Source organism: Lagenorhynchus albirostris, chromosome 3 (genome assembly GCF_949774975.1).
Source record: "Lagenorhynchus albirostris chromosome 3, mLagAlb1.1, whole genome shotgun sequence".
In the NCBI taxonomy this organism is placed as follows: domain Eukaryota; kingdom Metazoa; phylum Chordata; class Mammalia; order Artiodactyla; family Delphinidae; genus Lagenorhynchus; species Lagenorhynchus albirostris.
In genome coordinates this window covers 78,854,127-78,998,305 of record NC_083097.1, presented here as the reverse complement: position 1 = coordinate 78,998,305, position 144,179 = coordinate 78,854,127, and positions in this window count along the sequence as shown.

Sequence of the window (144,179 nt, the reverse complement as noted above, 5' to 3'; positions counted from 1 at the left end):
TCCATATGTATGTACCTATTACCAGTTTCTTAATTGTTATGGGTTTGTTTTTGTATATCCTTTTCGTCTCTTGTGTTTCCCACTTAGAGAACTTCCTTTAGCATTTGTTGTAGAGCTGGTTTGGTGGTGCTGAATTCTCTTAGCTTTTGCTTGTCTGTAAAGCTTTTGATTTCTCCATCAAATCTGAATGAGATTCTTACCGGGTGTAGTAATCTTGTTTGTAGGTTCTTCCCTTTTATCACTTTAAATATATCATGCCGCTCCCTTCTGGCTTGTAGAGTTTCTGCTGAGAAATCCGCTGTTAACCTATGGGAGTTTCCTTGTATATTATTTGTCGTTATTCCCTTGTTGCTTTCAATAATTTTTCTTTGTCTTTAATTTTTGTCAATTTGATTACTATGTGTCTCGGCCTGTTTCTTCTTGGATTTATCCTGTACAGGATTCTCTGTGCTTCCTGGACTTGAGTGGCTATTTCCTTTCCCATCTTAGGGAAGTTTTTGACTATAATCTCTTCAAATATTTTCTCAGGTCCTTCCTCTCTCTCCTCTCCTTCTGGAATCCCTATAAGGCGAATGTTGTTTCATTTAATGTTGTTCCGGAAGTCTCTTAGACTGTCTTCATTTCTTTTCTTTCTTTTTTCTTTATTCTGTTCCATGGCAGTGAATTCCACCATTTTGTCTTCCAGGTCACTTGTCTGTTTTTCTGCCTCAGTTATTCTGCTATTGATTCCTTCTAGTGTTTTCTTCATTTCAGTTATTGTACTGTTCATCTCTGTTTGTTCTTTAATTTTTCTAGGTGTTCGTTCTTTAATTCTTCTAGGTCTTGGTTAAACATTACTTGAGTCTTCTCAATCTTTGCCTTCATTCTTTTTCTGAGGTCCTGGATCAACTTCACTATCATTATTCTCAATTCTTTTTCTGGAAGGTTGCCTATCTCCACTTCATTTAGTTGTTCTTCTGGGGTTTTATCTTTTTCCTTCATCTGGTACATAGCTCTCTGCTTTTTCATCTTGTCTATCTTTCTGTGAATGCGGTTTTTGTTCCACAGGCTGCAGGATTGTCATTCTTCTTGCTTCTGCTTCTGTGTTCTTTTTGAATTGTCTTTTCTTTCTCAATATTGTATTTTTTGAGATTTACCCTTATTTATATATTTTCTTCGTTTAGTTTTATTGTTGTTTATTATTCCATTATGTGCTTATGCCACTGTTTATTTCCTTAGAGTAGCTGGATTATTTTGTCTTCTCCTATTTCAAACAGTACTTCAATAAATATTCTACCATAAGTCACTTTAGTCACATGTATAGGGTTTCTACCCAAGGATACATTGCTAGATACAGAATTGCTGTGTCATAGACTATGAACAGCTTTAATTTCAGTAAGTACTGACTTTATGCTCTCCAAAGTGGCTGTACCAATTTTCACTCCTACTACATTTTTTAAAAAATTTATTTATGTATTTATGGCTGTGTTGGGTCTTCGTTTTTTGTGCGAGGGCTTTCTCTAGTTGTGGCAAGCGGGGGCCACTCTTCATTGCGGTGTGTGGGCCTCTCACTATTGCTGCCTCTCTTGTTCTCTGCGGAGCACAGGCTCCAGATGCGCAGGCTCAGTAATTGTGGCTCACGGGCCCAGTTGCTCCACGGCATGTGGGATCTTCCCAGACCAGGGCTCGAACCCGTGTCCCCTGCATTGGCAGGCAGATTCTCAACCACTGTGCCACCAGGGAAGCCCTCCTACTACTACATTTTATAAGTTCTATTTTATCCTGTTGATGTCAGTGTTTGTTAGCAGATTTAAGTTTTCCATTATTTAATGGCTGTGAAATATTATCTTTTTAATATGCATTTCTATGGTTCCTGTAGGCCACCTGGAGTAAGCCTTTGTGCTGTAATCCTATGGAAGGACTAACTTTTGGTTTTAAATGATGAGGAATTTTTGCTTTCTCCTCCCTAATTAAAGACAGACTTAAAAAAAACTATATTCCCTTATGAATGGCTTATTTCTAATTTACCTTTATTCTGATGGTACTGCCTTTTGGGGAAACAGCTTTAAGTTGGGTCTCCTAAGAGGCTCATTATCTTGGCTTTCTTTTGTCCATGTATTTCATGAGTTCCTCAAAATGTAACCTCAAAGTCACCCGAGCCCAGCAGATATCCCCAAGTAGGAGCCAGATAGCAGGAATAGTTATCTCTTTGGTTTCCCATTTTTAATCTATTTTGGGTCTCTGGGTATTTCTTAATTTATGGTCATCTCTGTTTAATACAGAATTTGAAATATTAAATAAAATTATCCAGCATTTTAGTCTTTTCAATGGGCAAGTTGCCCACATTGCCAAAAATAGACTAAATTATTCTGTGTCCTCCTTGCTAAAGTATTATCTCTGCCAGGCAAGTCTCTATGTCTGCATTGTTCATCATTCCAGCTAGCACCCACACTGTTCCCGGCATACAGTAAGTTATCAATAAGCATTTGGTAAAAAAAAAAAAAAAAAAAAAATTAATGGATAAAGAAATACAACATGGAAAAAATGAAATCTCAAATTATTGGACAAGAATTATTGGGCAGAGATATTTACTTAAAAGTACTTTCCAATAGAACATCAACAAGTTTTATGTCAATAATTCCTATTCGTTCCTGATGAATTAATTTGGTTTGCATGGAAAGCTCCAGAGGGACATGGAATAAGCATACATTATTTAAGTAGAAGATAAAGGTTTCAGTTCTACTTTTGATAGTTTCTATTTCTGTAATTTCTGCTGATCATTTAATATCTCTGAGTCCCAGTTTCCTAATTTCTAAAATTTAAACCTCATTGTGTTATGAGTAGTGCATTAAACAATAAACATTAAAATAACAAGTGAATTTTACCTCCCAAAATGTAAATATAACATCACTACAGTATTTCAAAAGAATCAGCATCCAATCAGAATTTCATGACTACATTCAGTCCATTTCTATCAACATAAATATCAGGAGAAAATGAGATTCCTAAATGTTGTTTTCCCCTTAGAAAATCATGAGTGATTACCATCATTTTCCTTTTGTGGAAACACCATATTATTTTCATTGATTTTTTCATTTAAAGTTATTTTAAAAGTAATTTTACAAGTACAGACATGAGAGTTTTCCATTTTGCAGCAAATTAAAATTTCTGTATAAGCCAAATTACCTCAATGGTAAATAATAGCTTCTGAATGTAAGTGATTTATCTTTTTCTCTGAATAAAAGTGATAAGAAAACTATGGGACATACACTGGCTAATGTTTCTGTCAAGGATAAATATAAGTTGGTAGAAGACCCTCAACTAAATAGAACAAAAATGTATTTACATCCTACTGCATGTAAAATAATTACATGGTACCAACAGATTGCCATGAGGAATTTGCTTCCTGCTCAGGGGAGAGATAGAGAGCCTGGGGGTAAACAAATACAAAATAAAGTAAAATATAATAATGAAGGAATAAAATAAGTGCCAAAGAGAAGTATAATCTTGTGCAGGGTTAAAAGGGCTTGAGCTTGAACTTGAGTATGAGTTCTATCTGAAAAGGCTTTCTAGATTATGAGACGTTTTAGGTTACCCTTAATAAGTTGAAAAACTTTTTGTGGTTTAAGGTTATGATTAGAAGGAGAGATACTTAAAAGAAGAAATGGCATTTTAGGTAGAGGTGAAAGAAGAACAAGGTTAAGAATTCTGATCATATTTTGAAAAGTCATTTAAATGACTTGAACTACAGGAAACTAGTAATACTGTAGTAAAGATGAGGCAGAAAGTAAGGTTGGGGATAGATCATGGAGATTTAAGGAAGGGACACCTTTAAGTTTTTTGAACTGGGAAGTAATAAAATATAAGCTGAATTTTAGGAAATTTAATTTGGCCATTATCAGGAGAATAAATTAACTGGACCAGAGTAAGCCACACAAGACTTAATACGGTTCTTTTCTGGGGTACAAACACTGGAAATCAACACAGTAAGCGACAGAGACGTGACAGAGAGAGAAACTATAAAAGTTGGCAAGGGACTGATTTTCAGGGTGAGAGAGGAGAAGGTGTCAAAGATAATTATAAGGTTTCTGGAGAGAAGGATGATAATACGTAAATGGAAATGAGACTTGTCAAGAAGATAAGTTGCCTTCGGGCAAGAAGCAGTGGGTGCTGTTTTGATTAGAGCTTAGATAAACTAAAATGCCACGAAGTATAGAAATCATGGTTTGGACTTGTGTTACATGTGTCAGATGTTACCGGAGTCTTCCCTGCATTAGTAGCTCCATTTTATTATTATTATTAAAGTGTGCAGGTAGAACTTAACACTCTTGGAAAATAATTCTGAGGACTTTAATAGCCCTGAGTCATATGATTCCCAACTAAGCCTAAGCCACCAAGAATCCTACTGATTGGCCAAGTTCAGATCAGAACTTATTGAGTGAAAGCAGGAAGACTGTACACGAGAGTGCATCACAAGACAGACAGAAATACACATTCTACTCAAACCATCTTAATCCTTTGTTTCTTATGTTATCCCACCAAGTTTCAAAAAACTTTTAGAATATTATCACTGTCCGTGGTTGTATTCAGATATAATCACAGAAAATAACTGTTTAACAGATGAAATCTAAAACATTTTAAGCTACTAGTTTATAGACTGCCCATTCACAACCAAACACTGCATTTTAAATGGGGGGTGGTGGTAGTTGTGGTGGTATTATTGCCTTTTATATTTAAAAAAGTGTGTTATTACAACTAAATTGTTATAAAACACAATAAAAAATTGTGAAAAACTCAGGTCTACCTAAGGAAGTGTCTTCTTTGTGGAAAAAATTACACACACATATGTTTATATGTGTGTGTGTGTGTGTGTATATTTTGTTTTTTTTTTCTTTCCTCCTAACAAGTCCAAGCTAGGTTGAAATAATCTACCAGGAGGCTGCTCCTATGCAAGACAATGAGAAAAGATCTGGAATCTCACTATAATAACTGCAGGTGGTAAAGAAGCACTCTTCATGGATTGCTGCTTTCTCCTAAAATAATTGAAAGCCCAGAAACATACCCTAACAACTTAACTTATTACTTAAAACATATCCAGGGTTGGTTCATATAGGGAAAACCAGGGAATAGAGAGAAAGATTCTTCTCCTCAAGCAGCAATGCTCTCAACATGCACCAGGACGGTTGTCCTATTATAAACATTTTATCTCCTCCAAAGCTGAAGGGTATTTTATCCTTTGGGTTAATTAAAATGTAAAGTTTCCCTTTCCTTTACCCATTTTTTTCTACTAATATCCGTTCCATATCATTTGCATATTTCAGTTGTCATTTGTTCCCTTTTTGTCTACTACCTTAGAATTTTGTATTTTTTAAAAGCTCATAATGTATACAATCCACCTTCTTCATGAATGTTCTGTGCCTTCCCTCATATAGCATATTGTGGCACTTCCATCAGTCAAAGGTGATTAAAATTATAGAAGGAATCAATATTTCCAATCACCATGCCTAGAGCTTGGGCAGCTGTCATTCAGGTGATTCGTAACACCTGTTAAGGTTGTTGGGCAAGTATATCATCCACAGCAAAGAGCACGAAATAATTAAATAGCAAGATCCTTTGTGAGAATGTATTTAAATGTGAGAATGTATTTAAAGTTTAACATAAAACATGTCAGGACCACTATGTTCTGTCCAATAGCAGTTCTGGATGTTTAAGGAAACACTGAGGAATTTATTATGACCATTGTTTAAGATAAAAAAAAAATAACTTCTTTTCTACCTTCATCACTATAGCACAATAGTTCAGGACAATAAGACATTCAGATTAGACACACACACACATATTATTTCAGAAATAGCAAATAAACAATAGTAGATATCCTGTAGAACACACAGGAAGCAGCAACTCTCTCTGGCAATAAAATTGATAAAAACTATACTTAAAATGAACTTTGAATAAATACATGAGCAAAGCATGGGAGTAAAACCCCGATACACAAGAGTACACCATTCCATGTAAACTGTCAGTGACCAGGGCCAGCATCGGACAAGAGCAATATACAGAGCACAAAACAATCCAAGCAAAGAAATCCACATAAAAAAGGAGAAAGAACATCTTAGTAACAGCAGGGCTTTTCTGAGAAGACCTCAGCCTTGACATCAGAACACCACAGTATCATGGTTGTTCTGTAAGGATCTGCTCATGGTAGCTGAATGACAGAATATGAAAAGATCTCATTGTGACATAGGAAAAAAACAAAACAAAACAAAAACCCATTGTGCTTTGTCATAAATACGTAGACAGAGTGGTCCCTGTCAGTTCAATGCAGTCAAGATTTTTATATTGAGATTAGAAAATACTAGGTAAATTGCACTTAATACAGAATGTTGCTTTAGTAAAGCACAAAACTGTCTGAAACTAGGTTTACTTCAAGTGTGGATTATAAGAAAATGTAGGTCCATGATACTCAAAACGTTAGTTTTTTAAAAATTATAAATTGGTTTATCTAGGGAGCAATAAAATTATGAAAACTCTACTTATAAAGCTAAAATAACATATTATATATATATATATAGGTATCTTAGGGATTAAGAACAAAGGATAGATATAAATTTATTATTTCCTTCAACCAATTATGATTATTTTGTTACTGACTCATTTTAAACTTCATGTCTTAAAATATTTGATTATTTAGTTTTTACTTAGTCCTCTCCATTAGGTATTTTTCATGGTCTCTATAATCATCTGTTCCAGCATGTATCCGCTTTCTCTTTGGAATGCTGTTGTTTCTTCTGACCATCTCTTTGTCACTGAGCCTGAATGCCATAGTCATTTGCAAGTTTCTTCTAGCTAGCTCGCTCATCCATCTATCTGGTCATCTAAGGGATCTCAAATCTTTTGTTAAACATTGTTGAGAGAATATAAATAATAAGTCTATGGTGATCTTTTTGGGTGTTGATTCACCTTCTACACCCTTCTTCCTGGACTAAACAATTATCTTTTAAATTAAATTAATGAAGATAGAGTTCTCTGGTGGCCTAGTGGTTAGGATTCTGGGCTTTCACTGCGGTGGCCCGGGATCAGTCCCTGGTTGGGGAACTGAGATCCCGCAAGCTGTGTGGCAAAAATATCAAGAAAGATAATCACATTTTGCCATTCCCATGTTATTACTTATAGGCCATTAATTGATCCCTTCATTCTTTCAATAAATGTTATGGAACATTTGCTATATTCTTGAAATTTTTCTAAGTACAAATGATACAAAGATAACTGCAGTATAATACCTATCCTCAAGGAGCTCACAACCAAATATAAAACACTCAAATTTTGTACAATGTAAATAATGAACCACATTCTTAATTATGGAACACATATACTGTTAAAAAGAAACTACAGGCCCAAAATGGAGTCACTTGTGCTAAGCCCATGTCACTAAACCAAGACTTGATTAATACCAAACCTAACTGTAGTCTCAAACTTCCCCAGGAATGTAATCTCAATTGGTCAGTCTAAATTCTCCTGGTCCGCACAAGTGAGGTAATCTGTCTTATAGACTTTCTTGTCCCCTAAAGGAAGTTAACCTTGCCTAAAATAATCCTTTGTCCTTTATGACTTCCTTGCCCCACAACCACTGTGACTTTTAAAATCTTTCTCTTCTATAGCTCTTTGGAGCTCCTTTCTATTTGCTGGATGGGATACTGCAATCATCTGAATTATTTAATAAAGATAGATCTTTTAATTTACTCAGTTGAATTTTGTCTTTTAGCAGATTTGGTGGCTGTGATGGGATTCAAAGCAAAATTCTGACAGCATTCAGGGATAACAAGAAACACAGGCATGGTACCCTGTGAACCATTGAGTTCACTGTCTTTCTCACCATTTGCAAAAGGTGTAAATAAAGTCCTTTCCATTCTGAGTTCCACTTTCTTTGCATTGATTTCCTCATCTAATTGGCCAGGCTTCACATGGCCGGTCAGCTTGAGCTGGTAGATGTTTCTGCTGGGAACCCAAGCCCCTAGACTATATTTTGGACCACAATTTTCAAGGTTTTGAGTGGGACTCCCCAGTCCTTAATTCTACCCACAGATCCATGTAGGAACTGTTAGTGGCAGTGTGCAGTTCCCCATTTAATGTGAATAACAGTCCGAAGTTATCATTTGTTGAGATCTTCAATCCTTTCCCAGTACAAGGTTCCACAGTAGGGAATTAGTGTTGCACACAGCATCTTTTTTGACCAGGATGCAGTAACACCTCTTGGTTAATGCTAATATATTAGGGTGCGAATGTTTGTTTTATATAACTAAAGGCTAATTGCTAATGGGAAACTTGAAGTCAAAGAAGCCAGAAAAATTGGTGGACATGGATTGAACATTTAAGAGCTGTTAGAACACTTGCCACCAAAGTTCACATGTTAGGTCACAGAATGGTTTAGATGGACCTTAGATCACCTGCCAATCTCAAGAAAATTTCCATGCAACAAGGTATACTGTAAAATATAACAGTGTTTCCAACCCAGCAAAAAATCCCTCTTAGGTATTAGCTTGGTTCCAAGAGACCCAAATTAGATTTTAAAAAATATGTATAATAAAAAAATAATAATAAAAATGGGATCCTTAAAATCCAAAGAGTAAAGTGTGCCATCTTCCAGCATCCCTGCTTATTTTATGTCTAAGAACTTCAGTCCTGAAAGCTATAAATACCTGTAAAACATGGCCAAAATCTTAATAAAGACAGCCTAGAATTTTGTGTCCTGAGAACTTGGCTCAGCAACCATCAGGTTGGAGGCCCCAAAATATGGCTGGACAGATATGTGGGTTGAACTCCAGTTGTAAACTCCAGTTGAACTCCTACCAAACTGCTGCCAGCCCTCAGGGGAATTTATAATCTAGAATTACCATGCCATGAGGTAACTGGATAATTACCAACTATGAGGAACATAACATTATGAGGAATGTTCCAATTAGATAAAAGTGTTTAAGAAGTACAGAAAGTAGGTGTTCCCAAATTAACCAAACAGAATGGATACTAATTTAATTGGTATGCAGAAGCCTCCAAAATAGCTTCATTGAAAGATTCATTGCAAAAGGCAAATGAAAAATTAGATATAAGAGGTACCTGAACACATTAAGACTTATGCAACTCCTAATGCTTCCCTTTATCTTCCTTTACTTGGGTACTCAGTCTAGTAATCCTTTGTCTGAATTGTCTGTCCACTCTGAAGAGACTACAAGACCATAAACAAAATTTTGCCAATTAACAGCCTTATAGACACCTTCATGCTAAGACTTTGAGGGAGTTTTCTGGTAAACTGCTAAGTTATTCCATTAAACAGACAAGGGGAATCTAAAATTAATAAAAAACCTTTCCAAATTTTGATGAATACTGAAGCTACAGATGGGATTCTGGAAAAACTGGCAGAAGCCAGCCAAGGGTGAGAATTTTTACCAGAACCAGCCCTTTCAGATTTCTGTCTGTAGTACCTGGTAGAAAGAAAGAAATAGAATATCTTTTGCACCCTTTTTGGGGATGACTTTTGAGTCCAAGGGTGGTTTAATGCTGCCAGAAATACTTACTGTTTGTCCCACCTGAAAACTGACAAGGTATTTGACAGGATTTAATAACTGTATAATCAGAAATTTGGCTAAACTGGAAATATTCAGAGCCTGATAGAAATTGTTTTGGCCTCCTCCCCTAAGCTAAATGTACCCAGAGGGAAAGAGAAAACTTCTAAAGCCCTTGTAAAAGGATTTACGGATGGATCAACCTATGATGTCATAAGTTGCAAACCAATGCTTCAAGGAATTAAAAACAACTGTCCTTATCTTACAAATCTCTGCAAAACCAAAAATGCAGATCAAGACAGTTCAAGGTCCACCTATATCTTTTTACCAATCCTCAAACGTCCCCTATTTATTTAAAAAGGCTTTTAAAATCCTGGCCTTAGAATACCAAAGTCCTTCTTGGTGGAACTTACATTCTCTGAGATGTAATATTTACCTAGTCTTCTCCAGGAACTCTTATCTACACCATCCCCAATTCCTAAGACTGAAGAGGACTGAAAAAGAGAAGGAAAAAAAAAGGGGCTTTAAAAAATATTTAAACTGTTTCTCAGCTTCCATAAGATTATTTGTTACGGACAAATACAAATCTTATGTGTCTTTCCCACAAATAGTAGAAAAAGCTTTAGCAACCTGAACAGGTAAACTTAACTTATGCCAGCTGTTCCTGCATAAGCTAGTGAGTTTTGCATTATCATACTCGACTCATGGCTAATATTTTAAAATAAAACTATAGTCTCTGCATCTGTCTGTATGTTTACGTGTGTCTATATATATGTGTCATAGATGTGTGGTATTTTCTACCTTCAGATGGTATTCCCAAAATTCATTTCTAAAAAGAGCTCTAGGGACTTCCTTGGTGGTCCAGTGGTAAAGAATCTGCCTTCCATTGCAGGGGATGTGGGTTTGATCCATGGTCGGGGAACTAAGATCCCACATGCCTCAGGGCAACTAAGCTCTCACGCCTCAACAAGAGAGCCCATGTGCCAGAAACTACAGAGCCCATGCGCCCTGGAGCCCATGTGCCACAACTAGAGAGAGAAAACCCATGTGCCAGAACTAGAGAGAAGCCTGTGCAGTGCCACGAAGAGCTGGTGCACCGCAACTGAGACCTGATGCAGCCAAAAAATAATAAAGAAAATAATAAATACATATTAAAAACAAATTGTTCCTCTAAAAGGAGCTCTACTTAATTAGTTTAAAGAAAATAAAACTGTTTATATAAATTAAACTCTCAGAAATAGAAACTAACCCACATGTTTTTCAGGTTCACATAATCTAAAATAATGTTTAGTAAATGAAACTAATCTAAGTTATTGGTTTAATCAAAAGAGGCATGTCTTTACTTACCAGCATTAAATATAATATTTTTACTCTACCTAGGCTCAGGTCAAATTAGTCCAGGTTATCTCTTAAAAAAAATTTGTCAGCAAGAAAAATAGCTTGGGATGGTTGCTGACTTTGTCTAATGTCTCTTAAAGTTTTTATGGGTAGTCTAAACATAATTGTTAAGAACAAGTATATTAAATAGATCTGTAAGTAGGATACAAAGTTTATAGGTGAACTTTTTCAATAGTTTCCCCAAATCTTTTTGGTAACCTGAAACCTTAAAGTTTTGCTAAGCTAAATTAAATCATTAAATATCTGGATCATTTCCAAATAAAATACTGAAACATTAATTACTAGACATAGATTTGTCTATTTTTGTCTCATTACAGAGAAATTAAAGATACCTTTGTATTTGTTAGTAAAATTATCTTGTACCACATTGAGAAATTTACAATGAAAAAGCATCTTTATAAAATAAATGTAGATTTAAATTTATTAAGTGAATGAGTTTCAATATCAAAGTAAGCTGGTATAAAATCAGAATTTGGTTTTCTCTCAATTAAAAAGACGAAGTTTAATTGGATATTTGGCCTACTCTTAATAAGCGATTTTAAGTAAAAAGTAAAATATAAAGTAAAAATATAAAATAAAAAGTAAAAAGTAAAGTAAAATATTTTCTTTACATCTTAAAATAATCTGCCTAGAAAACAAAAATCTTGTGTCTTGTCAAAATAATTACCTATGTTCCATGTTGTCTTTGATTACTTAGGTAAACCTAGTTCTCTTGATACTAAAAGAGCTAAGTTTTTCTCAGAACTGTGTAACCTTCTATATTTGCCTGTGAAGTGTTACTTTGGTTAAACAGTTAACTAAGTATTGTTGCACAGTGACCTATGTTTCTATTTGACCAAGTGTTTTAAAATCTTTTTGATATTCTTGACAAACTTCCCAAAAATATAATTCTAAAGGAAGACTTTTTGACCTCAAACTAACTTTGGGATTTTCTAGAGGGTCAGTGGAACATCTCAGAAGATTTGTTCTCTCTCCTTATAAAAAAAGAGATGTTAAACTAATTAGGATAATTTAATATGTTAAAGTACGTGGGACCATTGTCAAATAAGAAGTAATACTAAGCCTTCTTAATGTTATAACTGTGTAGGTATATGTTATAAGTGTTCCAGAAATTGTGTTAAATTCCTGAAAGTCTAATATGTCCTGTTATAATGTTATCAGTCATACTTCCAGTTATTATCTTAAAATTTTGTATGTCAGAGAAATAACCAAATTTCCTTATCAATTCTATTGTAATAAAGTCTCATTAGATCTTTAACAATGGGCATTTTTAAGTCTTTTGTCATTTACAAACAGTTATTGTTTTATTCTGATACTTTACAAAAATGTTTCTGCAAAAGTACTTCATCTTCAAGAAGATTAAAGAAAAGGATTTCAACAAGTACAGATTTTTGATAATTTTAAGCTCATAAAACTGAACTGAGTAAGGGTTTCCAGAACTAATGGAAAACTGGATTCAAGCAGAGGAAGAATTAATAACAGGGGGCTGAATGAACTGAGGAAGATGATTATAATTCTTATTACTTTTTGTTTGAAACATTGCTGGTTACTTAATGTTTTCTTTTTCCAGATTTAAGAACACTTTTTCTCTTAAGCTATCTATGAATTATAGCAATTTGTTAAAACATACCCTTATAGATTAAGATAAACCATTTACTTTTTTGCCCAAACTGATCCCTCCAAAATTCAGAAAAGCTTGAATATTCTTTTCATTGCAATACAGATACAGTTAATGATCTGCATAGGCTGAATAATAATCTGTTCTCCTTGTAACAGGACTTGGAAAAATTGACGTGATACCTTTTTTACAAGGTTCTAACAAAGCAGTAGTTTTAAAAAGAGCTTATATGGTAAATCACTTTTCTTGCTGCAGTTATGAACATAATCAGGTCAAGTTTAATGCATACAAATCAGTTTTACTATGACTATGTTTGGGAAAAAATGGGGTAACTATAGAGAAAAAAATTTTTTGTTGTTTGCACCTTTGTACATATTAGATTCTAGTTGTTTTGTTATATACCTATAACCTGAACTGGATCCTGAATTCTTCTAGTTTCCTCAAATATCTGACTATGACTCTCCAGACGAACACTTCCAATTTTCTTCTCCCCCTCCTGATTTTGAATCATTAAGAACAAATACTCCTCTTGAATCTCCTTGGAAGGATTGCCTACCCAGATGGCAGCCAAACTTCAGGGATTTGAACATTGGATAAATATCTCACAACTGAAGAAGGCTCCATCTGACAACTGGCCCTATACAAATGCTGGACTCCTTCAAATCAAATTGACTAGGAAGAGAAGTAGCTAACACTAAGGTAGACTGCTTCCTCCCAAGATGCCAGATCAAGACTTCATACATTAAACATGAAACCGTTTTTTCTTCTGTTTCTTTCCTTTACTCTGGCATTGGCCTGGGATGATAACACCATTATATCTCCCAGGCCATTGCTCATGGGGTTAACCTCTAGAATTTAGAACAACTTTTTATTTCAGGCTAGGAGAAAACCTAACTGATCCCTGGCTTGAATGGGCAAATGTAACAATCTCTACAAATGAATTAATTACCAGTGTCAGCTTACTGGAAATGGTTTGTGCCCCAACAGTATTTATCTTTGTCTACGGTGGTTATCATTCTCCTTATTAATGCCCAGATAGCTGGTGCATAGCCAGGCAATGTCTTAGGTTATCTAACTGTGCTTCTAATTTTCCTAAAAATGAACAAAGCCACCTCATTGGTTGACTCCCCTAGAATTACATCATTGAGTTAGAAAGGATTTACCAGGAGGCAGTCATGACTCAGGATTTTCTCCTTTTGGCAGGGCTATACTTCACTGGTTAGGAGTAAATGTAAGTGAGAATATGATCAGAAACCTCTACTTAACTCTTGAAGACATTGCAGAAACTGTTGCTAAGAGCTGCCTCCCCAAAAAAATCCCTAGATTCTCTGGTCAACATTGTTTTTATAATAGAATAGTCTTTGATTATCTATTAACTGAGCAGGGAGGTGTCTGAGTTGTAGACAACACCACTTGATGCACCTAGATTAACATTTTTGGGGGAACTGAAACTCAGTTACATAAGATCACTGTGCAAGCCACTTGGCTTAAAAGGGTGACTCTTTCACTGGGATCTTTCTTTGATTTACTTGATTGTGACTGGTTTGTGTATTGGGGACCATGGCTTTGAAGTGCACTCCAAACATTGGAAATTATCCTGTTTATAATAGCCATCATAATCTCTCTGGTGCACTGTATTCTCTCAAGAGCTTTAAATGCATATTTCCATCTGAAAATGATATCCCCAAGACTGGAACATCAAAAAGGGAGTGGAGAATTACTGCCTTAAAAATTGTAAGCCCAAAGTCATAACCTGTGAATATTACAGAGATTAGACAAAAAATGTCATGACCTGAGACTACTACACACAAGATCAACAAAAGCTATGAGAACTACAGAGCTGTAGCTGAGAGTGGCACTAATGCCTTAATTTTTTATCACATCTCTCAATTAAGCTTAGAGTCTGATCAAAAGGGGGGAATTGTTAAAACGAAACAATGAGCCCAAAATGGAGTTACTTGTGCTAAGCCTGCATCACCAAACAAAGACTTATTACCTAACCTAACTGCAGTTTCAACTTTCCCCAGGAATATAATCTCAATAGGTCAGTCTGAAACTTCCTGGTCAGCATCAGTGAGGTAATCTGCCTAATAGACGTTTTTGTCCCCCAAAAGGAATGTGACCTTGCCCAAAATAATCTTTTTTGACTTGATTTCAGTTGATCTCTTTATATAGGATTAAACAATTATAAACGATAATGGAAAATAGTTTCTAAAAATTTGGTAAATTTATTGAAGTAAAAAGGAAAAGGCAAAGTCAAATAAAGCATATATATACAGATGTGTGTGTGTGTACGTGCATAGCATGTGCAAGTGCATGTGTATGAGTGAATGTGTATGAGTATAAACTAAAAAATAGAGACAGATTTTGTGGGACTCGAGGGACATTGTTCCAGCTAATGATTAAGAACTCTCCAGACAATAGGGGCTTCTTAGACAATGGGTGAATTTCCAGGATGTCTGCCCCCCTTCCGAGAAGGAGGGAGATAAACAAAATGTAAAAAAAGGTATCTGTCAAAGACCAATCAGGAAGCTGGGGACAAGTTCCCTCTCTGGTCCGAGCCTAAGCCGGGACCGATCAGCAGGAAAACACAACCAAATCTATAATTTACATACGGGGAAGTGGAAACCTATAAAACTGACATATTCGCGCCCAAAAGGGGTTCCTTCTTCGACCTCCTGCATGAGGACCAAGGAACCCCGGTGCACCGGCCTTCAATAAACCTCTTGCGTTTTGCATCGACTTCCGACTCTTGTTGTTTCCTGGGCGAGTCGAAACTCCTAGGAGACCGCGCAGGTCTAACAATTTCACATGTATTTGAGAGAGAGATTAAAGAAAATATTCATAACGTGGAAATAATTATAACTATTATTTTCTTTTGAAAAACTAGTTTTGTCTCTGACTATAAAATATATGTTTTAAACAAAATGCCACAGTGAAGTTAAATTATATTGGGTCTTACAAATAGATTTATTCATTCAATAAACATTTATTGAGCACTTCTGGCAGCCAGATACTCTAAAGGATAGCATATGTAGTCTTTAAGATATAAAAACTACTGTTTTATTACTGATTCTTTTTGGTCATTGCTGGTAAAGGGGAGCAGAATTTGTCACCCTCAAATATGCCTATTTGGCATAAGAATTATTTTAAGCTGATTATTTTTAAGAAACAGCAAACACAAGAAAAGCACTAAAAGCTTAGTAGAAGTTACCTTTTGTAAGAAACATTTACATTTTTAAGAGAAATCTCCATTCATAAGGTTGTCTCCCTCTCTGTACCAGAAAGAGAGGAATGACCAAATCTCTAGAACTTCTTATCAATGGCGAAGGTAATGACTTAAATCTGCTTAACAACCATACCCTCATTTATTGTGCTTTTCCTGATAGTCTCCAAAAACTGGATCCCCCATCCCCCAACATCTTCTTTTGTCTTTAGCTGGACATGGTATTTAAGGTGGTGACTTGGACCATTTTGGGGAGTTACTTAGTTTTCCCGAGTTTCTCCCATGCATATGGGAGGTATACATTGTTATTAAACTTCTGTTTAATAACTGTTTTCTCCTATTAATCTGTCTTTTATTACAGGGGGGCGGGGGTGGTCTCAGCCAAGAACCTAGAAGGGTAGAGGGAAAATTATTTTTCTTCTTCCATACTGGTGCAACACAATTCCGTCTTCTCTCTATATAATGGTGTGTGTGTGTGCATCTCCACATGAACATTGTATGTAACATATCTCATCTTTCTGATTTTGAGGACCAACAGAGGAACTAGTTCCCTGATGAAAATATGCTCTCCTTACCCTCTCCATTCCCCACTATCACCACTACCCAAAATATTTGGTTTGGTGGTTTGTCTTTTGTTCTGAGACTAGGATATCTTTGCATTGAAAAATGGCAATGGGGATGAGAATTTTTTTAAATGGAGTACTGAAGGAAGGGAGGGATGAATAGGCACAGCACAGAGGACTTTTAAGGCAGTGTAACTATTCTATATTGTACTGTAATAGTGGATACATGCTGTGATACATTTGTCAGAACTATAGAAGGTACAACACAAAAAAGTGAATCCTAATGTAAACTACAGACTTGCAAGATGTTAGTAATAGGGGCAACTGAGTAAAAACAAAAAGTAGTGCTGAACTACTTTTCTTGGGCTCCGAAGTTTCAAAGTTCATAGACAGCAGGGTTTCTAAAACACAGTTTCAAATAAAAATCACCTAGGGAGCTTGAAACAATTTTAATGGCTAGGGCAATCATAAAACTGGTAATGTCATAATTCTGGGGGTGGTGCCCAAGTAGGTAGATTTACCTTAACGTTCTCTAATGTTAAGTCAAGGTTAGAGTTACCAATATAAGAAAATCATGTCATAATTAAAGGCATTTAAACCACTGTAGTGGGTAAATATTTTGTTAAAAGTCATACAGGACTTTGTCAAATTAAAAGAACATTATGTACTTGTAATTTATATATTAATGTGAAGAAAGTATGAAGGACCATTTTTTCTTCCTTTGCACCTGGGCTCTAGTAATTGAATATAATAAAACTTAAGTTTAAATCTTCCAATTATGTTGGTCTAACAGTACTTTTAAAACCACCTCTGAAAGACTGAATGAGACCACTGAAAAAGAAAAATAACAACAATGACAACAGTAGAAATTCAGGAAACTGTCCCAGTAAAATTCAGTAAAATGATGTGTGAGCAAATTAAACTGCTACTTCAAACTGGTCAGGATTTGGCCTAGCACACAGTTCTTTGGAATTCAGTAGAGCAGTAGCTAATTATTTCATGCATATGTAGAGTTCTCCCTATATCAATTATTTTTTCTTCACTTACTACTGTGTTTTCTTCAAAAAGGTTTCTTAAGACATTATATATTCTCTACTCTTAAGTTTTCTGATGTGTCTATAAGTCTACTTTATTAAGTCATACAATGTGGTTTATAGGAATAATAATCAAGGAATCAAGGAATAATATTCCTTGATTATTCTTTAAAATAAAAAATCATACTGTTCTCTTATGTACACTACAATTGAAGCTTTTTACTTTTCATTTCATTCTTTTTTCTCTTTGGTAAAAAAAAGTTTTAATCAACCATCTCCTACTGAATTTTTCATTTTGTGTAATACTAGAACATTTGTTTAGAATGAAAGAAGAGACATTTTTCTGGTATGGTAGTTACACTTTATTTTTAACTTATATTTATTCATTTGCTAAGTGGCAGTGCTAACAACATACCTACACCTTCAGCACATTTCATAAAACTGCTAGTCTCTCATTTGTAAACTTCCAGCCGAAAATTTGTAAAGCAAGTGGAAAAAAAACCACAAAATATATTGTTTTTTTTTGTTTTTTTGCGGTACATGGACCTCTCACTGTTGTGGCCTCTCCCATTGCAGAGCACAGGCTCCGGACACGCAGGCTCAGTGGCCATGGCTCACGGGCCCAGCCGCTCCACGGCATGTGGGATCTTCCCAGACCAGGGCACGAACCCATGTCCCCTCCATCGGCAGGCAGACTCTCAACCACTGCGCCACCAGGGAAGCCCAGGACACACATTTTTAAAGTGATGAATTACTAACAAGTAAAGAAAATGTGAAGTTGCAGTGAATGCGTAGTTGCGAAAAAGAGCTCTGATCTACAGTGCTTGCTTTCATAACTGAAGAAATGCTCATCTCCTGTGGGTGGGATCATCCTCGTTCTTTCTGTACATTACAGGTGATTAGGACTAGATGTCCCTCTACACAAGCTGAGGATATTGAATTGTTGAATAAAAATATGTTTAAATAAGATATACTTTGAGAGCCACACTTTTAGGAATGGAAAAAGTAGATGGAGGATAAGGGCAGAGATGGAATGGGAGGTAGTAGATGTGAGAGAAGTGATGAGGTAAAGAGAAGTAGGGATGGGTCAGAAGAGGAAGGGAGAGAAGGTGAAAATTGGGGTGGAGATAAGGCAAGTGGGGAAGGGGAGACATAGCAGGAAACACAGAGGTGAGACTGTGGGGAGAGGAGACGGTAGAGAGAGAAGAAAAGGGTGAGGTGGAGAGGCAAGGAGATAGGAGGACAAGCTGAGCATTTAATTATGAGACCATATGCTATAAAGCAATATTGGCAGCAAAAATGACAAGACGTGACGTCAAGACATGACTTTGCAAATCCTTTGGCCCAATTCCAATCTTTTGTGTCACTAAGATGTTTCTTAGTTTGTAGCTTATATTAGATGTAGAGAAATTAGGAAAACTTTTTTTGTTTTAAACTCAAGAAGATCCCATATCCACTAGTATGGGTGCTGCTATACATGAGCACAAGTTGAATTTGAATAAATTGTAAATGAATGAAGTAGAAATCTGGGAGTGATTGTGTTCATTTGGAGTTTGAATTTAACATCAATACAAAGAAAGGTATTAAGCTAAGCTTCCATGTATGACTCTATATGAATACTTTATGGTCAAGAAATGACAGATTCAACATTTTTTGATTCATCGATGTTACTTATTATGTAATATCGATTATATATATACATACATATGTAATATGTATTAAAGAAAGGTTATGATTTATTCAAATGTCATCTAATCCTGAAGGTATCCTTTTTAGGATGTGGAAGTCTCTGAAGAATACTAAATATATTATTTATAACATTAAATATAAGAGTTTAAAATACCGGTAAAAGAGTCCTCTCTTTGGGTCAATTGCATTTCTTCCTACTATTATTCACAAATGCTTAAACACTTCCAAAATTCTTCAGAAGCCTGGAACACCAAATGGAAATTCAAGTTCCATACGGGGGTATGACTGCAGATGTTGAATTGCTACTGCTTAGAATCACTTTTATACCTTGGGCCACTTATTCTTTATAGTCCACATGCTGAAGCAAATAATGCATTTGGAGGAATGTGTACTTTATTTCTGTCATAACCTGATGGAAAAGAAGATATGAGCCAGGTGTGGGTGAGGGAGCTTTGTTGACCTGGGAGAGGCCTTCTGTGAACACGAATTGTTAGTCCTAACAAGGACTCAGGACTGAGACCCAGGCTCACTGGAGAACTAGAGAGGCTCATGGACCCAGGGGAGGGCCATGGGAAGGCTGAAGCTGAGAAGTTCCAGATGGTAAATGTAGGCAGTAAGGATATTTCTAAGAAGCAGCAGCTGGCCACATAGAAAGGGTAAAGATCTATGAGCAATAAATCTAGATGTAAAAGTTAACTCTTAGAATAGGGATTAGGTATCTGGGCAGAGAAAGAAAGCCAAAGAGACTGCCTTTGTGAGAGAAGCAAGACATATGTGCACAGTAGCCACTGAATCCTTCCTCTGTTACTTACCAGCCAGATCACCCTGGGCAAGTTACACATTCTCAGTTTTGTCATCTATTAAATCAGAATGAAACCTAATTGGGTTGTTGGAAAAATTAAATGAGGTAACATTTGTAATGTTGCTTTGTAAACTGTTAAGCTCTTTTACAGATGACATTTATTTTTAGATAAGTGCAAATTTCTTCACGGAGATGAAAGAATTTATGTGAAAAAGCTAATTTTATCTGTTAGCATTCTGAGGGAGGAGCAGCTGATTAACTTTTTAAATTAATCTTTTATTTTGAGATAACTGTGGGTTCGTATGCAGCTGTAAAAAATAATGCAGAGAAATCTCACATTTTTGACGCTGTTTCTGTCAAAAGTAATGTCTTTCAAAACTATAGTAAAAAAGGACAACCAAGATAATGACAAAATGATACATTCAAGATACAGAATACATCCATTGCCATGAGGATCTTTGGTGTTGCTTTTATACCACACCCACCTCCTTCCTACAATACACTTCTATCTCCATTCCTGACCCCTAGCAATCATTAAACTGTCCTCCATTTCTACAATTTGTCATTTAAAGAATATTATATAAACGGAATCATGGGATTGCCTTTTTCTACTCAGCATTTGGTGCAACAGGAATTCTCATTCATTCCTTTTGGGAATACAAAATGGCCCAGACAACTCAGAATATAGTTTAACAGTTTCTTACAAAACTAAACACACTCTTGCTATACAATCTAGCAATCATACTTCTTGGTATTTACCCAAAAGAATTCAAAATGTATGTCTACATGTTTATAGAGACTTTATTCACAATTGCCAAAACTTGGACACAACATATTCTTCAGTAGGGGAATGAATAAATAAGCTGTGGTACACCCAGATCATGGAATATTATTTGGCCCTAAAAAAAAAGCTATCAAGCTATGAAAAGACATGAAGAAAACTTCATGTTTCAGGTTGCAGGCTTCTGCAGTGCTCTGTTCCAGATATATGGGAGGCTAAAAGGAAACTCAGAGAACTCATCACCTTCTAAATCCACAAGTCCTAAGGTTACTAGACTTTCTGCTTTTCAGTGTCTTGCTGTTTATTCTTGTGTTATGTCAAGGGATTTTTAGTTGTAAGGTCAGTATCTGGGAGAAGTGGAACTACTGATCCTTGGTCGAAACAGTTGATTAACTTTTAAGAACCAATACTTCAACTCCTTTTTTGGAATAGAGCAGTTTATAATCTACACAGTTTTCTCAATGCCCAGGTAACATCTGTATTCAGAACTTATGGGAACAGTATTTGATTCTTTAATCCTCTCACTTGTTTCTGACTGCCATTGTCTTTAATGGTCAGTTTTTGGCTGTTGCTTATGATTCACTCTTAGAGTTATGTCCATTCCCTTTTGACCTTTCAGTGTTAAGTAGCTTTTATAATATTGTCTTTACACAATACTAAAGCTTTCCTAATAGTTGAAATCTGGGACATTTTTTCTCAAATTCTTTTATTTTGAACTATAGATTTATAGTACTGATTTGTAATCACCTTGACTATGCTTAATGTTCTCTTATTTGGATTCACCTTAACTTAGTAAATTTGAATGTTAAAGTGGGAATGTGAAGATAAAATGTGTTAATGTTCTGCATGTTCTTTATAAAAAATCCTAAAAATATATTTATGATTCCTCTGTTTCTAACAAATAGATTTATTTTAAAAGAGACAAGAAAATGTAGCATCCAGTATAGAAATTTCATGAAGATTTTCTTTTAAGTAAATGTGTAGTTGATCCGTGAAGTAGATTTTTGTGCCTGGTCTTAATTTTTGCATAGGGAATTGTTGAACCCAGAATTCACCACTGAAACCAAGATTACACAGAAAGAATACAACTAGATTACCTCAAAAAATATTTGTTTCAGATGCATAATGAAGGCCAATATTTCTATGGTATTACAGAACAGAATTAAAATTATGAACACATTATGTTTGGTAATGATTAGTATTTCTTATCAGACCCCACCAAAATATTGTATTTCTTTTTTGTCAAGATACTCAAAACTATTCTCTTTAAGCATGCATCATACAGCAATTGTACACAATATCACCTTTTATTTTTGCATATCCCCAGAAAGATGGTGGTCTTTCAATTTCAGCAATAGCTAAACTCTTTTTTTTTTTTACCTGAGGGAAAGGGGAATGATTAACTGTATAAAAGGAATATATCTTCTATCTCCTATCCCAGTGGTTTTTGAAACTTGTCTACACATTAGAACCAACTGGAAACTATCAAGAAACACTCATGTATGGATGTACTTCTGGAGATTCTGCTGTAACAGTGGAGCCTGGGCAGAAGCGTTGGTAATGGCTTTCCAGGAAATTCTAGGAGCACTGATTCATCTCTTGCATCTTGTAGGTGTTACATCTGTAATTATCTTCATTAAATAGAAATGAATCAGATTGAAATATTGATATTTTAGGAAGTATACATGTGCTTGCTATAAAATTTTATACATGTGCTTGCTATTGATATTTTAGGAAGTATACATGTGCTTGCTATAAAATTTTATTTTAAATAAGGAAAAATAATTTGAAGTTCAATAAAAAAAATCCAATTTTAGCACTTATATGTGCCTACTCATCACTGTAATTTGCAATCAAGATAGATCTTTATTGTATAAGAAAAAAGGTTGTTTTCCATTCTCATTTACTTTTTTCTTCTTTTTTCTCCCCAGGATGTTGATTTAGAGATTCTTACACTCTTTAGATATTCTCCACATAGCACTGTTGAATGTGATATATTATAGCTTTCTAAGGGTCTATTAAGAATTATAGGAACACATGTGGATTAAATCCATATAGCTGGGCGCAGTACAGAGTGACTCATTTAAACTTGTTGTAAGCAACCATTTTGGAAGTCAAGATAGTTCAGGAACTTGGAATCAGACACAAATGATAAATATAAATTCAGATTCTTCCTCATACAGCTACTTAATCACACAAAGCCATTTGCCTCACTAGGACTTAGTTTCCTAGTTTAGTAAATTGATGTAGTAACCCCTCAGAGACTCGGTTCATACTGACCTCTTAAGATGGTAAATTCCCTTGACCATGCAAATTGATATATGAATGCTATATAGTGGAACTGTCACTGTATCTTTTCTCTCTGAGAAATGGCCCCTATGATGGATATTTACCAGAAGTTTAAAAAAAATATTGCCCAATTTAACCAAATTATTGGTAAAGACAACTAAGGATCTGCCATTTCCAAAGCAATGCAGTGTATATAAGCATACCCTCAAGCAATATAGTATTAGTTCCATGCTCTCACTAGTTTATACTATAATTAAAGAGACAAGAACATATAAGCAGCAAATAACTAAAGGTGGAATGCATTGTATGTAATTAATAGGGTGAATTTAATAGAAGACGCAATGTTTTTCTATTGCTACTTTGTGTAATAAATTACCACAAACCTAGCGGCTTAAAACAATGCAAATTCATTATCTTAGAGTTCTGGAAGTCAGAAGTCCACAATACATCTCATTGTGCTAAAGTCATAGTGTCAGCAGGGTTGTGTTCCTTTATGGAACTTCCAGAGGAGCATCTGTTCCTTTCCTTTTCCCACTTCTAAGGACCACATGGTTTTCTTGGCTTATGGTCCCCTTCCTCTATCTACAAAGCCAACAACATCAGGATGAATCCTCATCATTCTGCCATCACTCTGTCTCTCTCCTCTGCCTCCTTCTGCCACTTATAAGGACCCCTGTGATTACACTGGGCCTACTTGGAAAATGCAGGATCACCTCCCCTCTCAATGTCAGCTGATTAGCAACCTTAATTCTATCAGTAACCTGATTCCCCTTTGCCATATAACCTAACATATTCATATTTTCCAGGGATTAGGCTATGAGCATCTTTGGCAGTGGAGGGGAGCGTGGAGGAAGGATCTGGGGACATTATTCCATCTACCACAAAAGGTGTGCGAGAAGGAGCATTGGGCTGGAGAAGAAGGTCTATATAGAGGAGAGGAAGATGCATCTGAGGAAGTATTTTAGGATCAAATTGTTGAGGTTCTGAAAGACAAATGGAGGATTTTAGAATTTATCTAGAAGATCATTAGAGATGTCTGGCTGAAGAGAGAAATGATCAAAGCAAGCAAAATAAGAAGGTGAAGGAAAAAGCACTGTGCAAGTAAAATAGGAAGAAAAGTAGACCAGATGCAGGACGCCAGTCCTGGGCTCTGGCTGTGGTTCAGGTGTCTGATGGTAATGACTTGGGCCAGTGTGATAGAAGCAAGAATCGTTGATAGAGTCTGGCAGATAAGATGTGAAAATATACATGCCTCTGATGTTGCAAACCTGGGAAAGTAGAAAAGTTGTTTGCACCATTTATAGAAGTGAGGGAATTATTTTGTAATGAGGAAAAGCATTAGAAGAAAGAATTCTTTACAGAAAATCCATTAAAAATATTCCATGACCAGCTAAGTATTTTTTCAATTAAGACTACAGAAAGAAGCTTGATGTTTACAGCAAAATTGAGAGAAAGATACAGAAATTTTCTGTATACTACCTGTCCCCACACATATATAGCCTCCCCCATTATCAACATCCTTCACCAGAGTGGTACCTTGGTTACAATTGATGAACCTACACTGACATATCATAATTACCCAAAGTTCTTAGTTTACATTATAGTTCACTCTTGGTGTTGTATATTCTGAGTTTGGACAAATGTATGACGTGTACTCATCATTATGTTACCATACAGCGTGTATTCACTGCCCTAAAAGTCCTCTCTGCTCCACCTGTTCATCCCTTCACTCTACTCCCTGCAGTCTCTGGCAACCACTGATCTTTTCAATCTCTCCATTGTTTTGCCTTTTCAAGAATGTCAAATGATGGGATCATACAGGATGTAGGCTTTTCAAATTGGCTTTTTTCATGTAGTAATAAGTTCTTTTTACTGTTGAATGATATTAATTGTTCGGATGAACCACAGTTTATTTATCCATTCATGTACTGAAGAACACCTTGGTTGCTTCCAAGTTTTGGCAATTAAATAAAGCTTTAATTAAATTTAGCAATTGAATGAAACTGCCATAAACATCTCTGTACAGGTTTTAGTGTAGACCAGTTTTCAGCTCTCTGGATAAATACCAAGGAGTACTATTTGCTGGACCATATGGTAAGAGTACGTTTAGTTTTGTAAGAAACCTCTAAACTACCTTCCAAAGTGGCTGTACTATTTTTCATACCCACCAGCAATGTACAGAGTGCCCATTGCACCACATTCTCATTGGAATTTAGTGTTGTCAATGTCCAGATTTCAGACATTCTAATAGGTGTGTAGTAGTATCTTATTGTTGCTTTAATTTGCATTTCCCTGAAGACATATAATATGGAGCCTCCTTTCATAGGCTTAGTTGCATTCTTTGCATTTTCTTTGGTGAGATGTCTGTGAAGGTCTGTGATCCATTTTTTAAGCCAGTAGTTTGTTTTCTAATTGTTGAATTTTAAGAGTTCTTTGTATTTTTTGCATAACAGTCCTTTATCAGATATGCCTATTGCAAAATTTTTTCATATCCAGTCTGTGGCTTGTCTTCTCATTATTCCAATTTGCCTTTCACAGAGCAGAAGTTTTTTTTTTTTTTAATGAACTATAGCTTATCAATTATTTCTTTCATGGATTGTATCTCTGGTGTTGAATCTAAAAAGTCATTACAATACCCAAGGTCACCTAGGGTTTCTCCTATGTTATCTTGCAGTAGTTTTATAGCTTTGTGTTTTACATTTAGGTCTATGATCCATTTTGAGTTAACTTTTGTGAAGGGTGTAAAGTCTGTGTCTAGATTTACTTATTTGCATGTAGCTGTTTAACTGTTCCAACACTTTTGCTGAAGAGACTATCTTTGCTCCATTGCACTCCCTTTGCTTCTTTGCTAAAGATCAATTGACTATATGCATGTGGGTCTATTTCTGGGCTCTCTATTCTGTTCCACTGATCTATTTGTCTATTCTTTCACCAAATACCACACTATCTTGATTACTGTAGCTTTATATTAAGTGCTATTATCAGGTAGTGTCAGTCTTCAGAATTCATTCTTTTCCTTCAGTATTAAGTTGATTATTCTGGGTCTTTAGCCTCTCCTTATAAATTTTATGATCAATTTGTGAATTAACTTGCTGGGATTTTGAATGGGATTGTATTGAAACTGTAGATCAAGTTGAGAGGAACTGACATCGTGACAGTATTGAGTCTTCCTATCCATGAACATGGAATATCTATTTTTTTAGTTTTTCTCTGATATCTTTCATCAGATTTTTGTAGTTTTCTTCATATAGATCTTGCACATATTTTTGTTCGGTACATACCTAAGTATTTCATTTTTGGAGTGCTAATATTCAATATAAATGGTATTGGGTTTTAAAATGTCAAACTCCACTTGTACATTGCTACCATGTAGGAAAACAAATGACTTTTATAAATTAACCTTGTATCCTGCAATGTAGGATTATATATCCTATAATCACATATTAGTTCCAGGAATTTTTTGGTAATTTTGGGGGGATTTTGTACATATATGATCATGTCATCTGTGAACAAAGACAGTTTTGTTTCTTCCTTCCCAATCTGTGTACCTTTTATTTCCTTTCCTCGTCTATTGTATTAGCTGTAACTTGCAGTATGGTGCTGAAAAGGAGTAGTGATCTTATTGAGAAAGCTTTGTATTTCTCACCACAGTGTTAGTTGTAAGTTTCCCTGTATTCTCAGTTTATGGAGAGGTTGTTTTGTTTGTTTGTTATTTGTTTGCTATTTAAGTCATGAAAGGGTGATGTATTTTGTCAAATGCTTTTCCTGCATCTATTGATATGATCATGTGATTTTTTTATCTTTTAGCCTATTGATGTGATAGATTACATTAACTGATTTTAAGATGTTGAACCAGCCTTGTATATCTGGCATAAATCCCACTTGGTTGTTGTATATAATTCTTTCTGTACATTGTTGGATTTAATTTTCTAATATTTTGCTGGGAATTTCTGCATATATGTTCATGAGATATATTGGTCTATAGTTTTCTCGTAATGTCTTTGGTTTTGGTATTAGGGTAATGATGGTATCATCAAATGAGTTATGAAGTACTCCCTTTTCTTGTATATTCTCAGAGATTGTACAAAATTGGTATAATTTCTTCCTTAAATGTTATTAGTTATTGGCATAATTTCTTCCTTAAATGTTATTAGAATAATAACAGGCTCACCTGAGCCTGATGCTTTCTCTTTGGAAGATTATTTATTATTGATTCAGTTTCTTTAATAGATACAACCCTATTCAGATTGTCCATTTCTTTCTGTGTCTTTCAAGGAACTGATCAGTTTCATCTAGATTATCATATTTGTGGGCATAGAATTGCTCATAGTATTTATTATTTTTTTAGTGCCCATATAATCTGTACTGATGTTCCCACTTTCATTCTGATATTAAAATGTGTCCTCTCTTTTGTCTTAGTTAGCCTGACTAGAGGTTTATTGATTTTACAGATCTTTCCAAAGAATGAGCTTTTGTTTTTGTTGATTTTTCTCTACTGATTTTCAGTTTTCAATTTCATTGATTTCTGCTCTAATTATTATTATTTTTTTCTTCTGCTTACTTTTGATTTAATTTGCTCTTCTTTTTCTAGTTTCCTAAGTTGAAACTTAGACTATTGATTTTAGATTTTTCTTCTTTTCTAAAATACTCATTCAATGCCATAAATTTCCCTCTGATCACTGCTTTGGTTATATCACACAAAATTTGATAACTTATATATTCGTTTTTCACTTGGCTTAAAATATTTCAAAATTTCTCTAGAGATTTCTATTTTGACTCATATGTTATTTAGAGATATGTTGTTTATAATCCAAATATTTCGGGATTAAATATTTCTTCATAAATGAAATGGATATTTTGGCATGTGTTCCTATTGTGCTTGCATATATTATATCTATTTTGTTAATACCACTATATTTCTAAAGATCTTATAGTCCTCATCTGATACTACCCTATCTTCATGCTTCATAGTCAGTTTTTCTTATTATCAAACGGTGAAACGTAGCCATAGGCATACTAGTTGAAGCACATTATTTTGGAAGAGTACTCAGAAGGCCTAAATCATCTTTATTTAGATAAAGTGACGTGTGGAACCAGCACTAGGGAACATTCTAGGTTGGAGATAACTATAAAATAATACTGGACATTTCAAACCTTAGAGAATAAATCTCCTAGGACTTTGTAACTCAAAGTGTAGTGTATGGACCATCACCATGAGCAATACCTGGGAGCTAGTTAAAAATGTACAGTCTTGGGCCCCTGTCTTGGATATTCTTAGTCATTCTACATTTTAATAAGGTTGCCAAGTAATTCATTTGCACATTAAAGTTTGAGAAGGACTGGTCTAGGGCCAGCAACTAAAACTGAAAATCCCTCTGGACCAAACAAACTCATATCTGAAACTGGTTAAGATCAATATGGGTTTTGGGATTTGTAAGAGAGAAAACTGAGCAACAGTCACCTAGAACAATTCTCCTCCTGGTAAAATACACTGATTGCTCGGTCTGAGTATTAGACACTGTTTTAATGAGACAAGTTAGTAATTATACATCTTTTAAGAGAGACAAACAAATATTTTTAAAATCTCACAAAAATACTAAATGTTGGATTATGCTTAGTGAAGTAAGTGAGACAGAAAAAGACAAAAACTCTATGTTATCACTTATATGTGGAATCTAAAAAATAAAACGAATGAATATAACAAACAGAAACAGGCTCACAGAACAAACCAATGATTATGGGGGGAGGGGGAAGGGACAACATAGGGGAAGGGGATTAAAAGATACAAACTATTATTTATAATATAAGCTACAAGGATATATTGTACTGTACAGTGAATATAGGCCAATATTTTATAATAACTTTGAAGTGTAATCTATAAATATATTGAATCACTATGCTGTAAACCTGGAACTAACATAATATTGTAAATCAGTTATACATCAATTTAAAAAGAAAAGAGTTTAGGAGAAAAAAATTTCATTCATTCATTTAACAAATATTTATTATCTACCTTATGCTAGTCACTGTTCAAGGCATTTGAAATACAGAAGAAAATAAAACAAAGAAAAAATACTAAATGTTAATCAAATCAAAGAATTTAACCTTTAACTTTTGATAATGCTATTATTTCCATACAAGGTGTTTTTAACTATTATAGAATAAAGTCCAATCATAGTTTTTATCTGAGTGAATGATCAGATAAACCAGTATATAATAACCTAATTATATAAATTTAGGAAATATGCAATTTAGTCATTAAAAATTTAAAGATGTTGGCCTAGCTCATCATGGGTTCCTCTTTGGTTTCTCTATTAGAGAGGTCCTACCAATTGCTTTGCCAGATCTGAGATGTAAGTTCTTTCTTTCATAGAAAATTAAATTCCCATTTAGAAATGTCTTACCGGCAAGACTCACTTTATGAGTCATTTACTAGATATTCCTGAGAATTATCTATTTTTAATATACTATTTCAATATACAGTCAGTTGTAGAATGCTTTTACATTTAAAATATGTAATTACATAGTAATTACCAATTTAATACATAGACAAAATTACAAAATAAGTATTTAAAATACTGTTAATTCCCCACTTGCAACCCAAGATACTCAAACATAATTCCACTGGAAATGAAACACACTCTAAGCAGATTTTATTGTGTACTGACATAAGAAACAGAAGTGAAACAAAAATTCTCTTCATATGATAAGCATGCCTTGTTTCAAAAAATCCTGGGCATTCTTTAATTTTGTAAGAGACATTAGAGATACTTTCTTGAATGGAAGATTTTGCTGGAGTTTTATTTTCTCCCACCCAAAAAGACTGAAGTGGAGAAATGCTTTGGATTAATTAGAAAGTGACGTAACTAAACTAAACAAGGTGGCATGAGGTTTGTGTGTGCACAATTAAGGATAAAGATGCTGGTGATAGAGAGTATGTAATTATTACAGAGGATAAAGAGGGGATTAGAGTTAGATATGAATTCTTCCACTGTGTTAATGAGTCCTTTCTTCCTACCTCACCGTCATATTCCTTTAGTGTCTTACATCCCTTATACTTAAGATGAACTTAAAAATTGACCTACACTGTTCATCGGTGGTTTTGAGACAGCAGAGCACAGTTTTGTTAACAAACTTATTGGAGCATCTCAAGAGAAATGTGCTATTAAAAATACACTAAGAAGAAATATGCCCAGATATGACAAAAGAGTTGGAGGTATCCACACGTTCAACACGCAGAGTCTAACTAAGCCACTAAACATTTCAATGCCACCCTTCAGCATTCAAGAGAAGACTTAGAGTCCTTACACAGGCACATTCTGAGCTGTTTATTTTTTAGGAAGTGCTGACTCCAAGGCTTTCACTTAGAGAATTCTGTTTGACATGATCAGTTCTGGTTGATGTGTCCTTAGATACCATGCCATGATCCAACTGTCCACAATGCTATCTATTCCAGCTGATTGGTCTTTTCCAACCTTTGCCACAAGCCTGAATGCTTGATTATGACCAAGAATAGGTTCAGTGCACTGAATGCTTTTAGATTCCAGCTTCATAGTGCCGCTATTCTCAGCCTTGGGAAAGAAAACATTTGGCCAGTGCAGCTAAAATCTGGAAACCTGTCTCAATGATTCCTTTTCTACAGATGTAGCCTGGTTGGGGACAGGCATCATGAAAATATTACTAGTAAAAAATTAAAGAAATCTGTTACTTATGTTACACTTAGAGTTTACAGAGGGCCTTACAAATATGCAATATAAATCACGGATGAAAAGCTAATTAAGTATTCTCATAGTTTAAGCTTAGCTTATTCTGTGACCTTTATTTTCCCCAATTTTTTCTCCAGTTTCTCTTCTTTACTATTTCTCTATTGTTTAATTAAAGAAATGCTTTGCTCAAGTTCTAGTTTGGGACCATTCTTCTGCTGTCACTGTTAGGAAATTTGGCAAACCAGTGTTAACTGTAAGTTATGCAAGTTGCTACAATGTGACCAGTTCAAATGATAAAAGTTAACTAACTAAAACAGTGTATATTATAAAACTTTATAACCAAATTTCATCATGATCTTTTAGAATGAATACATATACTTAATATCTATCTCAAAAATATCATGAAAATGTAAACTTACCAACAGATTTATTGAGTGTTTATGTACAAAAACCCATGTGACATAGAATAGGGATATGAAAATGAATGCAATTATAGCACATCCCCTTCAGGGATGTACATGCTATCAGAGTGATTTCTGATCTGACACCTCTTAGATCCCCACAATCTTCTTTTATTTTTCAAAAAGATCTAATGATCTAATTATGGAAAATAAAACTTTCATCTAATTATGGAAAATAAAACTTTATAGGAGTCATACATGTACCTGTTTGAAGTCTGCATAGGCTAATTAAAATGCAAGCTCTTTCACAGTGATACTAAGTGCTTTATACATATAGCACAGTTAATCCTCACAGTCACATTCTGTGGGTACCATTTTTTTCCCACCTATCACAGATGAGGAAGAGAGGCATAGAAAGGTTAAATAAATTGTCCATGGTTACATGGCTAATAAGTTGCAGAGCCAGGATAGAAAATCAGTCTTCAGCTTTCATATTCTTCACAGGGGTGCTATATCATCTCGAGTTTTTTGCCCTTGACTCTACTTATGATTATCAGAATCTTCAGTTGACTCTTATCTAAGGGAGAAAATAATGGGAACTAAATTCTTACTCATTTTAAGTAAATTCTCTATATGGACATTTTAATTTTTTTCAAATTTCAAAGTTCATGAAGTGGGGAGTAAATGATAAAAGAGATTATTGGTGGTAAAAAAAAAGAGTTGTGAATACTGATTAACTGTGAAGGTGACTGGCTCACTTATTTTGGAGAGGTATTATATTATTTGACTATCAATATACATTTTGGAAGTAAAGAAAATGTTTGTCAAGGGGAAAAAAGAATAGAGTGTGGGGGTTTTTTTTACTGCAGAAAGAAGAGACAGCATGGAGATGCTATTTCAGAGATCTCTGAAAAATCATCCTGAGAATAGTCCCTCTAACCACACAATTCCCAAGAGCTTGTGAAATTCTGTTCTCTGGCACTGGGAGATGGAGGTTGCAGCTTTATTCTAAGGACCGGTCTGATATGAGATAAAAATGCAACTAGTTGTCCTCCCCCTTCAGATTTGAACAATGTTGTTTCTCTATATAGACTCATTTCCACATGGAGTTTCATTACAACCTCCCAGAATGAGAAAATAGCCTTAACTCATGTATGTGCTCAGACTTTTTATAGTTCCAAGCATTATCCAGATGGTATCAGTGATAACAGTTTCATAAACTATAACTTTGAACAATCTCCAGTTTGAAATATGTAAACAGTATCTTCCAATATGCACGAGTTACGAAAGATCCTTGCTTGACAAATATTCAGTTATATCTAAAATTGACACACTTTTTATACATGAAGTAAATGTATTTTCTTTGGATGTATACAAAGAATGTATACAAAAGAGAGGGTTATAAACCAACAAAAATATCACACACACAAAAATTTATGATGCCTATTTATTTAAACAGAAAGATAGGAGGAAGGAGGGAGAGAGGGAGAAGAGGCTGAAGGGAGAGAGGAAGGAAGGCAAGAAATATCTGTGTCAAAAATAGTAATTGTAATGACTAAAGCCAACAACTAGATGCATGCCTCATTAATAGAATGTTCCCACCATATGAGAAACATATTATAAAGCTGTTGGAATAAAGTACAGGGTGCAAAGGTAGTTAGAATTTAACTTGCTTATGGATGTTTGATTACGGTATTTAATCAATTATATTCTTACTTCTGGCCTAAGATATCCTGAAGAGAAATATTTATCTTTCCTGTTTCATCTAAACTTACTACAGGTTTACAATAAATATTCATGTTCCCTAAGGGAAGATATGAAACAACACCCCCTCCCCAAACACACCCATCAAAATATAATAATAATTCAAGATATTTGGACAAATTTGGTTCATATCATGTTGGAACTATAGCTGACTCTATAAACACGGCCATATCTTTATCTCTGATAAATATATTTTTTCTTTCATCCTTAAATCTACTCAGGTTGCAAAGCATCTGGGAAAATGGAAGCAATAAGTGACATGACCTAGTTTGAGAGATTCTCACTTTAGGTCCAGTTTCTGTTCCCTATGGTATGAGGCCAGGAACAGCTGCTAAAAGATCTTTATATATGCATATGTTCACACACACCTTACATATTTAACAACATTGGTGTCTAATATACATGTAAACAAATACATACACTTATAATGTTCAAAATGGTGATTAATAGGTTATTATATGCTTGAAATGAAGTATCTTAATACACTATCAAGACATATTAAATGAAATAGAATGAACTTAACCCACTTATGAGAATAAATGGTTTAATTTTTATTGAAAACGTACCAAAACTTTAAATAGATACTCATACAAATAGACTCTTGTAATAGCATTACTGAACTGAAGGGCACCTTACTTTTGGCAAGCACTTTCCATGCCAGCTGCAGAATAAACTATACTAATTACTTCTTGTCCACTCAGTTGCCTGCTTCATGTGATTAAAAGATCTCAGAAATTCTAGTCTCAACAGCTTCTCCTACCCTCTCCAATATAGTATTCATTTGGTTGTTTGCCTTGGTAATGATGTTAACCTTTTGAACATCAGCTGAATTCTAAACTGCTAGGGTTCAGTGAGTGGTGTTTAGATGTGGAGTTTTATAATATGGAGACACTTGGAAGAGTACTGGGCTATAAAATATAAGACTGAATTCCATCATATCAATATGTGATACTAAATGGAAAACTCGATTGACGGAAATCAGGACTACAAATTATAAGTCAGGCTTCTATAAATATTAGTCACTTTATTGTGTATATGAGCAAGAAAATAAAACCTAGAGATAAATGTTGCAACAGGGATAGTTTTCTTTCCAACATATTTCCAAGGGAAGCATTAGAGAAAAAAAGAAAAGCAAGATAGATATATTTTTTCCCTACTTATGCTCCATGAACCTTTTAGAGGCTTCCCTGTTTTTCATAGATTTCTCAGCTGAGGATATACAAACTCTATGAACTTCCTTAAATGTAAAAGATGATCTGTAGATGTTGTAACAATGTAAATTTGAAGACATTCAAGTTGAAATGCAAATTTATAACAACACAATTTCAAAAAGAGAAAATTGGAATAGGAGAAAAACAACATCACTAACACTACTTTTAAAATCTGTGCTTGGCTTTATATTTCAAATATCAATGGTATATACTATTCTGGTCTGAATCTGGAAAGACCCCATGAATAATGAGTAAAGTTTGAACAATCTGATGAGTCATTAGCTTCATGTTAAACACTGTTCATCTCCTCTCCATTCACGATTTCACACCTCAAAGTCTCAGTTGAATAGATATCTCTGGTCCTTAAAGATTATGAAATAGAGTTCAGAAAGGGCATTTATTAATTTATATTTATGTAGTCATTGGCCCTAAAAATCAGTATTATTTGAATACACAAAAGATTTGGCTTTATGTGATTCCCAGTCATTTTTCACTGTCATGTCTGTATTCTTTAACAATTGTTTTAACTATGTCTAATTTATCATTTTAAAAGAAATACAAGTTATATGCAACTACGTATAGCCCCTAAAAACAGCAATATTTTAGAGGTATTAATTTTAATTAAAAATCAATAAATTGACATTAGAAATTCAGAAGCAGTTCATTATTCCTTTCAATTTTCATTTGTATTATTTCTTATTTTGTGTGTTTCAGCTATTTTGTTTTCTAGAAAATGTTAAGGAATCGATAATAGATAGGTGTATGACTTACCTCTACTTTTGTAAGGAGTCTTGTCGTGCTAAGCAACCAGTTTTATAACATTTTATCTCTCGTTGATACATGTTATTTGAATTAACTTAGCCACCTGGATTTTAAGACTAGGCAGCCTAGAGAATTGGATAAACTTTAATAAAGCAAAGGCATGCCTTGAAGAAAGTAACAACACTTTACCATATACTTCTGCTCTGCTTCACGGATTATGTAGTTAATAAGTAAAGTAAATTAGGAAAACGACAGTAGAATGAATATAAATTCTAGGGAGATACTAATTCTCCATGCACTTAAATCCAAGAGACCAGGTGATCTAGTATCGAAGCTAAGAAGATGCTTTTGGGGATCTAGCACCTGAGTTTGATTCTTAATTCTGCAACTTTCTGTTGAAGTTGTTTTACCTCTCTGAGACGCAACTGAAAAATGGAAATAATAACACCCATCTCTTTAAGGATGTGGTAAATATGGAATATAATAATGTGTATATACAGATTTTTTTAATTGTTCTTTAACATCTTCATTGGAGTATAATTGCTCTACAATGGTGTGTTAGCTTCTGCTGTATAACAAAGTGAATCATCTATACGTATACATATATTCCCATATGCCCTCCCTCTTGCGTCTCCCTCCCACCCTCCCTATCCCACCCTTCTAGGTGGTCACAAAGCACCGAGCTGATCTCCCTGTGCTATATGGCTGCTTCCCACTAGCTATTTTACATTTGGTAGTGTATATATGTCCATATTACTCTCTCACTTCGTCCCAGCTTACTCTTCCCCCTCCCCGTGTCTAGTCATACAGAGTGGAGTAAGTCAGAAAAAGAAAAACAAATACCGTATGCTAACACATATATATGGAATCTAAAAAAAAAAAAAAAAATGGTTCTGACAAACCTAGGGGCAGGACTGGAATAAAGACTTATATACAGTTTTTTTAATAAAACTCTTAGTAGAATGCCTAGCACAAAATAGGTACAATCATTAAGTTATTGCCCTGAAAAAAATATTTTGGTCTTAAGGAAGGTAAGGGTAAAGAGGATGAAAAGTAGAGGCAGTATTTCACTTCTGATCAACATAATTGGCCCTGTCTCTCTTTAGATTTTTTTGTAATATGTATGCTTTGGCAGTAGATGCCACTGTCATGTTATTATGAAGGATCTGGACAGCCCATCCGGTAACAACTAGAACAAATGCTTGGACAATCTAGTTATACCTGCACTGATCACAGAGCAGGCTGAGAAGTAACTGCCTTCTCATGCATGGCAGCACTTCCCCATCTAAGTTGCTCTTTACATTTTCTTCCTAGTCTGGTTCTCCTACCTTAGTAGCATCTTCTGGTAGATGATCCACTTCTATCTTCTCATTTTTATCACTGAAGTCTGAAGCTGGAAGTATCCCTGAAAACCAGCAGCTTAATCTCATTGTTTCTTGAAAATCTGAAGAAAATAAAACAAAACTATAGTATCAAGGAGAAAAAAGAACCCTTTCTACACTGATACTTGAGAGGACTTTACTGGAAGAAAGTATTTGTTTGCTCTTCTCAGGAGGCAAGTCTCTTTTATATTTTGAACTACTGGCATTTACTAAGAGTATACTGCATCAGTGGAAAATATTGGCAGCAGCCCCTGGTAACCACCGTTCTATTCTGTTTTTACAAGTTGTTTTTTTCAGATTCCACATATAAATGATACCATACAGTATTTGCCTTTCTCTGACTGGCTTATTTTACTTAACATAATGCCTTCTAGTTTCATCCGTGTTGTCCCAAATGGGAAGATTTCCTTCGTTTTGTTTTTGGCCGAATAATATTCCATTATATATATTTATATATATAAAAGAAGAATTTTTAGATATAATCTATATATATATCTCTCTTTTTATATATATATACCTTTATTCATGTATCTGTTGATACACACTTAGTTTTCATGTGGGTACTGTGAATAATGAACATGGGGATATATATATCTCTCTGAGATACTCATTTTGTTTCCTACAGATATATATCCATAAGTTGGATTACTACCTCATATGGCAGTTTTACTTTTAGCTTTTTTGAGGAAGCTCCATACTGTCTTCCATTATGGCTGTATCAATATACATTGTACAATGTATAAGGGCTCCCGTTCCTCTACACCGTCACCAACTTCTGTTATCACTTATCTTTTTTTTTTTTTTTTTTTTTTTGCGGTACGCGGGCCTCTCACTGTTGTGGCCCCTCCCGTTGCGGAGCACAGGTTCCGGACGTGCAGGCTCAGTGGCCATGGCTCACAGGCCTAGCCGCTCCACGGCATGTGGGATCTTCCCGGACCGGGGCACCAACTCGTGTCCCCTGAATCAGCAGGCAGACTCTCAACTACTGCGCCACCAGGGAAGCCTTATCTTTTTTATATTAGCCATCCTAACAGGTATGAAGTGATAATTCATTGTGGTTTTGATTTACATTTACCAATGATTGGTGATGTTGAGCACCTTTTCATGTACCTGTTGGCCATTTGTATAACTTCTTTGGAAAAAAAAATGTATATATAAGGAGCTCATATATCTCAAGAGAAAAAACAAATAATTTGATTAAAAATGAGCAAAGGATTTGAATTGACTGATACTATTTTAATATGAAAGTTGTAGTCCTCTTGATGGCCAGTGCTTAAATATCACCTCTCTCGAGAGTTCTTCTAATATCAACCACATTCATACTCTTTACCACAGTGCTATACCACCTCTTGAGTCTTCAGTTATTCTCTTGTTGTTAATGTCCCACACAGCCTATTGCTCTTGGGGTCATGTCTTCCTGGATCAAACTTGGTTACACTATATACATCATCTTAATTTAAGGGAAAACTTATGTCCTTTTCCACCAAACACTGGAAATAAGAGCCATCCCCTATGGATCTCTCTCTCTTTGTTCTGTTTCCCAGCTAATGTTAGCCAGTCTTTAGCTATTTCTTTGCCAGAAAGAGTCAGGTATGATTTTCTATACCTCCAAGCTCTTTGGTTGGTGCCTTGAAGTCCTAGTCACATGGCTTAGGTTGAAAAGGAGCACATTCTGCCCCCAAGAAATAGGAGAGGAAAAGCATAGCACTATAAAATTTTCCTCAAGGAAATCCTTATTCATCAGTCCTCACCCATTAATTTACTAGCCTCTTCTTATACATAGGCTGGAGGTGGTGATGGGTTAAATGTTGCAGAACCAATCTGGGCCACTTTCCAACAAGTTTTGCATAGGTGGTATAGCACCTCTGCAGAATGTGTGAGCACTTAACACCCATTGTGCTATGCTTTGGAGTCCCAGCTAGACATTGAAAACAGCAGGAATAGTCTCACCACCCTGCTGTGGTTATATAAAGGCAGCTGAACTGGGTAGACCCTTCCTATTAGGGCTAAGACTTTGACTCCCTTAGAAGGAACTGGCAAGTGAACAGCAAGCTGACCAAATTTGAACTAGGTATTTATGCATTGCATTCACTCTTGATAAGTTTCTTTAAATCAAACCATAAGCATTTACTATCTACATATATTTGGCAAGCACCAGGAGTTATTCTGAAATTCTACTAAGTAGAAGAGACCATCCTTGTTCTTAAAGAGAGATTATTTTAGAGACCCCTTGCTCGAATTCAGTTCTCCTAAAATGTATGTATGCCATTAAGAAGAGAATAAAAATACAGCTTTTGGTGTTTGAGAATACATTCTGCAGTAGTAAACAGCTGTAGTCTTCAATATTGGGTAGGATATGTATATCATGTGGGTACATGAAGACTTCACAAGGAGTATGCAAAAGAAATATTTTAAAGAAATGATTTTCAGATCTTCAGCTGTCTTATGTACACATAACCAAAATTGATCTGCCCAAGAAAGAACATGTAGTTGAATTTTGCTCCCTTTCCTAACTTCCCTTCATAATTTTTATTCTCCAACTTAGCTCTTATTTCTTGCCTCCCATATTTTATCATCTTCCATTATTCTAGGAAGGACTCCGAAACAGCAAAACATAGCAATGATTTTTAAATTCTTGCTTTTTTAAAAAAATTAGTTAATTTTTTGGCTGCATTGGGTCTTTGTTGCTGTGCACGGCCTTTCTCTAGTTGTGGTGAGAGGGGGTTACTCTTTGTTGTGGTGCATGGGCTTCTCATTGTACTGGCTTCTCTTTGTTGCAGAGCACGGGCTCTAGGCACACGGGCTTCAGTAGTTGTGGCACACGGGCTCAGCAGTTGTGGCACACAGACTCAGTAGTTGTGGCTCACGGGCTTTAGAGCTCAGGCTCAGTAGTTGTGGTGCATGGGCTTAGTTGCTCTGCAGCATGTGAGATCTTCCTGGACCAGGGCTCGAACCTGTGTCCCCTGCATTGGCAGGCAGATACTTAACCACTGTGCCACCAGGGAAGTCCCCAGATTCTTGCTTTTGATTTTGAAAAAAATGAATGACTCTGATGAATGGACAACAAATAATAAATATTTTGCTGCTCAGTGGTTTCCAATTATTTGCATTAAACAAAAGTTAATAGAGCATATAATTGAGTTATCTGATAAGTTATCAGGTTTTGTTTGTTTGTTTTTTTGCGGTACTCCGGCCTCTCACTGCTGTGGCCTCTCCCGTTGCGGAGCACAGGCTCTGAATGCGCAGGCTCAGCGGCCATGGCTCATGGGCCAAGCCGCCCTGCGGCATGTGGGATCTTCCTGGACTGGGGCATGAACCCGCATCCCCTGCATAGGCCGGCAGACTCTCAACCACTGCGCCACCAGGGAAGCCCAAGTTATCAGTTTTTGATGATAGGTCACTAAGTGACTTAAGTATATGATTAAAAAGAAGTTTAAAGAATTTGAAAATATTCCTGTAGCTCCTTTAATTTTCACCTATTTGTATGAACAAGGTTTCTCTGAATTTACACATAAAGATAGAATAGAATTGATGCTGAATACTATCATTCTAATAAGTAATATAATTTATCCTCAGAAACATGAGTTAATTATAAAAAGTCGATGCAACTCATTAGTATACATATTTTCATAAAATTTTCCTTTTAATATTTAAGTATTAAAATTAATATTTATATCATATTTATACATCTTTATATACTTATTTTATGTATTTATATTTAAATATGTTATATATCTATATGTACAGGTCCAAAATGTTGTATTTATAAAGTTACTTATTGCAGCATTCCCTATGAAAGCAAAAAAAAAAAAGAGTCCATCAGTAGGAAATTAGTTACATAAACCAAGGTACAGCTATACATGGGAGTACTACGCAGCTACAAAAAGAAAGTGAAAAAGCTGCACATCGGAAGACTGATAGGAGGGATTTCCAGGACATACTGCTGTGTCAGGCTAAATAATAAACTCTCACCACAGATATCTACATCCTAATCCTCAGAACCTGTGAGTATTAGCTTATATGTCAAAAGATAATTTGCAAATGTAATTAAAATAATTTGATATGGGGAAATTATTCTAGATTATTCAGGTGGGCCATAAATGTAATCTCAAATATCTTTGTAAGAGGGAGCCATAGGGAAATTTGATGACAGGAAAAGGTGATGTGAAGGTGAAAGTAGGTATTGGAGTGGTTTGGCTACGAGACAAGAAATTCCAGGGCAGTCTCTAGAAGATGGATGAGGTAAGAAACAGATTCCTCCTGGGAGCCCCAGAAAGAATTAGCCTTGCAAACACCTTGATTTTAGACCTGAAAACTCATTTTAGACTTCTGTCCTCCAGAACTGAAATGTAATACATTTATGTTTTTCAAGCCACTAAATTTATGATTCACTTTGTTATAAAGCAGAAACTGACACACCATTGTAAAGCAATTATACTCCAATAAAGACGTAAAAAAATAAAATAAAAATTTAAAAAAAATAAATAAAATGGTACCAGTTCAAAATCACATTATGAGGATTTACATAAAAATCTCCAAATGGGTTTCCCTGGTGGCGCAGTGGTTGAGAGTCCGCCTGCCGATGCAGGGGACACGGGTTTGTGCCCTGGTCCGGGAAGATCCCACATGCCGCGGAGCGGCTAGGCCCGTGAGCCATGGCCGCTGAGCCTGCGCGTCCGGAGCCTGTGCTCCACAACGGGAGAGGCCACGACGGTGACAGGCCCGCCTACCACACACACACAAAAAAATCTCCGAAGATCTTTCTTTCTCATGTAACAATTCTTAGCTGGCCTGGAACCATTTGTTGTCTCGTTTCATTGCACTGGACTGAAGACTGGTTATCAACTGACCTTCAACTGGAAGAATGTCAGTCATGTACATTGCTTTCTGTATTTGATAAATCCAAAGCAAGCCTGGTAGTAGGCCTAATAATCAGGCCACGGGGATAGAATCAGTTGATGACTCCCACCTTCCTACCCGAAGTAAAATAGTTTTAGCCTGGATTCTTCCTACAAAGTGCTACAATTAAAATTGTAAACAACTGTATATAAACAACTCAATAACTATACATGGATAACAATAACTAAATATAAAATGACTAAATATGAGAAATATATGTTCTTTAGTTAATTTAGGTTTTATTACTATTAAATGACTTTCAGTTTTAAGCTTTATTCCTGGATTATGCAATAAATCTACTGGGAGAAACCTATGAAATTTGTATATATTAAATGGCAAGATACATTTTTGAATATTTCTGTTACTGAAATAATTGTGTGAAAAATAAAAATCACTTCACGTTTTAGTATTTATGTGAGTTATATATACATGTTATTTAATTTTAAAAATCAATAATGGGATAGAATATGAAGAAAAGTGAATATCAAGCTAAATTTGAGCAATAGGAATTAATTATTCATAATATATTGGGCATAATCATCCCAGATATATATTCTTGCAAATATATTCACATACACAAACACTCACAAACCTAGATATAGACTGTACTCTACCTTTCACACAGTGGCACTATTTATTACTCAAGTTTTATGTTGTGGCCCTTAGAATTTAGTTCTATATCATCTTTATAATAGCTGCATAGTATTTTCACTATTTGGCTTTATTTAATTACTTTTCTATTGGTGAATATTTAATTTATTTCTAAATTTTAGACTTACAACCAACAGAGTGAATTTTTTTTTTTTTTTTTTTTTTTTTGCGATACGTGGGCCTCTTACTGTTGTGGCCTCTCCCGTTGCAGAGCACAGGCTCCAGACGCACAGGCTCAGCGGCCATGGCTCACGGGCCCAGCCTCTCCGCGGCATGTGGGATCTTCCCGGACTGGGGCACGAACCCGTGTCCCCTGCATCGGCAGGTGGACTCTCAACCACTGTGCCACCAGGGAAGCCCCAGAGTGAAATATTTCTTACATACACCGTTGAGCTTTTGTCCAATTATATATTGAAAATTAATACCCGGAAGTATAATGATGAAATCAAAATGTGTAACGTCTCACTTTCCAGAAACTAGTGACAAATTAAGCACATTCACACACTTTCCCTGTATCCTTAATAATGCTAGGGATTATAATTTTAGCACTGGTCCCTAGTTATCAACACTGATGGGACTATTTTTTACACTGTAATGATCATCTTAGTTGTTATCAGATAGAAGGTAATTAGACATTTGTATCCCCATTGCTAACCTACCCAGAAATGCTGCTTTTCAGTGTCAAGGCAACACATCCTCACTAAACCATTCAATCTGCATGTTTGCTTGTGTTTGTATATCCATCCTTGGGTGGGGATGGATATACATCCATACATTTTACCAAATTTAGATGTGAATTAGCATAACCATGTTGTGTGTGGTGCACTAATGAAAATGATCATAAATTGTAAATGTGATAACTGTATTAATTTCACATAACCAAAGAGGTGGGAAAGGAATAGGGAAAAAGCAAAAATAAATTTAATCTATGACTAGTAACTGAATTCATATGAAATGCTAGAATGTAGTACCAATCTAAGACTGAGAGTGGGTATCATTCCCACAAGAAAAAAAATCACAGAAAAGGAAAACAATTCTAACACTGTAATAGTGACAGGAGTAAAGAGATAGAAAATCACTATAAATATTAATTTAAGAAAGCTCTACTTCCTGTGCCCTGGATCCATTCCCAAGGTAGTAAGCCCTTGCTATGGTTCAGTCCTTAATTTTGGGACCTTATATTGACCACTCTGCTAATGGATAAAGATTTTCACTATTCTTATCATAAGGTTTATAATAAGCATCAGTGCCCACAATGGAATAGTCAATTTCCTCTTAAGATGCTTTTCCCTTCTGCCACCTTAGAGAGCTGAAACAGTGCATGAGCCACTCCCAGTCTCTCTTTCTACATTAGAGATTTTCTTTTGTGTGCTGAGATCAAATGGTCTGGGGTCTGTGAAGGTTGGTTACTTCTCTTGAACTTTCAAGACTCAAGACTTTCTAACCTTCAAACACCTCCCCCCCAACACACATATACACTTTGAATATTTTTTACATGCATCTAAGTATAATGGGCATGGAGTTCCTTTTCTTGAAAACTATTTTCCATCCTTGACAAATCTGGAATGAGAGGCCTAAACTCGTTCTGACCTAGGTATTTGAACAAGCTCCCTCTTTTCTCCTATTTTTCTTTTTTGGTGATGTGATGAGACCTAAAGCTTACCTGTGAGCTTTCCACAGTGAAAAAGATAGAATAAGACATTTGGCTGCATTTGTTTTAAGGTTTTATGACTTTTACCTGAATTAGGCCTCTCACACTGTGTTCTATATTAAGGTTTGAGACTAAGCCATTGTCCCCTGTACATCTATTTTTCCCTTAACTACTTTGCATAATGAGTTGGCAAGATGTAAATGTTTCTTAGGCTCTTATTCAATAGCACCTTAAAGTCACCTTTTTGTTAAATAGCATTATTCTATTATGTTAAGCAAGAATAATGCACAGGAAATATTCGAAGACAAAATCCCTAGTGGAAAATGAGTTTCTGACATTGAGAGAGATCCCTAGGGTTTCTGAAAACCAGCCTAATGTCAGGCCAAGTAGATTCCACCCCACTTAGAGTCTATGGGAATAAGTTATGTTTAGCTAGAAGCAGGCTTTGTTTGGGAATGGAGACACAAGGAAGGTTTAAATAGCAAGATAGCAGAGTTCAAAGCAAACCAAGCTTCAGAGTGTTAATATTCTGACTTTTAGTTTATTGGTGTCAGGCATTAGCAGGCGGTGCTAGAAAGGCTGCTCCCATATTCCTCACCATTAACTTATTTTGAACAGCTGAATCCAGGATCAAGAAAGTCCATAAGAGAACCAATCTCTGGGGAATGTCACATCTTGTTCAGAGTTTATTTGTGGTACCCATACAGGTACCCTTGAGTTGGTTCTGATTATTTCACTACGTATATAACTGATCTCTGGAAATTTATCCCTCCAAGATTTTCTTATGCTTCATTGAGATAGTCCGTACCTTTGACATTCCTGATTCAATACATCATTGGATATATTAATCAGAAGGGGAAGGGGATAAGGTACTGGGTAATTAATGAGAAATAAAGGCTAAGACCCATGGACCTTGTCTCTGAAGCAAAAAACCTCTCCTCTCTAGAGTTACAGTAAAGCTTTGTAATTATAAAAAAACCACAATACTCCCCTGTATTGAGAAGTTCTACTGTGTTATGTTTTGGACTTCAGTCTCAGAGTCACTGAGATATAAGAACTATGAAAATGTAAGGCCTCCACTGTGCTCAGGGGACTTTGCCAGTATTCTGCCAGATGACCATTCTTCTTTTTTATACTAATTCTGATCTTTGACTATGTAGGAGGCCATGTGGTAAAGTAGGAAATTAAAAAAAAAAAAAATACAGGGATCAACTCTAAGGAATCTGGAACATATCTTGACTGCCAATAAATAACTACATGAAATTGGAGCAATTGTGATCTCCATAAGCCACCGTTTGCTCATCTATAAGGCAAGACCATAAGTATTTGTTGTGAAAACTGAATCCAAAGACAATAATTTAAGCATTTATAGGATATATGTATGTATATATACATATATTCATGATAAATGAATCACACAGTTCTTGCTAGGAAAGAAATTACAATCAAGTTGTTTTGGTGATATATTTGTATGTGGCTATAAAATATTTTTATCTTTACTGGTTTGTTTTATGAGGACTGAGAAAATGTGGTCATAATCTAGGAAAATAAATGTGTTGACATGTCACAACCCTCTTTATCTTGCAGAAGTATACTGAAGGTCGCCCAACAGCTATATGCAGAGTTTTGTACTTATATCAATAAATAACTCTTTATATGGAAAAGTATTATCAAATATGAATAATTATGGAAGTGAAATAATCTGCAAGAGAGATACTTAACAGTGTAAAAAAATGGATTATGTGGACAGAACAATGTCAAAGCTAACTATTTTGGGGTGATACAAAAGGATTAGAGTAGTAAAAGCAGTACCTATAAAAAAAAAAAAGCCCAAAATATCCATTCAGTTACTCAAAGGAGATATGGAAATATCAGAACGGTAAGGGATTTAGTTCATTCACATAATTAACTATGAGAATAATGGCTCAAGAATTAAGTAAATATAATAATCTTAAAAATTATGACATTACATTGAAAAGTACATTCAAAATGTAAGCTTAACTGCATGGTTACTTCTGCTTCCTTCTAAAATCTCACAAAAATGACACTAAAATGATTATTTAAAGAGACAAATTAACAAAGAAAAGAGAACAGGATAAGATGTTGACCTAGCAAGCAGAGGGACAAATGACAAATGACGATGAACTGAAGAAAAAAGAAAGCTAAGCTTATGGTGTTCAGGTAAATTGCTATACATCAGCATGGTGGTTAACTCTGTGCAGAGGTGATTGATGAGCAAGGGGCAAGAGGGAATTTTCTAGGGTGATGAATACATTATATATGTTGGGTATGGTTACACAGATATTTCCATTTTAGAAAATTCATTGGACTATACATGCAAAATCTGTGCATTTTCTTAACTGTAAGTTTTATATCAGTAAAAAAGTATATAAAGAAAAGAAAAGAAAAGAAAATATAAGAAACTTGTTCCCTTCCCTCTTCTCTCAGAAACTTGTACTGCCAAGATAGGAAACTGGTGATTACTTTCTGAAAAAACTGACCAATCTAAAAGGAAATAACAGTTTTAAAGATTCTCCTAATGAAACCACTCTTCAACGAAATCCACCAACAAGCCCAGTCCATGTACACAGATCACTCTATCTACTTTCCTGTTTCTCATTCTTTAATAAGAGTAAATAGCTCACAATGTTCAGACATTGGAAAAATACCTCTAACTCAAAATATAGAGAACAAAAACAAAAGCAAAGCACACAAATGAAAAAACAAAGTTGTGAGGAAATATACAATACAAAGATCACAACACATTTTTTATTAAAAAATTTATAGCTATTAGTGTCACGCAACTATAACTCTGTCTACAAAACAATAACCGTATGCTATAATGTTATGAAAAATAGCATACAAGGAACAAAAGGTGCTCTTGGAAACTAAAAATATGATAGATATTAAAAATACACAAGATACATCTGAAGGAGGAAATTTATTAAAGAAAGTTTAAAATGTATAGAAAAGAGTTAGTGGAAGATAAATGGCTTGAACTCACCTTTGAAGTATAGAAAGATATAACTAATAAGTATTATGTACATATTATATATAAAAACACAACTAGATTTTTCTATATTATATAATTTAATCATACCAACAACCCTAAAGAAGAAACACTATAAGAATATGCACGCATAAGTTGCACAGCAAGTAAACAAGAGAAGCAGGAATCTTAGCAGAGCTGAAAAAATCTGCTCGAATGTATGTATACAAACTCAGCCTCTCCATTATATGTTATATCATCCCCTACCTAGAGAAAACCTTAAGGTTTTCTAGATGGGGAAGGGAAACTGAGAAGTCTAAGCCCTTATTTGTCATAATGTGTAGGAAAGAACATTTGACCTGATAAACTAGTTCTGTCAATATTATGTTTATTTTGGAACCGCAAGCTGTTGAGACGCCATGGGTTCTATAACATAGGAAAAAATTAAGTGACCAGATTGTAGAGATTCCAAAATGCCAGACTAAGGAGAGCATTATCCTGTAGTTACTTCAAAGTCACTTAAAATAAGTTCTACTGTAAACAAAATCTTTTAAAATTATCAGATATATTGTAAATATAAATGTTCAAGGACATATTTTGAAATGGCCAAACTTTTGATAGAAGGTCAGAGTTGTTGAATATGTGCCCTCTTCCACACACAAAGCTAAATTCTTAAATAATCAATCCACATTCACTAGGACGTGTTTAAAAATAAAATCTTAAAAATTGTCAAAAACAAGCACTGAGAAGTGACTGGAATTCTCTGGAAATACAAAATGGAAAATTGCTTGGAAAATTATTTGGCAATATATAATATGTCTAAACATAGACATAAGCAATAAAATAGCAATTCCAGTAACCGGAAATACTAAATCAAATAAAGATGTATAAATATATGCACCAACAGACATGTATAAAAATGTTCATAGCCACATCATTAATAATAGTGCCAAACTGGAAACAACACAAAGGTCAATGAAAAATAGAAAACAAAAACCAAATAAATAAATCATGGTATATTTATATTAAAAAATGCTATAGTGTAATGAATAATATCAAACGAATGTCATGTACAACATGAATGAATGCCACAGAAATAACGCTGAGTGAAATAAACAAGACACAATAGACAACATTACTGTATGACTCAGTTTATATAAATTAAACAGAGAAAACAAATATGCAGTGATAGATCTAAAAATACTGGTTATATTTTGGGTGATAATGACTGAAATGGATCATAACAAAAATTGCTCTTTTGTCTTCTTAATATTTTTTCACTTTGTAGTATATATGTTGTACACAAACACATTTTTTAAAAGATAATATTCCAGTGATGTATAAGAGCCACTCTGTGTGAAGAGGCAAAAGAAGGATAAATAATGGATATACCCCCATGATCTGATTTTTTAATTCTCTTCTTTCATTGTCAGTGACTGTCAGTGGTAAATTTCAAATAACCCAGACTGTAGATGACCCTATTTCTGGTAATAGTTCTATAGCTCTGAAAGCTTCTCTGAATCCAGTGGGTAAGAGCTCTATACCAGAAGCCAATGAAGAAGGTAAGCCAACATACCCAGATCTTCACACACTGTAAGTGAGCTGAAATCAATCCCAAAATAGGGATTTTCTACACACAGAGAGCTGCAGTTTCTGCATTCAATTTGGTAACTTTATATTACACACTTCCATTCAATTAACCTTGTGCTTAATATAGAAAGACATTTGAGTCACAAGCCCCTACATACTCTCCATGTTTTCATAGTCACTCAGTCAGGAGAAGTGGCTATTAGGACAGGATATACTGCAAACGGAATAGTTCTTCAAACTAATGACATGGGTTACCCATGGAAAGACTAATGGACATTCACAGAGGCTGTATGTGACCTAAGCACCCAACGTGTCTGATTTGAAGTACTCCACACTTACTTTCTTGAAAGGCTCATTAAAATATACTTTATTTCATTTATTTAATCAAAACTATTCCCACTCCTCCAAGTAACAACTTCTTTCTAATTCAAGCTTCTCCAAAGAAGACTGCAGTTAGTAATTCCTAAAATCTGTTTTATAGGTTTATACAAATTAAGAAACTCAAGACAACATAATGATATTTCCCTAAGGATAAATATTCTCAATTTAGAAGACTGTAATTTTCAACAAAATCATGTATACCTTACTCTTTGGTGTAAAAGACCCTTTATTTTATGCAATGATTGCTATTTTTTGAGGATACTTTTAGTTTGTTAAATTTATTTGGAAAAAGACAAAGTTGACTAATGGATATTAGTCCCCAATATTTCTTTGATAACTCCACTTCTTAGTTAAAGTTAAAATTTAGGAGCTACTGCACAATAATACATAAGTACTTCCTTACCTCTTACTCAAGTTGTTCTGAAAAGACATGGAATATCTTATTTAATGGAGACATTTATTGGCTAGTTTATGTATTTACTTCCCTTCAAAACTCGATAAAGGCGTATCTCATTTTATTGTGCTTCTCTTTATTGTGCTTTGCAGATATTGCATTTTTTTTTACAAATTGAAGGTTTGTGGTAACTCTGTTTTGAGCAAGTCTGTTGGCTTCATTTTTTCAACAGTATTTTCTGACTTCTTGTCTCTGTATCACAATTTAATAATTCTCACAATATTTCAAACTTTTTATTATTATTATATGTTATGGTAATCTGTTATCAGTGATCTTTGATGCTATTCTTGTAGTTATTTTGGGAGGTGCCACAAACCATGCCCATATAAGATGGCAAACTTAATCAATAAATGTTATATGTGTTCTGACTGTCCCACTGACCAGCTGTTCCCCTGTCTCTCTCCCTCTCCTCAGGCCTCCCTATTCTCCAAGACACAACAATATTTAAATTAGGCCAATTAATAACCCTACAATGGCTTTTAAGTCTTCAAATGAAAGGAAGAATCACACATCTCTCACTTTAAATCAAAAGCCAGAAAAAAATTAAGCTTAGTGAGGAAGGTATGTCAAAAGGTGAGACAGGTTGAAAGCTAGGCCTCTAATGTCAAACAGTTACCCAAGTTGTGAATGCAAAGGAAATGTTCTTGAAGAAAATTAAAAGTGCTACTCCAGTACAGAAATATGAATGATAAGAAATTGAAACCACCTTATTGCTGACAGGGAGAAAATTTCAGTAGTCTGAATAGAAGATTAAATCAGCCACAGGATTCCCTTAAGCCAAAGCCTAACTCTCTTCAATTCTATGAAGGCTGAGAGAGGAGAGGACGCTGCAAAAGAAGTTTGAAGCTATCAGAAGCTGATTCACGAAATTTAAGGAAAGAAGCCATCTCCATAGCATCAAATTGCAAGATGAACCCAGCAAGTGCTAATACAGAAGCTGCGAGCAAGTTATCCAGAAGATCTAGCTAAGAGCATTAATGAAGGTGGCTACACTAAACAACAAATCTTCAATGTAGACAAAACAGCCTTATTTTGGAAGACTATGTCATCTAGGCCTTTCATAGCTAGAGAGAAGAAGTCAATGTCTGGCTTCAAAACTTCAAAGGACAATTTTTTTTTTTATTGGAGTATAATTGCTTTACAATGTTGGGTTAGTTTCTGCTATAGAACACAGTGAATCAGCTATATGTATACATATATCCCCTCCCTCCCACCCACCCCCCATCCCACCCATCTAGGTCATCACAGAGCATGCAGCTGAGCTCCCTGTGCTATACAGCAGCTTCCCACTAGCTATCTATTTTACACATGGTAGTGTATATATGTCAATGCTACTCTCTCAATTCATCCCACCCTCCCCTTCCCCCCTGTGTCCACAAGTCTGTTCTTCACATCTGCATTTCTTTTCCTGCCCTGCAAATAGGTTCATCAGTACCATTTTTCTAGATTCCATATATATGTGTGTTAATATATGATATTTGTTTTTCTCTTTCTGACTTACTTCACTCTGTTATGACAGACTCTAGGTTCATCCACATCACCACAAACGACCCAATTTCGTTCCTTTTTATGGCTAATATTCCATTGTATATATGTACCACATCTTCTTTATCCATTCATCTGTCGATGGGCATTTAGGTTGCTTCCATATCCTGGGTATTGTAAACAGTGCTGCAATGAACACTGGGGTACATGTAGCTTTTTGAATTATGTTTTTCTCAGTGTATATGCCCAGTAGTGGGATTGCTGGGTCATAAAAGGACAGACTGACTCTCTTGTTAGGGGCTAATGTAGCTAGTGACTTAAAGTTGAAGCCAACGCTCATTTACTATTCCAAAAATCTTAGGCTAAATCTACTCAGCCTGTGCTCTATAAACGGAACAACAAAGCCTAGATGACAGCACATCTGTTTATAATACAGCTTAATGAATATTTAAGCCCACTGTTGAGACCCACTGCTCAGAAAAAGAGATTTCTTTTAAAATATTACTGCTCATTGACAATACACCTGGTCACCCAAGAGCTCTGATGGAGATGTACAATGCGATTCATGTTGTTTTCATGCCAACTAACACAACACCCATTCCGCAACCCATGGATCAAGGAGTAATTTCAATTTTCAAGTTTATTCTCTAAGAAGCACATTTTGTAAGGCTATAACTGCCATAGACAGTGATTCCATTGATGGATCTGGGCAAAGTTAATTGAAAACCTTCTGGAAAGGATTCACCATTCTAGATGCCATTAAGAACATTCATGATTCATGGGAAGAGGTCAAAATTTCAATATTAACAGGAGTTTGGAAGAAGTTGATTCCAACCCTCATGAATGACTGTGAGTTCAAGACTTCAGTGGAGGAAGTAACGGCACATGTGATAGAAATAACAGGAGAACTAGAATTAAAATTGGAGCCTGAAGATGTGGCTGAATTACTGAAAACTTGTGATAAAACTTTAATGAATGAGGAGTTGCTTCTTATGGATGAGCAAAGAAAATTGTTTCTTGAGATGACATCTACTCCTGGTGAAGATGCTGCAAAGACTGTTAAAGTGAAAAGAAAGGATTTAGAATATTACACAAACTTAGTTGATAAACCAGTGGCATGGTTTGAAAGGGTTGATTTCAATTTTGAAAGAAGTTCTAATGTGCGTAAAATGCTGTTATACAGTCTTACATGCTATAGAGAAATCATTCATGAAAGAAGATGCAGCAAACTTCATTGTCGTCTTATTTTAAGAAATGGCCACAGCCACCCAACCCTCAACAACCACCACCCTGATCAGTCCGCAGCCATCAACAAGGTAAGACCTTCCACAGCAAAAAGATTAAAACTTCCTGAAAGCTCAGATGATGGTTAGCACTTTTTAGCAATAAACTATGTTTTAGTTAAGGTATGCATATTGATTTTTTTAAGGCATAATGCTATTGCATACAACAGACTACTGTATAGTATAAACGTAACTTTTATATGCACCCAAAAATTCCTGTGACTTCCTTTATTGTGATATTCACTTCATTGTGGTGGTCTGGAACCGAACCAGCAATATCTTTGAGATATACCTGTATTAGCTAAGCTCTCTAGAAGAATGTATACTTTTATTGCTATAATCTTTCTTTAAACTGAGAATACTGTGAAATTGGGATTCATTGTAAAAATCCATATTCTATAAACGATATGGTACTTTGGTGGTTCAATTAAAGGTAAACAAATATTCTAAGTAACTATAAATGAGGTGGTTTGTCCAACACCTTTCAAATTTTATGTTACAATGTAAGCAATTACCTGTCTGATGTGGTCAAGGTCTTAAAAATATAAAGAGATTCTCTAAAATGCAATGCAAAGAGCAAGCTCTTACGAAGTTAGATTTTCTTAAAACCTTAAATTCATTAACATGGACATTAGCTTAGGCCACATACTGCAGGAAATAGTTTTCTCATTTAGCACATAAAATAAAGCATACACATCCACACACATTTTACCTGTACAGTGTTTCATCAAATGAATTATATATTCATTAAAAATATCTGGCCACCAACAGTTGTCATTTGACAAACATATTTTAGATATACATAGTCTATGTCAGTATTTTTAGAAGTTTATACTATATTCATTCTGGAAAGATTATTATTTTGAAAAGAAATTCATTGTTCTTAAACAATTTTATAATTCACATATCTTTTAGATACACTATTGCTGGGGTATCCATATCTCAGAAATCATAAAAATGTGTTCCATGTATTAACTAAAATATTATAAAACCTAAAAATAAATACATCTCAAAAGAGTAGGAGTAATACAGCCTCTCCCCTCTCCCAACTGCAAGCCAATGAATCTTAGGCTAAAAAATATTGATAATATATGTACAGCTGATTCACTTTGTTATAAAGCAGAAACTAACACACCATTGTAAAGCAATTATACTCCAATAAAGATGTTTTAAAAGATATTGATAATAAAATAAAATAAAACATTTTAAGTATTTCTATTTTAAAAAATTGTGTCTCAAGTGAAAACTTACCTAATTTATTTGATAATTTTCTTTTCCCCCCAAGTTTAGGAAAAGATAATCTAAATTATTCATTTTTTTCAGTTATTGGCATTAAACTTCAAATTTATACAAGCAAAACATGTAATTTAAAGTGATAGAAAGTAGACTGGAAAGATTATTACTTAGGATTTAATTTAAATAAAATAAAATAATGAGATGCCAGATGTCTTATTTCTCATATACAACTGGCAATAATTTTAAAAAAGATAGAGACCCAGTCTAGGTCACAGGGCATGGGAACTTTCATACATTGCTGGTGGGAATGTAAGTGGGTATCATCTTTCTGAAAGGTATTTTGCCAGTATGTTTCAGTTCCTTAAATCCTGTGTATTCTCAGAACCAGCACAACTGGTAGCTTTGTTTCTGAGAATTTTTCCTAAAGTTATACAACGGATTCAATTGAAAGGATTTTCATCATGGATTGTAAATAGAATAAAGAATCTATGTAAATATTTAACAATAGGAAATTGGTTATGTTAGCTATAGAACACATTTAGCTATTAAATAATGGGGTAAAATTCTGGAGACTATACAAAGTATTAATACATCATTAAGAGAAAAAGTGGTAGAAAAGAAACAGATACAGTGTAATAACACTACATTGTAAAAAGAATTATATATATATCATTATTCATTTATTTAATAATTATTGTGACAGACAACTATGTGTTTATATAATTTACAAACTGATAAATCAACTGGAAAGGCATTTACTGATGGATTAACAATGGTCAATTTGCAGAGAGATGAGTATAGGGGACTTTATTTTCACTTTTAATTTTTACTTATTATAATTTTTTTAAATAAATGCCACTATTTTATAATAAAAAATAAAATTTCATTTCAAAATAAATCAATAAAATAACTATAGATATTTTACTTACATAGAGGACATGTCTTTCTAAAATATGGCATCTTAAAGGTGTGGATTCATGTATTATTATGCCCAAACAAATGTATTTCTATAGGAATAGAAATAAGAATGCTCCCTACAATAGTTTGTTATTTTTAGTTTTAAAAACTGCTCCTTTCTGCATTCAAAATGTTTTATACATGTTCTCATTAATCATCTTATTATTCCTTTCTGGAAAATAGGTGGTAAAAGCAATTTAAAATCACTCACTGCAGAATAGAATAATTAGAACATGTGTGAACATGGACTACAAATTAGGATAGGGAAATACAAATAAGTGCTACAAAGGACTGTGACAAAGTATTGACTTTTTATGAATTTTAAATCTATTAGCAAAATGTTATAAGCAATGAATACAAGAAATTTTATTGCTTTTCCACCAATATAGGTATCTCGGGGGATCCATTAACAGTTTCTTGCACTGTGTGAAAAGGGAAAGGGGGAACTTCAACCCATTTCTTCTAAAATAATTATGTTTCCAAGGACTACAATATAATGCTGGCTCACTATGAACTAGGAAACTATCCAAACACACAAGTCAGCCTCTCTAGGATTTCAGATTATCCAAATAAAATGAAAAGCTACAAATTAAAGGTAAGAAAAGGAGGACATGGCACTCTGCAATGCATTGAGAAAGTTTTCTATGTGGTTTGTGATTAAAGGTCATTACTTTCCAAGGTGGCTTTTCACAATGAAATAAAATAATATTGAATATCTATATCTTTCATTCTCTCTGTTTTTGTGTCTATCTCTTCCTGTCTGTCTCTTCTAACTCTTTCATTTTCTTCTATGCAAAAGGAAAAACAAACATATATTCTGGGTACATTATAAGGCATTTCTTTCTGAGTGAACGCTGCTGGCCTAGTGTGCCCAGAAAGAGTGGGTGGTTGACATTTCATTGTAAGATCATCTTGTCAATATCTAGGGGAGTGGTTTTTTAAAAAACTAGCAGTGTTTGGCCCGTTTAGCCCCATCCCCAGACTCTACAGAAGGCAGAGGGGCAGGTGATTGAGCTGTTACCAATGGACAGGATTTAATCAGTCATGCCTAATGGAAGCTCCATAAATACCCTAAATAAAGGGGTTCAGAGACCTTCCGGATCGGGGAACCCGTTCACAAGCTGAGAGAGTGACGCATCCTAAACTCCACAGAGACAGAAGCTCCTGCACTCGGGACCCTCCCGGACATCACCCTCCACCGCTTTCTCTGGCTGTTCATCCCTTTGTGATAAACGGCTGTGGTTCTGACAGGGTCTTTGTGCTCCAGCCGGGTATCAGGCCTGTGCCTCTGAGGTGGGAGAGCTGGTTCAGGACATTGGTCCACCAGAGACCTCCTGGCTCCACATAATATCAAACAGTGAAAGCACTCTCGAAGATCTCCATCTCAACACTAAGACCCAGCTCCACTCAATGAACAGAAGCTACAGTGCTGGACAACCTATGTCAAACAGCTAGAAACACACGAACACAACCCCACCCATTAGCAGAGAGGCTGCCTAAAATCATAACTTCACAGACACCCCAAAACACACCACGGGACACAGTCTTGCCCAACAAAAGGACAAGATCCAGCCTCATCCACCAGAACACAGGCACCACTCCCCTCCACTAGGAAGCCAACACAACCCACTGAACCAACCTTAGCCACTGGGGGCAGACACCAAAAACAACAGGAACTACGAACCTGCAGCCTGTGAAAAGGAGACGCCAAACACAGTAAGTTAAGCAAAGTGAGAAGACACAGAAACACACAGCAGATGAAGAAGAAAGGTAAAACCCACCAGACCAAACAAATGAAGAGGAAATAGGCAGTCTACCTGAAAAAGAATTCAGTGTAATGATAGTAAAGATAATCCAAAATCTTGGAAATAGAATGGAGAAAATACAAGAAACACTGAACAAGGACCAAGAAGAACTAAAGAGCAAACAAACAATGATGAACAACACAATAAATGAAATTAAAAATTCTCAACAAGGAATCAATAGCAGAATAACTGAGGCAGAAGAACGGATAAGTGACCTGGAAGACAAAATAGTGGAAATAACTACTGCAGAGCAGAATAAAGAAAAAAGAATGAAAAAAATTGAGAACACTCTTAGAGACCTTTGGGACAACATTAAACGCACGAACATTTAAATTATAGGGGGTCCCAGAAGAAGAAGAAGAGAAAAAGAAAGGGACAGAGAAAATATTTGAAGAGATTATAGTTGAAAACTTCCCTAATATGGGGAAGGAAATCGTTATTCAAGTTCAGGAAGCACAGACAGCCCCATACAAGATAAATCGAAGGAGAAACATGCCAGGACACATACTAATCAAACTATCAAAAATTAAATACAAAGAAAAAATATTAAAAGCAGCAAGGAAAAAACAAATAATATACAAGGAAATCCCCATAAGGTTAATAGCTGATCTTTCAGCAGAAACTCTGAAAGCCAGAAGGGAGTGGCAGGACATACTTAAAGTGATGAAAGGGGAAAAACCTACAACCAATATTACTCTACCCAGCAAGGATCTCAATCAGATTGGACGCAGAAATTAAAACATTTACAGACAAACAAAAGCTAAGAGAATTCAGCACCTCCAAACCAGCTTTATAACAAATGCTAAAGGAACTTCTCTAGGCAGGAAACACAAGAGAAAGAAAAGACCTACAATAACAAATCCAAAACAATTAAGAAAATGGTGATAGGAACATACAAATCAATAACTACCTTAACTGTAAATGGATTAAATGCTCCAACCAAAAGACACAGACTCGCTGAATGGATACATAAACAAGACCGGTATATATCCCGTCTAGAAGAGACCCACTTCAGACCTAGGGAAACATACAGACTGAAAGTGAGAGAATGGAAAAAGATATTCCATGCAAATGGAAAACAAAAGGAAGCTGGAGTAGCAATTCTCAAACAAACAAAACAGACTTTAAAATAAAGACTATTATAAGAGACAAAGGAGGACACTGCATAATGATCAAGGGATCAATCCAAGAAGAAGATAGAACAATTGTAAATATTTATGCACCCAACATAGGAGCACCTCAATACATAGGCAAATGCTAACAGCCATAAAAGGGGAAATCAACAGTAACACAATCATAGTAGGGGACTTTACCACCCCACTTTCACCAATGGACATATCATCCAAAATGAAAATAAATAAGGAAACACAAGCTTTAAGCGATACCTTAAACAAGATGGACTTAATTGATATTTATAGGACATTCCATCCAAAAACAACAGAATACACATTTTTATCAAGTGTTCATGAAACATTCCCCAGGATAGATCATATCTTGGGTCACAAATCAAGCCTTGGTAAATTTAAGAAATTTGAAATCGTATCAAGTATCTTTTCCGACCACAACGCTATGAGACTAGATATCAATTACAGGAAAAGATCTGTAAAAAATACAAACACATGGAGGCTAAACAATACACTACTTAATAACCAAGTGATCACTGAAGAAATCAAAGAGGAAATTAAAAAATACCTAGAAACAAATGACAATGGAGACACGATGACCCAAAACCTATGGGATGCAGCAAAAGCAGTTCTAAGAGGGAATTTATACCAATACAATCCTACTTTAAGAAACAGGAAACATCTCGAATACACAACCTAAACTTGCACCTAAAGCAATTAGAGAAAGAAGAACAAAAAACCCCCAAAGTTAGCAGAAGGAAAGAAATCATAAAACTCAGATCAGAAATAAATGAAAAAGAAATGAAGGAAATGATAACAAATATCAATAAAACTAAAAGTTGGTTCTTTGAGAAGATAAACAAAATTGATAAACCATTAGCCAGACTCATCAAGAAAAAAAGGGAGAAGACTCAAATCAATAGAATTAGAAATGTAAAAGGAGAAGTAACAACTGACACTGTAAAAATACAAAATATCATGACAGATTACTACAAGCAACTCTATGCTAGTAAAATGGACAACCTGGAAGAAATGGACAAATCTTAGAAATGCACAACCTGCCAAGACTGAATCAGGAAAAACAGAAAATATGAACAGACCAATCACAAGCACTGAAATTCAAACTGTGACTAAAAATCTTCCAACAAACAAAAGCCCAGGACCAGATGGCTTCACAGGCGAATTCTATCAAGTATTTAGAGAAGAGCTAACACCTATCCTTCTCAAACTCTTCCAAAATATAGCAGAGGGAGGAACACTCCCCAACTCATTCTACGAGGCCACCATCACCTTGATACCAAAACCAGACAAGGATGTCACAAAGAAAGAAAACTACAGGCCAATATCACTGATGAACATAGACGCAAAAATCCTCAACAACATACTAGCAAACAGAATCCAACAGCACATTAAAAGGATCATACACCATGAACAAGTGGGGTTTATTCCAGGAATGCAAGGATTCTTCAATATATGCAAATCAATCAATGTGATACACCATATTAACAAATTGAAAGAGAAAAACCATATGGTCCTCTCATAGATGCAGAGAAAGCTTTTGACAAAATTCAACACCCATTTATGATAAAAACCCTGCAGAAAGTAGGCATAGAGGGAACTTTACTCAACATAATAAAGGCCATATATGACAAACCCACAGCCAACATCGTCCTCAATGGTGAAAAACTGAAACCATTTCCACTAAGATCAGGAACAAGACAAGGCTGCCGAGTCTCACCACTGTTATTCAACAAAGTTTTGGAAGTTTTAGCCACAGCAATCAGAGAAGAAAAGGAAATAAAAGGAATCCAAATTGGAAAAGAAGAAGTAAAGCTGTCACTGTTTGCAGATGACATGATACTATACATAGAGAATCCTAAAGATGCTACCAGAAAACTACTAGAGCTAATCAAAGAATTTGGTAAAGTAGCAGGATACAAAATTAATGCACAGAAATCTCTGGCATTCCTATACGCTAATGATGAAAAATCTGAACGTGAAATCAAGAAAACACTCCCATTTACCACTGCAACAAAAAGAATAAAATATCTAGGAATAAACCTACCTAAGGAGACAAAAGACCTGTATGCACAAAATTATAAGACACTGATGAAAGAAATTAAAGATGATACAAATAGATGGAGAGATATACCATGTTCTGGGATTGGAAAAATCAACATTGTGAAAATGACTCTACTACCCAAAGCAATCTACAGATTCAATGTAATCTCTATCAAACTACCACTGGTACTTTTCACAGAACTAGAACAAAAAATTCCACAATTTTTATGGAAACACAAAAGATCCCAAATAGCAAAAGTAATCTTGAGAACGAAAAACGGAGCTGGAGGAATCAGGCTTGCTCCCTGAGCACAGACTATATTACAAAGCTACAGTAATCAAGACAGTATGGTACTGGCACAAAAACAGAAAGATAGATCAATGGAACAAGACAGAAAGCCCAGAGATAAACCCACGCACATACGGTCACCTTAACTTTGATAAAGGAGGCAGGGATGTACAGTGTACAAATGACAGCCTCTTCAATAAGTGGTGCTGGGAAACTGCACAGGTACATGTAAAAGTATGAGGTTAGATCACTCCCTAACACCATACACAAAAATAAGCTCAAAATGGATTAAAGACCTAAATGTAAGGGTACAAACTATCAAACTCTTAGAGGAAACATAGGCAGAACACTCTATGACATAAATCATGGCAAGATCCTTTTTGACCCACCTCCTAGAGAAATGGAAATAAAAATAAACAAATGGGACCTAATGAAAATTCAAAGCTTTTGCACAGCAAAGGAAACCATAAACAAGACCAAAAGAAAACCCTCAGAATGGGAGAAAATATTTGCAATGAAGCAACTGACAAAGGATTACTCTCCAAAATTTATAAGCAGGTCATGCAGCTCAATAACAAAAAAACAAACAATCCAATCCAAAAATGACCAAAAGATCTAAATAGACATTTCTCCAAAGAAGATATACACACTGCCAACAAACACATGAAAGAATGCTCAACATCATTAATCATTAGAGAAATGCAAATCAAAACTACAGTGAGATATCATCTCACACCAGTCAGAATGGCCATCATCAAAAAGGCTACAAACAATAAATGCTGGAGAGGGTGTGAAGAAAAGGGAACACTCTTGCACTGCTGGTGGGAATGTGAATTGGTACAGCCACTATGGAGAACAGTATGGAGGTTCCTTAAAAAACTACAAATAGAACTACCATATGACCCAGCAATCCCACTACTGGGCATATACCCTGAGAAAACCATAATTCAAAAAGAGTCATGTACCAAAATGTTCATTGCAGCTCTATTTACAATAGCCCGGAGATGGAAACAACCTAAGTGCCCATCATCAGATGAATGGATAAAGAAGATGTGGCACATATATACAATGGAATATTACTCAGCCATAAAAAGAAACGAAATTGAGCTATTTGTAATGAGGTGGATAGACCTAGAGTCTGTCATACAGAGTGAAGTAAGTCAGAAAGAGAAAGGCAAATACCGTATGCTAACACATATATATGGAATTTAAGAAAAAAAAATGTCATGAAGAACCTTTGGGTAAGACAGGAATAAAGACACAGCTCTAATAGAGAATGGACTTGAGAATATGGGAAGGGGAAGGGTAAGCTGTGAAAAAGCGAGAAAGAGGCAGGACATATATACACTACCAAACGTAAGGTAGATAGCTAGTGGGAAGCAGCTGCATAGCACAGGGAGATCAGCTCGGTGCTTTGTGACCGCCTGGAGGGGTGGGATAGGGAGGGTGGGAGGAAGGGAGACGCAAGAGGGAAGAGATATGAGAAGATATGTATATGTATAGCTGATTCACTTTGTTATAAAGCAGAAACTAACACACCATTGTAAAGCAATTATATTCCAATAAAGATGTAAAAAAAAAAAATACCTAGAACCAAATGACAATGAAAACATGACGACCCAAAACCTATGGGATTCAGCAAAAGCAGTCCAATGAGGGAACTTTATAGCAGTACAATCCTACCTCAAGAAATAAGTAACATCTCAAATAAACAACTTAACCTTATACCTAAAGCAATTAGAGAAAAAAGAACAAAAAAAACCCCAAAGTTAGCAGAAGGAAAGAAATCATAAAGATCAGATCAGAAATACATGAAAAAGAAATGAAGGAAACATTAGCAAAGATCAATAAAACTAAAAGCTGGTTCTCTGAGAAGATAAACAAATTAATAAACCATTAGCCAGACTCATCAAGAAAGAAAGGGAGAAGACTCATTCAACAGAATTAGAAATGAAAAAGGAGAAGTAACAACTGACACTGCAGAAATAAAAAGGATCATGAGAGATTAAGACAAGCAACTATTTGCCAATAACATGGACAACCTGGAAGAAATGGAAAAATTCTTAGGAAACACAACCTTTGAGACTGAACCAGGAAGAAATAGAAAATATAAACAGATTAATTGCAAGCACTGAAATTGAAACTGTGATTAAAAATCTTCCAACAAAGAAAAGCCCAGGACCAGATGGCTTCACAGGCGAATTCTATCAAGTATTTAGAGAAGAGCTAACACCTATCCTTCTCAAACTCTTCCAAAATATAGCAGAGGGAGGAGCACTCCCAAACTCATTCTATGAGGCCACCATCACCCTGATACTAAAACCAGACAAAGATGTTACAAAAAAAGAAAATACAGGCCAATATCACTGATGAACATAGATGCAAAAATCCTCAACAAAAGACTAGCAAACGGAATCCAACAGCACATTAAAAGGATCATACACCGTGATCAAGTGTGGTTTATCCCAGGAATGCAAGGATTTGCAGTATATGCAAATCAATCAATGTGATACACCATATTAAGAAACTGAAGGATAAAAACCATACGATAATCTCAATAGATTCAGAAAAAGCTTCTGACAAAATTCAACAACCATTTGTGATAAAAAAACCCTCCGGAAAGTAGGCACAGAGGGAACTTACCTCAACATAATAAAGGCCATATATGACAAACCCATAGCCAACGTCCTTCTCAATGGTGAAAAACTGAAACCATTTCCTCTAAGATCAGGAAAAAGGCAAGGTTGTCCACTCTCACTACTATTATTCAACATAGCTTTGGAAGTTTTAGCCACAACAACCAGAGACAGAAAAGAAATAAAAGGAATCCAAATCAGAAAAGAAGAAGGAAAGCTGTTACTGTTTGCAAATGACATGATACTATACTTAGAGAATCCTAAAGGTGCTACCACAAAACTACTAGAGCTCATCAGTGAATTTGGTAAAATAGCAGGATACAAAATTAATGCACAGAAATCTCTTGCATTCCTATACACTAATGATGAAAAATCTGAAAGAGAAATCAAGGAAACATTCCCATTTACCACTGCAACAAAAAGAATAAAATACCTAGGAATAAACCTACCTAAGGAGACAAAAGACCTGTATGCAGAAAACTATAAGACACTAATGAAAGAAATTAAAGATGATACCAACAGATGGAGAGATATACCATGCTCTTGGATTGGAAGAATCAACATTGTGAAAATGACTATACTACCCAAAGCAATCTACAGATTCAATGCAATCCCTATCAAACTACCAATGACATTTTTCACAGAACTAGAACAAAAAGCTTTCACAATTTGTATGCAAACACAAAAGACCCAGAATAGCCAAGGGAATTTTGAGAAAGAAAAATGGAGCTGGAAGAATCAGACTCCCTGACTTGAGACTATACTACAAAACTACAGTAATTAAGACAGTACAGTACTGGCACAAAAACAGAAATATAGGTCAGTGGAATAGGACAGAAAGCCCAGAGATAAACCCACACACATATGGTCACCTTATCTTTGATAAAGGAGGCAAGAATGTACAGTGGAGAAAGGACAGCCTCTTCAATAAGTGGTGCTGGGAAAACTGGACAGCTACATGTAAAAGAATGAAATTAGAACACTCCCTAACACCACACACAAAAATAAATTCCAAATGGATTAAAGACCTAAAGGTAAGGCCAGACACTATAAAACTCTTAGAGGAAAACATAGGCAGAACACTCTATGACATAAATCATGGCAAGATCTTTTTTGACCCACCTCCTAGAAAAATGGAAATAAAAACAAAACTAAACAAATGGGACCTAATGAAACAAAAGCTTTTGCACAACAAAGTATACCATAAACAAGACGAAAAGACAACCCTCAGAGTGGGAGAAAATATTTGCAAACGAAGCAACTGACAAAGGATTAATCTCCAAAGTATACAAGCAGCTCATGCAGCTCAATATCAAAAAAACAAACAACCCAATCCAAAAATGGGCAGAAGACCTAAACAGACATTTCTCCAAAGAAGATACACAGATTGCCAAGAAACACATGAAAGAATGCTCAACATCACTAATCATTAGAGAAACGCAAATCAAAACTACAATGAGGTATCACCTCACACCAGTCAGAATGGGCATCATCCAAATATCTACAAATAAATATCTATAAATAAATAAATGCTGGAGAGGGTGTGGAGAAAAGGGAACCCTCTTGCACTGTTGGTGGGAATGTAAATTGATAAAGCCACTATGGAAAACAGTATGGAGGTTCCTTAAAAAACTAAAAATAGAACTATCATATGACCCAGCAATCCAACTACTGAGCATATACCCTGAGAAAACCATAGTCAAAAAGAATCATGTGCCACAATGTTCACTGCAGCTTTACTTACAATAGCCAGGACATGGAAGCAACGTATGTGTACATCGGCAGATGAATGGACAAAGAAGATGTGGCACATATATACGATGGAATATTACTCAGCCATAAAAAGAAATGAAATTGAGTTATTTGTAGTGATTTGGTTCAATCTAGATTCTGTCATACAGAGTGAAGTAAGTCAGAAAGAGAAATACAAATACCATATGCTAACAGATACATATGGAATCTAAAAAAAAAAAAATGGTTCTGAAGAACCTAGGGGCAGGACAGGAATAAAGACGTACACGTAGAGAATGGACTTGAGGACACAGGGAGAGGGAAGGGTAAGCTGTGACGAAGTGAGAGAGTGGCATGGACTTATATATACTACCAAATGTAAAATAGATAGCTAGTGGGCAGCAGACGCATAGCACAGGGTGATCAGCTCCATGCTTCGTGACCACCTAGAGGGGTGGGATAGGGAGGGTGGGAGGGAGACACATGAGGGAGGAGATATGGGGATACATGTATATGTATAGCTGGTTCACTTGGTTATAAAGCAAAAACTAACACACCAGCGTAAATCAATTATACTCCAATAAAGATGTTAAAAAAAAAAAAGAACAAGACAATGATGTCTGCTCTTGCCACTTCTATTCAACATTATTGAAGGTTATAGATGGGGCAATTAAAGAAGAAAAATAAATACATAAAAGATTTCCAGATTTATTTCTTTTCCAAAGAAGTAAAACTAATGTCCAGATTAAAAAGGAAGAAGTAAAACCAGCTCAATTTTAAATCATGTGATCTTATATATAAAATTTCCTAAGGAACTGGGAAAAGAAAAATTGTTAAAATTAATAGTTATTTAAGATTGCAAGATACATGATTAACATAGAATAGTATTTTTTTCTATAAAACAGTTAATGAACAATCCAAAAATAAAATTAATAAAACAAATCAATTATATCACATCAAGCAGTATAAAATAGTTTGAAATAAACTTAATGAAAGAAGCACAAGAACTGTACACTGAACACCACAAAACACCATTGACAGAAGGTTAAGCTGCATAAGAAGATGTATAAATAGAAATACAACTCATGTTCATAGATTGAAACACTTAATATTAAGATGGCAACATTCCTTGAACTGATCTACAAAAAAAAAAATATGATTCTTTTCAAAATCCTAGTTGGCTTTTTGGCAGAAAATTACAAGCTGATCCTAAAATTCATATGGAATTACAATGGAACCAGAAGAGCAAGAACAATGTTCAAAGAGAAAAACAAGGTAAGAAGAGTCACACTCTGATTTTAAAACTCACTAAAAAACTACTGTAATCAGGATATTGTGGTCCTGGGATAAAGACAGACATATAGATCAACAGAATAGAAATGAAAGTCCAGAAATATATTCTTATATTTATGGTTAATTAAATTTTGACAAAAGTGCCAAGAATATTCAATGGGAAAAGAAGAATCTTTAAACACACTGCTCTGGGACAATTAGATATTCACATACACAAAATTAAGTTGAGTCCTTATCTCACACCATGTACAAAAAATTAATTTAAAATATATCAAAGACTCACATATAGGAGCTAAAAATATAAAACTCTTACAAGAAAATATAAGAGTAAATCTGCATGACCTCAGATTTAGCAATGTATTCTTATATATAACACCAAAAGCACCATCAAAAAAAGAAAAAATATACCAGTTAAACTTGATCTAATTTTTAAAAATTGTGCTTCAAAGGAAACCATCAAGAAAAAGACAAAAAAAGAAAAGAAAAAGACAACCCAGAAAGGGAAGAAATATATTATATATTTTCATCAGATATGATATACCTGAGATATTTGATAATGAACTTATTCAAGAATATATAGTCTTACATCTCAATGATAAAAAGACAAACCAATTTAAAAATGTGAAAAAGATTTGAATAGAAATTTCTCCAAAGAGTATATACAGATGACTAACAAACGCATGAAAAGATGTTCAACCAAATCACTGATCATCAGGGAAATACAAATCAAGTCCCCAGTGAGATATGACTTCACACTTACTATAAAACTAAAATCAAAAAGACCGAAAATAACATGTGTTGGAGAGGATGTGGAGAAATTGGAATCCTTATACATCACTAGTGGAATTGTCAAATAGTGTAGCCACTTTGGAAAAAAGGTCGGCAGTTCTTCAAAATGTTAAAAATAGGGTTATTCTATTACCCTGTAATTCCACTCTGAGGTATACAGTAAACAACTGAAAAATGTAAATGTACAAAAAACTTATATGTTATTATTCATAGCATTATTTATAATAGCCAAAAAGTGAAATAATCCAAATGTTCATCAATGTTGTTTAATAGTAAACAAAATGTGGTATATCCATAAAATGGAATATTATTGGACAAAACAGAATATTGTACTGTTATATGCTACAACGTAGATGAAACTACAAACAGTACGCTAAGTGAAAGAAATGTCACAAAGGGCCACATGTTTTAGGTCTCCAAGCATCCAAAATATCCTCAACATACAAATCCATAGAGACAGAAATCAGATTAGTGGTTTCTACCACTAATTAGTATTAGTGTTAGTGATACTATGTATTAGTCGTACTCTGAGGAGGAGGGAAGAAGTGACTGCCTTTAGGTATAGGGTATCTTTTGGGGTGATGAAACTTTTCTAAAATTAGACAGTAGTGATGATTGGACACTATGAATAGCAAGTACACTGAACTGTATACTTTAAGAGGATGATTTTTATGGCATGTGAATTACATCTCAGTAAAAAAAAATAGAATAAATTTTTCTAGCCCTTTAAACTGATCCTATTTTTTATCTATATTTTATGTTTAAAATAACCAAAAAATGGGGGAATATTAGGTAATGGTATCTCTAGGCAGATACCACTGAAAAGACTTTTTTCTTTTAGTTAAGCAAAGATCAGATTATCCAAATTCTAGTCTTCCCATCTATGATATATTCAAATTCTAAGGATGTCATTAAAGGTATGACCAATAAGGCTACTCTGTCTCTTTCTAATTTATTTGGTTTATTTTTCCCCCTATGTACTCCAGTAAAATCAGAGTATTCAACTCTCCTCAACTGTAACCACTACATTTCCACTTGAAAGTGTTGACTCACTTTGTTTTCTTAGGAGGAAAGCAGTCTTTCCTCTTATCTGCACTGTGGAAATGGTTGAAATGTCACCTTCTCTCCATAGCTTACTTTACTTCACCAAACGTAAATAATTTTCACAAATTCATGCTACTATAAAACACTTAGTATCTCTCATCACACTCATTGGTTGACTTTATTATCATGAGGTACACAGTAAATTTTTAATTAAATAAAAATATTTCTCGGGCTTCCCTGGCGGCACAGTGGTTGAGAGTCCGCCTGCCGATGCAGCAGGCACGGGTTCATGCCCCAGTCTGCGAAGACCCCACATGCCGCGGAGCGGCTGGGCCCGTGAGCCATGGCCGCTGAGCCTGCATGTCTGGAGCCTGTGCTCCGCAACGGGAGAGGCCACAACAGTGAGAGGCCTGCGTACCGCATAAATAAATAAATAAACAAATAAAAATTTCTCATGAATACTTACTTAAGAAAAAGCCTAAGCAGTCTTCAATTATTATACCTTAAAATTGAAACAATATTTTAAAAAATAGCTCTGACTTCTCTTTAATCCTTCAACCCCAGCATTTTCTCACATTTCCCAACTGTTTAGGGAAGAAAGGCATGTCATTTTTATAGTCCCGTTAATTCAACAATCATTTTTTTTCCATCATAGCCAAGGCAGAGTTTGAGTGTAATTGTTCAGGGACTTTGTGTCACTGTTGTACTGGGTCAGTCATCTATCTAAAAAATGAACTGAACAACCTTCAAATGGCAATGACTTCAATTCCTTTGTGATTTGAATTGGCCATAAAACTAACAATAAATTGTCATGTATATAGTGATTTCCTGTTGGCAAGTTCCATGTACTTTACAAATATATCTTAGCTTAGATGGAAAAGATCATTATTGCCGTTCAAAGACTGAGAAACTGTAACATAGAGCCATTAAAGGTATTGAGCAAGGTCAGAGATTATATGATCACTTTTCGTTGGAAAGTAAGAATATCTCAAAGGTTCCAAATTTTGGTCTATCTACCAGGAGACATAATTTCTTGGTAAACATTTATCACTTTGCTCTGATGTACTGAGAATCTCAAGCAAGAGTTTGCAAAATGATGTTTATGTCCTCAAAGTAAAAATCTTGAAATTACTCTTTAGTACACCAATAGCATATTTTTGTAGAAGTTACTCCTCAATAATCTTCTGAGAACCCACAAAGCAGTGTAAAGACATAAAGACAATACACTAATGTTCAAACTCTACTTATAAGAAACCCTTGAAACTATTATTCAGAATCTATTCTAGATCATCATAACCACCTGATAATCTGAATGGAATAATCTACAGTAAAGTAGTATCAAAACTGTAGGGGGAAAATTTTGCTATAAACAACATGTTCTTTCAGTTTTGCCTTCAAAATATATTTAGCGCATCTATTTCTCTTCCTTCCCATTGCTACATGTCTGCCTGGACTAATACAATACGTTCCTAACTTGTCTCCTTTTATTTTCACTTTTACTTTCATATATTCCATTCTCCACTCAGAAGACTGAATTTTCTTTGTATAAAAGTGATTATGTCATTCTTATGATTTAAATACTTCAGTGCTTGTCAGTGTAATTGGAATGATATTCATCTCCTTATGGTAGCCTCCGAGGTCTTCACGACCTGTGCCATGTCCAGCTCTCTACCTTCAACTCTTACTACCCCAACCCCCTGGGTCATTCACCTTCAACAGTCTTTCAATTCTTCAAGTTCAGCAAGCTTACATCCTCCTCTCCATCTTTACTCTGATTGGCTTCTGGCTTTGCAATGCTTACCTCTCAGAGGTTAGCATCATGAGCTCCTTGTCATCTACGTAGGTTTCACTTAAAAATTTCCTCTTGATGGGTGATTTCTCTCCTTATTATCTTACTCTCTATTGGCCTAATCCCCTGCCATTTCTATTTTACTTCTTTCAAAGCACTTATTACTATGTAGAATTATGTTGACATTTATGTCTCTTGTTTATTGTCTGTCCTTCCTCACTATAGCATAAGGACACTGAGAAGAGTGACTATGTCTGTTTTGCTCAGCACTGTACCCTCCATGTCTAGAACAAGGCCTAACACACTGAATTGAATATAGTATTGAAGGAAAGAATGAACTGATAACTCATAGCCTAAAAGTAATGAAGAATAAAGAGTAACCATGAAATTCACATAGAACGATTTAATTAATGCCATAGAATTCCATAATAACAAGCTATAGAAAAGTATCATATGAATTCAAGCCCCAGAGTGTATAAATATTTTACCAAACAATAACTGATACTCACAATTACTACCATGAGTCATCAAAAAAATATGAGTAATATTCCGTATATGCCATAGCAGGGAAATGTTTTTATTTAACTTTCCATTAGAAAATAATTAAAACAAAAGATTAGGTATTTGGCATTTGGAAATCAAATGATCACAACAAGCTCTTTATCACTTATTTTCTATCCACCATCTCCTCAAGATGGAAACCTGAAAATCATCCTAAGTCCTTTTATCTTCCTTACCTCCACATCCAATAAATTGGGTACTTTCAATTTTACTTCCCAACTGTTTCTTGAAAATATTTCTTCCTTAATATTCCTACTACCAATGTATGATTTATATTATAATCATCTCTTGCCTGAACTATTACTGAGAGATTGTTACTATAACTCCAGTCTTTTAAAGTATAAAATATAAACAGAAGTATCTAACTATAACTTAAGTTCAAAACACTCTGCTTAAAGCATTCCAGTAGGTTCCTATTGCTTATAGCATAAATTTCAATGACCTCATTAGGACATATAAAAGTTTTCATGACTTGAACCTCCCCAACCCAACCTACTTCTATGTTTTATATCACAGTAATGTCAAAATAGTTATGGCTAGCCACCATATTCTTTTACAGCTTTCTGCCTTTATCATCTATTATCTTTTCCTAGGAGGATATTCTCATGCTTTTTATCCAGGTAACTTCTATGCATTTTTCCATCATTACTAAAACCTTGTCTGATTCTCCAGCTTGGGGCAAGAGCTCCTTTTTTTTATTCTTTCTCAAACCTTGAACATATATCATTGTATTCATGAGAATCTTTGAGCTGCAACTATCAAAGAATATGGTTCATTCAATAGAGTTCATTATCTCCCATAATAAGACAATTGGCAGGAAGACATTTCAGGTTTAATTGGGGGATTAGTAATGTCAGGTATCTGGGTCATTTTTTTTTTTTCTGCAAATCTCTTATTCTTAACATGGCTGTCAGAGCTCCAAACCTCATATGCTCCTCCAACTATATTCAAATGCAGAGAAGAGGAGGAAATGGCTGGTGATGGACCTGCCATATGTGACACTGACATATCTGTTGATATGTCCATCTTTCCTATGACTTTTGAAACTCTTCAAGGATATATTGCTAATGTCTATCATTATGTATATCATAACATAAAACCCAATAAACGTTAATCAAATTGATCTAAAACATTTCCTTATCACTGAATTTAGGCTATCTGTATTAGTTTCCTAGGGCTGTCGTAACAAAGGACTCCAAACTGAATGGGTTAAAACTACAGAAATTTATTCTCTCACAGTACTGGAGGTTAGATATCTGAAATCAAAATGTCAGCATGGCCATAGTCCCTCTAAAACTCTAGGGAAAAACCCTTCCTTGCCTCTTTTAGATTCTGGTGGTTGCTAGCAATCTTTGGCATGACTTGGCTTGTAGATGCATCACTCTAATCTCTGCCTCCATCTTCATATGGCTTTCTCCCCTGTGTGTTTGTGTCCCTGTGGCCAAACTGCCCTCTTCTTATAAGGACACTAGTCATATTGAATTTAAGGCCCACCCAAATTCAGTGTGACTTAGTCTTAACTTGATTATATATACAAAGACCCTATTTCTAAATAAGGTCATAATCATGGATTCCAGGTAGACATGAATGTTTGGGGGCTACTACTTAATACAACATCCATGGACCTACTTAAGGCACTTGAAGGCTATTTAGCCTATAACTTCTCTGTGCATCCATATAGCTTTAATCTAAAATGAAACAGGAACCCTCAGGTAATACTGAGACATGTTCTTGATTTGATCTGGAGTTTCTATTTAAGCTCAAATAATTTTCCATTTGATCAAAGGCATAATTTGCATATTATATATAATTAATTATCAGAACAAGACTCTAGGAGCATAAGTTTTTAAAGGAGTTTCAGAATTCAGAGGTTATATGGTTAAGTACATTTATTATTAAAGACATTATTAATTTTTAGTTATATTAGCATTAATGAGCACTTATTAGATATCTGACACGCTGATGGAAAATCCATAAATGGAAAGGAACAAGATGAGGGAAGAATCAGAGAGAAGAGAGGGCATACGATTTTAACACTGATAATTGCTAAAAAACATTTGTAGGAATCTACCAAGCATTAAGAGACATTAAAGAAGGTATCACAAAAGAGGATTTTGTTTGAGAAAGAGAAGTGGGGAAGGGAATACCAAACCAAATGAATAGCAAACATACAATCTCTGTATGCATTGGAGGAAAGAAGGACTGTATGGGTACAGAACAGAAAGGAGAGTATGAAGAAAGAAGGGAGAATAAGGGATGATGCCTATAAGTGAGGATGGGGCCACATTGAGCCATATCTGTAAAAGGTAATTACATGGTCATAATCAAGAACTGTTTTCCCTCAAAAACTGAGAATGCCTGATTTTGTTTTTCTCTGAGTATAAACAATCTGGGATATGGAAGCTTTGAGGAGATGGCCTCCAAGGTTTAAAGGGAAAAAATAGTTTTGCTAATCACCCACTACTAGAATAATTATGATCTTTTTCAGCTCATTTCTCAAATATAATTTCACATTATTTTGCAAACATTGTTCTTTCTTCAAAAACAGCCTGATGACAATCTATTTGTAGTACAAACACTGAATGACAATATAATAAATTAGATAATGTCAAATTCCAAGATATTATTTTTGATTCCCAATTCAAACCCAACTCAAATCATTCACCTGTTTGTTTTGTTTAATATCAAGTTTAACTAAATCTATCTTCAGTATTTAAATGAAAATAAGTAGATCTGTGGTATCAATATCATAACAAATCAAGCAAGCCTTGTGTAATAAATATAAAATGTGCACATTTTTGATGAAGCAATGATGAGGGAAAAATATATCCTGTTGTTTTAGATTTTTTTTCAAATTCTTCTGTGGTACAATGGAATTTTATAATTGTGTTTTACTTATTACAAAGCAAGTATCCTACATCTTCAAAATGTTAAATAAAGTAAGCTCCATAGGGCACCTACCTTAATGAAAAAAATAAAAATGTACAAGGGCTCTATAAGTCTTCCTGCAATAATACTGAGTAAAACTATCAGGTTTTAACAAAAATGTTCTGTGCAATCAGAACCAAATAATAAAATATGTCTCATATAGCTGCTGGCAAAGAAGGGAAGGAAAAATATGAAGAATCAAATAATTAAATGACTTTTGTTTTGAGTAACAGTATTTTCTCTACCTCATAGAAACAACAACAAAAAATATTATTAGCTCTGGCTAAAAAGCTAGAAGGAGATGAGGCTTAATTATCAAATTTGAATTTCTCCATGAACTAAAACTAAATTTATGAAAGAAGTAGAGTTAGCCTGTTCAAAGGTGGAAATATAAATTCCCAATTCTGACTTTAAAATTAAACTCTTTTCAAGAAGGACTTGTAATGAACAGCCTTCCCATCGGAAGACTCGCTAATCTCTGCTATTCAAAAGACTTGGCCCTTCCTCTACAATACCCTATCTGCTTTTAATTTATATTGAGTCCCTCTCCTTTGTAAGCAATTCAGATGGCTGACTGACTTGGAAGCTTGGGAGGTTTTTTTGGTTTTCTCTTGATTTACTGTAAAAATATGCTTGGAATTATTCTTAAAAAGAGCATTAACATGAAAAATAAACTTGGCATAGAAGAAACTGGCAATGAACAATCAATAAGCTCTTTCCAACACAAAGTAGTCATCTTTCTTATAAAATATTGAGTTCTTCTAACACATTAAATTACCTGAACGTCATGGGGATTAGAATTTCTCATTCACCTTGGATAAATCTGATACAACTCTCTCATGGGTTTGTTAATGTAGGAGGGGCCCTGAGAACAAAATATACCCCAGTGAATAGCAGTCCTAACCAAGTCTGGGACAGGTGATTGAAATTTTTAAATAATATACTTAGGAACAAATATACTCCTTTGCACTTGTACACCATGCATTATTAATTCTATTTTTAGAAAATTACTTTGCATAATTGTGTTCTTGTTTCATTTCAAAACCCATATATGGTTTTTAAAAAATTCATAATTATCCTTTGAGTATGAAGAAAGGGACTATTCTATATGGATCAATTTTTACATAATTTTTCAACTTTAATAGTAGGAATATATTCTCTTTTCTGATGAAAAATACAATAACATATTTTTGCTTCCAAAAATAAATTTTGAATGAGGGAGTAAATAAAAACAAAAGAAAAAAATACATTCAGGCATAGAGGAAAATTTGTTTGTAAAACAAAGGCCATGAATAATAATAATTTTGTGAATTTCCAATTTAGTGTAAAAACCCCAAAATCTTTTTTGTTTCAGTATGTTCTAATAAAAGATAGCATCATAATGTAAAAAAATTAATAAACAGAAACCTCAATTAAGTAGAGTCAGGAGACCAGAAGGGGGAGCTCTCATGCCCTATGATGACAGCAGAGATCAATAGGAGGAAGAAAGACTTCCTCTTCCTGGCTAGCAAAAGCTTAGCCAATGAGAGGCTGTCACAACTCAGCAAATGAAAAACCACTATATTTCAAACTCCCAGTTCCTTCAGTGGACTCTGTTTACTACAGCCTTCCCAAATTCCTTTCCCCCTGTATAAGAGTACTCCTCTATTTTTACTGGAGACTTGCACGTGGCTTTCTACAATTGAAGACCTCAAATTACAATTTTTTTGCTGATCCTGAATAAACTCATTTTCCCTACAGAAATAACTGGCAGTCTGTTTGTTTTAGGTCAACATTTTGGCAGCCCATATGGGGATCCAGAGAAGACCCCAGACAACTCCAAGGCTGGCGAGCAAACAGACTTGTTACACACACGGAACCCCTTGTTGCTCACTGCTTTTCTTGCCAACCCTGGGGTTTGACAGTAGGTCTTTTTACTGAATTCAAGCTCTTACCTTCTTTGTGCCTTGAAGCTTTTTAGGTTTTATTAGAGATCTACTTTAAGGTTTCCTCCTTTCTGATTAAGGCCTTGTTCTGTATGCAAGTACTCATTTGGCACTTTGGCCTTATTTTGAAATCAGGCTGTTTCATTTGGAACTATCCTAGCCTTCAACCCACTGCTCTTTGGAACAAAGGCTGTTACTCCTGGAACTGGCTAGCCTTCGGCCCATTCCTTCAAAAACAGGAGATGTTTCACTGGAATTGTGCCAGTTTGGCCTTCAGCCCAATTCCTTGGGAATACGGGCTGTTCTACTGGAACTGCACTAAGCAGCTTTTGGTCTGGCTCCTCTGGGACTAGACTGTTCCCTCGGAATTGGCTGGTATTAGGCCTACAGGCTGTTTGAGCTATTTGAGCTGCTTGAGCTGTTTAAGCAGTTTGAAAATTATTCTCTTACTCTAGGAAAGAAATTCTAAGAAATGGGATTCCAATTATCTAAACATTTTGAGGGCACCACCCTAAAGGGTTCCCAGCCAATTCTGTGTTTGAAAACCATGGTTCTTGAACATATGGTTACCAGCGGGGAGAGATAGTTAGGGAGTTTGGGATTTACATGTACACACTGCTATATTTAAAATAAATAACCAACAAGGGGGAAAAAAAAGAAAACCATGGTTCTTCCTCATGGACATTTCTAACTTAATGGACTGACCTGACCTGGCCAAAGGTAGTTTAAGCCATTCTGAGGAACTTTTGAAATCCCCAAACTTAATTTTCTTAAAAACAAACCGGGCAACCATAGCTCTAAAATTTCCAAAACTGAAGGGAACGCTTATCTCAATCAGTATTTCGAGGCTTCTGAATGTTATCAGGAGCCTAAAATTGCTTCTCTGAAAAATAAGATGTTAAGATTAACTGAGACAAACAATTAAGGAAGATAAAATGGCTGTAGAAGCCTCAAGCTCTTTTTCCTTGACTTCTTTGTTTCAGGTTCCAGCTCTGGAACCAACTTTCTCCTTTCCTTTTATGCAGCCTGTACCTCCTATATACCCTCAGTTTTGCCATACTAATTCTCTCACTGAACTTCCCTTTTTCCTCTGAAAGTCCCCCCACTCCCTTTTCCTCTAAACTTATCAGAAACTATCACTTTAAAATTAAGCCTTCTGAGAATCCAGAGGCTAACGCCTTAATTTCTTATTTTCCCTGGACTAAAACTGAACTTTGATCCATAGTTACAGATTTTCCCAAAGTTACTAATACCCTCACAGATTTGCTGAGGAATTTAATATAGTCATTCAAAGTTTCTAGTTTCTCTGACTCATTTCAGCTAGTTCATATGCTTGTTAGTGAAGGGCAGGCTCAGAATTGGATGAAAACCAATAACTGGGAAAATCCTGAAAGGTCTCTAGAATTACAACCAGGAGGCCAGCCCACTAACTCACTTATTACATGACCAGACTCAGGCAATTGCTAGGTGACTTATTGAGCAATTCCTAGGGTTTTACCAAAGCCTGCTGATTGGAACAAAATTCAGGCTTGCACACAAAAGTCTTATGAACCTGGTCATGACTATTATAATCAACTTCACAGATTGTTTTTTCAAATAATTCTTGTTTTCCTTTAGATGTTGGTTCCATCCAGGTAGCTTTTAACTGTATGTTTATTAATGGGCTGAGCTGAGACCTTTCCCTTCTATCAAAGAGGATCAGGATAGAATGGGAAACTATATCCACTCCAGATTTAGTTTATTTGGCAAACCAGCTCTTCTGCATGCTAAATGAGTCACCTAAAAGAAAGAACACTAAAATTTCTAATCTTCAACTCCAGTTAATGAAGGCTTTCAAATGAAACCAAAATCTTCCTAGTTTGCTGTTAGTGCAAAGAGCCAGGACACTGGAAAAGAGATAGTTATAAATTCAAATTCAAATGCTTTAGATGCCTTCAGCTCTCTAACCAGCCTTTCCAAACTCTTCCCAATTCTCAGTGATAGGGCTCAGAGGAGCTACGGGGACTCTTCCCAATCCTCTCTTTTAATCAGCTTGGAGAAATACTTCTCCAGATTGGGGATGAACCTCTTCCAGTTCATCCTAATTGAGAGCAGACCCATACTCTTGATGCTCAATCCCACTACTATAAAGCAACCACTGTCTTGGAGTACTAAATCAATTCAAATAGTGGGAACTTCCAAATAGCCTCAAGAATTTCCTATCTCCGAACCTATTCTCTTTTGTTTGGTCCCTATGAGAGATACACACCCTTTCCTCCTTAGTTCCTCTTTTCCTATCCATTTATTAAACTCAGACTTTGTAGAGAAGTATCATGCTGGAATTTCTTTATCCCAAAAGGGGGAAATAATTCTAGAATTTGACAGTAGTCATCAAAGCAGCCAACCAGGTAAATTTGATGACCGTTTGACACCTTTTATTTATGCTGTCACTGATGGTAATAGAGTTGATTCTTGAAACATTGATCAATTGTCTCTATTGAATCAAATCAGCTACCACCCTTCTTATGAGCAAAATCTCCAACTGATACTAGCAAAATTCACAGTGCATCTCCCATTAAGATTCAAACAGACTGTTCAAAATCTCTTGCCAGAATTAATCAATATCCTCTAAGTAAAGATGCAATTCAAGGCATAAAGCTCATCACAGAAGATTACAAGACTCAAGGCCTCATTATCCTGTAAACAAGTCACTATAATACTCTTATTTTACCAGTAAGACAACCTAAGGGCTGAGGGTGGAGGACCTCTGAGCAATAAACAACAACATTGTTATCCTTTGACATCCTGTTGTTCCTAACCCTCATACCTAACATCCACTCCCACTCAAAGCAAATTCTTTACTATAACTGATGTATGCAGTATTATTATTATTATTATTTTGCGGTACACAGGCCTCTCACTGTTGTGGCCTCTCCTGTTGCAGAGCACAGGCTCCGGACGCGCAGGCTCAGCGGCCATGGCTCCCGGGCCCAGCCTCTCCGCGGCATGTGGGATCTTCCCGGACTGGGGCACGAACCCGTGTCCCCTGCATTGGCAGGCGGACTCTCAACCACTGCGCCACCGGGGAAGGCCCAGTACATTCTTTAGTATTCCAGTTGATGCAGCCAACCAATACCTTTTTGCCTTCACTTGTGAAGAAAAGTAATTCACTTGGACAGTAATGCCTCAGGGAATTGTTGAGAGTCTTCCTTATTTTTCACAAATCCTGAAGACAGATCTGGATGATATAAAGTTCCCTAGAGGTTCTACTTTGTTGCAATATGTGGATGATTTGCTTCTTTGCTTGCCTTCTCAAGCCTCCTCAAGCCTCCTCATTGTAAGCCAGCATCCACTTGCTAAAGCTTTTAGCTTTAAAGGGACATAAGGTTGCCAAGGAAAATTTGCAGTTTGCCCATGTTTGATACTTAGGGTATGTGATAACAGAACAAAGGCTACACCTAGATCAGACAGATTTCATGGTGTCCTAAATCCCCCAAAACCTAAAACTAAGCACCATTTATTGCAAGGTTTTCTTCGTTTAGTGGGTTATTGCTGAATTTGGATTCCAAATTTCTCATATGGCCAAACATCTGTATGTTTCACTAAAGAAAAACAACCCTGATGTGATTTTATGGGAAGAACCAAACAACATAGCTTTTAAGGCCTTAAAGAGGAGTCTAATCAACCCACCTGCTATAGGGCATCCCAGTGATCAGATTCTCCTTTTCCTTTCTGTATATGAAAAGAAAGGGAATGCCCTTGGGGTACTCACCCCAAAGCACATCAACCTGTAGATTATTATAGCTAGCAACTGGACCCTTGCCTTAGAGCCATTACTGCCACTGCCCTTTTGGTTAAGATCATCAAGAAAATCATTGTGGGATCCCCTTTAACCATTTTTGTGCCTCATGCAGTAGAAGCCCTCCTGAATTCTCAGCACACTTAACATTTCTTAGTCAACCACCTCACCTCCTATGAAGTCCTTTTGTTAACCACTCCTCATATAACTCTTTTATGTTGTAATAACCTTAACTCTGCTATTCTTCTCCCCTTTATCTCTGATGAAGTTCCTTACAACTGCTTAATGCTGACTGATCACCTCCTGACTCTTCGTGATGATCTACAGGATATTCCTTTGGGTAATGCCAACTTCTCATTGGTCATGAATGGTTCTTTTTTTAAAAGGTGATAATGGCAAATATTGTGCTGGGTATGATATTACAACTCCTTTTGATATTGTTGAGGCAGCATCTTTATCTATGGCTGTTTCAGCCTAACAGGTTGAATTATACACACATACACGGGGCTTGCATTTTAGTCAAAGGCAAAATTGCCAATATTTAAACTGATAGTAGATATGCTTTCATAGTAGTTGATGATTTTGGAATGTTTTGGAAGTAATGTGGCTTCCTTACATCTAGTGGAAATAAAATTTAAAATGGCATCTTTGTTCAGGAATTACTGAATGCAATACTTTTACAGGATGCTTTATCTGTTATTAAGGTTCTGGGGCATTCTAAATTTGACTCTCCGGAAGCTAGGGGAAATCACCTTGCTGACGTTTCTGCAAGGAATGCTTCCCTTAAAGAACCCAACAACAGCCAAACCTCTGTCATAGTACAAAGGGATATTTCCCCAAATGATAACTTAGAAAAACTGGCAAGAGAAGCCCAACAATTGGTCTCAGAAAAACAGGATTGGAAATTCAACAATTGTTGGCTTGATAAAAAGAGAAAGCTCTGGTTTGGACCAAATAACAACCCAGTCCTACCAGAGACTCTAAAATTCCTACTCATAACCATAGTACTGGCATTAAATCATTGGTCTACTAATAAAATGATAGCATTTATGAATAAATATTGGTGGGAAAATGTTAAAAAGACTGCAAAAAGTGCCTAGATCACTTGTTCCATTTGTCCAAGACACAACCTAGGGAAACATGTTTGTACTGCTTTCAGACATTTTAAACTGCCTAATGGACCATCTGAGGTCTGGCTAACTAATTTTATACAACTTCCTCTGTCTCATGGATACAAATATGCTTTAGTCGTGATTTGTATGTTTTCACACTGGACTGAAGGCTTCTCTTGCAGACAGGCTATTGCTTCTTCTGTGTCTAAAGCCCTTTTGGAAAAAAATCATCTCTACCTGGGGAACTCCTCTTGAACTTCATAATGATTGAGGAACCCATTTTACTGGTCACATACTTTGACAAGTCTGTTTGGCTGTTTTTACTCTCTTACTGTACTTATCCTCAATCCTCTGGTTTATTCAAATGCACTAACAGCATTATTAAAGCTCAACTTGCAAAGTTTGTAGAAGTCTTCCAAATAACTTAGCCAAAATCATTGCTGTTGGTCCTTCTAAATCTTAGATCCATCCCTTTGGAACTCACAAACTCTCCCCATTGAGACAGTCACAGGACACCTAATGTACTTGGCTCCTTCCTATTTTGATTCACAACTGATAAGAGGAGAGATACTCCAGTATTTTAAAGGCCTAGTTGATTCTATTAAAAATAACCATGCTTTGGTAAAGAAATCTTTTCACAGTGCATGCCCAGTAGATGAAGACCTTATAACCTGGAGTTTTCTTCTATTGGAAAAGATACTTCCAGGATCTCTCCAACCTCACTGAAAGACTCCTATCAGGTACTGTTAACCTACCCTTGTGCTGCCAAATTCCAGGGAATAGACTCTTGGATTCATGTGACACATCTAAACAAAGCACCAAACCCTGACGGGACGTGCACATCATCTGGTGACCTGAAAGCAAAGATTTCCTGGAACTGAAGCAAACAACATCTGATGAGACAGCTTTTCCAAGATATCGGGATCAGGCCTTTTGGAGGTTTGTAACCTGATGATTACATAATGTTTCAAATGATCTCCAATGTCTATGATCTTGATATAGACTTTAGATAAAAAGTGCCTCAGAGTTCTCCCTCCTTCCCCTCCTTGTTACTCAAATGTGACCTCAGTAGGTTTCCAATCTACACCTTCCCTCTGATGTGGGACACCACACTCAGGATAGGTCTTTCCTGATACTGAGGAACAAAAAGCTATTGAAACCAGAAAACCTGACTCTTGATCAGTGATGCTTTCAGAGAAAGATCTTAAAAGGGGGAAATGTTAAAAAAATAATAAAGGGAACCTTTATTAAATAGAAAAGGGAGACCAGAAGGGAAAGCTCTCATGCCCTATGGTGGTAACAGAGCCCAGGAGGAAGAAGAAAGACTTCCTCTTCTTGCCTGACAAGAGCTTAGCCAATGAAAGACTGTTACACTCAGCCAATGAAAAGCCACTGTGCTTCGAACTCTCTATCTCTTTAATGGATTCTTTGTTTCCTATAGCTCTCCTAGCTTTCTTGTTTCCTCTAAAAATGAGTTCTCCTCTCCCTTTTTGCTGGGGACTTGTGTGTGTCCTACCATGGTTTAAGACCCCAAATTAAAATTCTTTGCTGATCTTGAATAAACCCATTTTTGTTGGAGAAATAACTGGCAGTCTGTTTTATGTTAATAACTTTTATAAGTAAATCAAATATTTTCTGCTGGCATAAACAGAAGAAAAAACAATATTTACTTCTATTCTAGAAATATGAAAATAAACATGTTAAAACTTATTTTTAAATGTCTCTTTGCACTAAAAAATTTACCCTCAACTATTGTACTGTACACAATAATTAATTATAAAATTTTAAAAAATACTAAAATGTTTATAGGTTTGTCAGCCTCTTAACTCTTGTAAATGGTTCATTAGTTAGCTGTATACCACCTTTAGTAATTCTTGGTTCTAGGAATCATCTTTCACGCTCTACAGAGTTTGTAAGATCTAGAGCCTACATTTTCTACCTATACCAAAGAACCTTATTACTTTGCATAATGAAGTCAGATGATGTGCACTTTCTAGATATCTGTGCTCCTGCCCCATTCTCTTCCCAATTTTGCTTCTGGTAACAGCAAAATACTCCACTTTTTTTAGGTGTAGTTACCAGATGCATCCTGATTCCCTCATTCCTTCTTTCAAACATTGAGTCTTTCTTTAGACGCTCTGGAACCAAATTCTAACCCTTCTATTTGTAAACTAGATAAACTTGGCCAAGTATATAACCTCTCTGGACCTCATTTCTTCTATAAAATGAAAATACCAATAATATGTAACTTATGGAGCTATGATGAGGTATAAATGATCTAGCAGATATAAAATATATAGACTAGTGCTTGGCATTAAAAAATAATAGCCATTATAATTATTATACATCTTATGCTGCACATGCATGAATACCTATACGTATTTTCCCCAGCCCTGATTTATAGAAGATTAAATATAATGGGAGGTAGCCTACAGAAAATATTATATAACCAAATGTTTAAAATATCACTGACCTACAAAAAGCATATTAATAACACTGAAAATGTGTTATATTCTTCTGAGAATTTTGTCATCTTCTGATTGTAAATTCTAAGGTCTATATTTAATGTAAAATCCATTTCAACTCTCTTGACTCAATTCTCCGCCAGAATCTTGCCTGTCACAGGAAAACTCTTTCCAAATAGCTTGGATATATATAATCATATACAAACATCCTTATGCTTTAGAAAAGCAAATCTATACATGAAATTGATGGAATAAGTAAATAGTTGGCATGAATGGCTCTGAGTTCTCACAAAAGCACTCCCCCCCACCTTATGCATCAAAGAAGGTTTAGTGATATCTCCTTGTAGATAAATTTCCAAATGGGGAGTTGGTACCTGTGAGATTAACAAATAAATTCATTACCCTGGCATCTTAGCTGTTCTTTACGCATACCAGACCCACTCTTGCCCCAAAGTCTTTGAATTTTCTCTTTCCTGTGACAGGAATATTCTTCTCAGCTTGTTCCCTCATCCTCTTTCACTCATTAATGAAATCCCACTTTTTCAGTATGGCCTTCCTTTATCAATTTATTTAAAATTCTAATATTACCTCTATATTCCCTATCACCCTCACCTGCTTTATTTGTATGGTTAGCACTTATTACTAACCTTCCTTCCTTCCATCTTTCCTCCTTTCCTTCCTCCCTTCCTTCCCTTCCCTTCCTTCCTCCCTCCCTCCCTCCCTCCCTCCCTCCCTCCCTCCCTTCCTATCATCTATTTCTATTGATCTTTTCTACCTTTTCCCATTAGAAGGCACAGGTTTTAACCTATTTTATTTATCACTTTATCTGTAGAGCCTAAAATAATTCCTGGCATAGCAGACACAGGGCTCACTTGCCCTTTACAATTCCGCTTCAAGCACATGGCAGAGACCTGCAATGCTCCAGGATCTTTGTCATATCACTTGCAGGGAAATGCTAGGTTATAATGTATGAAAGTTTCCTGCAATTATCCCATTACTAATACCCACTAGTATTTTCAAACATCATTGAACTAATTGAAACCCTAAAGGCATAGCAAATGTATATTATAATTTTTTTAGAGACTAAATAATTCCCTGAAGAAGTGAAACTCTGGTTCATATGTTAACAGGGCATAAACAAAAATCCATCAAAGTTGGGTGATTTGTTAATACTTTTCCAGAATTATGTTTGTCCATGAAGGCATGGCTCTAGTAAGTAACCCAGAGATTATTCTCAGCAAACCGTTCAGTGTAAAAATAAAAGCAATCAAGAAGGCCAGATCATAACTCTGAAGTATAAGTATAGTAAACACATTTTTAAGTTAATGAGCAACCAGACCTTTCTCTGCTGTCATTAACACTGAATTAAAATTTCATATATCTGTAAATTTCTTTTTTTTTTTTTTTTTTTGTGGTACGCGGGCCTCTCACCGTTGTGGCCTCTCTCGTTGTGGAGCACAGGCTCCGGACGCGCAGGCTCAGCGGCCATGGCTCACAGGCCCAGCTACTCCACGGCATGTGGGATCTTCCCAGACCGGGGCACGAACCCGCAACCACTGCACCACCAGGGAAGCCCTAACCGTAAATTTTTAAAAACTAATAATCAACTCAGTTTAACATAATCAAATTGGCAGCAGGAAGTGCATGGTAGAAAAGCAGTTACACCAAGAAATAATTTCTTAGCTGAATAGGTCTCCTTTTTCAACTAGTTTTATTAATCTTGTTTAAAATCAGACCTAGTGAAAGATATTTGTAGAAAATACAGATCTCATAAAAACAAAATCTGAAAAGCCTAGGCTCTACGAGTGTCCAAGTAAAGAAAATATCTTTACACAATTTTCTTAAAATCTCTCAACCAAGCCCCTTCAAGCAATTAGAAATGCAACTCTAACAGTTAACTCAATTTTGACTTTGAAATTCTTATTGTAAGTATAGAAGATCACATAGAACTTTAGAAATCGGCCGTGTAATTTTTTTTTAACATCTTTATTGGGGTATAATTGCTTTACAATGGTGTGTTAGTTTCTGCTTTATAACAAAGTGAATCAGTTATACATATGTTCCCATATGTCTTCCCTCTTGCGTCTCCCTCCCTCCCACCCTCCCTATCCCACCCCTCCAGGCGGTCACAAAGCACCGAGCCAATATCCCTGTGCCATGCGGCTGCTTCCCACTAGCTATCTACCTTACTACGTTTGTTAGTGTGTATATGTCCATGACTCTCTCTCGCCCTGTCACAGCTCACCCTTCCCCCTCCCCATATCCTCAAGTCCGTTCTCCAGTAGGTCTGCGTTTTTATTCCTGTCTTACCCCTAGGTTCTTCATGACATTTTTTTCCCTTAAATTCCATACATATGTGTTAGCATACAGTATTTGTCTTTTTCTTTCTGACTTACTTCACTCTGTATGACAGACTCTAGGTCTATCCACCTCATTACAAATAGCTCAATTTCGTTTAAGGCTGAGTAGTATTCCATTGTATATATGTGCCACATCTTCTTTATCCATTCATCCGATGATGGGCGCTTAGGTTGTTTCCATCTCCGGGCTATTGTAAATAGAGCTGCAATGAACATTTTGGTACATGACTCTTTCTGAATTATGGTTTTCTCAGGGTATATGCCCAGTAGTGGGATTGCTGGGTCATATGGTAGTTCTATTTGTAGTTCTTTAAGGAACCTCCATACTGTTCTCCATAGTGGCTGAACCAATTCACATTCCCACCAGCAGTGCAAGAGTGTTCCCTTTTCTCCACACCCTCTCCAGCATTTATTGTTTCTAGATGTTTGATGATGGCCATTCTGACTGGTGTGAGATGATATCTCATTGTAGTTTTGATTTGCATTTCTCTAATGATTAATGATGTTGAGCATTCTTTCATGTGTTTGTTGGCACTCTGTATATCTTCTTTGGAGAAATGTCTGTTTAGGTCTTCTGCCCATTTTTGGATTGGGTTGTTTGTTTTTTTGTTATTGAGCTGCATGAGCTGCTTGTAAATTTTGGAGATTAATCCTTTGTCAGTTGCTTCATTTGCAAATATTTTCTCCCATTCTGAGGGTTGTCTTTTGGTCTTGTTTATGGTTTCCTTTGCTGTGCAAAAGCTTTGAAGTTTCATTAGGTCCCATTTGTTTATTTTTGTTTTTATTTCCATTTCTCTAGGAGGTGGGTCAGAAAGGATCTTGCTGTGATTTATGTCATAGAGTGTTCTGCCTATGTTTTCCTCTAAGAGTTTGATAGTTTCTGGCCTTACATTTAGGTCTTTAATCCATTTTGAGCTTATTTTTGTGTATGGTATTAGGGAGTGATCTAATCTCATACTTTTACATGTACCTGTCCAGTTTTCCCAGCACCACTTATTGAAGAGGCTGTCCTTTCTACACTGTACATTCCTGCCACCTTTATCAAAGATAAGGTGTCCATATGTGCGTGGGTTTATCTCTGGGCTTTCTATCCTGTTCCATTGATCTATCTTTCTGTTTTTGTGCCAGTACCATACTGTCTTGATTACTGTAGCTTTGTAGTATAGTCTGAAGTCAGGGAGCCTGATTCCTCCAGCTCCTTTTTTCGTTCTCAAGATTGCTTTGGCTATTCGGGGTCTTTTGCGTTTCCATACAAATTACGAAATTTTTTGTTCTAGTTCTGTGAAAAATACCAGTGGTAGTTTGATAGGGATTGCATTGAATCTATAGATTGCTTTGGGTAGTAGAGTCATTTTCACAATGTTGACTCTTCCAATCCAAGAACATGGTATATCTCTCCATCTATTTGTATCATCTTTAATTTCTTTCATCAGTGTCTTATAATTTTCTGCATACAGGTCTTTTGTCTCCTTAAGTAGGTTTATTCCTAGATATTTTATTCTTTTTGTTGCAGTGGTAAATGGGAGTGTTTTCTTGATTTCACTTTCAGATTTTTCATCATTAGCATATAGGAATGCCAGAGATTTCTGTGCATTAATTTTGTATCCTGCTACTTTACCAAATTCATTGATTAGCTCTAGTAGTTTTCTGGTAGCATCTTTAGGATTCTCTATGTATAGGATCATGTCATCTGCAAACAGTGGCAGCTTTACTTCTTCTTTTCCAATTTGGATTCCTTTTATTTCCTTTTCTTCTCTGATTGCTGTGGCTAAAACTTCCAAAACTATGCTGAATAAGAGTGGTGAGAGTGGGCAACCTTGTCTTGTTCCTGATCTTAGTGGAAATGCTTTCAGTTTTTCACCATTGAGTATGATGTTTGCTGTGGGTTTGTCATATATGGCCTTTATTATGTTGAGGAAAGTTCCCTCTATGCCTACTTTCTGCAGGGTTTTTATCATAAATGGGTGTTGAATTTTGTCAAAAGCTTTCTCTGCATCTAGGCCATGTAATTTTGATATTAACTATTTTCAGATTCTCCTAGCAAGCGTTTTTAAGATGTCCTTTCATAAACTTGTGAAATAGACACCTAATCTGATTACAGGAAGCCCCTCTAAATATGACTGGAATAGGTAAAACTTTTTGCTGCTGTAAGACAGCAAGGGTATGACAAAGCTGATGTGAAAAAACATGTACTCTGTAATACCATAGCTAGAGAAATTTGTATCCAAAAGCATATTAAACTCATAATTTTGGAAAAATTTAAAGGATGTCTGGGAATGCAGAAGCATTCCAGTGGCTAACAAACAACAGTCAAAGGTCTGATGGGAAATTTGAAAAGACAAACAAAAAACGCTCTGATGTCAAATTTTGTTTTCTGGTGACTTTGAACTCAACAATGGCAAAGTGTCTTTTTCCAATTGTCTGCTTATTTTTTTCAAATAACCTAAGAAAAATTATTAGTAGAATTAATTAGATGAATTTCCTTGTTTTCATATACAAGTTTCTCTCTTTAATATGCTAAAAACTGAGTAGCAATTTGATTTTAGTATATCGGAATTAAAAATATATTTTCAATAGGGATTTCAGTCAGTTCTCAAGTAGATCAGACAATGTATAGGTCTCAGGTTAGTACCACCACAAAGTGGAATACCAGAACTAGGCTTTCTGAGAAAGGACATCTGCAGAGAGGAGACAGCAGACAGCAGACAGCAGTTATAGGATATACAGATGAGGTGTCAAGGCAAGCAGAGACTGAGAATCAGATATAGAAGATAGCTGAACTGTGGTCAAAATAGAGAAGAATTAGTTCAAAATGTCTGCACAGTGTGGGAAACACCAATACATAGGCAGAGGTTCCAAAATGCAGAAGAAACATCAGTTACAAAACCTAGGCAAAGCAATAAATTAAGAATATAGAAGGGAAATGGGAAAGGAGACATGGGTTGCCTGTGGGCTGGGAAATAATACTGTAGAAAATTTCTATTCAATTAGCTAATGTCTTCTTTGGGTAAATATAAACCTAGTTCCAGAAGTCCCAGAAATTGTTAGGTGAAGCAGTTAGGTAAATCCTTGAGAACAAGACTGTATCATAATCTAGTTAATCCGCATGGCATTCTTAGCATAGTGCCTACTGTATAGGTAGTGCCCAATAAACATATGTAGAATAAGTGATACAAACCATGGACTTCTTGAGGTCAGAGTCTATCTTTTACAGCACTGCATTATCCACAGCCCCAAGCACTGTGCTTGTCACAGCTCAGTGACTATTTGCTAAAAGAATGACAGTGATGGCAGTCTTCAAATACTGTCATGAAAGATTAATTCTGCAAGGTTTTCAGGGTGTCAATCTATCCTTAGTCTGCTCTGAAATTGTTTACAAGCTTTGTAAACCCAACCCACTCTGACAGGGAGTCTTCAATTCTTAGTCTCCCTCTATTAAAAACCTGGTTGTCAAAATACATTTATTTTTCACTGGCTTTTAACACTTAGGCTTATTAGTCATGTTTATTAGATAATAAAATTAAATTTTTAAGTAACTTTTTCCCAGTAAATTTTATTTTCTAATCCTTTATAATTGACTTATACTTAGCGTTTTTGTTTTCTAAAGTTAAACTGATTGAAATCAAACCCAGAACCATATTTAAACATCTTAGCCCTATGGCCCATTTTAGGCTACAAAGCTGAGGTCATGTGCTCAGTCATTACTTTAACCAGTTATTAAAACACTTCTACCCCTTATCCCAGCATCCATGTAGCAGATATGTATTTTTTGTCACAGATGACTTAAGGTATGGAGTGTGGATGAAAAGAGCAAAAACTCATTCTCACCAAAGGAAAAAAATTAAGTGGACATCCTATTAATGCTGGAGCAATAGCTTTATTTAAGCAAATGCAGCACCGCACAGAAAAATGTGCTAAAAGCATATTCATTCGCTTTCCACTGAATTCACCAATCTATTGATAGATCTTGGAACAGAGGATGACTCAAAAGACTGACAAAATGATTAACAAAAGCTTTTTTTTTTTTTTCTAAATAAGTAAATAATGCTATACATGCTTGTGGTAAATTGAAAGCATACTCCCATAGTAAGAAACTGATAAAGCTTGGGAAACTTATTTTACAAAACATTGTCTAGTTTATTTGTTTTACATTCTCTACAGTAATGGACTTTGCTAGCTACAGAATCACTAAAGTATCCTGCTTCTTTGAATATTCTAATAATCTCCAATTACAATATTCAACCCAAATGTATGATTATATTCTGCCAAAAGTCCCTAATTAAGATGCTGAACATCATTCCAATTCCATTATCCTTTAATTCTCTGTATCGTTCTGATTTTTCCATTGGACAGGACCTATGAGAAGATCTGACAGCGAGACTAGCAAAGCAAGCTGGCTGCACATAAGGCAGCTTTTCTGTACTGCATCTTTTGCCAGCTTGCACGCACACAGCCTGGTGAGTGTTGGACAATCACTTGTCAGGCAGGCTTTCAGTGTGAAATGAAGCACAGCTGAGCTACTTTGTAATATGAAAACAAATAATTCACTGGCAAATAAACCTAGAAAATCAAATAAGCCAAACCTGGCCATATACTGTAAGTGGTTCAGGTAGAAAAGGCAGCACAACATGTCATATTGATTTTAATTAGCGGGTAAATGGATTAAAAGGAAACAAAAGAGAACTTCCTTTCAATCTTCATAACAAATAACAATGCTTTATACAGCACTATTTACAACAGCCAGGACATGGAAGCAACCTAATGTCCATCGACAGAGGAATGGATAAAGAAGATGTGGTACATATATACAATGAATATTACTCAGCCATATAAAAGGAATAAAATTGGGTCATTTGTAGAGACGTGGATGGACCTAGAGAGTATCACAGAGAGTGAAGTAAGTCAGAAAGAGAAAAGCAAATATTGTATAATAATGCATATATGTGGAATCTAGAAAAATAGTATAGAGGATCTTATCTGCAAGGTAGAAATAGAGACACAGACATGGAGAACCAAATCCATACATGGTATCCATGTATGGATACCAAGGGGGAAAGGGGTGGGGTGGGAAGAATTGGGAGACTGCGATCGACACACATACATTATTGATACCTTGTATAAAATAGGCAACAGATGAGAACATACTGTACAGCACAGGGAACTCTACCTAATACACTGTGGTAACCTAAAACTGAGAAACTAAATTTCCAAAACTGAGAAAATAAATTTGTGTTTAAGCCATCCAGTTTGTAGTATCTTTTTAGGCATCCTTAGCAAACTAATACACTGGGCTCTACAGGATTATTTATCCACCAATAGCGCGGCTCTGGAGTTTTTCCGAATGAGATCTCAATTTGGGGGTCAAAGTACAATTTTCTAATGCAGAAAGCACTTTATATTCTGGTGCCTATATTAAGCTGTTGAAGACAATTTTGCAAGCAAGGCATGTGATTGGCATTCTGAATATTAATTATACCCCAATTCTGATTTTAATATCCTTTTGGGAAAATATCTGGAAATTTAAACCAGTAACTAAAAAGGAACAGATATCCATATTGGTGAAAAAATCCAAACAAATCTTTTGCCTCCAGAGGAATGACCAATCAGGAGTAGTGGCAGATTCTTGACCATTCCTAGGTGGAGACTGTTTCTTTACTCAGTGAAATTGGCTACACTAATAGAATATGATGGGAGCGACATTATGTTAGTTCCAGGCTAATCTTTCACAGGATTGGTGGCTTCTGCTTCCTCCTTCTTGGAAGACAGTCAAGATGTAAGAAATCTAACTACCCTGAGACTGCCATGCTGTGAGAATCCCACTCCATCTACTCAGAATGGAAGAATGGCCACATGGTGAACACTGAGTCACCAGACATGTGAGAAAAGCGCTCTTGGCTTTTCCAGCCAGCACAGCTATCAACTAAAGCCAAGGGAGTGACAGACCTCAGCCAACTGCAAGAACAAAGGTTATACAAACATGGTCCCAAGTAAGGAATCCCAGCCAGTGCACAGGTGTTTGAGCTATTCCAAGTGAGACCCCCTAACATCTTGAGGCAGAGGTGAGCCACTCTCATGTTTCTGACCCTCAGACTTGTGAGCAACATGAAATGATCTGTTGTTTTAACATGCTAGATTTGGGGGTAGTTTGTTATGCAGAAATAGGTAACTGAAGCAGTCTTAAATAAGCTATTGAGACTTTATGGAAAGGTATTTAGGGACATGGATTTTATGTCATGTATCCAAAAGAATATAAAGTTTTGGATCAGAGAGAAAGAAATCCTCTACTAAGTTCAATAAATGTTGACCAGTTATGAACTCCAATTAATCACGAATTCTTATTGTACCCAGTTTTGCTCTTGAGTCCTGCAGTGTTCAATGTAACTTTCAGTAATACAGTGTTCCTCTAGAAGCATTACAGTTCTTCCATGAAATTAGGAACTTCTGTATGGGAAGTTCATTAATGGATCCCTTTGGTCATTAATGGATCCCTTTAGTTCATTAATGGATCCCTTTGGCTACAGGTCACTGCCCTTTAGCCCTAGAGAACAGCTTAGAGATTAGCTAGTTCAACCCTCTTATTTTACACAACAGAAATGAAGGCTCAGAGAGTTTAAGTAACTTATTCCATGTTATAGGACCAATATTTGACTAGGGCATGATCTCAGACTTCCTGACACATAGGACAGTGAACTCACTCTGCAATATCACTTTTAATGGAATTCCTAAATTATTAGTGATGGTCCTTTTAGTAATTTCCATATTTTAAAAAGTCCAACAAATTCAACATTAAGATCTACCTAATTTACTTTTGTACCACAGTATCTTTTCGATACACATATATATGCAAGTATATATATACATATATATGTATATGTTTTTATGTGTATATATATATTTCAAAAGCAAGCATACTAATTTTTCTAATAATATGGAAAGTAATCTGTGCATCCTATATAAGCATTATGAAGTAGGATACATATCACAGAGTATTTCTGGAAAGAGTTTGATTTTGTGGAAATTAGTGAACTATTAATATAATGAAACCCAGTTGTATCAGGCATTATCAGATGGGGAAGAAATGCTCTGTCAGTTTAAACCCAATCTGCAGAGGCAGTCAGCCATGTGCAACCAGAGATGACGTGTTCCACTGTGTGATGCTGGCTGGAGCTCTGCAGATATGTACCTTACTGCGATGTGAGCCAGTGGGGACCTCTGTGTAGGCAGACTGAAATTACTTCCACATACAGTGAACACAAAAGAACAGAAACCTTATTAAACACAGATTAAGTTCATTATTGTATAAATCCCTCCTTGGAAAATGAGCCTAATCCTCTGTCCCAAAATATTAAACATAGCACTGATATTACAGTAAACATAGAGATAATACCCTCCTCTTTATCTTGGCTCACTTCTGTCATATTGATGAGGAAAACATGTAATGGCTGTGGCTGGTGCTTGTGAAAAAGAGGGGCTACCAGCTAGATCCAGAGTCAGATTCCTCTATCTTGTTAGCTACACGATCTTCCCCACGAAATCTTTTCAGACTGATCTTCACTCAAAAGGCCTTCAGTGCAAGCTAATCTGGGGTTTCAGGTTGCAAAGGTCTTGGATGGCAAACATTATGTTTGCATTCTCCAGTAATCATGTTTGACTGAAAACACATTTGTAACTGGCTCTGCACTCGGAGTAGGAACTCCCCAGGGCCAGTGTCAACACCTCAGTAAGGCTGTTCAATTCGAACAGGGTTCGAGAGCAGCTTGAATTTATGCACATCTGCCTTTTTCCAATTAAATACACATTTTTGATGAATGCAGCAGAATCTTTTCTATCTTCAGTTATGTTTTTGGACTTTCATTTGATGCTATTTTTTTCCTATTAGAGAATTTTGTATGAATGTTTTGTATAAAGAACTGTCCAGTAAAATTTAGAACTAACTCAAACCTGGGTCAATTCTCAGAGAAAGTTTAAAATGGAAAAAAGTATAATTTCAATAACAATTATCCACTGTCTCCACCTCTTAGGGAAAAAATCATTTTGACTGAAATTTTATATAATTTGAAGAGAAAACGGGAAATTAAGAACAATCAGAAGGCAGAGACAGAGGAAAAAAAGCAAAGAAAACAAGACACAATTTATGAATAAAGGCTAGGAAACCAAGATGCTCTTAAAATTTAACTATGCTCATTTTCCCTTTGTCAGCTGCTTCATTACTGCCAAACATTTTTTCCATCTGATTTTTCCCATAAACAATATATAACTGGCAAAACAACACAATAGGAGGGCCTGGACAGATAAGGCCAATTTTTTCCCTCTTATCTAAATTCATACTCAATGTTCTAACAGCTTGGCTCATACAAATTGATCAAAAAAATAATGGTCTCCTAATCTTTTATTTATTTATTTTTCAGACATGGGGTAGAAGGCAGATTGCTCAAAACTTGCTATGAATATTAAAATCAGCAAATGTCTGAGTGAGAAAAAAAATTCCAAAAGATGTCTCTTCATCTGTAAACCAACACAGACACTACAGGAAAGTCACTGTATCAGGCTATTGCCACTTTTACAAGAGAATCTTAATTTTATGTCGAATGATGTCTTCTGTTCTTGGTACTTGTTTAAGAGGAAGTTGATTTAGGAAAAAACTGCAGGTATTTCATCAACAGACCTAGCTGTCTTCCAAGTCACAGGGAAAGACTGTAAGGATTTTCTTAGTCTCCATGGACTAATTGCTGCATGTTATTATCATACATTTCCCAGTCTCTGGGCATCCATGTTTCTAGACAAATGAGACCAATAAAAGTGGGCAATAGCAGGGCCTCAGATTTGTATGTCCAGTGACACAGCACACAAAGAGAGTATCTGTAATCATTCAAGCAGGGATCAGTTTTTTCCTATTCAACCAGACAGTTAGCCTGAGGCAGACTGCTCCACTATTTTTGCATCTCTATGTGGCCTTTCCCACCTACCTGCCTTCCTCTTCTCAGCTATTTTCAGTCTATAAAAATCTTATCAGTCTTCAAGGACTATCTTAAATACAACGTTTCTTTCTAAGTATGAAAGCCAGAAATCATTTCTCCTTCCTCTGAACTCTTATAATTCTTAAAACAGAAACAAATAAAATAAAATAAAATGTTCAGGAAGAAAATTAAATCTAGAAACCAAAAATGAATAAATTGAAATGTATAAAGACATACAACTTTTCTCTGGAAAATTTATGCAACACATGACAAAGTCGTACTGTTGGTTTTTTAAATTAAGAGTTTGTAAGAATTACTAAGAAACTTGAGCAACTCAATATAAAACCTTGCAAATATATGACAAAGTAGTTTGCAAGAAAAGAAATAGATGTGGTAAATAAACATGAAAATATACTTAATTTCACTTATTAAAAAAAAAGGTGTAACTCAAAATGACCCATCGTTTTCTCTTGTCATATTACCTAGAATTTAAAAGTTAGTAATACCTACTCTTTCCTACACTATTAAGCAATATGTTAGAGCCCAGATCCTGGGGCTGAACTGCCTGAGTTCATACCCTGTCTCCATTATTTATTAGCCAAATGATCTTGGCTAGTGATTTAGCCAGTCTATTGTGCCTCAGTTCAAAATCTACAGGATGTGGGTAGTGATACAGTATCTAATTCATAGGGTTATAAGTTATGTGAGAACTAAATGAATAAATATTTAAATAGTAAGTGCCTGGCACAAAGCACTATGAAAGGTTAGCTGTTGCTATTCCAAAAGTGGGGGACAAAACTGATTTAACGTATGTGCAAAACAATTTAGCAATATTCACCAAAATTTTAAATGCCAATGGAACCAAGCTGAACCCTGCAGGGACCCCTCAAGTACAAAACAAAGCAGTTAATGATTAGGACAATAAAGTCACAGACTCGGTGTCCAATGCACATCCGAGTTGTTTTACAGATACTATAACTGCCACCAGAAGAAAAAAGCTAACTGCATGATGAACACACTATAGCCATGACATAAGCTGCTCCATCTTGAGCAGTACTGAATCTATGGCTAGCACAATTCCAAGAACTGGCCACAAGGGAATGGGATTAACATTATTGCTCATGATAATCCATATCTTTGTGGGCATCAAAATAACTGTAGCTTGCTCTGCCTGTGTTTGTAAGCAGGAAACTAAAATTGTCAGCAAAGAGATGCCACAGATCCATGTTGACATCTTCCACTCTGAGAATACAGCACACTATGTCAGCATGAAGAAGATGGGCCTTTGCCTGTAATCCCTGAGAAATGGAATGATGTTTGACAGTGGGGAATTGAAAGCAGCTCTTTTGTCCATTTCCTGTTTGCCCATTTCTGTTCCCCTCTAACATCAAGAGAAGCTAATTAACATGTTGATTCTTTCCCCATATAAATATAACTAAGAATGAAGAATTAAGTAGTTAAAAAATGACTATCTCTCTCCCCACAACAGCCCCTTAGCAATCCTGCAGGCAGATCATGCAGGCAAGATAACATGTGAAGAAAGAATCAACAGCCTGCATGCAATGGAGAATGATGCCAAACCTAACCTCCTGCCTTGATGATTCAAGAGATTCTCCCCACCCCCTTTTCCCTTTAAAAATTGTCATGGCTGAGTAGAATCTCTGGAGTTGGTCTTGAGACATGAATGCACCTTCTCTCCAGATTGCCAGCTTTTCTGATTACAGCAACTTTCCTTTCTATTGACACTTGCCTCTTTTGAGCGTCGAGCAGCCAAACCTGAATTTGGTAACACCAACACCCTTCAATCCAGCAACTAGTAAAAACTTACAATGTAGATTTAATAGAAACACAATGAGATATATGTATAAGTATACTGATTGTGGCTTTTTTACTGTACAACCTAAATCTACTATTAGAGCAAATAAATGGGAAAAAAAGTGATTCATTAGAGGGGGTTATTTAAATAAGAACTTTTATATAATAGAATATTAGACAAAATGAAGCCCTCAAAAGTGTGACAGAACTATTTGTGATATATAGAAAGAGTCCTAAGAAGTGTTATTAGGTGAAATAGTCAATGTGTAGAAGAGGATATGTGCATGACCACTTTTGTGCAAATAAAAAGACATGCACACATAGTGGTATGGGCCTATTTTTATCTGGAAGAATAAACAGCAAATTAACCATGATTACTTTTGCAAATAAGATCAAAAATGTAAGGGAGGTTTATTTTTGTTTTTTCATCATTTTATACCTTTCTTAAATATATGAATTTTCTAATTGGAAATGGTTGATACTTTTATTAATTTTAAAATCACTAGAGAGTATCCAATAGAATGGATTATAGATTGCATTTCTTTTATTCTTTATGGCTTCCTATACTTAAAAAAATTTTTTTAAAGCAAAAAGAAATCCACCATAAGAACTTAAATCATAAATTTTAAAAGTGTGTTCTATGAGAGTACCACATTTATTATTCTCTCTTAGAAACATCATGCAGTCTTTTCAGTTTAAATTTTCATAAGCTAAGAATATATAGTATGTTATGTGCAAAAAGCAGAATAGTAAATTAAATATACACTCTGATTACAGCTAAAATGAATATTCATGTTAAGAAATACCAGAGGAATATATGCAAGGTAAAAATTATTACACTGGAGTAGTCTTATTTTCTTTCATAATTTTACAATGAAAATGTAAGAAAAATGAAAAAAAGGTGGTTATATGTTCATATAATTTTATTGGTATGTCTAAATTTAAACAAATTCCTCACTTGAAAATCAATCAATGAGATTGAGGCTATTTTGATGATCATAAAAATTAGAATTAGAGATTATCTGATGACAGATGGGGTCTCATATAAACCTCAACATCAATGAAATTTAACCCAAACATTTGTGGGCCCTTTGAATTATATCCCTAGAATTCTTGTGTTTCATGAAACAGACTTTAAAAATGATTATTCTCTTCTCTTCAAATGGACTTTTAGTCAATTTTGTACTTTTCAGCATTGTTGGGATATCTGTATGTTCTCTTCTCCTATAAGCCTATATGCTCCTAGAAGAAAGCAGCACAGAATTACTAAAAGCAATGACTTTGGAGCCATATTCATGTTTGAATCCTGATTCCTCATTTATTAACAGTGATGTACCCATAAACAGGTTACTTAATGTCTCAGTTTCTCATGCTCATGTATAAAAAGGAATAACATTAAATCTTTCTCACAAGATTTTTTTTAGAGAATTAAATGAAACAACATGTTGGTAAGGAATGAATAAACAAACAAAAACTAGCCCAAAATAAACTAGCCCAAAAATTTCAAAACTTTTCCCTTTTAAATATATTGATATTGTCTCAAACTCTTACTCAAATTATTAAACATATCAGGTATTTAATTCATGTTCTCCAAATGATAGAATTAGGGAAATATAGAGGAATTTTATCTCCTCTACATTGAAGAAACAGAATAAAACTACGTAGAATCAAAAGTGGACAATAAACTACTTTTAAAAATACTTATCCCCAAAATCGCTAGGCAATGTGATAAATTGGCTGAAGTCTGGATGAGAAAGAAAAGATATACTTTTTACAAACTTGAAGAGAAATCCAGAATCTATAGCTCAGTGTAACAGTTGTCAATGCATTTACTATTCATACCTAAGTTTCAACGTTCATGTCATAAAAAGAAAAAAAGGATGAATATTTTTCTTCTTGAAAGCAATTGGCTATAAACTTCGCACTGAGGTTGACATTAGATCTCCCATACTCTGACAAAAATAATGCTGGGTGAGGAATGTAAAGAATCTGTAGGCATGATGAGTGCCTTGGGTGGGAGCCATGGCATTGCCAGCAGTAATTGTGTCAGTTCCTCAGTTCACTGAAGCCAAAGCAAAGGAAGACGTGGGGTGCGAAGCAATGGATACAGTGGAAGCCATCTATGCCCTGCATGCTTTTCCTTTATTGATTGTTTTCTCAAAAAATTTTGAAGCTTTTGGTAGTTATTATAATAATGAAGGAAGTTAAAGAATGCTAATGAACACATCCAAAAATATGAATTTGATTGTATTCTGATTGAAGTACAGAAACTAGAGCCTTAACTAAACAGATTTCCTCAACTGAAAAAACCATATCCACAGAGATATTATTTAAATAAAAATTAATTTCTGCTTTTCAAACCAAAAAAATAAAAGAAACATTTGTCAATCAAAATGTGTTTATTCTCAGAAAAATAAAAAATAAATTGAAGTGTCATGAAATCAGAATCTTGAGTTATTACCTTTTGTTTCAAAAAAGAAATTTGATGAAGTGTGTAAAATTGCACACTCAGTAGCAGGACATCAAGTTGCTGTATTAAAGATCATTCTCTTAATCTTTTTGTGACTGAACATTTAGGCATGGAAACCTTCTCATTTATCAAGATAGGTATTATCTTGACAGCTCTCTTAGAACTTCACCTACTCTGTTCTCTAGTAGATCATCACATATAAGCTATTTTATCATTAATTATAGAAGTTAAATATTGAAAGATAATTTGAAGATCCTCTGTTCAAGGATTATCAGTTTCAGAAGCAGGTAACAGAACCCCAGAACGTTAATCTGGCACAGATATCAGAGGTTTGGCCAGAACACACACTAGAAGCAGCTCTCTCCCAGCCTATGCCTCATCTCCTCCAACTCTTTATTTTATTTAATGCTTTGAAACAGTCTTTTCAATTCTTTTAAGGTCCAGTGTGCAGTTTGGAAAACAGGTGTGTGTGATTCCAATGGAAGTTACTCTAAAGCTATGAATGCTGAAAATGTCAAAGTCTTCCATTAATTCTTTCCTTCTTGAATCTTGGGATCACAAGGCCACATTTTTTTATGAGAGAAGCTCATCAGGAAACAACGTGCTATATAATAATGCCTAAGCCAGGCTTTGCCTCTAGGCCTAGAAGAGTTCCTCAGTAAATTTGGACAGAACCACAGACATCGCTAAATTTCACCTGAGGTCATCAAACACTTGTTTCAGGGAGAAAACTGTGAAGGAAGGTTAAAAAAGAGAGAGAGGGAGTTTAGTCAATATTGCGGGACTTGTTTTCACAGGATTAAGAGAAAGAACCAAATAGAATCTTTACAATATCTTTTGAGATCCTTGGAAAGAAAACACCAGATGCATCACTATTTTTACTTCCTGAATGTTACAAACTTTCCAAGTTTCTCTATTCACATTTCTCTGATGTGGCAATGAGTCAGACATTGGGCTATATGATAAAATTGAAAAGGGCAAAAAGAATAGTCAGAAAAGCATCATCTGGTCAAATTACAATGATGAGCATTTCCTAATATAAACATCAAACAGAAAAGAAGAACTAAGAAGAAGAAGACATAGAGCTAAAGAATACCAGCATCCAACTGAAGAAAATTTGGATTTAGACATGGCTGCTTTCTCACGATACTAATTCATCTTTGGGGATTTAAATTTTGGAAAATAAATCAATATTGGACAAAATACAATTTACATTTAAACTCGGCCATCAGTATAGAAGACTTAGCTATCAAAATTTAAATAATGCAAAAAAAGCTTTAAAGTAATAGGAACAAATATTTAAATACATCTTTCTGGGATTATTTAGTCCAACCCCTATACCAATTCTCTTCCTTATATGGTGCCAAAACACATCTTTTTTTAAATCATTAGGTAACCTGATTTTTCTCAAAGAAATTTGTGGCCTCTAAGAATTCATTTTTCATTTTTCCTAGAAATTCTTTCCCTGAATAGAATTAGAAGATAATGGTATATTAAGAACAACATACTCACAGCTTAAGAATATTTATCTGGCATTCCCAAGATACAAGTAATAGACAGGCACTGTCCAAATTTTTAGGGTTCTAGATGTGGCCCCTGGCTTTCCAGAGATTATTGTCCATCAGAAAGCCTGACATATAAGTAATGAGTTCAATGACGTGCCATGTTAGAAGTGTGTCTAGGAGACATTTATGTCTATAAAACAGGGAATGGTTAAATATATCTGTCCCTTAACTTCCCTCAATTTGAGTTTCTTCATCTATAAATGAGATTAGATTACATGAATACTAGAATCTCTGGCAACTCTAATTCCTACTGATTTTATGGTTAAGTAGTGACACTTTTACATAAAAGCAGTCCAAAGCCAAGACACTTTTTTATGAAACATTAGACATGTCTTAGTGAGGAACAATTTTTCATTAGGATATTCAGAAGCCAAAAATTTTTCCTTCAAAGGTTGTACTTCCTCCATTTGTGTCTATATGGCTCAATTTATTAAATATTGTGGTCAAATAGACTCTAATCTCTCCATGACACTAGGTGATAAAAAGTCTCATTGGTGAAAAGAAATAACAAACAAGAGGAGAAGATATATAAAGCTCATTTTTAGGTCTCCTCTGGGTGTGCTCTGGGACTGGTAATAGATGGTTAAGGCAGCCACACGTATTTCCATCCTCAATGGAAGTCTAGCTTGGAATAAGTTTTTAAAAGTTGTTCTTAGGGTTTGAACAAGATTAAGGGATATTCAATCAAGGCTAAAATATTTAGAACATTTCAGAGCCAGACAGAAAAATGGCAAAACTCTAAAGATTATAAATAATCAGAGTGATTTGTCAGCATGAGGCAGATAAAATATGTCACAGTGAATGCACACTCTGTCACCCCTTATGTCTTCATTTGAACTCCAGCAGGGAACAATGAGACCCTTGCCAACACCATGTGTACTTCTTACCCTTTTGCTATCAAGCAGCCAAGGGAAATCACCTGGCCATCAAGGCTATCAAAAGCATCTGACAGGCTTCCCTGGTGGCACAGTGGTTGAGAGTCCGCCTGTCGATGCAGGGGACACGGCTTCGTGCCCCGGTCCAGGAAGATCCCACATGCTGCGGAGCAGCTAGGCCTGTGAGCCATGGCTGCTGAGCCTGCGCGTCCGGAGTCTGTGCTCCGCAATGGGAGAGGCCACAACAGTGAGAGGCCCGCGTAATGCAAAAAAAAAAAAAAAAAAAAATTAAAAAGCATCTGACATCTGGCTATTTGGAAGTGTGAGGGAACATCTCAGGCCTAAATTGATTAAACACATCAAGTCTGATCGTCTTGTATCTCCCTGGTAACTATTGCAACTGTGCTACCCTTTCAGTCTCTTGAGCTGAAAGAGCTACCTTCACTTTCTTACCTGTACATTGGATAAATGAAAGTTGGAGGATCCTCCAAATGAGCAAAATAAGTTCTCTAGTTCATTCGAGACAAGGTTGAAATATTAAAAAAAAAACAAAAAACACTGAATAGGAAGCACAAGGAAAACTAAAACCTCACAAACATAAACATGACATTACAATAATCCACTGATTCTAAACTGCACTCATAAAACTTTTAATACACCAAATCCTGACCTTAATTTCTTATTCAAATTTTATCTGGAATGAATACTGGAGAATGTGTGCTACCCTCTCATAATCAACTCTTTGGTATCTAAGGGGTATAATCCTAAAAACATCTTTCACACAATTTAAAACATGTTACAATCCCTGCTGTTCATCCCTGCCCCCAATTTCACATTCTATTCCTTCTCACTCTCTAGATAAGAAACTGCTACATAGAGTACCAGAAATTACTTTTCCTTAATTTGATTTCACCTGTCACAGACCTTGAGTACTCTCCTTTTATCCTTCTCAGTGATATTTTAGGGCATTAGTTCTCTGGAAGCCCTAACTTAGCTCCACTTCAGTCTGTCTTCTGCTTGCCTAAGGAACCTTCACGAAGCAGGTCTGTTTTCTATCTATTGTTCTAGTGTAGTGTATTGTTTCTTACGGCTGCTATAACAAAGTACAATGGCTCTAAATAAAAGTGGCTTAAAATAACAGAAATTTATTCTCTCACAATTCTGGAGGCTACAAGTCTGAAGTCAAAATGTTAGTAGAGTCACACTCTCTACCAAGGATCTAGGGGAGGATCCTTTCTTGCCTGTTTCCTAGCTCCTGCGCTTCAGTCTTCGGTGTTCCTTGGCTTACAGTTGTATCAATCCACACTCTGCCTCCATCTTCACATGTCCTTCTTCCCTGTCCCTCTGTGCATCTCTGCGTTTAAATTTCCCTCTCCTGATAAAGACATCAGTCATTGCATTAGGGCTTACCCTAAGCCATTATGACCACATCTTAACTTGGTGACATGTCCAAAGACCTTATTTCCAAATAAGGTCACATTCTGAGGTTTCAGGTGGACAGGAACTTTGAAAGGACACTATTTAACCTAGTACAGATAGCATCTGGACCTGGCATCATTAGCTTGTGACCTTAATTGAAGATTCAGTTTTTTCTCTGCAGACCACCTGCATGGTATCAGCTCTCCAATGGTAGATAGCAGCAGGAAGTTCCCTTCCAATAGATTTCTCTAAAGGATAGTCTCTGTATTGCATCACTTCAGATTTACACTATCTCAGGTACGTGAAACATGTAAAAGTAACAACATAAATATTTTACACCCATATATATAAAATCATGCATTTATATTATTTTATATTTTTAAGGGTACAAGAACATAAATAACTACAGCTCAGTTTTCAATTATTCCATGAATTGATTTGTGAATGTGACTTGTGATATATAGTTTTTTTTTCCCCCTAAAGAGACAAAGTTCCAAAGACTGAGTTCAACAAAATCTGCTTTTGTTTCAGATGGTTAGACAATGAAGGATTTTTAACATCTGGTGCTATAAGCATAAGTGAAAACTTCTTTAAACTAGAGTGATGAACCTAATGCTCCATGGAAGATAATACTCTTTTTGTAGCTCAGAAAATTACTCATTTCCCCAAAGAAAAAAATATAGTACTTTCATAAACAAGTGAAAGGTCTACAACTCAAAGTGACTTTCTGTAATAAAAGTATGGTTTAGGATAAATTTACCAAATAAATTAACATGTGGGAACTGCTGCCAAGAAAGAAATAGAAATAGAATATAATGCTACTCTAGAGACCTCCAGAATAAAAGGGTCAATTTCTATAGTGTTCACAAGGAATTTTAATCATTTTGGCTTCATCCTTCTTCACCCATTAAGATGTTATTTTGTTTTGATTCTTGTTTGTTTTTTGTCATCCATTTATTTCTCACTTAATTACTGCTAAATCGGAAAGATCCTACTTGCCAACTCTGAGTATATGACAGAAGATGCTGTCCCTACCACCAAAGAGACAGGGCTATTGTGAATGACAAAGGAAATGTACAGTATGGTAAGTACTATGGTAAGAGAAAGTACAAGAAGCATTAACATAGGCACCTATTAAAGATCAAGACATCAGGGCAGGGTTCTCAAGTAAAGTGATTAGAACTCTTGGACAGAAGACGAGTAGGAGTTAGCCAAGAAACAATGGTTGCAGAGGCCCCGAAATAGAGGCCTTGCAAGTCAGCTGGTTTTGAGATGAGGAATAAAGAGAAAAGATGCAGCTGGTAAATAAATAAGGGTCATAGCTGACAAGGTCTAACAAAACACATTAAGTTTTTAGTTTATCCTCAGGGCAAATATAAGTACAATTTGGAAGGATTGTTTAGGGGGGAAAAAAGGATATTGGCTTGTATAACTCAGGCAATTTAATAACATAGATTTATTCAGAAAAAATAAAATAGTAGCTTTTCCCTATATTATATACATTTCCATATATGTATAAAATATATAGAAGCTTCTTCATATCCTTTATACATCCCTGAATATATATATCATACATATATATACCATACATGTGTGTGTGTGTGTGTGTGTGTGTGTGTATATATATATATATATATCTCACTAAATGAAGCAGCCCCTGTAAGAGTCTTAAAGAAACAAAAAAGTAAAACAATAAATGTTTTTTCCTTCACCAGCACAGCAGAGCCATAAATTATCAATATTACACGGTCCACTCTTGATTATTTTATCAATTATAAAGCAGGGTCCTATGTCATTTAGCCTTTGTTTTGTTTGTTTGTTTGTTTTGCGGTACGCGGGCCTCTCACTGTTGTGGCCTCTCCCGTTGGGGAGCACAGGCTCCGAACGCGCAGGCTCAGCGGCCATGGCTCACGGGCCTAGCCGCTCCGCGGCATGTGGGATCTTCCCGGACCGGGGCACAAACCCGTGTCCCCTGCACCAGCAGGCGGACTCTCAACCACTGTGCCACTAGGGAAACCCTAGCATTTGTTTTATGCACAGTATTCTGTGAGGTGCTCTAAGGAACATAAAAGGGTGAATAAAAAATAAAAAGGTTTTTCTACAAGCCAAGTGGAACTTTATGTTCACCTTTTTTCAAATGTCCTTATCCTACCCACATTCTTTGCAATCAGAGCCACCTTTTCTGATGTACATAATGCACTAAGATCTATACTGGATGCCAGGAACAAAATAATAAATAAAACTTATTCCACACCTTTACAGTCTAATGAAGTATAATGTAAATCGGTTTATTTTTACAAATTAAAAAAAAATCTTTAAGGAAAAAACCAAGACAGGGAAAAGTTTAAAACAATGTGAATGGTTTGGAGACAGAATTCTCTCTAGATTTCTGTTTCCCTAGTTATCTCTATTCTTTATGTCACAAATGAGAGATGGCTGCACATTCACATAATTAAGAATTCATTTATTATCTAGATCTATACAAAGTCATTCCCACTGAGACAGAAGAAAACTCAAAGCTAGAGTGTGAGATATGTAAGGTCAACAATGATTCTTGTATTTCCCACAGAGGCCAGCCTAGTGATCAGCATATAGATGGTCTTAATAAATGCCTGTTTATCAAGGTAATGAAATAAATTCTGAAGGACTATTTTACTATCCATGCAATTATACCCATATATATATTTGAATTGAATATATAAATAAATTGCTAAAAAGTGATGTAGAAAGTAAAACTAATAATTGTTTAGTTTGTATACAAAGACATACCAGTTGATATTTTCTTAAATTGAGTTCTTATTTTGGTATTGGGATTACTCTGAACAAGTAAATATTGAGTTAGGGAAACTACAACATCAGAATACTTGAATTAAGGGCATAGGTTGTATCAGTTTTTTAAATCATCTTTCCAGCATCCTGATGAAGGACTAAATAGCTGAATGAGATAATCCTGGCAGTTGTAGTCAAAGCACATAAGTATCTGAGCCTGAAAAAGATCACCCAGACTTTCCACACACTTATTGTTAGTCTTGTTAGCATTCTAATAATTTTTCCCTGCCAAACTGGCCTGGATAATCACCCATGATTTTGCTGTCAGCTTCATTTCTACAAATGTCCGCTTCATTAGCCATTTGATTTTTTTCTTTGATGAAAAATATTTTAGTTCCCTTGGGTAGGGTATTACATTGACTAGAAGGCTAACAGCATTAAAAAATAATAATTACAAATAAAACATTAATATTGAGAATACTGTGTCAAAAATGAATCAGAATTGGACTGTTTTCTGCTACTGAGTTGTATGAGTTCCTTATATATTCTGGATATTAACTCCTTATCAGATATGTGGTTTGTAAATATTTTCTCCCATTCCCTAGGTTGCTTTTTTATTTTGTTGACTGTTTCTTTTGCTGTGCAGAAGCTTTATAGTTGATGTGGTCCCACTTCCACATTTTTGCTTTTGTTGCTTGTGCTTTTGGTGTCATATCCAAAAATACATCTTTGTTATATACTGCTGAGACCAATGTAAAGGATCTTTTCCCCTGTGTTTTCTTCTAGGAGGTTTATGGCTTCAGGTCTTACATTTCAGCCTTTAATACATTTTGAATTAATTTTTCTGCCTCATATAAGGTAATGGGCAAAGGACATGAGTAGACATTTCTCCAAAGAAGAATTCAAATGGCCTACAGGTACATGAAAAGGTGCTCAGCATCACTAATCATCAGGAAAATTAAAACCACAATGAAATGTCACCTCCCACCTGTTAGAATGACTATTATTAAAAAGACAAGATACAAATATTATTGAAGATGTGAAGAAAAGAGAACCTTTGTTCACTACTGGTGGGAATGTAAATTTGTACAGCCACTATGGAAAACATTATGGAGGTTCCTCAAAAAATTAAAAATAGAACTACCATATGATCCAGCAATTATACTTCTAGGTATATATCTGAATGAAATAAAATTACTATCTTGTAGAAATATCTGCACCCCTATGTTTATTGTAGCATCATTAATGATAGCCAAGACATTGAAACAACCTAAGTGTCCACTGATGGATGAATGGATAAAGAAAATGTCTTTGTCACACACAAGGGAACATTATTCAGCTATAAAAAGGAAAGAAAGCTGGCTATTTGTAGCAACATGGATGAACCTTGAGAACATTACGCTGTAGAAATAAGTCAGACAAAGACAGTTGCTACATGGTCTCATATATTAAATCTAAAAATCAAACTCACAGAAATAGAGAGTAGATTGGCAATTGCTAGGATTGGGTTGGGGAGAGTGAAGGTGGTCAAAGGGTACAAACCCAGTTATAAGATAAATAAGTTTTGGGGATGTAATGTACATCATGGTGACTATAGTTAAGGAGACTGTATTGTATACTTGAAAGTTGCTGAGAGCAGATCTTGAAAGTTCTCATCACACAGACACACAAAAATGGTTAACTATGGAAGTGATGGATGTGTTAACTAACCTTACTGTGATAATCACTTCATAATACATACATATATCAAATCATCATATTATACCTTAAACTTACACAATGTCATATGTCAAATATATCTCAACAAGGCTGGGAAAAGTGAGTCAGAATAAAAACAATGAAAATTTTAGCATAATCTAGTCAACATAGTTCTTCCTGTGAGCATGGGAAAGTAATGGCTAACTGTTTCTGAGAATAAATACACAGTTGAGTGATAGGAGGAATACAGTGATATATGCTTAGATTGAAACAGATGTCAGAAGCCTGTCTACCTAAAACTTCCCTTGGCTCAACACTCCTCTTGGGATCTACTAAATGCTTCCTCAGTGCTATGAATGAATAATTCATTACCTGGACATCCCCTCGCAGTCAACATGAAAGTGGAACAGTCTTTGAAAGTTCATCGGTTAGTGAATAATGACACTACTCACTAATGCACCAGTGAGTAAAACACATGTAAGGCACCAGCAGGTGATGAACTAACTTAGCACTGTTCAATAGAAATAAAATGCAAGCCACACATGTAATTTTAGACTTTCTAGTATATATATTAAAAAACAGGTGAAATTAATTTTAAGAATAAAATATTTAACTCAACATATTCAAAAGATTATCATTTCAACACGTAATCAATGTAAAATTTATTAATGAGATATTGTAGATTCTTTTTTTTAAATTTAATATTTATTTATTTATTTGGCTGCATCAGGTCTTAGTTGCAGCACACGGGATCTTCTTTGTGGCACGCAGGCTTCTCTAGTTGCGGTGCCCAGGCTCTCTAGTTGTGGTGCGTGGGCTCCAGAGCGTGTGGGTTCAGTAGTTGTGGTGCACGGGCTTAGTTGCCCTGCGGCATGTGGGATTTTAGTTCCCCGACCAGGGATCAAACCTGTGTCCCCTACATTGGAAGGCGGACTCTTAACCACTGGACCACCAGGGAAGTCCCGAGATATTGTACATTCTTTATTCCGTACTAAGTTTTGAAATCCTGTGTAAATCTTACACTTGCCACACATCTCAGACTAGCCACATTTTAAGTGCTCAGTAGCCACGTGTCCATATCAGAAAGTGCAGGTCTAATTTGTATTTACCCTAAGTTATTATTGGCTTGTTGGACTTATGTACATTTTTCTGAAAGTCATTCTTCATTTACACAGGTGTTGTGTTCCTTCCGAAGAAGAAAACTTGAATCAATATCTAAAGGGACCATTTTATTTGCTTTAAAGTAAATCTTCCTTTTTGCCAATGCCTACGCTGAGAAAGGGAAAAGGATGAAAAAGTGAAGGCCATGAAATGGTCTCTAAAAGATGTATTCCCGAAGCAATGAATTTTAAAAACTATGATATCATACAATTTTTTATAAATACAGACAACACAAATTGACTATCGTACTATTTAAAAATATCCACTGAAAATACAGATCATTTGATATAAATTAATAGTAGAGCATGCTATTAATACGTATAAAAACATAAGATAAAAATAAACCATTTAAAGTTCTTTAGTAATCCTGGAAATTTTCTGCAAGTTGTGATTTTTCACTGATGTTGCCAAAAAGTACTGACTATCAGGAGGTATTTCATTATTTTCTGCTATTCAAATAACAGCGTGTTACTTATAGAGGAGTACAACCTTAAACATGATGGACGCCTTGGATATGTTTAGAAAGAAAATATAAATACATTTTTACTGAACCTTAAACCTTTTAGTCCACTTGTCTCAGAAAAAGCTTGTTTTAGGTTTACCTCTAAAAAAATCAAGTCTCTATCAAACTCACCTATAAGAGGTCTACACTTATACCTGAAAAGAGAGGCTCCAGCTTTTGCCACTTGCAAACTTCACTCATTCAACATGCAAATTTGTTTAATTTAGGTCTCCAACTTTACTCATGTAAAACAGCATACTGAATGTCATATGAATAGAAATTTATTATTTGTAAAGCATATTTCCAATAAAATTGGGAGAACTGTCAATCTCTCTCCCTTAATAAAAAAAATTTTAGTAAATAAGATGACAAATTATCCATATTATTCTAAGAAAATTTTTAACATAACTTGTAAAACAACTCTGAAGTTGAGGAAGGTAAATAAAATTATTATTATGAATTAATATGAATTAAATATGATCACTGTTTTATAGGTGAATTTCTTAAAAGTCACTAAAGTTTACAACAGAGTTATATTTTATATATGTTAATACCTGTGTAATACCCAGGGAAACCTCTTAAAATTAATATGCATAATTTTAACTGACGTTCATTTTTTAGACAATTTTTCCTCTTAAATTAATATTCCATTCCACTAATATTTATTGATATTTAGTTGTGTTAATTAACTAATTAATATTTAGTTGTATCATTGCGTTGATATATGTATATACATTGGTCACATTTATAATTTCATTGGTACCAAGTCCACTGTCCCAATGATTAATTCGTGATACCTAAAAAGTGAGATCCCCTTAAGCATATGCTGCTCTAGGTATTGGTTTCTAGGAAGCATTAACATGATAGAACACTCCTGGTCATGGTGCTATTACCAGAGTTAGAAACTGAACCCAATCCTTAATTTTATGAGTAACATAGGATTAAAGTTATTTTTTATTTTACCTCCAATATTGTTAAGTATTGGTTAATACCTTAACATGTCTTCCAAATGAAGTTGCTCTTGACAGATACAGAAGAGAACAGAACTCCATGTCCCATCAAAGAAAGCTCAACAACACTGAGACTTTAAAGGTAGGTTCTAGGGAATGTTGTTTTATGAAGGGAAGCACCTGACCTAAAAGTGTAAACTGATGAAGGACTGAATGAAAACAAGATAAAGCATTTCAGGAAATAGAACCTTGAAAGGAGTTTCCTGCTTCTTTCCTTATCAGGTCCCAAGAGGTGGATAGGAATATGTGAATAAAGCGTTTTACATTCCTCAGGTACTAGCAGGAGGAAAGTAAGTGTTTGAGTGTCTAAAATACATTTGATAATTACACACTCTAATTATATTCTCATGAACCTCACCTGTATACATACAAAAATAAAATGAAAACTACTCAGAAGTAAAATGATAAATTTAACATAAATTTAATAATTAAATTTATTTTAAATACATTTATTTAAAATAAATTTATTTTAGTGATAATTTTTCCCTCCCTTCCACAAATAACAGTAAAATTTCCTTGCCACAGCAAAAAGTCCTAAATATACTTCCTTTGAACATCACACTTTATTTCCTTTGGTTTGTATTGGGGGATTTTTTTTTTTTTTTTTGCGGTATGCAGGCCTCTCACTGTTATGGCCTCTCCCGTTGCAGAGCACAGGCTCCAGACATGCAGGCTCAGCGGCCATGGCTCAGGGGCCCAGCCACCCCGCGGCATGTAGGATCCTACCGGACCGGGGCACGAACCCGTGTCCCCTGCATCGGCAAGCAGACTCTCAACCACTGCGCCACCAGGGAAGCCCTGTATTGGGGGATTTTAACAATATCTGAATACCCCAATTTCCCATGGATATATAGGAACTAAATACGGCCTCCCAAAAGCCCACTATTATTTAAGGAAAATATCACAAAATAGACTTAAATTTACTTGTCTTTGGACTACTATTGAAAATTATATATAAGTATAAAGTTCCCTTTCTTCTAGGCATAGAGAGCTGGAAGCTGTTTCTCAAAAAAGTCTATATAGGACTTCCCTGGTGGCGCAGTGGTTGCGAGTCCGCCTGCTGATGCAGGGGACACGGGTTCGTGCCCCGGTCCGGGAAGATCCCACATGCCGCGGAGCGGCTGGGCCCGTGAGCCATGGCCGCTGAGCCTGCGCGTCCGGAGCCTGTGCTCCGCGGCGGCAGGGGCCCCAGCAGTGAGAGGCCCGCGTACTGCAAAAAAAAAAAAAAAAAGTCTATACAACTTGTTGCAAGAGCAAAGAAGAATTGATTTTCTCATGTGTATTGCACAACTATACCCAAACTCAATGTAGCCTCATACTCTGCAAACTGAAGACTCAATGTTTGTTATAAGGTCAAATGCAAGGCTACAGTGTCCTACTTTTCACTCAACAGTCATATTTTTAGCTGCAGCTATGTACTATGAAACACACTAAGGGTTGTGAATGAGACAGAGTTATCTGTCCTCAAGGAGATTATGATCTAACTGCACATAAGATAAATGTAAACCTAAGTCTGACTAACCCAGAAATTTCATAAAAATAAATAGGCAAACACTATTTGAGGTAAAACCTCTTCGTCAATCTTCAGTCTTAAATTGATCAAGGCAATTCTCTGTTAGAGTTTCTAAGAATAGCAGTTCTTACATAAACAAAATTTACCCTAGCTTAATCTAGTCTTTCAAAATTAAAAAAAAATTCAAGCATAACCAGTATAACCAGTGAACATACATTCACTTTAGTGTATAGGTTTAAAATTTACCAGTTTGTACTAATCAAATCTACTAGGGTTATTTATGATTTCAGTGGGACAAAATAGTTTTTACAAGTAAGATATCATACTTACTTTTAAAAATAGTTTTGAAACATTACAAATACAAAAAGCAATCTTTTATTTATAAATAGCTCTGCCATAGAAATAAAAATTAAAATTTTGTGGGACTTAACAACAATAGATAGTTTGTAGATCCATTTAGGACAATGAAATTACCATAGGAACTAAGATTTATAGTAATTAATTAAACATTTACTTCATATGTTCTGAAGCTTGGAGCAAGAATGTGAAAAGATTTATGAAGCAGAATTAACCATTTTCTAATAAAGGATAATGTCCCCAAATGGGATACTTCAATTTAAAACCTTTCAAAAGTTAGTCATGTCAAAAAGGGAAACTTGATCAATAATTATAGAAAATGAGTATGCTCAACAATTGTAGAGACTTGGTGGTGGAAATAGGGTTGTTCACTGTATAAGCCTTTAAAATTTTCTGTATGAGGATTTCATGATAAAGTGTTGGATAAAAAACAAGCAGGTCCAATTTTTACATTATGTACCATTCCTGATAATCAAAATGATATGTACAGGATATTGTAGTAAGTAATGGGAGAGCTGAGAAAATAAACATAAGATCAGCCCCTCAAAGAATTTACAATTTAACAGAAGTAATTTGCAGGAGACTGTACCAATACAAGAGAATCAATGCTGGTGCTAAATAGTCAATGCAGGCAAAGGTTTATCAGTCTTGGAGCAAAATAAATAAATAAAAATTATCTTCAAGAAAAAGTCTCAGAGAAATAAGACTTGAGTTACACTTCTAGGGATAATAAGAATTAGATAAATTGTTAGGAGGGAGCAATAGTAAGTGAATAAGGTCATAAAAAAAGTTACAAAGTCAGTTGAGTAGACAAATCTGGCTAGAATGGAAGACTCATAAGGAAGGAGAGTGCCTGGAAATATCAACAGTTCTTGAAAACAATTCCTGAGTGACAAGAAAACCATTGAGAAATGATAGAAGAAAATGATTTTGAGGTGGGGTGATTCTTTTGCAGCATATATATAGCTAGGTTTCCCTAGAGATACCACAGAGGTCACTGGACAATGAGGAGAAGGCAGAGCTGAGGCACAGAACATCGTGATAATCAGCACCAGGTGAAACAGATCAGCTGGGCAGGTGTCACAGGCACCAATCTGTAACTGTCATATTTTGAATTATATGCCTACTATATGCTAGGCACTGTACAAGTTCAATCATTTAATCATCATATAATTAGATCTGCCTAAAGCTTATGTTGTAAGTTTTTATGATCCCCAGTTTGTGCATATGGAGACTGAGGCTCAATAGAGTCTCAAGAACTTTCAAAAGTCAGCAGGCTAGTAAATAATGGAGCTGAGATGAGAATCTAGAAAATCTCATTCCAAAACCTGTTCCTTTAACAATTATGCAGAATAAAAAAAAAACTCTGAAAATAAAAGTGATGGAAAAGGGGGCACTGTAATTCATCTCAGGAAGATTGTCTTGAGCAGATGGGAAGGATTACTTTGATAAAACACATTGGGTCAAGAATGTGAGGCTCCTTGAAGCACATCCAGGTAAAAACAGTCACTAACCCAACAACCCAATCAAAAAATGGGCAGAAGCCCTAAATAGACGTTTCTCCAAAGAAAACATACAGATGGCCAAGAAGTACATGAAAAGATGTTCAACATTGCTAATTATTAGAGAAATGCAAGTCAAAACTACAATGAGATATCACCTCACACCAATCAAAATGGCTATCATCAAAAAATCCACAAACAATAAATGCTGGAGAGGGTGTGAAGAGAAGAGAACCCTCCTACACTGTTGGTGGGAGTGTAAATTGGTACAGCTACTATGGAGAACAGTATGGAGGTTCCTTAAAAAAACTAAAAATAGAGCTACCATATGATCCTGCAATCCCACTCCTGGGCATATGTCCAGAGAAAAACATGGTCCAAAAGGATACATGCACCCCAATGCTCATTGCAGCACTGTTTACAATAGCCAAGACATGGAGGCAACCTAAATGCCCATTGACAGATGAATGGATAAAGAAGACGTGGTACATATATACAATGGAATATTACTCAGCCATTAAAAGGAATGAAATAATACCATTTACAGCAACATGGATGGACCCAGAGATTGTCAAACTGAGTGAAGTAAGTCAGAGAATGAGAAATATCATATGATATCACTTATATGCAGAATCTAAAAAGAAATGATACAAATGAACTTATTTACAAAACAGAAACAGACTCACAGACTTAGAGAACGAACTTATGGTTACCAGGGGGGAAGGGTAGAGGGAAGGGATAGTTAGGGAGTGTGGGACTGACATGTACACACTGCTATATTTAAAATGGATAACCAACAAGGACCTACTGTATAACACATGGAACTCTGCTCAATATTATGTAACAACCTAAATAGGAAAATAATTTTAAAAAGAATAAATACATGTATATGTATAACTGAATCACTCTGCTGTACATCTGAAACTATCACAACATTGTTAATCAACTATGCTCCAATATAAAATAAAAAGTTAAAAAAAAAAGTCACTAACCCACCTTCTAATTAACTTAATTCTCTGAAGGGCAGATCTGAATAAACTGGTAAAGAACAAGAATTTTGTTTTGATGAGTGGAGCATGAATGTTGGAACTGTTCTCATTGCCCCTTTCTATCCACACTTTCTCCATCTGAAAAGATGCTGGGCAAATATTCCAATAATATTCATTTGAAGGAGTCCCAACTTATTGGTGTGCCTGTTGTGGTGTCCACATGTCTCTGCTGGGTCTAGTTAAGCACAATTCATTGTGAACCTTTATATAAAAGTTAGCCATTCTCATTGCAGGTAGGTTCAGAACTGTGAACTATTGCTACCATTTGTAAACCAGAGTCAGGAGCTCAAGGGTTGCTGGGAATCAAGTTTATACTCAAGGAGAATCACATCGATTTTTCTCACTACTAACAAAGAGTCAAAGCAAAGAAAATGAGGAATCTTTCACAGGGATCTTTCCCTCTTTCTGATCTGTGCTAATGTTGACACACTTCACCAACCTTGACTAATTTTGTCTATCATGTGTTTATCTATCACGTGTATGTGATAACTTCCTTTCCATCCAAATTATAACCACGACCATTTTAATAACCAAGGAATGTTAGGATATATGGAGGCACGCTATTTGGTTTACCACTGCTCTGAAAATGCTCTATGTGCATCAGAAAAGTTTGAGAATTTCTCATTAAAATCTCTCTCTGGAGTTTCTCGCTCATCATCAGCAGGGACCAGAAAAGTTATTGCAGACACAATCTAAAAGCAGAGATGAAATACTCCTAAGGAATGCATCTTAGAAATCTCACATGCTAACTTCTTAGGGTCAGTGGTATGCTGATAAATGATACAACTGGCTACCTGGGGTATTAAAAACAAACAAACCTGATCTGTAGCTCTTGCCAATTTCAAGCTACCATTATGGCCAATTTCTAGCTAGGAACATGTGATATCACGGAACTCCAGAGTTGGGAAGCAATATGCACAATTGGGTCTCGTGATTGGCACTGCTGGGGTCTCAATATGTTCATTCTGGTGAACCAATGACACAGAGATAGGTCAGTGCCCCTGAACCCAGAGGGCAACTCCCCTGTGGGAAGGACCAGGTGCCACTGCCTGTTCTTACCATAATCTGAGTTACTCAGAAATTTCTGGATTTGTAACTAAGTTTTAATGGTTACCTTTTAAAAACTGGTTATGCTTACCAAAGTATTTGATAAAGTAATAATCCAAGGAAACTTTCTAGGATATATTAATCATATGCTTCCATTTTTAAAAAATAAGCCTATATGAGCCCTTAAATTATACCTAATTTTTAAATATGGGAAATTGGGAACAATTAGTGTAGAATTATTGGCAAAACTATACCATGTGAGTATAAAGTTAGGCAAAGTATGCTAACCAGGTCTTGCTCAGAAGCAAATGGAAATAATTATAGCCATTCAATCCTGAGTCAGGCTTGAAATTGGGGACAACTGAGACTCAGCACTAAATATTATTACGAGGATTGTCTTATGAACAGGGATAAAGCCTTAAATATAATACTTATGAATCTTAAGAGGCCGTCTGGTGGGATTAATTAATCCAAAGTTTACATCTGACAGTAATTAAAAATCACCAAGCCAATGAGATATAAGTAGGAAATTCAACTGTAATAAAGAGAAAAGAAAGAAGAAGGAAATGAAGGTTATTGGTAGAAAGGAGAAATTTAAGAGGTCTAATTCTTCCAGAAGAATTTAAAATCTCAGAGTTGGAGTGGATTTTTTCATGTACAGACCACAACTAGCTCCAAGAAGTCAAGGAAGCAAGAACTAAAACTGACACAGGTGACTTTTCAGGCTATGGATTGGGCTGGGGCAGTAACTTTTTGTACTGTCAATGAGGACACTGTGCATTTGGGAAATTAGTAATACAATGTCTAGGAAGAAAAATAGTATTTCTAATTAGTAAAATGACACTTCTGCTAAGGAGGGGTGGTCACATGTTGAGTTTTTACATTACATTAAATAATTTTAGTTACTCAACAATCCTGAACGTTATATACTTTGCTTGTTGTGCTGGGAAGGAAACAGAAGTTCAGAGAAGTACAGTAAATTTCTCAAAGCGACACAGCCTATTTGCCCTGTGCTAAAGCCTGTGCAATCCAATGAATGTATTATGTAGTAAAACCACAAGGACTTGCTCTGAACAGAGGGAAAAGAAATCTTTGTCATTTATAGAGACTGGAATGAGGGATCATGCTTAAGAATTTGATAAATGAAAGAAATGAATATCAAAGCTTCTGCTATTTCTTCATTAATGCTGATAGGTGAGAACCTAAAATAAATAGTCATTTGTTTAGCAGAGAACCTTCATCATTTTGAGACAATATAAAAATATGCCCTGAGCTCAGGGCAGGTGAGGTAAAGGAGACAACTCTGCATAAGGAATGGGATCGTAGAGCTTGGAGGAGAGACTTCTGGAGAGAAAAATAAAAAGAAGTTCAAGAAAAGGGAAATGAAAGCGAGAGCTTAAGAGCAGAAATTTCCCATGTCCAGCAATGCCTGATGGCATTTTAGGGCAGTGAGATTTAATATTCCATTTTATATTGTTGCATGTAATCCTCTACTGTTACTCCCAAACCAACCTGCAGTAATAGTCCACTAAAAATAGCTTTGTGTTAGTGAAGCTTTGGGGAAATGAGGAATCCAAAATGTGTTCAGGCTAGTTTGTTCGTAGAAACACTCAGAATAATCACTTAAAGTGGCAGAGTAAATAAAAGGTAGGAAGCAAGATGAGGTGGGTCCCTTGGAAACTCACTGAAATATCAGATGAGACTAATTCAAGGAATCGTCGTAGAACGCTAAAGCAAAGAGTGACCTCAGAAAGCTGGAGGTGGGACTTCCCTGGTGGCGCAGTGGATAAGACTCCACGCTTCCAATGCAGGGGGCCCGGGTTCCAACCCTGGTCAGGGAACTAGATCCCACATGCATGCCACAACTAAGGAGCCCGCCTGCTGCAACGAAGACCCAGTGCAACCAAATAAATAAATGAATATTAAAAAAAAAAAAAAAAAGAAAGCTGGAGAACACTGAGATATCTGGGCCGCAAAAGGCCTGAGCAAAGATTATTCTCAAATACTGTTAGAAGTTAGTTTCTGAAGGATGGGATTAATTTTACCTAGTTCTGGACAGTAGCCCAGTTGCTGAGAAGACTTGATGCCGTTTCTGATAATATCTCCTTCACTAGTCTACGGAACTGAGATCTTGAGAGAATTGCCTTTATGATAAATGTCACATCATATACATTTAAATTTTTCTAGTCAGAAAGCCATAGTGTTCCATAAAGGTTTCACAATGTGTCATTTCAGAAATGAGAGTGAAACACAGATGCAAAGCTATATTACTTCTTTTGCCCCCAAAAGCAAATTCTTAAAAATACTGTCCATAAGTGTTTCTGAGTATTGCTCATGGAAGCTCTGAGAAAAGTGAATTTTGAAGCCTAGAAACTAAAAACAATTTCCAAAATCTGTGACTTTTAAATAAATAGGAAAAAATATTTAAAAATAGGAGTATTTAGCAAGAGAGTGGATGTTTTTTACTCATGGAGTCTGTCCTTTTTGGAACATCCCCAGGGCAAACAAACTTCTGATTGAATTAATGACTGATCCAATAAAATTAACACACTCCTGTAAGTCACATGAAGCACAGGTCCAAAGAACAGATGGCTGAATATATCTGTAGAACCACATTGACAAACTACAGATAAAGACCTAATGAAAACTATCAAAATAATTCATAAATGAGTCAAACATCTGTTCTTTTACATCTAGAGCAGTAACAGAACAGCAATGGAATCAGTTTTGTCCCCCAAATAATCATTGCATTGTTTAAATCTTGACATTAACCAGATGCTTAAAGGAGGACTCATAATTTTAAAAAAGTTTAGGACTATTCCTTTACAAAAAAACTTAATTAAAGGAATAAGAACATAAGGTGACAGCTAATTTTCTCATTTGTATATTTTCAAAATATTCACAATGCTATATTTTATACACATTATCCACAAAGAAATAATAGTTTTATCTTCTTATCACTTTAAAAAGTTCCATCTTTCACGGAGTCCTCTTTACCACTCTTTATGCAGTTTACTGACAGATATCAAGTGTCTATGGACATCAGGTCTGGTACATTTGGTTAAAGATAGAGGATAAGTTGTTTAAAATTTCTAAATTAATTCAAGATTTATTTTCAAAGGAAAGATAAAATTTAGGGTAATTACAAGTTTTCACAGTCTTCTCTCTTTTCACAAGCTTTTTAAAATCCCTATTAATTTACATGAATTTAAAAGTATGCAGAGAGAATGTCTCATTACAAACATTGAGTACATCTGAAATTAAATATGGATTTTTTTTTTAATCCAAATTACCACTTTCTACGATAAATACAAATCTGGGTAGAAAGAATTTCGGAGTATACTAAGACAATTTACGACATAATTTGTTACTTGGTTATTTACATTAGGAGCATTATTCATGCCTCTGGACATCTATGATCTCTATTCTATGAAATTCTGAGGGTCAGATATTAAGCTGCATTGCTATAGTTTTCAATTAAAACATCTTTAATACAGGTCAGATCAATTAGCAAGAGTCTAAGAAATTATCAAAAGCTTTTCAGTTTTACTGATTAAAATTTAGTTAACTTTTTCCACACTGCTAATAAATTCAAAATAGCAAAATAATGTACACGTTCTGCCTATTAACCTAATGAAACATAACGCTTATAAATAACAACTGTTTTCCATGGATATTGAATTCTATTTAATATTTTTATGGCTTATCTCCAGTTCACTAGGGCTAATTTTATGATATAATATTTGGAAATTAAACTTTAATAGAGATCTAAATAATTTAATTATTAAGAATTAATTAATTTAGAATGAGCAGACAATTGTTTCTTTCAAATAGTGTTCATTAATACCATTCTATAGAGAGAACATAACTTCCTAATACAGCTTAAGAGTACATTCAACAATTTTCAGGGTCACAAAGTTGAAAGAGATACATTGGCAATAAATCAACATCTCTCATTCCATTGGTTTGCCATTTTTTCATGTTTCAAATTTTATAAAAATACTATGAGACTATACAATAATAAATGAAGAGAACACTGAGATGGATTCTTTTAGCTGATTCTGTACAAACATATTTTTCCCTAAAATATGAGACTAAAAAAAAATAAATCCAAAAATTTTCTATTTTACTGTTGATATGAACCTGAACAAAAAAAAAGGGGAAGACAAACTAAAAAAACTAGAGTTAATCTCTAGGCAAAAATAAGTGTTTAAATAGCAAGAAAATTCAACCGGTCTTATTTTAAATTGCTGTATTTTGTTAATTATTATTCAAGTTACCATAGTTTGTTCTGAATTTTAAAGAAAGAATAAATTATATTTAGAATAACTTTAGAGTTATAATATACTATTGCAATCCTTTTTAATGAAAATTAGAGATCACTGTATACTGTAACTAATCTTGAAAAGCAATCTTTTAAGTAGTAATACCATATCATTTAAAAATTGGGGGTAAATATGGGTTTCCTATATAATGAATGAGAAACAAAATTTTAAATTCTTTTTCTTAGATTTTTCAAAATTGTATTAAAATGTTTCAAATGTACAGAAAAAACCTTGAAAACGGCTGTCAGATTTTAAATATTCATTCAGTCACTACCCTGTAAATTATCTGGAGAGCTCTGACTAGACATAAAGACTACGTATTTAAATAATGCTAATTCCTAAAGAGGCTTACAACATTTTTGATGATTTAACCAAATGAAAGAAGGGAACAAAGCAAATCAGATTTATAAATAGCCTTTCACTTTTCTTTGCTTTCTATTGTTCTGTTTGTCTGATTAAAGCTTTTCACAGCTAACCAACCATATAGATAAGGGAAGTGTGTATGACTAATATCAATGTGTATGACTGTCAGGAATGAAACAAAGCATCGGTAAATAAATTCACTGGGCTGTGATGAGGCTCATATAAGATAATGTACACGAAAGTACTTAGGAAACTGTGAAGCAACATATAAATGTAAGGTGTTATTATCATGATTATATGCTCCAGTCAGAGAAAAATGGCAGTCAGATCTATTGTAAAGAGGCATTCTTAGAAGACAATGAACATAATACCCTATTTCTGATTTCCAGGTGTCTTGTATTGGAAACACTGAGCAAAATGAGCAAGCTGAAAAAATAATTTTGAGAAAACTCACAGTCCAGGATCTCTCTCTCATTAAAAAGAACATTTGTCTTTATTTTGTCACAGTGTGTGGGAATTTTTTATGTCTATTTACAATGTTTTATACAGATTAAAAAAGAGTCCAAGATAGGGTATTAGAAATATAGAATCTGGCCTTAGTTTTACTTCTAGTTTATTACATGACTGCAAGGATACTTAATCTCTCAAATCTTGGTTTTTGCATTATTAAGTGTCTAAAATGCCTATTTCACAAAGCTTGATAAAACATTTGAGCACCTACCACTGATCTTGGCATGCAATATATGTAAACAGTTAAAATAGTCTTTAAGAACTTTTTTCCCTCCTTATTAGCCTGTTATAAACCAATGTTAAGTTAGTATTTATTCACAAATTTACTGGTTTATTATTCCCCACTTGCTCACATATGATATTACCCCCTACAACACCTTTTCTAGCTATTTCTGACAATTTTCCTGGGCATCTTGTTGGCAGCACTACAAATACATGGATCTGAACTCCAGTGAGCCCTCAATAATCAGGCATATTTTCCACATCTCTCTGGGTCAGGGTGCTCTCCTGTACCCCATGACATTTTTTCCAAACTCCACTCCCCCAGACCATTGACTCAGCCACTTCCCATCTCACTTTCAGCAGATGACATTTGGCCTACTTTGCAGAATAAATAGAAGCCAATAATACTTTCTTTTCTTGTACTGTTCTTTCTTCCTTCTCCTGACTTAGAATGCAGTATTGTCTAATCGCTCTACCTGTGCTCTAGAGCATAGTTTCTCAAACTATCTTTAAAAAATAAGATTTTTCTTATTGCCAATCCATCAAGGGCTTATATATTTTTAAATATTCAACAAAAAAGCAATAATTAGAAAAATAAAATAAAACATAGGTATAAAATGCAAGCCAAAATTTGTACTAGGTTCAACTAACAAAATTATTTTGTCAAATTACTATGAAAGTTTCTAAATGTTTATCCTCAATTTCTTACATCTGCATCAAAAGTCAGTAAAAGACAGTTGAACCAGGACCAGTTTTTAGACCTGAGTTGAGTAACACTTATGAGTGTATGGAATCTCCCATCTTTTCAGGGATGTTGAGATATCATTGATTACCCTCTTTCCTGTATCATTTTCCTCCTCTATTGGCTTCTTCTCATTAGCATTTAAGCATGCTCATGTTTCTGCCTTAGAACTACCATTGCATATCTCAGCTCTACTTTTCAGCAAAACAGTTTTGAAGAGCAATCTGCTGGGTAACCAGCAGGCTGCCCTCTCCTCCATCTTCCTCCTCAGCTCACTGCTGTCCAGCTTCCATCTCAATCACGTCACTAGAACTACTTCTGCCAAGCTCACAAATATCCAGGGATGATTTTACCACCCCCATGGGACACTTGGCAACATCTGAAGATATTTCGGTTGTCACAACTAAGGGATGCTACTGGCATCTAGTGGGTAGAGGCCAGGGATGCTGCTAAACATTTTACAATACACAAGACAACAACTCTCAAAACAAAGTATTATCCAGCTCAAAATGTGTGGAGGGACATTTCAATTCTTGTGTATCTCATTTCTTCCAGGATCTGACACTGTCAGATAATCTTGAATTCCAGATTCAAATGCTTGAGCAGAACATAGAATTCATTGAGTTCAGCTCACACACCTGGGATCTAGATAACAAGCAGCTTGGAGGAAAAAAATATCTGCTCCCCTATTTCCTTTCCATCTTAGGATTTTCTTCTAATTGGTGTTCAGATGGTGGGTAAACAAAAATGAAGAAGTTTTACTGTAATGTCCCAAGCCAAATACACATTTCCTCAATTCTTCTATACCAAGCACACTGAAATATTCTAAAATCATGAAGTTGTCCATGCCAAACCTAAGCCTTTTCCTTTGATTCTTTCTCTCCTTCATCCCTAACATCCAATTGGCAAGCCATGCTTATTTTTATTAAAAAAAATTTTTTAAAGGTTATACTCCATTTATAGTTATTATAAAATATTGGCTATCTTCCCCATGTTGTACAATATATCCTTGTGGCTTATTCATTTTATATATTTATTTATTTATTTATTTAACATCTTTATTGGAGTATAATTGCTTTACAATGGTGTGTTAGTTTCTGCTTTCTCATATCCATTCTTTTCTTTTTATCCCTATCCCTAACATCAATGTCAATAGGAAAGTGAAGAAGCAGGCCTTAAAAATGGGCAGAAACCACTCAGAATCTGGAGTGAATGCCCAAAGAAGCAGGAGATGGTTTAGAATTCATCCTAGCACTGATGGTGGCGTGGCAGTCATGGCTTCCAGTATCTCAAGGACGTGGTACTGAGTTGTCCAGACTCAATGAGACTCTTCCTGTGACATGAGTTGCCACTGATCATCATTTTGCAATTGTACTATTATAAAAGATGCCTGCATCCTGGTTTCTTTCCCCAGGGGTAACTACTTTTACCCCTCCACCAGCATGTATGTAAAGGTAACATTACACGATACCTTTCCAGTCAGAGTTTTATTTTCTTAAACTCTCCACACTCCCTTTTACTAGTAATTTTTTTTTCTATAAGATGTTCTCTTTATCTGGAATACTCTCCCTTTTCCCAGGCAAAATCATATTCAACCTCCAGCCATCTGACAATATAACTTCAACATGCCATCCTTGAACTCCTAAATCTAGATTATTTCCCCTTTTATGTTCTCACAGAACACACTCTACTTCTCTATAATACAATTTAATATGTATATTGTATGTACGTATTTATTCATGTTTATTCCTTCCCCCCTTTCCTCTGGAGAGATAAATCTCTGACAGTAGAAATTCAATATGTCACATTCCTTGCTTTATCTCCTGTCCCTAGTTTACTGTCTGGTACATGAGAAGCGCTAGATAACTACTTTACATGATATTAATGCCTGAGTGGTATTCTATTCTAACACTGCTACTTATTTGCCGACAGAATTTATCTTCTCTTGTACCTTGCCACGGTCTTTGTGATTACCGTGGACTACCCAAAAACAGCACTACTCTTCCCAGGGAATACTTGCCCCACGCTTACCCAGTGCAGAAGTATGATGGTAAGGGGTGACAAGATTATGCTACATTCTTTCCATTCCTCACTGAATAGAGCCACACTTCCTTTCAGAGAAGTGCAGAAAATACATCTCTCCCTGGCACAGTCAGAACAAGTACCTGAGTCCAGGTTGGGACTATATGCTCTTCCTTCCACTTCTAGTCTGTCCCCCACCCCTACCTTTTATTTGCTTCAAACAATATCTTCAGAAAATATTCTCCTGATAGGCCTATCCCATATTCTTCATATAAATTTTTTCTGTAAATTAGACACCAGTCCTTAGCTTAGGCTGAACCAGGACCGCTGATAGACTATATTAAATTTCATTCTTGCTCATATTTTTTGATTGTTATAAATGGAAAGAATAAGAAATATGCCCTCAATTGAATAAAAATTAAAATGTGAGCAGATACAAGCAAAACCATTTTTATATTGGATGTATACTAAATTTCCATTTCCACTTACCAGAATCACTTTCACTGGTAAACGGACCCTGAGCAAAGAATATGGATCCTTGACTGAAACACAAAAATGTAACAGAGATCTTACATTTTACAAATAGTCTATAAAAATTAATAAAAATAAATGGCAATGCTTTCAGTACTGTATACCTAACTAATAAAAAGTATATATATATTTGATAATCCAAAGCATTACACTCATGACATCCACTCCAGAATGTTTCACAATTCTATATTCTTACATGAGAAGTAAATAACCAAGCTGGGAGCCAAAAACTGTAATCATTATCTATGACGTAACATCAGTATTTACTTATTATACTGATAACTTTGATTTTTCTAACATAACATTTTATTGACTTCTAGGTTTTCAAGAAGTTAAATAATATTTTTTAACTGCTTATCCCATTCACAACTAGTAGAGGGATACTATTTCCATAAATGATGTAAATTATCTGTATATATCTTTACCCATAGTGGCATATCAAATTATGAGAGACTAGTAAATTATTTGTCAAGGAAAATACAATAACTGTGTTGAAGAAAGACTCCTGAATGTTCATAGTGTAAGCAAATTTATTCCCATACTGTAGCAATCTCTGGCATCTAGTCTATCTGCTTACATGTGTTTCAGGATTGCTATTCATTACCTACTTCTATGCCTCTGTGTCTTAATTTCACATCGGTTTAATTGTCCTGGGATATATTAAACTATTGTATTCATAGTTTTGGCTCATCTATACAAAATCTGGGAAATTTTGAGTCAGAAACAGATATTCAGTGACTATTTCTCCTTTGCACTCTTTGGTTTCTCTTAAATTCTTTTCAGCTGAGCTTCCCTAATTCCACGTTCTCCCAACAGCAGAAGGGCATGTTTCTGACATGTTTCAGTGAAGAGAGAGACTAGCACACTGATTTATTAAAAATAATTTTTTGTTTATAAACCAAAGCCAGGCCAGCAGTGCTTTTCTTTTCTTTTTTCTTCATTTCTCTCTTTCTCAATCCCCCTACCTCTCCCTCACCTTCTCTCTCACTTTTTAGTGTGTGGGGAATTTGTTTTCCAATTACATCACAAATACATGTTTACTAACTATATTCATTCTTTCATACACCTGTAGTCAAATCAAACGCTATTGTTTATTTCTGATATGCTGGCCTTTTGTTTTCCTACTACATAAATGATCACCTATGGCCCTTTGGATTGTACCTCCAAAACTACAGATAGCTGAATGTGTTCTCCTAGTTAGCAGATATCTGTAAGAAATCTATCAGACAGAACAAACTGTATTTTGTAAACTAAATTATCACATTGGGAGTTGCTTCCTTTTTTATTCAAATTTCTCTCTATCTAGTATTTACCAATATGTTCTTATATTTGTTTTGAAGTTTCAACTTCAATTTAACAATGCAAGATACAAATTATGAAAGGTTTATATAGCTGAAGTGTTTTACCTGTTACATAATTAGCATCTTTATCCCTTAATCCATTCCCACAAATAATTGCTTGCCCTGGTACATATGAATTTATAAGAATTCCAAGTTACTTTGTATTATTCCCCTAGTATCTCAATATTTGCATTTTTACTAACATGGATCTTCTTTTCTCTTGCTTGTTTTTTATTGAGGATTTGACATGGCTTTCCATTTTTTGTCATATTGGTAAAATTTGCATGTATTTATCTTAAGCTATCATCACCTCCTAGGCTCAGGACAAATACCTAAGCACCATCATTGATTCTTCTTTCTCTCTCACTCCCCTCAACCCATCAAAACAAACTGTCTACTCAAACTTCAAGATACACCCCAAGTCTCACACTAACTTCTGCCCCAATCCTATTCACTATCTTATCGTCTGGATTACAACAGCAGTCTCTCTGTTTTTATTCTTACTCTCACGCATCTATTCTAAACTCAGCAGCCAGAAAAATCTTTATAAAACTTCATTCTTAAAACTTTCCTATTGATTCTCACAACACTTAGAATATAATGGAAACTCTTTACCAGGAGCAGGGGGCCCTACCTAACACGGCTCTTAGCTGCCACTCTGCCCTCATCTCCAACAATATCCTTCTTGCATACTCTGCTTCAAACACACTAGCCCTCTTGCTTTTCCACAAACATGCCAAGCTCCTGCCTGCCTCAGAGCCTTTTCTATATTGTTCCCTCTGTCTGGAACACCCCATCCCCAGTTCCTCATATGGTCTATTTCCTTGCATTATTCAGACCACCCTGACCATATGTAAGTTATACTTATTTACTTACTTCACATCATTCTCCCATCCCCATCCCCTTACCTTGTTTTATTCCCCTTGTAGTCTTCGTTATTTCTGAAAACATACTGCTTGTTTACTTTCCCCTTATTTATTGTCTTTCTTTTAGAATGTAAGCATTTTTAGTGTAAGGATTTTTTCTGTTCTTTTCTGTGTCCCTTGCACCCAAAACAGCACCTGATACATGGCAGATAATGAATGTGTGCTAAATAAATTGGCATAAATGCCATCTGAGATAGACGTTATTCTCATTTTTACAGCCTAGTTAGTGGCAAAGCAAGGATTAGAGGAAGCATGAGCCCTTGGACTGTTAAGACAGTTGTTACTTTGGTCCCTTCCAGCCATCTCACAAACATTCTCAAATGTTTTCGTAATTATGAGGAGTTTATTCCCATCAGTGATATTAAAAAGGAAAGGACTTAATCCTAACCCCTATGGCAGCCCATTAGATAGCACACATGATAAACACAGTCTTCTTAGTCTCACTATTGTACTGAACATTTTTCATGTTCTTGTCATTGAAGAACAACAGAATGTTTTCTGGACTTAACTCATTAATCTTCACAAGACCTAGGCAATGTTAGTAAAATTAATTATCCTTGTTTTACACCCAAAGAACTGAGACCCACCAAGATTATTAGGTATGTTCAAGGCCATATACTGTAAATTTGGGACAAGAACTCACAGAGATCTGTTCCTCTTTTATTCTAGCAGTTCCCACATCTTTATTAGAGAAGCTTTCAGCCTATATATTAGCATCTAATTTAAACTAACAGTGATTTTTTTCATTTCTAAAGAAAGAGTTTACATCATTATTAAAAACCAAAATGTTAGCTTAGTTCATACTATTATTTTGATTAGTAACTTAAAAGAGGAATGGAGTGGGAGCTGATATTTTCTAAAATCTCTTCCATTTCTATGCTTTCAGACATACTCTGAATCATGAAGCTAGTCGAATGTTTTCTTAAATTTTCTTAATATAATTTCAATAAAATAACAAAAATATTGATGTGAATTGTTAAGAAAACTCAGTGATATTAGTGAGTACAGTATGGAGTTTGTAATCATACAGTCCTAGGTCGATATTCCACTTCTATCAAGTTTTGGTTTCATATCTATGGGTTAGCATTTTAAATCTCCTAATCTCAGTTTCTTCATCTGGTAAATATGTGCAATGATAGTACCTACCAGATAATTCTTTTGAGTATTAATGGCATAATGTATTTTCAGGACCTGGCACTTAGTAAGCTCTCAGTAATAAGTCATACTTACTATTATATTTTTACTATATCACTATTAATATTATTATAAAAAGGAGCTGTGATTATTTGACATAGATGGAATAGAAATTTACATTTTAGATATCTGCAAAAAAATTTTTGAAAGGCAAACATGTAGTGTAAATATGTGTAAAGAAAGTGTTCAGCTTCCTGATGGGCAAGGTGTTTTCCATTACTTTATACTAAGTGTTGGCATCCATTTGCTTTCAATCATGTGCTTTGTATAAAATTGTATCTCTTTACAGCCAGGTAGGACATAACTACTAGTAATGATATTCACTACTTACTCCAAGTAACCACAGTTATGTCAAGGTATTAAATCCATTTTTATTTATATTAATTTTTTTCCAATTTTAAATGCATTTTTTTCAGCTATTTTGAACTTCTAAGGGTTTGCACTTTGGGTGTCAAGCTTGATCTTAGAGATCGTGGCTGCTGGATGGAAACCAACTCAAGTCAGATTTGGGATAAGGATCTGGGGAAATCTCAGACACCCCAACAGTAAGAGGTTGTGTGAAATTTCACAGGAACTGAAGCGCTGTCAGGCAGCTGCTCTCACATCGCATGGAATCTCATGCCTGCTCCTGTGTGAATGTTTGTGGATTTCATTCACCTTTGTTAATCCAGGTTCCTCAGCAAAGTGTTCGAGTTTTGCTTCCCCATCTCTATACTTTTTAAGTGGCTTTGCGTTGCCAGGTCATCTGATCTGGCCTGATCTCACCATGATCTTTCAGTCCTAGTACCTAACACCATGCAATTGATTCATACTTGGAGGTTACTTTCAAATTTCTTGGAGACATAATCTGATTGAACCAGAAATTCTGTTATTCTCCCCTGATGTGATTATCCATGTCTAGGACATGGTATCATCTCTAAAATGAGTGGTATAAGCAGGGAGGAAATGACAGCATCTCCACTAATGGTTTGTAAAATAATGACTGCAAAAATGACTTTGCTTACATATTTCTTATAGGACCATTGTTTACTTCTTTCAAAAATGTCTGGCTTTTCCCATTTTCTGCAGTTGTGAAAAAGATCATGTGCTAGCTTAAGATCAAGATGAAACCCATGTTTTCTATGCACCAGTATCCTATAAATATATACTGGCCATTTCTACCAAATTTCACATGCCACATCCTGCGTGGACCATGCAGAAACAGGGATTTTAAAAATGCTGTTAATAACCCAGGTTATTCAGTAGGAACTGGATAAAATATAAATAAATGATTAGTAAGTCAGATAGTTTTTAAAGGAATGGGTCACTATTATTGTTTCATAACTGAAAAAGCCATAGGCTGTTCAAATGATTGACGAAAGTCAATTGCCTCAAAATGAAAATGGAAAATGTATAGCTGTAGTGGGCTGAACTGTGCCCACCCAAAAGATATATCCAAGTCTCTACCCTGGTACCTGTAAATGTGACTTATTAGGAAACAAGGTTTTTACAAATATCATTAGGGATCTCAAGATAAAATTATGCAAAATTTAGGGTGGGCCCTAAATCCAATGACTAGTGTCCTTATAAGAGAAAGATGAGGGGGATCTGAAACAGTGAGACACACAGAGGAGAGGGTCATTATGAGGTTGGAGGCAGAGATTAGAGTTACATAGCCTCAAGCCAAGGAAAGCCAGGAGCTACCCGAAGCTGGTTAAAAGCAAAGAATTCCCTGCTAGAGCCTTCAGAGGAGCATGGCCATGCTGGCACCCTGATTTCGAACTTCTTGCTTCCAGAAATGTGATAGAATACATTTCTGTTGTTTGAGCCACCAAATGTGTGGTAATTTGTTGTGGCAGCCACAGGAAACTAATATGATGGTCCTTTGATCCATAATTATAATTATCTCCCATTGTGCTCACAAAATAATAAGTGAGATATATATATACTTAGTTATAATTTATATAAAGTATTATATAACTTTAATTATATATATTATACAAAGCTACATATATAATGTTATATAAAGCTATATATACATATACATACAATGATGACTTAATAGAAATAAGTAATAATCAAATGATTCCCCAAGTGTGTGGACTATTGATATTATGTACATCAGTATTCCTCAAACCCATTGTGTAGTTACTCAAAGAGCATCTTAAAAATAGCCATTTCGGGGCCTCAGTCCAGAACCATTAAATAAGGTTTCTAGGACATGAGTTTAGGAATAGGTATTTTTAATCTCTATGGGTAAATACTGAAAACTATGCCTGAAGTACCATGACAAAGTTCTAAAAAGTTGTCTCCCTCTCTCTCTCTCCATATGTGTGTGTGTATGTGTGTGTGTGTGTGTATATATATATATATATATATATATATATATAAAATACTTCCTAAAGAATGCACATTATTTTCCAGGATCAAAAGATGACCTGTAATGGACGTACCTCATAACATTAAGTTTTCAGAGAGAACATTGAGAGAATAGGGTGTATTTAAAGAATTTAGTAATTTACATAAAAAACGTAAATGCTTATTTCATGCATTTCTGAAGGAAGAGCAGAGAAGCTTCTAACTCTTATTAAATAACTGACTTGCAGTTGTAAGTCAGATCTACTTTCCAAAGAAAATTATCTTTTGTGTTACATCTGACAGATTAAATACTACCCAAAGTCCCTACTTCTATTCATATTTTAATGAGAAGTATCATCCTCCAAGTAAATTCTCTTATATTCATCCTTTCGAACATCTTTAGCCAAGCAGAATACAGACAATTTTAAAGAATCTGAGTAATTTAAAAGTAAGAGAAAAGGGATACATAAAATTCTAAATCTTGTATAGTGAAAAGTAATTCTTTCAGATCTTAAAAAGAAGAAAAAGAAAGAAAAAATCTCCCAAGTGCAAAAATAGAAAAATCATTCATTTTTGTTGAAGACGGACACTAACTATAAGAATAAAGGGAGAGGAAAAAAACAGAATATAATAAAGAAAATTCACTGACCAATAAGTAAAGTCTGTGGATCTCCTGTCCATAGACAAATAATTGTATATCAGATATAGAGAGTTTGGATATAAACTATGAGATAATTCTATGAAAATGCATGAAGTTTTCAAATTTTGATTCTAGAGCTAAAACGTATACTCTAATGGATGTGCATTGAAGTAGAATTAGCAACATTCCTCAGGAACTTAACATGACCTGAATTATCTTTCTTCTTCCTTATTACATGTGACACCCGAAACAACCATCAAAATAAAGTGGCTCAGATCCTCAGTCTACAAAGTAGACTAGATTGATAATCAGAAGAATAAAATTGTTTTGAGCTGTATACTACTAAATAAATAAATAAATAAAGTTTGCATCATGCCTACTATGTACAAGACATCAGAAAACTTATTATCAAACACTTTTGTTTTTTAATAATTGTATCCTACCTCAATTTATGTTAACTTCCGTCATCCTCTCAGTTTTTCATGTCTTCTACTACTTCCCATTTTCACCAGGCTCAGCTTAACTTGTTTAACATTCAAGATCAGATATCCTTATTCTTGAAACTCTAAACATATATTTCAAATTTAATAAAACATAATCATTTAGGTAAATAAAATTAAACAGGATTAAATCAAGAGCACCTTCTCTGCCTCTCCTTCATCTTGAGATCTATTTTTGAAAGACTGATGCTTTCAGGTTCTCGTTCAATCTGGTGAGCTACAGATCTCAAGAACTATTAAATGATACGGAAAACCAGTGAGGAAAGTTGGTGGCACTGATAAATCAATGTGGAATTAATGACAACTGCTCAAGTCAAAAATATATTTGCTAGGTACCATTAGGACCCAGTGTCAATTCTGTCTGTTAATATCACTATCACAATCTGAGCTTTCTGCTGATAGCATATATACATTTTATGTCTAAGTAATGAGAATTCTGCAAATGGATAATTCCAAGCATTATTTTATTGGATGATATTTCAGGAAAAAAAAGAAAAACCTCATTGATTTTTTTAAAACAAATGCCTCCACCTCACTGCCTTTAACTGATGCCAAAGGTTAGATTAACTAGTTATCAATAATTGCAGTAAGGGGCTTCCTTGGTGGCGCAGTGGTTGAGAGTCCGCCTGCCAATGCAGGGAACATGGGTTCGTGCCCCGGTCCGGGAGGATGCCACATGCCGCGGAGCACCTGGGCCTGTGAGCCATGGCCGCTGGGCCTGCACATCCGGAGCCTGTGCTCTGCAATGGGAGAGGCCACAACAGTGAGAGGCCCACATACCGCAAAAAAAAAATAATAATAATAATTGCAGTAAAAATTACACAGTCTTATAATTTGCATAAAGAATATTGATGAAATGTCTTGAACAAATTTACTTTTTCACCTCTGAAGAACCCATCATCCATCTCCTCTATAAGAGTGATGACCTTAAACAACCAAAACATGACCCAAGGAAGAATAAGTTTTGAAGACACCAGATCTTGTCTCCTTCAGAAATTCACTAGCGAAAACAAACACTGGAAAACGTACTAAAGGTAAATGACAGATCTCATAGGCACTAAACAATAGGATAGTCCTTTATTCATCTAATGAAAAAGTGTGAGTCCCATAGTTGGAAAACTTAATTTCATGTAATAATTTCACTATAGGTTTTCAAAGGAACATACAGGAAATGTTGATTTGGGGAAATTCACGTGTAGAAAACAAATTTTGTGAATGGTCTTTGACAACTCTTCACTTTTTATGGAACTAATATGTCAGTCAGAAATAAAAACAGGAAATCTCAAATCCTACCATTTAAATAAGTTAAATATTAATTTAATAAATTAAATATTAATAAAAATTTAATTAAAACTTTTTATTTTTTCTAATTTTTCTCCCAACTCCTGTGTATTTACATTCACTTATACACAGTTGTAACATAATTCTTTGTAAGAGTGTTTATAATTGATTACATAGCTTTTAAAATTCAATTAAGTTGTATCATTATTTACATAGCCATTTTTCAATGCTTGGACATTTACTCTTACGATAACTTTTTTGACAAGTTTGCCTTTTTAGTTTTCTAAAATGCCTTACCCAATAATTTTATGTCCCAGAGAAAAACAATACTAATTTTAATGTTTTCCTATGAAAATCATGATTAATAGAGAAAATTCTTTATTTGAATATGTGTAACCTAGACATTGCTTCATGATATACTTTTTAAAAAGTTTTAAATTATCTTCTGTACTAAATTACATGTTTTTCTCCTTCCAACAGCAGAGACTGTCAGCAATCGACTATGGTTAAACAAGACAGTCTTTTATTTTACATGAACCAGACTATTTCAAACACTGAAGGCATTTATGCCTAAACAATACATATTTGGTAAAATCACATTAGGATTTAAGTCTTTACATGCAGTATAAAGGTCACAGTATGGATCCTTTATTTCAGCAGGGTTTTTTTCTCTGCCTGTGTTTCTTTCATTTTCTCATTTAATAAACATGTGCTGAGTTTCTAACATGCATCAAGCACTAGGCAAAAGCCATTCTTGTGTGCTTGAGTGGATCATTCATTGTCGTCTTCTTTCTTCTATGTGTGGTTAAATATGAGTTTACTTCTAACTTATTTTAGAATCGCTCAGTCTCTGACTTTTTATGCTTTTCTATCCACCCATTTGTCTTTTTTCCTTCTCCTTTCTTCATCTGCTATTCATTGTTATTTACTCACTCTTTTAATTCAAAGATGTGTTTAGTCTTTGTATTTACTGAATACTTTTGTAGTTTCCTTTCTCTAGGGATACCCTCCCCTTTTTTTTTTTTTCCAGTACACGGGTCTCTCACTGTTGTGGCGTCTCCAGTTGCTGAGCACAGGCTCCGGAGGCGCAGGCTCAGCGGCCATGGCTCACGGGCCTAGCTGCTCCACGGCATGTGGGATCTTCCAGACCAGGGCACGAACCCACGTCGCCTGCATCGGCAGGCAGACTCTCAACCACTGCACCACCAGGGAAGCCCTCCCCTTTTTTATACACATGCTAATATTTAGTATAAGGAAGAAAACAGATAACAGTAATTTTCATGAAAGTAAAAACAAACCGAAAGTTGATACATGATTGTTGTCCAAATAAATAAGCATAATCTGAAGTGTAAAACACTATTACAAAATTACTTATATATGGGCTTCCCTGGTGGTGCAGTGGTTGAGAGTCTGCCTGCCGATGCAGGGGACGTGGGTTCGTGCCCCAGTCTGGGAAGATCCCACGTGCCGCAGAGCGGCTGGGCCTGTGAGCCATGGCTGCTGAGTGTCCGGAGCCTGTGCTCCGCAACGGGAGAGGCCACAACAGTGAGAGGCCAGCGTACTGCAAAAAAAAAAAAAATTACTTATATGGTTATAAGTATAATAAAGTAAAATGTTACTTATAATAAACTAAAATTTTAAACTGATAATTAGTATATTGAATATTAATTTATTGACAATTAATGACCTTTTAATCAAGCACTATATTGTTCAAACTCAAGTAAACAGAATTCCTTTATAAGTTCACAGTGATCCCTACACCCTGCATACATATAGCGCTAAATTCAGGCTAAATCAGAACATCACCACTGAGGCTAGTCTTTGTGAGTTTCAAATCCTCAAGCCCTGAAAAACTCAGGGCACAAAGTTAATGCCATAAACATTGGTTGGGAAAAATGAAAGAAGCCCAGGTCATCTATCCCCTAGAAAAGACAGTATTTAACAGGTTAGAGGAAAGCAGGAGAAGTGAGGGAGGGGATGAATGACAGAGATTGGTAGGGAAAAAAAAAAAAAAAGCTAATTAGAAATGACCACATGGCCAGGAGAGAGTACCCCACCTCCACTCAACCTTGCACCATCAGTTGTCTTTTTAAGAATTTCAGCACAGCTGAAATAGCACCGACATCTCAGATGCCTCTGAGTGTGCACTTTCTGCAATTAGGGGCAAAGAGCCATTCTGGCTTGTTTATAGGTGCTGTGTGGTGAGAACTTCCCAGTTTGCTGATCAGTGTCTGCTATATCAGCCCCATTTGAATTATGCTGGACTAGCCTTCTTTGTGGCCCAGGACACTCATAATCCTCTTAACTAGAGGGTAGGGCCCTAGATACTAAGGAGTGCAGGAGGGCTATGTGCCCTAGTAGAACAGAGTGAACCAGGTTTCCCCAGAGCCAGGGCAGAGATGGAACAGAGGCACTGTTATTATTAGTACAGAAGTGTAAGTGATGTAAGAAAGGAAAGAAAAAGTGCTCTTTTTGACTTTTAGGGGACTTTATTCTGATCCTCTGAATTTCTCCTTTATCTTATCTCTTTCTATTTCACACTTCTCCACATGCTTAGCTAGAAGCACACTGGCAGAGTGGTCAAAATCAATGTTACTTTTTCTCCTCCCAATATTTCAAAGTCTCAAAACAATGATAATATGAAAAATACCACATATTACAATGTTAGGTTCCTCAGGGCTAGATTTCTGACATATACGTCAATCAAGTGATGAGGGTTTGAATTCAGCGCAATACTAATTTGCAGGAGTGCTAGGTATGATGGTATTTTGTACCAATTAACATACTTCAAGAAAGAACTCGAGTACTCACTAAATAATTACTAACTCATATTCACATCCTCCCTGATGAAAAGATGAAGTGATTTCAAGATTAGGCCACTGACTGTTTTATTTTGTTTGGGAAAGGGAAGAAGAACTTTACTTTCTGAGGTCTAATGCAGAACACCTGTTTACCACAACTGAGTGAAAACTACTGTCAGTGAGAATTTTGTAATTTTTTTCATGAACTAAAATTTATATCAGTGAATCAAAGAATACACATCTTACATTTAATATTAACATTGTGCAAATCTTGAACAGTTTGAGTCTTTATATAAAGAAATGTATATATAGGAAGTGTAATACTTTTTATTCCATAATTTTATTCAATAATACAACAATGATGTAATAATAGAGATTACTACATTTCTCCACCCAAATGCTCAGAGACTGCTCTCTGTCTCTCACAAACGTATACACAGCCATTCATCCATTTAAAAAAATTCATCTTATTATGTGCCAAGAACTAGTTGAGGTACTGGGGATACTGTGAACAAGTGAAACAAAATTCCTACTGCTATGGCTCTTCTATATTTTTAAGTAAATAACTGCTCATGAAGGTTTGTATATGACTATATTAAACAAGCAACAATCTTTGAGAATGGCAGTAAAGGGAGATACTTCTGTTTAAATCAATAATATAACAATTATACTTGTGCTTTTATTTAATGACATACATAATCATGATTCTGATGGAATTTAAGAATACATAGGTGGGTTGGGTAAGGGGGTGAGACGAGGTGGGCAGCGCGCTGCGCGTAGGGTCTGTGAGGCCGCCAGGGTGGAGCCAATGGAGCCAGTTTGGGGTCACTCATTCTGGGGAAGGCAGATGCCATGTCACTGAAGACATCCAAGCAGCTTCACAGACAGGTCCACAAGGGACCAGTGACAACCTCTACCTGAATGACAGATACATTTGAGAACCGCAACTAACTTATTAAAACCCTTCCTACTCCCAGATAAGGTGTCAGAAAAGGATGCTCATAATGAGGGATGTGAGCAAGAATACAGAATTGTGAACTGAAATATCTGGGAACAGATATTGGCCTTCCTCATTCTGAGCTGCTGAGCACTCTCTCCCTGTCCACTGCTGCTCAACTCCTTTCACCATCTAACTCCTGTTCACCATACAGCTGTGTGGCTGACAGGGTCTGGGTGCTCTGGCCGGGTGTCAGGCCTGAGTGCCTGAGGTGGGAGAGCTGAGTTCAGGACATTTGTCAATCAAAGACCTCCTGGCCCCACGTAATATCACTCTGCGAGAGCTCTCCCAGAAATCTGTGTCTCAACTCTAAGACCCAGCTCCACTCAAGGACCAGCAAGCTACAGTGCTGGACACCCCATACTGAACAACTAGCAAGACAGGAACATAAACCCACCCATTAGCACAGAGTCTGCCTAAAATCATACTAAGTTCACAGACACCCCAAAACCCACCACCAGATGTGGTCTTGCCCACCAGAAAGACAAGATCCATCCTCATTCACCAGAACACAGGCACCAGTGCCTTCCACCAGGAAGCCTACACAAGCCACTGAACCAACCTTACCCACTGGGGGCAGACACCAAAAACAATGGGAACTATGAACCAGCAGCCAGCAAAAAGGAAAACACAAACAAAGTAAGTTAAGCAACATGAGGACAGAGAAATATGCAGCAGATGAAGGAGCAAGGTAAAAACCCACCAGACTAAACTAATGAAGAGGAAATAGGCAGTCTAACTGAAAAAGAATTCAGAGTAATAATAGTAAAGATAATCCAAAATCTTGGAAATAGAATGGAGAAAATACAAGAAACATTGAACAAGGACCTAGAAGAACTAAAGAGCAAACAAGCAATGATGAACAACACAAAAAATGAAATTAAAAATTCTCTAGAAGGAATCAATAGCAGAATAACTGAGGCAGAAGAACAGATAAGTGACCTGGAAGATAAAATAGTGGAAATAACTACTGCAGAGCAGAAGAAAGAAAAACAAATGAAAAGAATTGAGGACAGGGCTTCCCTGGTGGCGCAGTGGTTGAGAGTCTGCCAGCCTATGCAGGGGATGCGGGTTCGTGCCCCGGTCCAGGAAGATCCCAAAGGCTGCAAAGCGGCTGGGCCCGTGAGCCATGGCCGCTGAGCCTACGCGTCCAGAGCCTGTGCTCCACAACGGGAGAGGCCACAACAGTGAGAGGCCCGTGTACCGCAAAAAACAAAAAAAAAAAAAAAAGAATTGAGGACAGTCTCAGAGACCTCTGGGACAACATTAAACACACCAACATTCAAATTACAGGGGTCCCAGAAGAAGAGAAAAGGAAAGGGACTGAGAAAATATTTGAAGAGATTATAGTTGAAAACTTCCCTAATTTGGGAAAGGAAATAGTCAATCAAGTACAGAAAGTGCAGAGAGTCCCACACAGGATAAATCCAAGGAGAAACACGCCAAGACATAATAATAATGAAGCTATCAAAAATTAAATACAAAGAAGAACTATTACAAGCAACAAGGGAAAAGCAACAAATAATATACAACGGAATCCCCATATGGTTAACAGCTGATCTTTCAGCAGAAACTCTGTAAGCCAGAAGGGAGTGGCAAGACATATTTAAAGTGATGAAAGGGAAACACCTACAACCAAGATTACTCCACCCAGCAAGGATCTCATTCAGATTTGATGGAGAAATTTAAAACTTTACAGACAAGCAAAAACTAAGAGAATTCAGCACCACCAACCAGCTTTATAACAAATGCTAAAGGAACTCTTCTAGACAGGAAACACAATAAAAGGAAAAGACCTACAATAACAAATCCAAAACAATTAACAATATGGTAATAGGAACATACATATTGCCTTAAATGTAAATGGATTAAATGCTCCAACCAAAAGACATAGACTAGCTGAATGCATACAAAAACAAAACCCCTATAATGCTGTCTAAAACAGTCCTACTTCAGACCTAGGGACAAATACAGACTGAAAGTGAAAGGATGGAAAAAGATATTCCATGTCAATGGAAATCAAAAGAAAGCTAGAGTAGCAATTCTCATTTCAGATAAAACAGACTTTAAAATAAAGACTATTACAAGAGACAAAGAAGGACACTACATAATGATCAAGGGATCAATGCAAGAAGAAGATAGAACAACTGTAAATATTTATGCACCCAACATAGGAGCACCTCATTACATAAGGCAGATGCTAACAGCCACAAAAGGGGAAATCAACAGCAAAACAATAATAGTAGGGGACTTTAACACCCCACTATCACCAATAGAGAGATCAACCAAAATGAAAATAAATAAGGAAACACAAATTTTAAATTACACATTGAACAAGGTGGATATTTATAGGACATTCCATCTAAAAACAACAGAATACACTTTCTTCTCAAGTGCTTATGGAACATTCTCCAGGATAGATCATATCTTGGGTCACAAATCAAGCCTTGGTAACATTAAGATAATTGAAATCATATCAAGTATCTTTTCCGACCACAACACTATGAGACTAGATATCAATTACAGGAAAAAAACTGTAAAAAATACAAACACATGGAGGCTAAAAAATACACTACCAAATAACCAAGAGATCACTGAAGAAATCAAAGAGGAAATCAAAAAATACCTAGAAAAATCTGACAATGAAAACATGACATCCCAAAACCTATGGGATGCAGCAAGAGCAGTTCTAATAGGGAAGTTTATAGCAATACAATCCTACCTCAAGAAAAAAGGAAGATCTCACATAAACAATCTAACCTTACACCTAAGGCAAATACAGAAAGACCAAAAAAAAACACCCCAAAGTTAACAGAAGGGAAGAAATAATAAATATCCGATCAGAAATAAATGAAAAAGAAATGAAGGAAACATTAGCAAAGATCAATAAAACTAAAAGCTTGTTCTTTAAGAAGTAAAACAAAATTGATAAACCATTTGCCAGACTCATCAAGAAAAAAAGGGAGAAGACTCAAATCAACAGAAGTAGAAATGAAAAAGGAGAAGTAACAACTGACACTGCAGAAATAAAAAGGATCATGAGAGATTAAGACAAGCAACTATTTGCCAATAACATGGACAACCTGGAAGAAATGGAAAAATTCTTAGGAAACACAACCTTTGAGACTGAACCAGGAAGAAATAGAAAATATAAACAGATTAATTGCAAGCACTGAAATTGAAACTGTGATTAAAAATCTTCCAACAAAGAAAAGCCCAGGACCAGATGGCTTCACAGGCGAATTCTATCAAGTATTTAGATAAGAGCTAACACCTATCCTTCTCAAACTCTTCCAAAATATAGCAGAGTGAGGAACACTCCAAAACTCATTCTACGAGGCCACCATCATCTTGATACCAAAACCAGACAAAGATATCACCAAAAAAGAAAACTACAGGCCAATATCACTAATGATCATAGATGCAAAAATCCTCAACAAAATACTAGCAAACAGAATCCAGCAGCACATTAAATGGATTATACACCATGATCAAGTGGAGTTTATCTAGAAATGCAAGGATTCTTTAATATATGCAAATCAATCAATGTGATACACCATATTAACAAATTGAAGAATAAAAACTATATGATAACCTCAATAGATGCAGAAAAAGCTTTTGACAAAATTCAACACCCATTTTTGATAAAAACTCTCCAGAAAGTAGGCATAGAGGGAACTTACCCAACATAATAAAGGCCATATATGACAAACCCACAGCCAACCTTATTCTCAATGGTGAAAAACTGAAACCATTTCCTCTACGATCAGGAACGAGACAAGGTTACCCATTGTCAGCACTATTATTCAACATAGTTTTGCAAGTTTTAGCCACAGCAATCAGATATGAAAAAGAAAAGGCATCCATATTGGAAAAGAAGTAAAACTGTCACTGATTGCAGATGACATGAGATTATACATAGAGAATCCTAAAGATACTACCAAAAAACTACTAGAGCTAATCAATGAATGTGGTAAAGTAGCAGGATACAAAATTAATGCACAGAAATTTCTTGCATTCCTATACACTAATGATGAAAAATCTGAAAGAGAAATTAAGGAAGCACTCCCATTACCAACCACTGCAACAAAAAGAATAAAATACCAAGGAATAAACCTACCGAAGGAGACAAAAGACCTGTATGCAGAAAAGCATATGACACTGATAAAAGAAATTAAAGATGATACAAACAGATGGAGAGATATACCATGTTCTTGGATTGGAAGAATCAACATTGTGAAAATGACTATAATACCCAAAGCAACCTACAGATTCAATGCAATCCCTATAAAACTACCAATGGCATTTTTCACAGAACTACAACAAAAAATTTCACAATATGTATGGAAAACCAAAAGACCCTGAATAACCAAAGCAATCTTGAGAAAGAAAAACAGATCTGGAAGATTCAGACTCCCAGACTTCAGACTATACTACAAAGCTACAGTATGGTACTGGCAAAAAAACAGAAATATAGATCAATGGATAGAAAGCCCAGATATAAACCCACGTACATATGGTCACCTTATCTTTGATAAAGGAGGTAAGAATATACAAGGGAGAAAAGACAGCCTCTTCAATAAGTGGTGCTGGGAAAACTGGACAGCTACATGTAAAAGAATAAAATTAGACCATGCCCTAACACCACAAACAAAAATAAACTCAAAATGGATTAAAGACCTAAATGTAAGACCAGACACTATAAAACTCTTAGAAGAAAACATAGGCAGAACACTCTATGACATAAATCACAGCAAGATCCTTTTTGACCCACCTCCTACAGAAATAGAAATAAGAACAAAAATAAACAAATGGGACCTAATGAAACTTCAATGCTTTTGCACAGCAAAGGAAACCATAAACAAGACGAAAATACAATCCTCAGAATGGGAGAAAATATTTGCAAACGAAGCTACTGACAAAGGATTAATCTCCAAAATATTCAAGTAGCTAATGCAGCTCAATATCAAGAAAACAAACAACCCAATCCAAAAATGGGCAGAAGACCTAAATAGACATTTCTTCAAAGAAGATATACAGGTTGCCAACAAACACATGAAAAGCTGGTCAACATCACTAATCATTAGAGAAATGCAAGTCAAAACTACAATGAGGCATCACCCCACACCAGTCAGAATGGCTATCACCAAAAAATCTACAAACAATAAATGCTGGTGAGGGTGTGGAGAAAGGGAACCCTCTTGCACTGCTGGTGGGAATGTAAATTGATACAACCACTATGGAGAACAGTATGGAGGTTCCTTAAAAAACTAAAAATGGAATTACCATATGATCCAGCAATCCCACTACTGGGCATATACTCAGAGAAAACCATAATTCAAAAAGACACATGCACCCCAATGTTCATTACAGCACTATTTACAATAGGCAGGTCATGGAAGCAACCTAAATGCCCACCAACAGACGAATGGATAAAGAAGATGTGGTACATATATACAATGGAATATTACTCAGCCATAAAAAAGAACGAAATTGAGTCATTTGTTGAGATGTGAATGGACCTAGAGACTGTCATACAGAGTGAAATGAGTCAGAAAGAGAAAAACAAATATCGCATAATAACGCATGTATGTGGAACCTAGAAAAATGGTACAGATGAACCGGTCTGCAGGGCAGAAGTTGAGACACAGATGTAGAGAACAAACGTATGGACACCAAGGGGGGAAAACCACAGTGGGGTGGGGATGGTGGTGTGCTGAATTGGGTGATTGGGATTGACATGTATACACTGATGTGTATAAAACTGATGACTAATAAGAACCTATAGTATAAAAAACAAACAAAAAAGAAATACTAAACATTCTTCGGGCTACTTGTATGGAAATATGTTAATATAAATGTTTCAGACATTACATGAAATTTCTAAAAATCTTATATGCTCTGGTATAATGTTATAAGTCATAATTCTAGTTATTACTTTACAATGTATATCTCAGAAATTAAAAAAAAATTTTTTTTGATTTTTTAAAAAGTCACGTACCTCAATGTTCAGTGCAGCACTGTTTACAATAGCCAGGATATGTAAGCAACCTAAGTGTCCTTCGACAGATGAATGGATAAAGAAGATGTGGCAAATATGGAATATGTGGAATATGGAATATTCCTCAGCCATAAAAAGAAATGAAATTGAGTTATTTGTAGTGAAGTGGATGAACCTAGAGTCTGTCATACAGAGTGAAGTAAGTCAAAAAGAGAAAAACAAATACCTTATGCTAACACATATATATGGAATCTAAAAAAAAAGTTCTTAAGATCCTAGGGGTAGGACAGGAATAAAGACACAGACATAGAGAATGGACTTGAGGACACGGGGAGGGGGAAGGGTAAGCTGAGACAAAGTGAGAGAGTGGCATTGACATATATACACTACCAAATGTAAAACAGCTAGCTAGTGGGCAGCAGCGGCATAGCACTGGGATATCAGCTCTGTGCTTTGTGACCACCTAGAGGAGTGGGATGGGGGGGTGGGAGGGAGACGAAAGAGGGAGGGGATATGGGGATATATGTATATTTATAGCTGATTCACTTTGTTATACAGCAGCAACTAACACAACAATGTAAAGCAATTATACTCCAATAAAGATGTTAAGAAACAAAAGTAATACATAGGTGGCAGCTTATTCAAAAGGCAGAGACGAACATTTCATTTGTATAGTAGTAATGCCTCATTTTTTCTCTTTTCATTTTGATGATTCATTATTTAAACTTCAAATTTTCCCTGACTCCATGTACCTGCATACTCTTCAATATTCACCATAATTTGCACATGTACACACACACACACACACACACACACACACACACACACACACACACACACCACACACAATGGGTCACAGACTCCTTACTTTATTTCCCACCAGCTGTACTTTGTGTCCTGGACCCGCATCCTTCCTTTGATGTACCCTCCTCCATAGTCATCAGAGGACTTTGGAAGCATCTACTCATTCTAAATTCTGGTGCTCTAGTTGCTGGCCTATTTAAAGCCACGGGTCACTGAGCTATAGATGGCTTCCATTAGCTAGCATTAGCACTATGAGGGTGGGGAGAGGTAAAACCTCTGGAGCCCCAGCTTTGTGATATTAGGGGCAAAGGATGAGAAAGAATAAGATGACAGAATAGGAAAGAGAAAAGAAATGAATAAGGACAGTTTAGTGAGCCTCAAGGCCTATCTAATCCATTCTAAGAACCAAAATGAATAAATGTAAGTTTATCTTCAGAGCTATTCATATACATGATTTTGAACACCAAGATAAGTGGTCTAAGCTTAAATCTGCTCCCACACAGGATCTAAAATTCCTTCAGTGGAGGGATCACAGGTACCAATGCCCATGGGGCCAGGCAGGAAATGTAAATAAGAGCACCAGGCTGGGATTAAGGCAAGAGCAAGAGGTGTTTATTGTGGAAAGTAGAGATTACATGACTCAGTAAAGGATGCAGCTACTTCTCAGGTCTTTCTGGTTGTTCCCTTTCAAATAGTGGGGGCCTAGAGTTGCCAAACCTTATTTTTCAAGAGGAGTACTGCAAGTGGACATAATCCAGTTTGGAAATGCACAACTTCTAGGTTTTTCCAGACAGCAGCGGTGGCCAAAGAAGTCTGGGGTGATGCAGGTTAGCTTCTCATCTACAAACTCACTACCAGGCTAAAAGGAAAGCACCTTTTAGACCAAAATCTGCCACACACAGACTTTTTTTTAAGACATACACTGAGTGGCAAGCAAGGAAAGAAAAAGTTAATATAACATGTTCTTTCTAGATGTTTCACTCTGGCCTTTTAGGTGCTCTGATCACAGCCTTATAAAAGGTTTACTCAAGGCAGGAACTGAAAGATTCCTGAGGTACTCTTCTGTACCCTCTTGCTGGTATGATGCAATCCTAAAAGCTCCTAAACCAATGGATATACAAGGATGGATTAGAGAACAACCTGGGGTGCTCAGGCATGACCCATAATCATCTTTGCAGGATTTTAAAACATACATGAGCAGCCGGTGCATACATCCTGCTGAATACCTTTAGTTTCACTACTGAAAACTAGTTCTAACAGTCATTCAAGGTAAGTAAAAAGACCAGAATTTCACCATTAAAAATCCCTTTTTGAAAGAAAGCAAAATGAGGCTTAAAACACCTGTCTCAGGTACTTGGCCCTTTCTACCAATTACTCGATTTGGCTGATCATCTCACCCACCAAGGACTAAAACTAGGCTAATATGCCAGATCTGTAGCACAATACTGATTATTCTGAAGCATTTTCCATTACAGACATTTTACCAAGGAGGAATTTCATTTTTTTTCCTAAAATATCTCCATTTTAAAATATTGGCACCTAATTCAAATTATTTTTTAAAATATCATCTACCGAATAAAACATACATTTATTTGGCAAGCTGCTGTTTTGTGGTCCCTGCTTTTATAAGAGTTAAAATATTTTTTGTTTTTTTAGAGTTAAATAATTAGAAAATGGTAATAAGAGACTTAATAAACTAGAATGAATGGGTTTTAGTCTGAATATAAATGACTACCAGCCCCCTTCTGTGTGAGGAGATTTATTTAAAGAGTGAGAAAGGAATGGAAGAAAGATATTCTAATATACAAAATGGAAAGAAGGGAGAGTAAAGAGGAGTTGAAGACCACAATGAGTAATTGGCAGCTGTTCCAATTCTGCAGCCAGTTATCCCACTCATCCTCCTCTGTATGGGGCAAGGACTAACAGCTGGGCCTAGAGGGGTCTTCTTTGAGTAGTGTGCATCTTAGCATTTTAGCAGGAATAGGTCTCATTGTGTGCTCACTTTATGGCATATTTTGTGTCTTTAAGTACTCTTGATACTAAAATATGTTACTCTGTTTTCCAAAATCTAATTGCAGTGTTTTTTCAACCTTTTAAAAGGAGTCCCATATAAGAATTCTTGAATCATGATCTTTGGGAGCTGTGTCTAATCATACAAACTTTTAAATGCTCTGCAGACAATTTGAATCATACTAAAGTTTGAAAATTACTACTCCATATATTAATTGGATTAAACAGTCAACATAAGGCACAAGTGGTTTAAAGCAGTGTCCCACCATGCAGGATTCATTATGAGAGAAAGATCAACAGAGGAGACTGGAAAAAATGAAAGGGGTGGTAAGGAGACCATATATACAGGATCTCCTTCACGGGTCCAAATCCCCAACCCTGATCATTTGAGTGCCATTCTTGCAGCCCATGTCCTTTATTTCACTATTTCTTTACCTTTTCTCTCTTAACCACCTCTTTCTTCCTCCCTTTGTACAATCAGCCTTATTTTCTCATGGCTTTGCTCACTCTAATTGACTTACTCCATTTTACCACTGCAATCATTCCTCAACTTACTCCTTCTCTAAGAACTTTTTAAAACAAATTGCCCATGTTTGTATTCTACAGCTTGACTGTGGTGGTGGCTACATAACTCTATATATCTGTCAAAACTCATGGAACTGCACACCTGAAAAAGATGAATTTTACTGTATATAAATTATACTTAAACCTGACTATAAAAATAAATTACATATTTTTAAAAATCCTATTTTCAGTTCCATTTGCTTCTCTCTGAATCTACAAACAAGAATAAGAAGAGGAGAAGCAGAAAATACTGGGTATAAATTTTGCAATGCTAATTGAAATAGCATGTTGTATTTGTGTTTTAATATACCTTTACCAAGTTGGATAGTTAAAAATAAATCCAGACATATAGCTTTTCTTTTACTCTGAAATGAGGACTACTGGCACAACCAATGGAGTGTAGCCAAAGGGGTCTAAATTAGGAAAGAAGTGGTTAAGACACCCTTTTACTATTTTACCGTTTGAGATTCAATTTTCTCTTGGATTGAAAGAAAAGAATAATCTTCCTCTCACTGCCAACTTATTTTTTTAGAGGAGAAAAATTACCCCTTTTAAGTAGAGATGAATTGGAGTCTTCCTTTGATAGTAGACAGTCTTCCCTTAGGGTCTCCTCAGTGCAGCTATGAGATAGTGAAAGGATAACACAATTAGTAAAGTTTGATAAACATGCTTCCTCCTTAGAACTGTTTCATTAGGTGCTTTTATCACCAGAATTACGAGAGCCCTGGAACTACAGCAGAGTTTGGGGAAATGATTCATCAGGTTATGCAGCTCTTACAGGGCTCCAATCCCATAAATTGTCTTTAGTGCCCTATCTTGGCTGAGTTCTAATTACAATAGGTCATGTTAATGTGCTCAAGGTTTCTATGTCCATGCAGATTTGGAACTAAAGTACCTTCTAGAAATATTATTTCTAATCTCATTTGTGTCTA